This window comes from Callionymus lyra, chromosome 1 (genome assembly GCF_982586985.1).
Source record: "Callionymus lyra chromosome 1, fCalLyr1.hap1.1, whole genome shotgun sequence".
NCBI lineage: Eukaryota > Metazoa > Chordata > Actinopteri > Syngnathiformes > Callionymidae > Callionymus > Callionymus lyra.
In genome coordinates, this window is record NC_141818.1 from 25,473,017 (window position 1) to 25,617,195 (window position 144,179).

A 144,179-nucleotide genomic window follows, 5' to 3' on the forward strand; every position below is an offset into this window, starting at 1 on the left:
ATCCTAGTTCAGGAGGTTTTGGTGTCAACCATTATCACATTGTTTAATGTATACTTCAAATAATATATCAGTGTCTATGTAAAAAAAAAATTGACCAGAAATATAAGCAAACACAAATGATTCACAGACTATATCAGAAACGTCTAAAGTCTCATTAAAGTCTCTAAATAAGATTTACAAACTCCTTTGGACATTTTTAGGAGAATTTTTTATTGAACTGTTTCGCAACTTTCAAGGGTAACCGTGAAAAGGCTGCCATTCTGTTATAGGTCACATGGAGACACAACCATGCAAACACATGCTCACACCTATGGACTATTTACAGTTTAACTACACCGAATTGTGACCCTAATAATTCTGAAAATTGCAAATCAAACGCATATGAAGTCTGACTGACTGATTTGCTGAAAAATATAAAATATTTTCTTTGTAGGCTGAAAGAAATTATAGTTTACCAGATCATTTTTTTAATCTTAGGTCTGCACACATTTGAAAACTGAAGTAAAATACTATAAGGCTCTTTGTTTTGCATTGTAGCTGTTCCTTTAAGACTGAGACAGGAGAAGGGGGGGGGGAGCGAGGAGTTTTGATGATCGTGAAGAACTAATGTTGTTCTTACATCAGCAAAGTTACGTCATACAGGAACAGTTTTGGTTAAATAATTATTATTTTTTTTTTCCGTTTTTATTTCTATTTTATTTTATTGTTATTCTATTTTATTTTGTAAATAGTGTTAAATTTCTAATTTTGTAAATAATTGTATATTCTTAAGATCGTTTTTATTTTATTTTGTATTATCTCTTTTATTATTTATTTTTCCTTGCACTTTATTTTTTTTAACTGCGCTGTTGTGAAAGTGTGTTTCCCCTCTGGGGATGAATAAAGCTTTTCTATTCTATTCTATTCTAAAAGGTAAAGTGAAGAAGATGGTTGCTCGTTTTTCAAGCATTATTGGAAAAACGCTATGAATTATTTAAATAAAATTCCCCCATTTATACTTATTATTTTCAAAAAACTCAGTGAGCCGCATCAGAGGGCTGAAAGAGCTGCATGCGGCTCCGGAGCCGCGGGTTTCCGACCCCCTATCTAGCTAGAACACACACATATACCAATAACAACACTGACACCCAGTGGTAACAAAACATCAATGATTGTCACAAAGATGACTGTAAGTAAGAGAAGGTAAGGTTCTAGAGTAAGGTAAAGTTAAAATAACCATTACTTATATGAAATGGACTCAAGGACTCATTCATTCCTCGGGCTATTCAATTGTACAATTCGGTCGGTACAGTTGGGGGTCAGGAGTGGAGTAAAAGTATCATGATGTTAGTCTTTGTATCGTTTGTCTTTGTTTTTTTTCTTTGATCAATGTTATTTATCTTTAGACTTAGATTGTATCATCTTGTTCTTTCCCTTTATTTCTCTTTGTTGTTGTTCTTATTTTATTTTGATTTATTCTTATGAAAAATTGCTGATCAATAAAGTTCTACCTACTTTCTTACTTACTTATAAACCCATTTCCTTTGTTTGTCTTAAAAGATGAGAATGAAATACAAAGTAACAATATTTGGAAGGCGTTTGAAGTGCGAGAGATCTTAGTTTGCTAAGAGTGTTTTTGACAACGATGGAGAGCATTTCCAGATGTGTCCTGCATATTCTTTGGCTTTTCCTAACAGAGTCATCAAGACGGTTAACCAAATCAATTTTAGTTATAAATAGGCAAGGAAAGCTCATTATATGAAAAAAAGCAGATATAATAAGGGAATATAAATATGGTGGTTTACAAGATAGAAAATGGTTGTTTAAAATATTTTATATTCCCAAAGACATTGTATGCTCATTAAGAGCCACACATTTTTCAATATCCTATCATGCCAAAAGCAAAAGCTATTTTAAATTGTTTAATGGTTCACATCCTTCCTCAAAGTGTTGGTATTGTTACAAATCAGTGTGTGTTTTGAGGTGATGGTTGAAAGTACAATTAATTTGTTTTTTTCATTGCAATTTCTCTGTTCACTGTTATGACTGGCTACACACAAGTGTAAGACTGGAAGATGGACAGATATAGCAAACAGACCAATCACTTACTTACTATCATCTATAATACATTCAGCATTTACTTGCAGTTTTCATGTCCTCTATGTTGTCAAAGACAAACATGAAATAATTCCTGACCTCAAAGTTGCTATCATCACTGTTGTCCCTCAAGTGATAATTCAACCATTTTCTACAAATTTTCTACCCTACTAAGGGTTGGGATTCTTTTCAGAATATTTTTTCTTTATATAACTATGAGCAAAAATGTATATCCATTTTACTGGAGCGACTGGAGGAATTGTCGTCGTCTACAACTTCGTCCAAAAAGACACTTAAAGACAACCTAATACATCCATGGTGCTCGTCTGTAATATCAATCTTGTATTTAAGCCTCGAGATGAGGAATTATTTAGAAAAATTTGATTCAAATTTGTTTGTAGCAGAGGTGATCAGTCTCTCAGCTGCTGCCTGAAGTCTTTCCTCATTCAAACACATATATTGTTTTGTCTCACCTTTGACTCATTATGAGTGACTTTTTGTAATATGTTTTGAGTAATTTTGTCAAATATCTTTTAAATTATTTAATTATGTAAGTAAGTAATTTATATCTGTATAGCGCTTTCCAGACCAGGGTCACAAAGCGCTTAAACAATCAAAACAATACTCCATAAAATATATGCTAAAAGGTCAAGAGAACACTGAGACAAACACAGGAGTCTCAGAAAAACAAGGGAAAGCCTGGACGAATAAAAATGTCTTAAGCTGTTTCTTGAAGGAGTCAGTAGACTCCATCAAGAGCAGAGAGAGAGGAAGATGGTTCCAAAGCTTTAATTTAATTGTTTTGTCGCACTATTGACTCACCATAAGTAACTATTTCAAATAGATATATTTAGAATTGAATATAATCATTTGTCCAAAGATCTTGGATGCAATTGAAGTAAAGGGGGAAAAAGTTTCATATTATGTCATAAAATATTGAAAATACATACTTCTGTTTTGTGGTTTTATAGATGTTAATTTCGCTTCCTTTGTTGTTCGTCACGTGTTTACTGCATAACAGCAGGTATATGTTTCAAATCATTGGTGGCGATTGCTTTGACGCCAAAAGAATTTCAAACCGCTTTCAATGTGTTTTGTCCTTATGACGGATCCATAGTGACATCATCAAGTCATCGACGCCCCCGCGCAAGCGCAGCCTGGATACTGTACCCGGAAATTTACGTCATCGAGTTGCAACCAGAATGGCGGAATCGATTGAAGAAATGGACGTCTTGGTCCAGAGAGTTGTTAAAGACATCATCAACGCCTTAAAGAAGAATCCCAATATGTAAGTGAGCCTTTTCATTTAAACATACATTGGCAACTGGCCCGAAAGAACATTATGCATTTACTAAATGTTATTAAAATCACTTAAAGATAAAGTTAAACAAATAAGTAGTCACGTCTGCGCACACATCCCACCATACCATCCTCATGCAGCTTACATTATATGAGATACTTAAGGTTTTTTAGCAGAGTGGTCCATTTCTTTATATTATTGATACTGTGTTGCTGGCTATATTTGTTTCAGAACTCCAATATTGCTCCGTTGGAAGTATTTTACAGATGAAGCTACAATTTATATTAAACAAATATGTGAGGTTCCAAAGAAAATACAAATCATAATGTTTTCTACCGAGTTCTCTGTGTTGAAGTAAAATTTAATATTTAACATATTAAACATATTTTCAGGTTTTTAAGGGTTAGTAATTACTCAACATTCATCCGCTTTAATTAGTATTTCCAAACGCTCCGACTGGCAGGTTTTATCATAAGGACGAGGTATGAAAAGGCTTATGAGAAGTACGTAAGTCTTCTCTCATCCTGATGTTTCAGTCTCTATCAGTAAGTAAGTCCATACGGTTTTCGAATGGCCAATGATGGCAAAGCTCTGGTATTTTTGCTGAATTGGATCTGCCCTGGACTAGATCAAGCACAGTGTTTAAATCGCCAACTATAATCAAATCAGAGCAGGGCAAATCATTAAAATTTGAGTCCTTGTTTGGCCCATATACACTTACTATGGTCATATTTAGTTTATTCTCTAGGTAAATATTAATGTAATTATATATGACTCTTTGAATAAAACTATTAACTGACAAATACTACCAGAAAAAGTGTACATTTGGTTGATGTTTATATAACATGCACATTTTGGGAGAAACGGCAACAAATATTTAAGAATATTCTTGGTCAAACAGGGAAGTTGAATTTATCGATAAATACTTTGTGAGAAATAATTAAGCCCTCTTTATTAATAGTTGATCCACAAGTAAGATATCATTTTTAAACCAATGTTGCTTGAAGATTAGGGACCATGAGAAGAAAGCCTGATGATGAAAAGTAAAGTAGACAATTTCATAGTGATTATATCAATATTATAATTGCAAAGATAAAGAAGTTGTGTTTACAAGACTGTCAATAAAAGTTTTTTGATTCTGATAAAGAGGAATAAGTTCATATTTATTGATTTCTTTAAATATTTTATTTGTGTTGTCACAATACACAAATGTTAATATTAAAGATAATGCCAGTAAATTTTTTCAAAACTTTGATACTTTTCGAAACCATGGTTGGAAAAAAGAAGCATTTACTTTAAAGTTACCTACTTTATTAAATGAAGTAAACCATCAGTTAATTACATCTACATTCAAAGAGTGATGATGGTAACATGCTTTACAAATGAATACAAAAATAAACAAAACCGACTATCAGACATTCAAACATTGTTGAGCAGCCCTTAGTATAATAACCAAAATAGTTTATCTTATAAAAGTGTAAATGTCATTAAAACCCTTTTCAAACTTTTCCGATGAGCATCCTTAAAGTATAAAAATAACTCATATTTTCATATTTTCTTCTCATCAGTGTCATCCAACTGATACTGTAAAGTAAAAATAAAGTTTTATTTTAAATAATGAGTTCAGATAGCATTTCATAACGTTACATAATATAACTGGATCGTCACATTGCCTTAACGTAATGTAGAGTATTGGAAACGGACGTCTGTCTGTAGTGAGAGTTGCTGTAAGTGTCTCTCTCGCTCAAATAATATATATGTTAATTAAAATATTTTATAGCGTTTGTAACTGAAATTCACTCATCTTGGACTTTTTAAACCAATCAGGATGTTCTTCAAGTGTTGTGGGATGTTCGACATGTAACCTTCTTTAGTTTCCTTTCGACAAAAGTTTGCACAGTATTTATTTATGAGGTGGCATTTCTTCCCTCGAAATAGCAGAAGTCTACGGATTCCCAGAGGCTGTAAAAAAATAAATAAATTTGTGACCCAGAAATAATTCATGAATTTGAATTAGGGCTGAACGATATTTTTATATCTCGATATTTGTACCAGATATCTTGATTATAATATGATATGACTTCAGGGAAAACTTTATTACTATAAAGTATAAAATATAAAAATATTTTTCAGGGCTTTTTTTATAATAGAATGTAGAAAAATGTATTTATATATATTAAATATAAATATGTAATATTTATTATAACTCACTTTCAGTAATAAACATTATCATAAACTCTCAAATAAATAAATAACGCGTAGCTTTAGTCAATCTTTCATTCTTAATCGCTTTATCACTTACTATAGTGTATCCCAGTATCATAGGGCGAGAGGCAGGGCACACCCTGGACAGGATGCCAGTCTGTCGCAGGGCACACAAAGACAGACAACCTGTCTATACCTATGGATAATTTCCCAAAGTTCTCAATCAACCTCTGTATGTTTTTGGACTGTGGGAGGAAACTAGAGTGCCCGTAGTAAACCCACGCAACACAGAGAGAACATACAAACTCCACACAGAGGGGTCACAACCTTTGCGCTGAGGTGACCGCACTAACCACTGCGCCACTGTGCGCCCCTGGCTTTAGTCAGTATATATATATATTACACTAAAAATAATTGGAAATTAAAAAACAGTGAAACATTTTACAGTCTTCAAAAGTTTGACACCTGTGTCTTTGCAAACAAAGACACAGGTGTCTTTGGCATACAAATCTTTCAAAAAGACAATAAAGTTCTACCTAACCTAAAATCATTTTTATTCTGTAAAACAACACTTTTTAATTGACGTGTTCTTCAGATCTTGGGGATTTTTCACAACTTTAAATGTTGCCCAAGGTACTGACAATTCTTTCTGAGAAAGCTTTTGTGAATGTGTTCACTTGTAGCATCTCTTTATCAATGTCATACGAGAGCGTCTGTCATATCTTTGTTTCTGGTGGTCGTCAACTCCAATAACGAAGCTGAATGCATCAGCAATTAAACTTATTTTAAAATTCACCTGGGATGACTGAGAACTTAGATTAGGTAGAACTTTATTGATCCCTCAGGAGGTCTCCATTGTGGAAATTGTTTAACTTGTGTCCTCTCCTCATATTAAAAACTCTGCTGCGTTGATTCTCCGCTTTTATTTCGCAACAGCTAGCTCTGAGTAAGTCAAGTTCTTTTATTGTCAAATATGCATGTATTGAGATATACAGCATAAATGAAATTGTGTTCCTCTCTGACCCACGATGCAAGACATTAAAGTCATTATACACTTGAAACCTCTTTGTTTCTGAAATGTATCTCCATATTATGGAAGAGGACTTCTCTTTAGCGCTAAATCAGTGGAAGACTGTCTGCCCCCGGGGGTGTTTGCCATTTGCTTGCTTTAGCTTTAAATTAAATTTTGTAAAGTGAAAAAGTGTTGAACTTTGCAACTGCTTTAATTCACATGCTGGATGACCGTGGATATTGAGCGATATAGTTATAGTATAGTTTGCGATATTAATACCTTGAATTGGAATATCTAGATGGAGATATGATAACAATACATCATTCGGGCATAATTGCAATTTACCCCTTAACCCCCAGATAGCTCAGCTGCTAGAGCATGCGGCCCCGGACCAAAAACCCTGGATAAGCTACCGATTGTTTTTTAATTCTCTATGTTTAGGTATTATTTATATAATCACATTGTTGACACTAGATGGTTTATTCAAAGATTCTACTACCTTTTATTTAGTAGGATTTATTAGAATAGAGGAGAGATATTACATTATATTTAGTTTAAATTTGAATAATTATACCGAATTATCACAGACCATTACATCAGGAGACGTGAAGGAGGCCATAGGAAGGCAACAACCCGGCAGCTGGACTGCTAACTCTGCCTTTGTGCAAGAAAAACCAGAGGAGCACTGCCACAGCCCTGGAAAATGACCTACAGTAGGCCAAGGGTCATATCATAATGTAAGTTTCCCCAAGACTCTTTACATTTTAAGCAAAACTATATTGGAGGAATGAAAAACAGATCCCAGCGAATCAACAATGAGTGAATCGCAACATAAAAATGAAAAGCAAAACTAGCCTTGATGTTTACAGCCTCCTGCTGCAACCGGCTGGGAGGGTGGGTGGATGGGGATTAGACAGACGGATGTAGAAAGACTGAGGGAGGATACAGTGAGAGAAGAAGAGAGTATAGAGTAGGACAGCAGGGTCCAGAGAGGTTCATGGAGAGAAATCTGTTGATCCGTTGACATTGTTGTGGAGGAGATCCTGGGTCCTGCAGCATCTCCGGGATGGAGGTGGAGCTCTGAGAGAGATGGCAGTGGAGCTCTGAGAGAGATGGAGAAGAAAAGTGAGGGTTTAAACTGCACAGGTGGTAAATATAATGCTGGAAAGAAGGATACAGAGAGAGAGCTTGCTGTCTAAAACTCCTCCTCCAATAATCTAAACCTATAGAAGCATAAAAAAAATGGCTGGGCTAAAAGTATTGTGGGTGTCTGCCCTCGGGACTGAGTCCATAACAGACGGGCTTGAAAACCGAAGTCCCTGGCTCCATATCTACAATTAATAGATCATATAAGATCTGAGTTCAAGGATAAACATATCCTAGCAGACTGATTTGTTTGGATTAGATCTGTGATGCATGCTAAACCATGTAACGCTTTATTAAAAAAAACTTAAGCCTGAATCAAATTAAGCACATCTGGTACACCCTGTTTCCATCCACCATACCAAGTTGCGACAAAGACTGTTGGTGCATCCCCCACCGCATCAGGAGCATGCCCAGGAGTTGTTGGGATGTCATAAAGGCAAGTGGAGGCCACACGCACTCCTTTCATTTTGACTTGTCTTAAAGAAGTTGCATCAAAGTCAGATCACCCTGTAGTGTTTTTTTACACGAATCTTGACCTTAGGTTAATAAATTTGATATTCATTGAGGTTTTTTTTTTTATTAGCTGTACATGTATAATGCCTCAACATTGAACAAAAAGAAAGAAGTGAAGGGAGCACAAGTCTAGTCTAGTCGAGTGTAAGGCTAGATCAGATGACTGATTTAAGCTGGAGCGTGACCATGAATAGCTCTGAAAGTAAGTACCAGAATTTTAAAATGTATCCTGAAAGAATCTGGCAGCGAGTGAAGAGTTTTAAGGATCAAGGAAATGTGAGTTCTTCTACTAGAGCGAGTCAGAATTCTCGTTTTGTATGAACTGCAGGCGAGACAGCTCCTTCTTGTTAAGACATGAAAATAAACTGTTATAGTCTGAGAGAAGACACAAACGCATGGATTACAAGCTCCAGATTGTTTTTTGACATCTTTTTTTTTTAAGTTTCTGATTTAACAGGTGCCACTTGATCCAGTATTTGAACACATTGATTAGTAAAACAGTGAATCAAATTGTCCATGTCATTGAAGAAAATGGGTTCAAACATAGCAGAAAAACTCTCTGCTGTATCGGATGGGATAACACGCCTCTGAGACCTAACTTTCTAGGGTTTAGGTTCAGGGATGAAGTCCAGGTTGAACAAAACGAGAAATATCACTCAGATGGACATCATGTACAGATACATTAGTAATCTCTAAGCCAAGAGTAAAGTTTTTGGTGTGTGGGTTAGGGCATTTTCCTGACTTTCTGGGACTGTGTCTGTCTTACGTGTCTTGCTCATTTAAGAATACATTTTAACTGTGTATTGTTTGTGATTGTTAAAGCGCTTTGAAACCCTGGTCTAGAAAGGCGCTCTAGAAAAAACATTACTTACTCTGAAGTGTAAGCATTTCAGGTAACTACCTCTTAAAGGTCATCAAAGGAATGCCAAGAGTGGGGATTGCAGTATCCAGTATTGTTCATCCTTCTCCTTCAGGGCAGCACAAAAAGTCATAATATTTACATTTTTAATTTAATATTTGTATTACAAAAATAAATAAAAATAATAATTTATATATTATATGTATCTTGTAGTTTATTTATGAAATTACAATTTAATTGATGTACTTGCTTGATGCGATTTTTGTTTTCTTAGTCTTGTTACATATGTTTTTATGTTTTGTAAAATTCAATTCAATTCAATTCAATTTTATTTAAAGTGTCTTATCATAACAAAGTTATCTCAGGACACTATACAGTTGAAATAAGACTACAATTGATTAAGGAAAAATAGATCCCAGCAATTCAACAAAGAGCAAGAAACAAAACACTGTACAGTGAGCTGTACAGTGAGCTATGGCGAGGAAAAACTTCCTTTTAGAAGGCAGAAACCTCGAGCGGAACCAGACTCATTGTTGACGGCCTGCCGCTTTGACCGGCTGGGAGGAAGGATGGGGGGGTAGACAGATGGATAAGGAGAGGAGTGAGGGAGGATATAGTGAGCGAAAAGAGGAGAGTGTAGGAGAGTCCATGGAGGTGCTGGAGAGAACTCGGGATCTGATGACGTGGTGAAGATCCTGGATCAGCAGCAGCTCTGGAGGTGGATCCCTGGGGCTCCGGGAGAGAAATAAAAAGGTGTGGGTTTGGGACAAATGTATACAATACACAGGTATACAGACTCCAGTGACGGGTGAAGATATATAGAGGGGGGGGGGGGGGGGTTGAAATGTTAGAGTGTGGTTTTGTGTGTGTGTGTGTGGTTTTGTGTGTGTGTGTGTGTGTGGTTGTGTGTATGAAGAGAGTGCAAGTAGAGACCCAGGGGCACCACACCACCAGCCAGGCCAGAGGGCACATACCTAGCACAGCAGGACCCAGACACGGGGGCCCAAGCCGCGGCAGGAACCCGCGGGAGACCAGGACCCGGCAGGCGAGATAACCACCAGAGCCAAGCCCGACCCCAAACACCAGCGAGAAAGCGGACCACCACCGGGGGGGCCCCGGCAGCGCGAGAGGGGACGCACAGGCGGGGACGACCGAGGAAGCAAAGAGGGGGACGCACCAGGCGCAGGCACGGAGGGGCCAAGGGCCCGCCCTCCAAGGGACAGCCAGAAAAACCAGTCGGGATAGAGCTCCGGGGCCAGGCCGGGCCACGGAAGACCCCCAGACCGTCAGGCCGCCACCAAGTCCATAGCAGGGGACCGCGAGAAGACAAGCCAAGGAGATAGGGATCCACCACAGCAGCGGCAGCGGAGCCCCCCCCAATACCCTGCGAACACGGCCAGTAGCCGGGTCGAGCGCCACCGCATGAGCCCAGGGGAACAATGGCCAGGCACCGGCTCAGGTCCTCCGGTGAGAGTCCCCCGGGTCACAGGGGGGCCACGGTTGTGCGGGCAGGGCGGGGGTAATGGGGCTGCAGCCGTCCGGGAACGGCCCCCAATCTTCAAACTGTAGACCGTCCCCGGCAGCCACAGCCCACCTCCCCCATGTCATGAGGGAAGTTGGGGGGCCAGCAGTATTTCATGGGCAGTCAACGGTCTCTAAGGTGCAAAGGCCCTGCCCATCACACGTACTGACCCCCAGCCCCCGCCCCCACCCACCATGCAGCACCCAGGGGGACAGCATCACTTGCATGGGCGGTACATGGCCTCTACGGTAACATGGGTCCGCCCAATGCCTCCGCCGTCCCCCTAACATGTCCCCGCCCAGTGTGGCCCCCCCCACCCGGGAAGCCCCCGAAAGACCGACCAACCCGGCCACGCACCCCCAGGACCAAGGGCGACAGACTCCCCGACCACAGCACATGCCACACAGGGCAAGTAGAGGACCACAGCCACCGCTGCAGCAGACACCCACCCCAAGACAGGCCCCCACAGCCCCCCACCACAGACCAGGTGAAGCCATCGGGGCCAGATGGCCATCCAGAACACCCGGCCAGCCCCAGCCCCACCCCTAACGGTTCACCCGCCAACCCCGTCAGCCGGACCAGCAACCCCCCGGCCCCAGCACCGCCCCCAACGCAACCCCCCGTCCACCGCCCCAACCACCCCCGCCAGCACCAACCCCCACACACCACCAAAGACCCCCCGGAAGCGGGCCACCCCCATGCCGGCACACGGGGCCATCGCGGCACCAGCGGTCACCACCACCAGGCCCAAGGCCCCACAGGTCCCACCCGCCGGGCCCCTCACACCCGAATCGGCCAAGCCAGAACGGCCCCGGCGAGAAAAGAAGGATATACAGAGCTCGGTGTCTAAAACTCCTCCAGCATTCTCAGCCTATAGCAGCTAAGATAAACAGTTTTGTTAGTTATAACAGCTAAAGATAAACAGTTAAGTTAGTTATAGGCTTTATCGAAAAGTAAGGTTTTAAGATTGTTTTTAAACATAGAGAGGGTGTCTGCCCTCCGGACTGAAGCCGGTACTTTGTTCCACAGCAGAGGGGCTTGAAAACTGAAGGCCCTGGCTCCGAATCTACATTTAGAGATTTGTGGTATAACTAATAGATCAGAGTTTAAGGATCATAAGGTCCTTGAGGGTTGGTAAGTTTGGATTAAATCTTTAATGTATGTTGGTGCTAGACCATGTAAGGCTTTATAGGTTAGGAGAAGGATTTTAAATTGTATTCTAAATTCTACAGGAAGCCAATGTAGGGAAGACAGTACAGGGGAAATGTGTTCGCGCCTCTTAGTCTTAGTCAGGACACGAGCTGCAGAGTTCTGAATGAGCTGAAGAGTTCTGAGAGATTTTTTAGAACATCCTGAGAGAAGAGAGTTACAATAGTCCAGCCTGGAGGTTACAAAAGCATGGATGAGCTTCTCAGCAGCATCTAAAGGAAGGAAGTGCCTGATTTTTGAAATGTTACGAAGGTGGAAGTAAGCAGTCCGTGAGATTTGTTTTATGTGTGAGTTAAATGATAAGTCCTCGTCAAAGCATACACCCAGATTCTTTACAGTGGTGCTAGTAGCAGGAGCAAGTCCATTTTGTAAAGCTAGATCAATAGTTAATGATTGTCTGAGATGTTGCGGACCAACTAGTAAAACCTCAGTCTTTTCCGAGTTCAGTAGGAGGAAGTTTTTGGTCATCCATGACTTGATATCTGTAATACAGGACTGTAGTTGTGTTAGCTGATTTCTTTCATCTGGCTTCATGGACAAGTAAAGTTGGGTGTCATCAGCATAACAGTGAACGTTTATAGAGTGTCTTCTAATCAAGTCCCCTAGTGGGAGCATATAGATTGTGAATAGTATTGGACCAAGAACAGAACCTTGTGGGACACCATAGCTGACCTTAGTGTGTGTCGATGAGAGGTGGTTGACATGTACATAGTGCGTTCTATCCGACAGGTAAGATTTAAACCAGTTAAGAGCAGTTCCACGAATGCCTATATGGTTTTCTAGCCTCTGTAGAAGGATTTGGTGGTCGACAGTGTCAAATGCAGCACTGAGATCTAGAAGAACAAGAACTGAAACATGGCCCTGATCAAAGGCCATCAGTAGGTCGTTACTTACTTTTACCAGGGCGGTCTCTGTGCTGTGGTGTTCCCTAAAACCAGACTGAAACACCTCAAATTGATCATTGTCCTGGAGATAATCACAGAGCTGACTTGTTACCACTTTCTCCAGAAGTTTTGAAATGAAGACTAGATTAGAGATAGGCCTATAGTTAGTGAGGACCTCTGGATCGAGAGTGGGTTTTTTAAGCAGAGGTTTAATTACTGCAACTTTAAAAATCTGAGGCACATAGCCTGATGTTATTGACAAGTTAATAATGTCAAGTATGAAAGTGCTATGTAAGGGGAACAGTTCTTTAAGTAGCCATGTGGGAATAGGATCGAGAAGACATGTTGTGGACTTTGAGGAGGAAACAACCTGGGACAGCTGTCGAGGACTCACTGGTAGAAAGGAGTCAAAATACGTATCAGTCATAGTGTCTGTGTCCGGTGAGGCTGCACTGGTTGTATTAGAAGAATCTAGGAGGTCTTGAATCTTTCCTCTGATAGTTACAATTTTTTCATTAAAAAAGTTCATGAAGTCACTGCTACTAAGATGAGAGGGGATGGACTGCTCAATGGACTGATGGCTCCGTGTCAGCCTGGCTACACTGAATAAGAACTTGGGGTTATTCTTATTTGCTTCTATAAGTGATGAGTAATAGCTGGCTCTGGCTTTCCGAAGAGATGCCTTGTATATTTTTAACTTATCCTGCCAGTCCTGGTAGAATTCATTATGTTTTGATGAACGCCATTTCTTCTCTAGTCGTCTAGAATCCTGTTTTAATTTACGTGTTTCCTGAGTATACCAGGGAGCAGGACTACTTCTGTTAACAGTCTTTTGAGTTAGTGGTGCGATTAAGTCAAGCGTATTGTGCAACGAGTCTGTAAAACTGCCCACAAAGTTATCAATGTCTGGGTGACTATGGGTAGAGTTTCTTGACACACTGAGGCTAGGCATTTTACTGAGTACAGAGGGAATTATTTCCATAAACTTAAACATCTTTTGAGAGTGCTCCTGCTCTGTAGACTTGGCTCATTTAAAATGAAGTCAAAGGTTATTAATTGATGGTCAGAAAGAACTGAATTCTGAGGAGAGACAATAACATTTTTAATTTCAAGTCCGTATGCTAGGCCAAGATCTAATGTGTGCTTAAAACAGTGAGTCGGTTCATGTACATACTGAGAGAAACCAAATGACTCCAGGATAGAGTTAAACCTGTTAGCTAAGCTATCATGGACCATATCAACATGGATGTTAAAGTCACCAACAATAATCACTTTATCTGATTTAAGCACCAGGCTGGTCAAGAACTCAGGGAACTCGGACAAGAATTCAGAATAAGGTCCAGGGGGACGATAGACTCCAACAAAGAGAAGTGACTGACCTGATCTCAAAGTTGTATTAGATACGCTAAGTATAATACTTTCAAAAGAGTTGAAATCACATTGTGGTCTAGTAAAGGTTGACAGACATGAGTTGATGATGGCTGCGATTCCACCTCCTCGACCAGAGCGTCGAGGGGCGTTAAAGTTAGTGTGGCTGGGTGGTGTTGATTCATTTAAAGATACATAATCATCTATAGACAGCCAAGTTTCGGTTAAGAATAATAAGTCAATAAAAATGTCTGTATTATCAGAAATGCCACGTTGGGAACAGTATTCTAAACTTGCTCAATCCTGTAAATTAGTATATTTTAAATTATTGTTATTTTTGTTGTCTCATTCAGTGATGAAATTGGGGTAATTCCTTGCCCAGAGGCCCGTTACAACCGCAGCCCAATAATGTTGGTTGAGAACAAACTGGGTGTTGAAAGCTGGTGTGTTAAGTTTTTGCTCCCTATTGTCCACAACAAGTTGCTGCTCTATCGTCAGAGGAAACACTGGATGGACAGAGAAGGTAATTATTATAATTTTTTAAAATGTTTATTTTTGCAACAAAGGCCATCAAAAGCATTATAAATGACTTTGTTTCCCTCAGCCTTGGTGGACATCACCTGCACCGCATTGATGCTCAACCCTGACTTGACCACAGCTTGGAATGTCCGGTACAAGAAAATATAATCCACTACCAATTGATATGTTTCTTGTTGATATTGTAAACGTTTATAAGAACAATATCGTAAAATAAAAAGACTCCTCATTAATATTTAGTATTTTTAGAAAAAGTTAACAAAGAAAGTTATGGCAAGGCATTCGAGTCCTGAATCCATCATATACCTACACAATTGCAGTTTTAATCCTAACCCTAACCCCACATTTTAGAACATAAAATCATAGAGATTATGGTGTGCTGTGCCACATTTTGACTCTTTTTCTGAGGGAAATGATCACTATTAAGGCTAGGAACAATTGCAGGTACCCCGAGTGAAGAGTGACACATTGATGACTGTTGCCAAACCTTCTATTTAGATAGTAAGAATATTACAAGGAAGGAACTCTGCTGAAATTGTTGTATTACTAAATGAAAATTTAAGATTGAATATTAGTCATATGGCTTGTTCCTCCCACCTAACTGTTTATACCACAAAAATTCCACAAGTTTTGTTGAATTGAATTACTAAAGTTGAGATCAAGTAAGTTTGTGGGTAACTTTAAAATGGTATTCAATGTTTTATTTGATGATCATCACCAAGCATTGTCCAATCATAACTGTTAAATCTTGTGTTGATCCTTTAGAAAGGAGCTACTGCAGTGTGGAGCAATAAATCCAGAGAAGGACCTTTACCTCGGCAAGTTGGCCCTGACCAAATTTCCTAAAAGCCCAGAGACATGGATACACAGGTGAAGCTGCACGTTTTTGGTGGAGGTTGCATTTCAACTTGTATCAACTTTGAAAGTCTATGTGCTCTAATGCAGACGCTGGGTGCTGCAACAACTCTTGAGGCGGAGTTCAGCGGTGGATCACAGGAAGCAGAATCGTGCTGAAGCTCAGTCTGTTAATGCAGACAATGCTTTGCCTCTTAGTGAGCATATGATGAGGACATTACATCAGGAGATGAAGATCTGCTGCGATGCAGCATGTCGCTATCCCAGCAACTACAATGCTTGGTCTCACCGTATATGGGTTCTCCAGCACATGGCGAAGGGCAATGTAAAGGTAGGATGAAAAAGTGATATTTACATGTATGGAAAACCTTTAAATTTAAATAGTAGATAGGAGTCTATATCTGTAGTATTTGGGAAAATATAGTTCTTGGATCATTTGAAACTACAGCTGGGTATCACTAGGTCCCTTGTAATACAATAATGTTACGATATCAGAAATTTCATCCACAATAAGGGCTTCGATTAATAAAAAACTTTGTTAACCCTTCAACCTTCAAAAAAATGAACAAGGCCTGTTTAACAACATACTAAAAAAATATATTATTTGAGGAACATGGTGCAAAGTCAAGCTCTATAAGGGAACCCAGGAAGCCAGAACAAAACAAAATGAACACTTTTGTAGAATAAAGAGGACCCTTTATTAAATAAATGTGTTAAAATTAAATCAAAGCATTTATTATAAATATATATATATATATATATATATTTTAACTTTGGTTATTAATATATAAAAATAATTACGGGAGGGAATTGACAACTCGGTTCTAAATATTCTACAGGTCAACAAAACCCCTTATTTTTAACTACTTGAAGGACTGTCCACAAAATAAATTCGACCACTTTTTCAGTAATCTTTTATTCTTTCATATGGTCAGAGGTTTATCTTATCTCTCCATAATATTCTTCTTTAGATGCTTAATTAAAATTAGAGGTGTTAGATCTTGTGGTATAACTTCCCCCCCAAAAAACATCTGCACACATCCATACTTTTCTGTTGCAGAAGCTGCTTGACAGGGTGTGGGTGTGACGTCAGCAGATATTTTAAAACAATACCCTATACAACTTTTAGAGGCTAGATAGATACATATATAGATAGATATTCGGGAAATTGTTTTTCCAGCACACAGCAACATAGACGATAGATTTATAAATCAATAACAAGGTGCAATAAAAAGTGCAAGATGACTCAATCTAAATCTAAAGATTAAGAACATAGATCAAGGAAAAACACAAAGATTAACATGGAATATCATCTTTTCGTTCCAGTCCTGCCCCAAATATGTAGATCAGTATCTGGTAAGAACGTTTCTGTCTTCGCCTCATCAGCTATTGTTCTTTTTTGGACTTTTCCTAAAGGAAATCCAAACCCTGTTTTGTTTTTGGCTGGTGAAGAAGTTGCAGGGCTTGAGGTTCCCAAAGCACTAAGTCGTTGGTACTCTAAGCTGCAAGGTAGTGTTGTTGTGGCTCCTGATGTGCTTAATGCTTCCCTGGGCTGAATGATGTCCTAGAGCAGCAGTGGTCCTCAATCGAAGGTCCGGAGAGCAATATCAGTCTGTAAGTGATTTGTTATAAATCTGCACGGAAAGTAAAAAAAAGTTATAGTATAGAGTATAATTTCTTTTCTGTTGATTATTACTGTCTGAAGAGCGCCTTCTACAGGTCTTCAATAACGGCTAGGTCAACTCCTGTCTGTACCAGAACTAACATTTAGAGGTCTCTCACGCACGTAGGGAGAGAGTGAGAGAGAGACGGACACGCACACATACAGTGGGGAGAAGTATTTGATACACTGCTGATGTGTGGTAAGTTTTCCCACTTACCAAGCATGTAGAGGTCTTTAAGTTGTATCAAAGGTACTCTTCAACTGTGAGGCACAGAATCTTAAACAAAAATGACGAAATCACACTGCATGTGTTTAAATAATTAAACAAACAGAACTCAATATTTGGTACAAAACCTTTGTTTGCAATTACAGAGACATTTTCTGTAGTTCTTCACCAGGTTTGCGCACACTGCAGCAGGAATTTTGGCCCACTCCTCCATACAGACCTTCTCCAGAGCGTTCAGGTTTCGAGGGCTATCGCTGGGCAACACAGGCTTTCAGCTCTCTCCAAAAATGTTCAGTTGGATTCAGGTCTGGAGACTGGCTAGGCCACTCCGGGACCTTGAGATGCTTCCTACGGAGTCAGTTCTTAGTTGCCCTGGCTGTGTGTTTCTGGTCGTTGTCATGTTAGAAGACCCAGCCACGACCCATCTTCAACGCTCTTACTGAGGGAAGGAGATTGTTGGCCAAGATCTTATGATACATGGCCCCATCCATCCTCCCCTCAATAGGGTGCAGTCGTCCTGTCCTCTTTGCAGAGAAGCATCCCCAAAGAACGATGTTTCCACCTCCTTGAGAAGGGGGACTTTGCGTGCACTGCAGGATTTTAATCCACGACGGATTGTGTTACTGATGGTTTTCTTTGAGACTGCTGGGCTCATCCCTCACTGTCCTCATGATAATTAATGCCCCACGAGGAGAGATCTTGTATGGCGCTCCAGACCGAGGGAGATTGACCGTCGTCTTGATCATCTTCCATTTTCTGACAACTGCACCAACAGTTGTTGCCTTCTCACCAAGCTAAATTGCCTATTGTCCTGAAGCCCATCCTAGCCATGTGCAGGTCTACAATTGTATCCCTGATGTCCTTGCACAGCTCTCTGGTCTTGGCCAGTGAAGAGATTAGAGAACCTACATCCGCGTGCGCGCGCACTCCACAGTTCGTTACCTTATACAATCACAATTTGCACTTTTCTTTACTCTGCACTGAAGTTTGTGTAATTTTTATTGACTTATAAATATAAATGTTTACACCACACTTTTCAAAGCATTTGCAGTGAATATATTATGTCTGTTTACAAGTTACTAAATAAATGGCAATCCTAATATTTAGGAAAGTAATCACAATTAGATTATTTTCAATAATTGTTCAGCCCTAATTATTTTATTACCGTTAATCTGATTTTGTCTGCAAAGTGTATAGTTTGTGTTTCTGTTCCGTTTTATTTGACATGAGAAAATTACAATTACAATTTATATTGTAGAAGTGTCTCCCTGTATACAAATTAGACAGCGTAGCACCTTAAAGGGCAACTAATGTGAAAATACAACTTTCCCGGTTATTCACATGTTTCAAATCTTGAAACATGTCCTCTCCAAGATGCAGTAGGTCCCTCATCATGATGACGCTCCGTTTTAAAGTTATTACTTTATAAGGTTCTTCCCATTTTGCTCCTCCAGCAGCAGCACATAACGCCCTGATTTTTATTTTAATTCCCTTGGAGGTGGAGACTTCCGAGATTGATGAGACTGCATGACAACACTTAATGTTTGGCCAATCACAGCAGAGTGGGCGTGGTTATGGTACACACAATTGAAGCTTGAGATAAACCAAGCGTTTTCAGCGGGCGGAACTTCAGTATATGTATATTTTTTGATGCAAGTAATAATTATTTCTAAAGCGCCTTTATAGACCAGGATAACAAAGCACTTTAACAATCAAAAACAATACACAGTTAAACCATACACTTTAAAAGGCCAAGACGCATAAGGCAAATGCAGGAGTAAATATCTTGAATAAAGGAAAGTGTTCAGGTCCAATATCTGTATTTCTTATTTCTGTAAGTATGTCCAGTGATTTAGGTCACCTTGTATCTTCTGAAGTAATGGAGAGAAATTCAGGGAAAACAGCTCTGATGGATTAAGAGAGATGTTAATTCCTAAATATTTAATGTTGCCTACTGTTAGACGGTGTGGAGAGACTACTCTTGACACACATTTTTTAAATTCCAGAGGGCAAATTTGTTGTTTTTGACAAGTTAACAGAGTAACCAGAGATACTACAAAATGTTTGGATGATGACACTCTTGAAGAGATGACTCTGGCTTCCTAAGGAGGATTTGCGTATCATTTGCATAAATTATTATTTTGGGTTTTTCTAGTTTGTGTTGGGATACCATTAATTGTGCTACTTTCCCTGATTGATGCTGCAAGTGGTTCAATGAAAAGAGCAAAGAGGGATGGGGACAGTGGACGCCCCTGTCTGGTTCTGTGGGGGCTTTGTGTTCCGGTGACCTTACCCCTCAGTCTCGTACGTGGTGGTGGAAAATGAAGGACAGACGCATGGATTAATTTAAGAGAAGATGCTCATTTAGTGAAATATGCAAAAGTCAGAGACAAACTTATAGGCTTATTAGATTTTAATAAGCAGAGAGATCTATCGCAGACATTTTCAAATGCCAGTACGCAAAGATCTCACAAAATGGTGGAATTTTATGGTATGAATATTCAGGTTAACGTCTCTTGGATTGGTCAGTAACTTAACATTTGACTTCTAAGATGGCCGCCGTACGTGGGTTGCTGTCTTCTAGAGAGAATCTGTTCCCAGGGACTTGCTTGATCTTTGAAGTATGTACTGTTTTGAGTATTGTTTTGATTGTTAAAGCGCTTTGTGACCCTGGTCTCGAAAAGCGCTATATAAATATATATTACTTACTTACTTACTTACTTACTTATGTCTTTCAGTGTGAGTTCTTACAAAGGTTCCCACAGACTTTTCTCGGAATCTGGGATTGTTTAATCTTTCTCAGTGTGTGAAAGGCTTTATCTGACATGGGCCTGTGAACCTGAGTTGGTTGCAGTGAATGGATTTCAATCCAAGGCAATGATTATTTAATGTGAATTAAATATGAAAGATTATCAGTTAATCAAGGGATTATTTGAAACATGTTAAATCTAGATGATTGATTACAGTAAAGTTGTCATATCCTAACATTCCCCCTGATTGCATCATAAAGTAATGATACAATAAAACAGTGTCAAGTCTGATTACAAAATAATAACCGCGAATCTGATCACAAGCTTAACATGCTAAACTATCATCCATATAGTGCCACACAAAGATTACCTTGGGGAGAAAGCAACAGAGCAAACACAGATTTATTTATTGAATACAGTTATACATTGTGAGCATTTCTCTTAAATAAAAAAAATAAGAAAATCCCCAAAAAATTAATTATTACAAATTATGCATTAAAACTGAAGTAACTGAATGCCAAATAATCAAAACAAACATGTTTGTACTAACTAATTAAAATCTAATAAGCCTATATAGAAGTAAAGATTCTGTTAAAATATATATTGATGTAGAGCCAGTATCCACTTCTTTGAAAAACCTCTTTAGCGAGGTAAAAAGGAAGGAGCAGCACCGTTTTCGGAGACCATGGACACCCACTCTTCATGTGAGGTGTTGTTGACGTACTCCCCCCGTCAACAGTGCATCATTGAGCTTGTCCTGCAACAAAGGAAAGAGATGAACAGCATCGCATTCTGTGGATAAAACAGAAGCGATACATCTTTAAATCATACTTTATATCCATAATTTACTCATACTTCTTCATGTAGACAAAATTAACCCCTTCCTATTTACTACCTAAGTCAGAGAGATAGTCAAACACAATCTAACCTTATTGTCGAGCAGTTTTCTACACCAACAATTTTAACTTATTGAATGAAATCTGGACAGAGGCCCTTCAGCAGTGTTGTTCAGTAGAACTGTGCAACAAGAATCACCAAACATGTAACAAACTTACTATCCAGCTAAGTCCTCGCCCTGGGGTACAAATCAAACAACAACAAAAATTCTTGACAAACTTTATATTCCAATATATCTTCAAATCATTTAATTAATCAACCCTTGTTGAACCATTATTATTCCTCTTAGATTTGGTTTGAAAGTCTATTGTTGAAGTAAATAGTCACTTTTTTCGTTTCGATATAATCTATGTGCTATTAGGGAAGTTGGATTTATCTCAAATCACGATTTCTTGTGTTTAATAATTTACACATTTTAACTTTTTCACCATGTACGCTCGAGCACGCGCACACACACACACACACACATTTTTTATCTTATTCAATTTTAAATTTAACACGTGTTTGTTTGTTGCTGAGCTCAGTGTGTTGTTTGTTTCAACAGAAGATTGTGTGTGTTAAAATGTGTTTTATGCATGTAATAGTTAATTTGATCAGGTGTCAGTCAGACCTCTTTATTTAGCTACCCACAACAGAAATACAGTATCTATTAATATTAAATGTACGTAAGCGAATTGTTTCGGAACTCGAATGTTTGTATTGCATTGTACAGTTGTATGTTATTATTAGTAAAACAACTTCAGCAGCTTCGTCACATGTAGCGCGGAAGCTCCCGGTGGTCTCAAAGTCACGTGTGTCGTCAGACCATGAGATGAACGAACGGAAAGTGATTATTTTGACGAAGATCGTCTTTTTGTCAATATTAATGTTTGATGTGGTAAAAAGTATCATGTAAACGTTCTGTTGACGTTTCTTTAACCCATAAAAAATATTTTAAAGAGACGTTCGCATATGCCGGGTGTGACGTCATCACGTAGGAAGTGGGGGGGACAGATTTTACAGGGGGGGCAAATTTGTACCTACAGCGGTGCTCGAGACGCCGTCCTAGCCGATGCTAATGTTAGCCAGGATACTTGCGGTGGACGATCCAAAACAGGAGGAGAGATGGCAATCCACTTGTGGGCCATATGTGGATGACAGGAGACATCCAAGAGCCGTCTTTTGCTTCGGCCGCCCCCAGACAGAGCTGTTCTTAGTAAAAAACTCCCCGCCCTGCAAAACGGCCCACAACGGTTGAGGCTGTCCGCTACGAGACACGGTGGAGCTATCCCGTCTTCAAGTGGAGTGAACAGTCGCTGTCTATCACGTAATAATTAATACAATGATCATTACACAATTGTTTGTGAAAGTTTACTTTGTCTAAAAAAAAAAAAAGCTAATACATATTAGGATTATTATTTTTTTGGGAGTCTAGTATGATTAAATAACAGATCTAACAATCTGCTAAACCCCCAAATATTTTATAAAGGCGTATTAGATAAATATGTAGGTTTAACATTGGCCACACACACAGTATAAGAACACATTGTAATACAACACTTTTCACCAAAAATATACTTGTATACAAGTCAAATTATGTCTTTCATTAGTGGGCGAACTGATTAATCAAGCCATCTGGTAAAAAATTTCAGGAAACGAGAAATGATCAACTGCTATGTAAACATGTAACCTACTTCTTTATAAAGTTAAATATTTCAATGAGTTGTTTATTTTAGATAAAAGTATGTACTGTATTGTGTGGTGTATAAAAATCTGGACACAAAGTTTAACTTCTACTTTCCACCATATGTTAATTTAAAGGTAAACCTCCATAACAGACAGATATTACTATTTAGTGCCAATACTAAAAAGTTTTTCGTTTTAACCTTGAAAACCTGAGATCATTTAACTAGTGACTAATACTATACATCTAAGGTCCCATGATCAGGAAGTTCCACAATTGTCATATTTGATGATTACCTAACTTTAATATATCCTGCTGCTATTGCTGCATATTGGATGCAAGAGCGACTTTCTGTCAGATTGTAAGCACACACATATTGTACATACAGTATATGGACCTTTCCTGACCGGTTATAGCGAGCATTGCCTAATCAAAATTTTGCTGGAGGAAGTTTTCCTTGCCAAAGTTACGATATAGTTACAATTTCAATTGCGAAAGTTAATTTCATAACAGACTTTCAAACCGCTCAATAAAATTTGCTTAGAATTGGCATGTAGACGTCTGACCTCTGAGGTTTTAGGTAGAATGCAACTCAGTTTCAACCAATTTCGATGACATTTGATCTATACAGTTCACCTCTTTCCATGCCTCTATTTAAATACGTCAATAATATTTAAATGAAACCGATCCTGAGAATCTCCTCTGAGTGTTCATGAAAAACAAATGTAGACATGAATTTAAACTAGATAGTAAGTAAGTAAGTAATATTTATTTATATAGCGCTTTTCCAGACCAGGGTCACAAAGCGCTTTAACAATCAAAACAATACTTAAAAAAGTATATACTTTAAAGATCAAGATAATACTGAGAACAACACAGGAGTTCCAGAAAATCAAGGAAAAGCCTGCACAAATAGAAACGTCTTAAGATGTTTCTTAAAGGAGTCAGTAGACTCCATCAAGCGTAACAGTTTGTTTTCATGTCTTAACAAGAAGGATCTGTCTCGCCTGCAGTTGATTCAGAACTCTGCAGCGAGAATTCTAACCCGCTCAAGTAGAAGAACTCACATTTCACCGATCCTTAAAACTCTTCACTGGCTTCCAGTTTCTTTCAGGATCAACTTTAAAATTCTGGTTCTTACTTTCAGAGCTATTCATGGTCACGCTCCTCCTTACATCACTGATCTGATCCAGCTCGTGCTCTGAGGTCTGTGGATCAGAATCGACTTATGGTTCCACGCACACGGCTCAGGACCAGAGGATAGAAATCTTTTCAGGCTGTTGCTCCTAAGCTTTGGAACAATCTTCCTCTCTCTTTGCGCTTGATGGAGTCTACTGACTCCTTTAAGAAACGCATGGATTACAAGCTCCAGATCATGTTCCGACAACATTTTCCTAAGATATAAAGATGAACTCTTTATATCAGTTCATTTTAAACATTACTGACATGGATCACACACTGTTGTAAATTAGTTCAGATGAGCTGCAGTGAAAAAGTGTATAGTTTTCATACAGTGTTATTATCATTAATACTTTAACAGAGGTGATTAGGGGCTTGTTTAGAAAATCTTAAGATAAAGTTCAAGAGGTATGAAACTGTAATCGCGATCGGTCGGTCGAGCCCAATAGTGGCCAATACTTTCTTTTTTATTATTTTTTACAGTACTCTGTGAACACCTGCATTGATAAACAAATGTTGTTGACTATGAAATGACATGGTTCATATTAGATTTGATCTTCATCAAAAACTGGGTTGGATTAAAGCGTGAATCATTTGTATTATTATTTGGATTTAAGTACATTTAACACTAATTTGAAGTCTGCATCAGTTTCGTGAACAAAACACTGGATTTTTATTGTGGTGGCATTACAGAATATAAAAATTAAATAGAGATAAATAAATTAGAATTTGTAAGTAGAATTTCAATACAAAGTGCAGCCTGGGGTTACATATGGACATTTGACTGTATTTATGCAGACCTAATTAGGTCAGTGTATAACATGGAAAATTGTTCGACAACTACAATTTTTATTGTAAACAGTCAAATTACGTAGCCCCTCAGACATTTTAATTGTCCACCCCTGGTTATAACAATGACTTATTGTCATGAACAATATTGGTAGAAAATGAAAAATATTTGTATTTAAAACAGTGTCCAGCTTAACTATTCCTGAAACTTGTAAGTGTTTTTCTGAAAGGCAAGTTAGTTAGTTGTGTAACTATAAATCAAATATCATAGCAACTGAGCGACAAGATGGCTAATTTCGCTATGCTGCATTTATCATTGCTCTTAATTAATGACATGCTTGCATACTAGGGGTTTCATAATTGTTTGGAAAAATCAATAATCCTTGACTCTGTTCTTCCTTCCCCCGCTTTCATTTCTAAACAATGCTCCGCCCTCAGATAGGATGGCCCGTGCTTAGAGCCATCATTGCCATAAAGTATCCCTGTTTGCAATTTACTGTAGATAACAAGGCAAATGAAAATGTTGGATCATTAATACTAATTGTGTCTAGTAATGTGTCATGTTCTGTGCTTTCAGGTGTTCCTAAATGAACTTTCCTCCACTCGTCTGTGGGTCTCCATGCACGTGTCTGATCACAGTGGCTTTCACTACCGTCAGTACCTGCTCCAAGAATTGATCTCAGATCTGTCCATGCCTGTAGCCTCCAACAGCAGTGCTGCCCAGCATCAAAACCCCAGCTGGCCTCATGATGAGTTGCTAGATCCTGAGGCAGCAAGCGGGGAGGATTGGCAGGATGGACTTGGACATGTGCTGTGGCTCTTTCACCAGGAGATGGCACTTTGCTCTAACCTGATCCAATCGTATCCTGGACATGAGTCTCTATGGAGTCACAGGTTAGTGCCTCAGACAAGTTACTCAAGGCTGTCTGTAGACAAGAATTTGTTAACCAAGGATATATTTCTAATATTGCCGGAGTACCTGACTTTAGGATTGCAGAATTTACAGACAGCATTGAATTATTGTTCAAGTATATTGGCAGTGAAGAGATAATAATAAAGTCTACTGCAGGGAGGTCCCCATCAACATTGTTCACTCTAACACTGTTGTTAGAGTGAACAAGATTTTGTCTCCAGAAAATCCAATAATATTCAGTGGGCTTAAAAACCTTGGCTAGCCAGCTGCTTCTTTTCTGGCCCGGTGCTACTTCAGTGTAAAGTGTAAACACTTAACACAAGCACACTTGACAGGCAGCAGGCAAAACGTTATGTTTACCCGTTTTTTAGTGGGTCTTTGCCAGCTCAGCTCGAGTACATGCTTTGAGAAGAGAAAACAAATGTGTTATGTTTGTTACGAGCGGCAAAAAAAATATTCTGTCTGTTACATATCCACCTTTTAAAATCCAAACCACATTAAAGTCAGCAGCCATTAACCTTTTGTGATATTTTGCAGATCTAAAAAGAAAACTTCTTGTAGGATTTCCCATTTTATTCGTATTGATTCAAATGAAAAACATGTGAAATGCTCATTTAGCATTTTAAACCACACATTAATTTAAATATCGAAATGGGGAACTAATTATACTTAATTTATTGATTATGTACAATTTAATGGCCTATTGTCAAGTTAACTTAACTTTAGTGTTATTGACATTATGGTGGCCCATTATTGTTTTGTTTTTTTGTTTTTTTTACTGTGATTTTGTTTGTTTACTCCTTAGCATTCTTTAGTGAGATAAAGTCCTTCTGACCACCTCTGTCCTTCTGAAGCTCTCTCGGGCGTTGTTAAAAGCAGCTTAAGCCCAGGCAACTCTGGCCTTCTCATTAGAAAGTTGTGTTTTCAGTTATTTAATGTCTTTAATAGTGCTTAAATTATCACCAAGTAAAAAGTTCAGTCTGGAAGATTTGTTCTTCAGTAATACCATTACTTCTAGCCTCAAAGTGTGAGTGTCAAGTGCTTGCATACCTGCCGGGGATTAGTTAGCTCCCCTGGTTAACTGGACTTACTTAAGGTTGAGGTCTCTGACTGCACCCCGGGCCTTATTTGTTGGGATGCTTGTCCGAAATCTAGCAGCTCACTTATATCCAAAATGACTTTGTACTCATAAAACTATTTCCGTCAAAAGTTTCTGAAGATTCAATGCATAACGACTATCAGTGGGCGCTTTTGTGTCTCATGTCCTACTCTATAGGTTGCTCATTACCACCCACTGTCGAATTAAAGGATTTTAAGGGTTCCTTATATTTTGAAGAAAAAAAAATTCAATTGTAAATGGAAACATAACACAAATAGTCACCCCAAAAGCTATATCTAATTGCAATAGGACAATTTGCTGCATGTTTTTTGTTGAACTTTAGAAAGAGATCATATTTGAACCGTCTTCAGGATGATAGTTTGTGTGTTGACGAGAACAAAATTTCTATGTAATGGGTGTCCACTGGTATCATATTTCTTGATACCTCAGCCTCACCTAACTCTGTACAATGACATATTAATTGTGCTTTCAGGCGGCATGTGTTCTTCCTGTGGCACCAGTTGGGGAAGGAGAAGCAGGATAACAGCACTAATGGCTCAAATGACTGCCCCATTAGTAAGGACACCGAGAATGGCTCCAACACCAAAACGGTACTAGATGAAATGACTCCAGCTAACCCACATGATAGCAAGCGTCAAAAGAGGGGGATCCTGCTTAATGAGCCCCTCTCCAAATCCTTTGAGAAGCACTTTGTTAGCCAAACTTTGGACAGTTGTCGTAACATGGAGCAGAGACGATTTGCCCTGGCATATAACAAGTGGTTAGATACAATCATTGGTGAGGAACCTTGAGGATGACAGAAGACCTGAAAATCACTTCCATGTCTGAACCCTATAAGCAGATGTGTAATAAGACTTGTCAAACTGCACTGCCTTGCATACATGATGAACTAAGAACTTGTGGTTTTATTGAGAAACCATGAACCTATGTATGTCCAGTCAGAATTTTCTCAGATCTGTTGATGTTTTCTAGCAATGTTTGCTGAAAGCCAGCCATCGTGATTGGTATGTTTTCAATGTCTACATCTTCTTTGCTAATTGTATTGAAATTGATTTCTTATTTAATTTGATCTTTTTTGTTATTTTTAATAATAATCTTATTTTTTTAATGTTTAGGACAATTTGCAATCATGATTTATTCCCTACTTCATTTGTTGTTGGTTCCTTTTTAGTACTTAGTTGAGGCACCTTTTCCAGCAATTACAGCCTTAAGCATTTTTGGGAATGATGCCCCAAGCTTAAAAGGAATTATCTGTGAAGTTCCGAGACAGGATTGTGTCGGGGGGAACAGAGCTGGAAAAGGTACACCCCTCCAAACAGCCACAGGTGGAGAAGGGCCTTGGTCAGGAAGGTTACCAAGAACCCAAGGAGCACTCCGACCAAGCTCCAGCATCATTGTGAGGAACTGGGAGAAGCATGCAGAATGACAACCATCTCTGCAGCACTCTACAAATCTGATGAGTCACAGGTGTCACATCTGGAGGCTACCAGGGACCACTCATCACCATCCCTGCTGAAGCTGTTTCCCCCACTACCTGACCACAGATATTATGGAAGAAGAAGGCAGGTTCTGAAAATATAATGAAAAGGTTTTTTTTTTTTCAATCAATGATGTGATACATGTATTAAAATGACTTCCATTTATCATTTAAAGTGATTATCAAAGTTAAACCAAACAACTTTAGTTTTTTTCAAGTATGCATAACACTCAACATGGGCTAAGCTACAAAAATAAAGCATTGCTTTATGAAGCTTCATCAGCCCATCACTGGGTAGGTTTCATTCTGAAAATAAAACCTGTTTGAAAAACAGTGTTAATAAAAATATACATGCAAAAAATCTCAAATCTTCTGCTAGCTATTAGCAATGGCTCACTGTACAAGCAAAAATAATTATTCTAGAATGACAATGCGATTGCTCTTCTATAAAAATGTGAAAACATGTCATAAGCACTTTCAATATTCTGTATTACATAATAGTTGAGGAACATGTAGCAAAAAAATGCAGAGGTGCCAACTAAGCTTCATTTTTGCAGAAATGTACAATTATGTAGAACTTTAATTCCTTTAAAGATAAGAGTCTATTCAGCAAACCTCCAAGCGAACAAAACAATAATTATGAATATAGTACTTATTAACACAAGTGTAAGCAGCATATTAGCCAGGTATACATTATTACAAGATCACCTTGCTCAGCTGAATATATACATTCTCCTTTTAACAACACAAACTATTATAATCATTTATATGATTCATGAGAAAGTTATTACATTATTAATGGTAAATTTGATTAGCCTACTCAAGGGTTTCTATATAGAAAACTTGTATTTCTTATAGATATATAAATAAATTGTATCCATCTATGAAATTCACAACATTTTTTACGATGGTATAACATGTCATGTTTTATAGTTAGTGTATGTACTTGACTTAACTAATGTGAAAGACTAATGTTTTTTTCGTTGAGGTAAAAAAAACCATTTTATTATGTTAATTTGAAAATTTAACCATTTTATTTCACGTTTTGAATGAGTTCAAGACGTTGGGGGAGTTAATTTGAAATAAATGTTAAATGGATGATGTTATGTTGTGGCTGGTGTTATCTTTATTGGTGTGAGGTCCAGGGGACGTTACCATAAATGCGAGTGATGGTGTAGATCAGGGGTCGGGAACCTTTTTGACTCAGAGAGCCATGAAAGCAAAATATTTGGAAATTTATTTCAGTGAGAGCCATATAAATAATATTCAGATGTAAGAATCTGTGCTTGACACGAATTCAAGCCCTTTTCCTTTGTTCATCAAAATCAACAAAGAATTCAGACGGGTTCATCCCTTTCCATGCCTCCATTTCAATATGTCCATCATATTTAAATGAAGCACAAGACTAAAATTTCTCCATTTCTGTGATCATGAAAAAACAAAAACAAATGAAAACATGAATTCAAACTAACAGTTTATATTTGTTAATTTTAAACATGTCTGATATGAATCACACAAGTGGATTAATTAAATTTCAGATGAAGTTTAACGAGAATAAAACTGTTAGATAAATAAATAAATCAGTAACTTCACATCATCATCGCTTTGTCTGATCGTCTCTGACGTCATTAGAATGTGTGGCTCACCTGCACCTGTTTAACGTGTTTGTGTTTCTGCTTATTCTTATTACATTCGTGAGATAAAGGTAATTTACAAATAGTCATCATGTGATGATGTATTAATGCAAGTGTGTTTTAAGGACGCGATCACAAAAGGAAAACCAGCATTTGTTGCGCTTTCATTGAAACCTGCAGCTTAACTTTGATGGACCTGACGTCATGTTTCTGTGACTCTCGTAGAGAAGAACCTGAAGCGATCAAACGCGCATTATTTTGTTCGATATATTATTTAAAAATAACAAGCTTATAATTCTATATCGTTTTTCTGAATTGCGTAAAATGACTCTTTTTATTCTCGATTCATATGATCTTTTCCGTGCGTTCAGTGGAAGAGGCGGGAGCTCTGATTGGCTGCTGTGCATGTCAATCAAATTTTCAACCAATCGGCACAATAACCATTTGATTAATATGCACAGCAGCCAATCAGAGCTCTCTTTACTATTTTCTTATATCATATTTTATTAAATCACGCGATCTACTCGCAACAGCTTCGATCGCGATCGACGTATTGTCCACCCCTGAAACAAGTGATAATATTTTATGTTTTATCTGAAAAGCCGAAATCTGCGAGCCAGATGCAATCATCAAAAGAGCCACACCTGGCTCGCGAGCCATAGGTTCCCGACCCCTGGTGTAGATTGTAGAATGTAGGGCGGGAGTGAGGGGTACTCGTATCCACACAAACTAAAAAGATGGAGGATGGGGCGTGGAGTTGCTGTCTGTAGCGACGTCTCCGTGGATTTTGGTAAGTTCCAGCTGCAGACATGATCATATTACACGTGAGACTCTCGCAGCAGCCGGTGATGGTGAAGCAAAGTAAGCCCGGTATCTCGGTTCTTGCGCAGATGCTGCGTTACTGCGTTCCCTGTTAAAAAGGAAAAACTAGCGGAACCGAAGAGGCAATGAGCTCCGATGGAGGTGCGAAGACATGCCACTGGAGGTTGTGTTTTTTCTGCAGTCTGACTGCTTGTATGGGTTACCAGGTCGCGGAGGTTTCGGGTGCAGCAGAAACCAGCGATCTACAGTCTAGTCCCAGAAATTGATGCCAATATTAGTCTGGGGCCTTGTTGACATAGATGCTGCTGGTTGCTGCGTTAATGCTGCATCATCCTTCGTCCGCAGTAAACCTCACGATTTAAGTAAAGTTGAATATTGACAGGGTTTAACTTTGCGCGTTAATACATATATACGAACAATTCAAAATAATGTGTATTCTTCTAATCATTGTTACACTACCTATGGACTACATACTCAGTTTGTAAAAAAAAAATGTGTCTATTGCAATTGTGCAGCAGTACCAGTGTAAAGAGCCTCTGCAGCCGGAGCATTAAAAACGAGACCTCTAGAAATTACTTTTAATGACAAAAATGTAATACTGTAAAATATTGACTAATTCCAATAAGACGAATATGTTTCCAACGTATATCTCTCACTTATTAAGAATCTTCTTATGATGTTACTTCACTAGTTAGTCTTTAACAACAACTTAAATACAACTATAATGGGCACCTAATGTATGTCAATTGTAAAGGACCTACGTATTATGTTAATACACTCAATAGTTTTAGGAATTTCTCTGTACAAAAAATTATCTTACTTTAAAAATAACCTTTACTTACTTAATTTAACATATTTTAAAGTACTATTTAATGAAAATTTCATAAATATTTCTCAGTAATTCCTTAAATCACAACTCTGAAGATGTACAGATTGATGCCACCTAAAAACGATGTTACTCCACGTGTGCCTTTTTAAAATTGCCATTTGAAATACTTTAAATTAAAAATGTATGCAATATTTCATAAACATTTTTGAAACAACTCCCAAATTTGAATGACCTCCACACTACATTACATTAGACAGACTTAAAATAAAAATATGATGGAGGAAAATTCAAAAAAGTAACCAGTGTATTTACATCATAGAGGTTTTTTTTTTAGATGACATACGTTTGGTGACCATCAGAGATGTAGTTAAGGAGTTATTCAAAAATGTTTATTAAATATAGCTTAACAATATGAGTGAAAATATTTAAAATATAAACTTGGAAAAAAGTGTACTAACATGGTGGGGAAAATGAGTACAGTACATTATATGGATGTCCTTTATAAGTTAAATACAATTGGTGCCCATAGGAGTTTTTATTATGGAGTTATTAAAACACACTTAAAGAACTATTACATTAAAATATTAATTAAAATATTCAAAGAGAAAGAACCAACGCGTCTAGTAACATGATATGGAGGTCCTTTACAAGTGTCACAATCGGGGTGCACATCAAAGCTGTAGTTACACAATAATTCATAACAATAATTCAATTCAATGCACTGATAATATTTGGAGATTTTCTGATGTCTTGATGTAGAATTTTTTTTCGTTTTCTTTTCCTTCAATGTGCCAACATGTGTATCATTGGCCGATTTATATTTAGCTGTTAAATTGTATTCTTCCACAAAAAAGAAGTTTTGTTATTGATTTAGAACAGTGGTTCTTAACCTGGGTTCGATCGAACCCTAAGGGTGAGTCGGTCTCAGGGGTTCGGCAGAGCCTCCGCCGCGGAGGTTCGGACACAACCGAATTATCGTGTAAATTTGTGATGACAGACCCCGCTTGGCCATCACTGGCTACAGACGATCATGATACACTGTTTGGCAAATCAGTGCTGGGGGAATTTAGTGCGACTGTCGTGGTAGTACATCGTGTTATTCCTTCGTTAATATTTTAATCCATACTAACTATGTCGGTATATTTATGACTAAATAGGTACAACATGGAATCACATGTAACACGGAACGTGATGGTAGTGAGCGTCCTATCTGCATGATTTTCAAAGCCAAGTTGAGCAACTCTAGTCTCGCACCGGCAAAAGTAAAGGAACACTTCTTGAAGCTGCATGGAGACGGGGAATACAAGAAATACTATTTTATTTTTCATTAAAGAGGGGTTCGGTGAATTCGCATATGAAATTGATGGGGTTCGGTACCTCCAACAAGGTTAAGAACCACTGATTTAGAATGAGTGATTACTTGTTTTACTTAAAAAAAATTATTCATCCTGTGATAAATTGATGTTCATATGTTTTGCCATGGTAACGAAAGTGACGTCCGAATTTCACACAGAATGAACACGAGTCATGATACATAAGTGAGGCTATGTGAGCGCTTCAATAATAAACATAAGTTACTGTAACTATAACGCTAAGGGGTTATGGCAAAAGGTAAACAAATACGGGACAATGACGTTTCTCAGAGGCTCCAGTTTCAGGCAGACCTACCTCTGGGTAAAGCTATCGGAGTGGTTTGTCAGAGTGAGCAGATTAAAAAGTGAGAGTGCTGGCAGATGATCTGATTTGTCAGTAAATGCAGTTCAACATGGAGGAGAAGATAGTCTAATAAGCATCAGTTGAGAAAGAAATGTGAAAATAATGACCGAAGTATGTGCTCAAGGTGCAATAGAACACACAGAAAGGATGTGAAAAGAAATGTTAAAAAGATATAGGAGGAGATGTATACAAATTGGAACATTGTGAGAAGAACAATGATTGGTCAGCATGACTCATTGATACAAAATAATTTGTCCAACCAATTGCCAGTCTGGTAGAGCTAAAAAAAACTATACACTTGGTAAAATAGAGGGGAAAACATTAATAAAAATACTCACATTTCAATAAAGATGTTATTTTGAAATAGATTTATAAGAAAACTAACTATATAGTAACTAAAATGTGAAGGACAATATTTCCCATTCACATTAATCAAAAACAGCACAATCCTGGGGTCACAGTCCTCTCTAGATTGCACTCTGCAACATAAATATACATATATATGGATAAGAGAAAAAAAAAAACTTTACAGAATTACCATTATACAATACAGTTACAATATACGTGATGATAGGAAATACAAGTTAAAACGCCCCGAAGCCCTGGTTAAATAGAATAGGGTAATATTTGAATTGCTAGTTCAGAAGTAAATATTATTATAAATGTCATATATTAGCAATACCTCACTCATCAGCCGTACCATAACATCAATGTTGCTTTGATTTGGATCCTCTCTGTTCACATCTGCATCATCTCCAATCTAGATGAAAGATTAGTATAGTAAATTATGTTAGTTAACAATACAGCAACAGCATCAACAGTGAATATTTTATTGAAACTGTTTCCTATCAATAAAGTATGTACATGAGAGGATTTCAAGGTTATTAAGTAGGACTGAACGATTATTGAAAATAATGTAATTTCGATTATTTTTTTTGGTCTTTTTTATGCATTTTTTCTCTAATGCAATAAATAATTCACTTTACAGTAAAATATATTTATTTTTGATTGTTAAGATGAATGTTATTAAGCCAGTTTTAAGATAAAGGCAAATTGCATACATTAAAAATCAAGGGAGAAGGTTCATTTAGTTGAGATTCTTAGTTACTTTAATTACAGTTGTAAACAAAAATAATATATACACTGCAAATACTTTTAAAAATCCAGCAAAAATGTGCTAAAGATGTGATGTAATCATTTATATATATAATAAATTACACAAACTTCAGTGCATAGTAAAGGAAAGTGCACACTGGTCACTCAGCCTTTTCTTACTGCTCATTTTTGCACAGTGTGCACACACAAAAACAGGGCAACAGCTCTCGTCTTTATTCATACTTATGAACCGACATCAGGATGTAAATGTGTTGAAAACACTCAAGTCTAGGAGACAACACAAGGGGTACCACAAACACATATTTGGGTGCTTTTTGGTCACCTTCACACTGAGATAAGACAAGGGTCAAAATATAAAGAAGCTGCTGTGGTGTGTTGGGGTGGGAAGGTGTCCAAGTGGAGTGTCAACAGGTTGGACAGATTGATCAGAAAGGCTGGCTCTGTGGTTGGCATGAAGCTGGACTCACTGGTGACAGTTGCAGAGAGGAGATCACTGAACAAACTATTGTCCATCATAGATGATGACAGTCATCCTCTCAGCACTGTCATCAGTGAGCAGAGAAGCAAAACAAATAGACTCAAGGACTCATTCATTCCTCGGGCTATTAAATTGTACAATTCTGAGTTCGGGGGCAGGAGTGGAGTAAAAGTATCATGAAGTTCTGTTCTATGTTAATCTTTGTTGTTATGTAGCTACCTTGATGAAGCATGAATCATGTGTCCCCCCCCCCCAATGCTGGTGAAACTAGTGCATTATTAGGTTGGCGCAGAGCCACATTTATATGTTTTAAGCTTTGATAAATCATGCAGCTTTTATATCAAGTTGTTCACCAGCTGTTCTGCAGAGAAGCCTTTCGGTGTGTTATGAGGACAGCAGAGGATCATAGGTTTCACTTTCACTGACAATTAAACCAGTGGACTTCAACAAATTACATTTCATTTGTTTTATTTTATTTAGTTATTCATGATTTGAATTCCACGTTTTGTACTGTGTGATGCAAGCTGTGAAGATCTGCTAAAACTGCAATTAAGGTTACAGCACTGTTGTTGCACTTTGATAATAAATATAATTCTTAATACTGATTGTGAAATAAATGTGACTAATTTAACTAACCATTTGAATATATATTTTAGTTTAATTTAACTTTAGTAGGGGGAGAAACTGAATAATACAATGGGCCTATTTATTGATATTTATCTGAATGATAACTTTTCTTTTGTTTCAGACAGCCTTCTGGTAATAATGCCAATCAAAAATATATTTTCAACAATATTGGATTAACAAAAACGTGGAACATATGGACATCCAAGAAACGGAGATAAGTGAAGAGCAGCAGGACTACAGACGGTCCTGCCACCATGGCCAACAAGAGAAGCACAAAACATGCTATGATGCTCTGACTAAAGGAGCCACTTTCGAACAACCTCAACTTGTTCATCCTATTCCCCGTCCAGCAGTTACACGTTACCGCAGACAGGGTGACAGTGAGGCCTTAAAGAGAGCCCAGCAACAGAGAAAAAGGCAGCGAAAGCAGCAGGATGCAGAGCAGGCTCAGCTTTTGGCCCAGGAGCAGGAAAAGCAACATAGGGTTACCTATGATGATGAACTGGAGAGAACTGATGCAGTGTTAGCTCGCTCAGCCAGTACTGAGAGTGGTTTTCACACCCATAGTGACTGGGTTGAAGGGGATGACAATTTCACAATGATTTCTCTGGATTCTGAAGGGCAGCTAGAGGCAGAAGATACGGCAGTGAACTATGAAGTTCAGTTGCATCCTGAGGCGGAGGGATACACAGAGCATCCTCAGTTTGAACAGCAACACCAGCAAATTCATAACTATCCACCAGACACAGTGACAGGTGAGCTAGTTTCTTATACTCAGTATTCTCAGGCCCATGAGGATGTTACAGAGATTCTATACCATGGCTACTCTAACTACATGTACACACAGCCTGTCATCTGCAGTAGCAACTTCCAGTCCAAGCCACGTTTGAACAATGTAGATATTTTTGCAGACGAAGTATATTCAGAGGCTTATGACATATATGCGTTGTCTGAGCATGTTTATGAAGAAATAAGGGCTCCAGCCACACTTTCAACTGCTGTAGAGGGGACAGAAGACAGAGAGTTGATCCCAAAAGAAAACGATTTCTGCTTGTTGCAAGGGCAAAACATAGGATCTGAAAATGAAGATTCTGTAGGCTCTCGCTTGCGCCATTATGATGAACGCTCAGATGGGGAATCAGACAGTCCAGAGAAGGAAGCTGAATTTGCCCCTTATCCTTGTACAGGCAGCTGTGCACCAGAAGTAGACATCAACGGTGTTGTGCCCAAGGTCAAATCAAGTGTGAGCACTAAGAGTTTACAGAAGGTATTTAAGGATGGCAAAACTCAACTAACAGTAGTGGAACAAAAAGGAGCTAAACCAGAGCATCCGAATAATTCAAATGCAAGCACCACAGTTGTAAGGGGAGCCAGAAAACTAATCCTGACTCCAGCAGATGATCTGGGGACATTCAGAAACACTCAGGAGAAGCGAGATGCAATTACTTTGGCCATTAAGGACATTAAAGAGGCCATAGAGGTGGTAAAGACACGTACAGTCAGGTCCCCGTACACTCCAGATGAGCCCAAAGAACCTATCTGGGTGATGAGGCAAGATCTCAGCCCTCCTGACTGTAACCTGCAACAATCACCTGGGGAGGTGAGTAACAGTCTTGTCAGTTTGAATTTGTATCACATGAAGCACAATCTTAACGTGTAATAATAATAGTTGTCCTCTGTAATCTTGTGAAAAAGCCCTACTTACAGCATGAAGCTGGTTCATAAAAAGTATGTCCAACCTGTAGATACTTTAACTTTTAAATGACAACCTATACATGTGACTTTGAAAAAAACCCAACTTGTTTTAACTTTTGAATCCAAATTCCCCATTTTAAACACCAAGTGATAAAGGGTATATTAATAATTTTCCGTGATGAACATTACCTCTGAACATTCTGATAAACACTGGACTTGTTTTTTATTTGTTCTTGATGCCGTGATTGGTGTCTAAGCCTGCATCTGCATGCACCTCATTCCATCACTGTCTTTTGGGATTGTTTCATACTGTGGTAAATGTTAGCTTGATAATGGATATTGAACCGATATTTGCTCTGGAACCAGAGTCCTGTGATCACTGCTGGTTGATCTAAGGAGAGATGTTTCAGCTATATCTGAGTCTGTTGATGTTGTGGAGGTGAAAATATGCAGGACGTGTGATATTGTTTATGTGGGATTGCGAACTGTTCAGGACGAGACTCAGACTCTAGACCTGAGGGGAGGGGGAAAAATGGAGGATCTGTCATCATTGAGAGAGAAATTGGAGAGGGTCGATTTGGTGCCAAAAAGGAGGATTTCTGTTTTATCTGAGTGTGAAGTGAACCATTAATTAATTTCGGAGCGACTTCAAGTGAGGCGGGGGAATGGGAGAGACGAGTTGGGTTTGCATGAAAGATAGATCTGGGTCGCATCCGAGAAGCAGTGGAAATTGATATTGAATTGGTGGGAGATGTGGCCAAGGGGAGGAGGTAGGTAATAAAGAGGGGCTCCCAGGACACAGCTCTGGGGCACAACTGCGGTCACTTGGGAGAGGTTGGATCTGAATGATTTAAGTTGTATGAACTGGTTGTGGTTAGTGAGGTAGAAGTGGAATCATTTGAGGGGAGTTTTGGAGACACCAAATGAGGAAAGTCTACTAAGGATGATGAGGCAAGCAATAATTATTTGTAATATATACAAGTGCCTTTCTAGACCAGGGTCAGAAAGCGCTTGAACAATCAAAATCAATACAAGTGTGTGAGATGGTGTCAAAGGCAGCGGTCAGGTCAAGGAGAATGAGGATGGAGAATGGACCAGAGTCAGCGACAGTGAGGAGGTTGTTGTTAATTTTCATTAAAGGCTGTTTCAGTGCTGTGGTGGGTGCGGAAACGGGACTGGAAGGGCTCATAGAAGTTTTGTGAAAGATGAGAGTGAGGTTGGAGGCGACAGTCTTTTCAAGTACTTTGGAGATGAAGGGCAAGTTTGAAAAGGGGCGGAGATTGTCTTAATTGTTGGGGTCTATACTAGGTTTTTTCTAGACTGTACAATGCATGGTAAAAGTTTGGACACACTCATTCAATGCATTTTTATGATTTTTTACATAGATAGTAAAAGGATTCTCCCTGAATGCATCAAAAGAATGAAAGAACACATGTATACTTAACAAAAAAGTCTGAAAATTGACTTGTATAATAGTTTCATCAAAGTACCCAGCTTTTTCTCTGGTGACTGCTATGCATACTTTTGGCATTCTTTTGATGACCTTAAAAATATATTCTCCTGAATTCATTTTTATTTTACAGGTGTGAATTTACAACGTTACTTAGTAATTAATGGGGTTTGGACCATTAGTGGTGTTGTGCAGAAATCAGGTTGATACAGCCCTATTGGACAACCTTATAATTAATTTTATGGAAAGAACCAATCAGCTAATTAAAGAGAAAAGCGTGCCCATAATTGTTTTTAATAATTCAGGATCAGTCAGTCCACTAAACTGCAAAAACTTTAAATGAGCCCAGAAGGTGTGTCCAAACTTAAAAAAAAAAAATTGTCCTTTTCTCTACATAGTAGGGCTGTCACAAGAATCGATACTTCAGTACCAATGCGGTACAAGCACACAAAAAAGAAAAATATACCAGCATGGCACCATCAGGGCCATGTGCGTGTGTACTATGAGCACTGTGATCATAGAAGATGAAACTCTGACGTCTTCAACGATGACTACTATTTTAAGTAAAAACAAGACACCTTGAAAAACCTTGCCAGTTAGTCACATTTAGAGATACTTAAGATCTGAGGATGAATGTTGAGTTGAATTATTCATCCTTAAAACCTGCAAACAGCTCTATGGAATAAACACTTCGAACCAACAAACACATGAAAGACATTTTTAAAGAGTTGCAGGTGAGTGAATATCAGTTTTTTATAACCCGTTATAACTTATTATTTGAGTGAGAGAAACACTTTATTACAGCTTCACTTACTACAGGCATCCTTTTGTAATATTTTAGATAACTTACATGTACATAACTTAATATGATATGTTTATTTAACATAACATTATGAGATTATTTCTGATGGTTGCTGAGATCATGTTATTTAAATAAACATTTTATTTTTCACTTTTTCTTTACACTAAAAGTCAGATAACAATGACCAGGAGCAAGAGAGTCTGAGACTGCAGCAAAGAGTCAAAGCAATCTTTCAAAAGCAAACAAAATATGATAACATGAGTTTATTTTAGACGTAAGGTCCTCATCGCCACTGTTTGAATGTATAATAGTTATTTTTTGAAGGTTTTTATTTTTATGATTCTTGAAGGCTGGTCAACAGTGTGTTTTGTTCATATTTTGTATCTAAATGGAAATGATGTACCATCACCCCTGTCAATTTTTTTTTTTTTTTTTATTTAATTAGGTTGTGTACTTCCAAATAAAGGCTTCTTTGTATTCATCCATGGTATCGAAAAGTATCAAAGTATCGAATAAATGCACTGGTATCTGTATCGACAACTGAAATTTTAGTATTGTGACAACTCTAGTACAAAGTATTGTTTAAATACTGTAGTGAGTAGTCCATTGGCCAACAACACTGTTTTTTTTAAACAATAGTGCGTTTGATCTTAGTTGTTGTTGCTGTATTTCATTATTAAATATTGGACCTGATAGAGCCAGAGCTGCATAGCCTACATTTTTTTGTGTATTTTACATGAGAAATCTTTGTATTATTTTGCAAAGATTTAATCTGAGGATTCAAAGATTATTATTTACATAATATTTAAAAAAAAAAATTTACACTTGATTTATATTACTCAGTGTTACAAATACTTTTGAGTGTTCTACATTATTACAGAATGTCAATGTCATTTGTCATCTTCATTATCTATAGCTTTGTAACCCATACCATTTCTTTACCATAACTCTTTATTTTATCACTCTACTTTTAATTTCAGTGTTCACATTAAATCAGATTTATCATTCCCTGATACATCCACTGATCTTTCATCCCCATCTCCCTTTTGTTACTACAACTAGAAATATATCAACAATTTATAAATGTACTAGTCGTCACACCTGCATATCATCCTTTCAAACAACATACTAATGAAGGTATCACCACAATTACTACATATAGTATAACAAAGTTGGTATTTATTCAAATAAATAATTTGATTTTTATCACCATTTTGAGAAGAAAAGGAAAATAAGAAAAGAAAAACAGTTAAACTGTAAACTTTGTTTTTCTATAACCTGAAAAATACGTAGACTGTCTGTGAAGTTGGTGAAACAAAATACTAAGGGTGACAATGTGGAACAAAGTGCAAACAAAGTGGAATTAATAGTATTGGAAGTATTAGAGAAATTAGTAATACTGGAAGTAGTCGCGGAATTAGTAGTTGTGGAAGTAGTAATTGAAGTAGAAAGTGCAATTAGTAGTTGTGGGAGTAGTAGTGAATGTAGTAATTGAAGTAGAAGTAGTGGAATTAGTAGTTGTGGGAGTAGTAGTGAATGTAGTAATTGAAGTAGAAGTAGTGGAATTAGTAGTTGTGGGAGTAGTAGTGAATGTATTAGTGGAAGTAGTAGTAGTGGAAGTAATAGTAGTGGAATTAGTAGTAGTGGAATTAGTAGTAGAAGTAGTAGGTTACAGTGGAAGGAGTTGAAAGTTGAGTTGAAGAGTTTCCCCATTGAAATGAACGGTGAAAAGGGTAGATATTGAGGAATAAAAGAAAGAATGGAAGAGATTAAAGATACATTTTCCACAGATTATACACAAACCATATCTACACAAAGAGAGAAACTAAAGTTTAATGTCACCTCTGGGTTTTGAACCCAGGACCACTAGACCATCAAGCCATGATATAAATAGACATTTTTTTCCTATAGCTTTACAGTATTCAGCAGTATTAGCAATGGTTCCTGTTTTCTTGATATTGTCTTCGAGTTCTTCATAGGTTCTAAAAACATTGTTGTCTCAGTGCATCAGTGAATCTGTGATCAATCGCAGGGTCTGGTTGAGAAGGTCAAGTGTTCATTTATCCATGATTGCTTTCACCTGATCAATCCGTGTCATCTTGGTCTTTGTTCAACAAGTAAACCTGGACGCTCTTGTTTTTATTCATCAACTGTTTACTTCTGCTCCAGGTTTCTTCTAAAAGGAACTTTTTCCTGCTCCAGCCACACTGTACTTCATCATTGATCTGTTTTTACTTTCTCCACTAGAGTCTTACTTCAACTGTAAAGTGTCTTCAGATAACTTTGTTATGATAACACACTTTAAATAAAATTATTATTATTATGAATTACTCTTAGTACTAGTACTTGTAGTACTAAGAGTAGTAGTATGAGTACCTGTAGTACTACAAGTAGTTGTACTCGTAGTACTAGAAGTACTCGTAGTACTAGTACTCATAGTAGTACTAGTATGTGTACTACTAATAGTAGTACTAGTACGTGTTGTACTCGTAGTAGTACTAGTACATGTATAAGTACTCGTAGTAGTAGTACTCATAGTAGTTCTAGTATTTGTAGTAGAACTCGTACGTGTAGTTCTACTACGAGTAAAGTAGTAGAGGAGTGAAGAAGTGAAGGAGTAGAGTATTTAATGAGTAGAGTAGTGAAGGAGTAGATTATTTAATGAGTAGAGTAGTGGAGGAGTGAAGGAGTAGACTAGAGAAGGAATAGAGGATTTAATGAGTAGAGTAGTAGAGGAGTGAAGGAGTAGAGGATTTAATGAGTAGAGTAGTGGAGGAGTGAAGGAGTAGAGGAGTGACGGAGTGGAGGATTTAATGAGTAGAGTAGTCGAGGAGTGAAGGAGTAGACTTGAGAAGGAGTAGAGGATTTAATGAGTAGTAGAGAAGTGAAGGAGTAGAGGATTTAATGAGTAGAGTAGTGGAGGAGTGAAGGAATAGAGGAGTGAAGGAGTGGAGGGTTTAATGAGTAGAGGAGTGAAGGAGTAGAGGATTTAATGAGTAGAGTAGTGGAGGAGTGAAGGAGTAGAGTGAAGGAGTGAAGGAGTAGAGGATTTAATGAGTAGAGGATTTAATGAGTAGTGGAGGAGTGAAGGAGTGAAGGAAAGTATAATTATTAGTATAACTATAAGTATAAGTATAACTATAAGTATATGTTTAACTATAATTATAAGTATTACTATAAGTATAAGTATAACTATAAGTTTAACTATAATTATAAGTATAACTATAAATATAAGTATAAGCATAACTATTAGTATAACTACAACTCTAAGTAGAACTATAACTATAAGTATAAGTTCAACTATAATTATAACTATAAGTAAAAGTATAAGTTTAACTAGAGTAGTGGAAGAGTGGAAGAGTGAAGGAGAGAAAGAGTGAAGGAGTGGAAGAGTAAAAGAGTGGGAGAATGAACAAGTGGAAGAATGGGAGAGTGAAAGAGTGGGAGAGTGGAGGAGTGGAAGAGTCAAAAAGTGGAGGAGTATTAGTACAAGAGAAGTATAAGTAAAACTATGAGTATAAATATAATTATTAGTATAAATATAATTATAAGTATAACAATAAGTATAAGGCAGTAGTAGTGGAATTAGTAGTGGAAAGTAGTGACAGATGGAAGTGGAAGGAGTTGAAACCATTGAAACCAACCAAGAGTTTCCCCATTGAAATGAATGGGGAAAAAAAGGGTAGAAAAAGAGGAATAAAAGAAAGAGGGGCATTCACACAATAAAATGTTTTAATAACAATTACAATAAGAAAGTCAAATAAAAAATGCTTAGAGTCTTATTAGAACAACACAAATTATGTAAACAATCCAATAAACTAGTGTGAATTTGATTCACAAAAAAAAAAATAGGCGCATGCATAGATGGACCTTAGAGCACATACGTCTGGGTCACTGTTGATGATCACAAATTTGATGATTTGATGATAAATGATTTTATACAAAATGTTAATACAAGAAACACTCGATAATCCCATTGGATTTGACAGACACTGCGTCATGCAGGATTTATTGAATAATGATGAGTTTCTGTTGTGATCTCAAACTTGGATCATCATTTGATCTGTGACGACGATCAACACGATATAAAGGTTAGATAGTAAAGCATTTTAACGGTGTTATGACTAAACTAAACTTGTTAAATGTATTTTTGTGTCATCATTTATTGTCCTGAGGTTTGTGAAATTAAAATTAAGTGGAGCTGACGTCACACATGGAACTGCGCTGTCAGCCTTTATTCAACCAGTATTAAACACAAACTCGCCATTTGTTGTATTGAGGAAGATTCCAATGATGAAGTCAACATTACCACTAATAAGAATGTTTGTCATTGTTGACTTTCGCACAGTCGACTAAAGGTTTTGCTCGTCCCTACATAAGAGCAAAGTTAACTGCTTTGTTTTGTTTTGTCTTTATTGGCTTTTACATCATGGCCAAAGGACTACAGATGAAAACCAGCCTTTTGGCTAATTCTGCCTTTCTAATCATGAAATTGCAATGTCCCCTTTTAAATAAACTAATAATTTAAATGAGTTAATAATTATTGTTTATCCTGTCTGTTAGTATTTTTCGTCATGATGCTTCTCTAGATGCCTAATAAAGAGAATGGTGTTAAATCTTGTGAAGCGAGGCTCTGTTGTTTGCAGCAGCTGCTTCACCAGCACTGGTGCGTGATGTCAGTGCAAATAGTTATTCAACTTCTTGGATCATATGCATGGATCGCAGCTATTTCACCAACGTTTTTTTTTTTTTAATCCTGCAAAATTGCAGGTTGATTATTTTTTCTCCTGCAATCTTGAAAATTGATCTGCAAATTGCAGACTGCAGACGGGTATTTTGAACACTGCTACTGGTAGTACTCCATTACCCTGCCAAGAACATGCGATAACATCACTGTGGCAAGAATAATAATGTGAGCGGAGTGAATTTTACCGTTTTCCACCAAGCCTTTAAGGTTGAGTCTTAAAACAATTATTTTTTTGATAGTCTGTGCGACAATGAGCTTGTTCGATTCAATTGTTTGTGTTTTCCAAGTGTTAAACCATAAGTAATCTTAAGACACTTTACAGTTTAAGTATGAATATATTAGTAATAATAAAAACAGATCCCAGTGAATAAACAATAAGTGAATCTACATGTGATAGTGGCAAGGAAAAACGTGTCATGAGGAGTCGTACTTCAGATCATTTGGCCCCTGGGTCAGATATTTTAGCAGGTAGGATATGTGTTTAAATTTGGATTTTTTTAATAGAGTTAGTCACATTCTTCGTAGTTTATTCTTACAGTAGAATTGATTTAATGAGGAGTTCAGAAATTTTAACCAAGAACAATTGGGACTGATTGTAATCATTGTGAATTGATTTTTGGCAGAATTTAAATTTTTCACTGGTGCTTTTATGTCTGTAAGTGATGACTGTATTTTTTTCCCAGTGATTAAGATCACACTGTATCTTCTATGGTAGTGTAGTTGTTTTATATTCCTTATAAAAAGGTTTATTTTCAGAATGTCTAAATTCTGGTAGATTTAACTTTAAAATTGCCTCTAGGTAAGATTTACCTGAAGACAAGGGACACCACCCTTGTTTTATAGTGCAAGGGAAACTATTAAATGTACGTGGATAATAATTAATTAATTGGCCTAATTAATTAACAATGAAACATTCGTTTTAATCAATCTCATTTAACTGAAGTTTACCATTTTTGTCGTGATTATTTGTTCTTTACTGAGTAAGAGGCTCTTAAATTGACCGTTAATTACACCAAAAAAGAGACGCGAACGACGACGTGACGTTTTATAAATTTATTTAAAAAGTAATGAATAATGAATGACAAAAATTAGTATTTTATGGTAAGTTTCGGAACCGAGAATAAAAACGGAAAAGGGAAAATAATCGTGTACACAATCTTACTGGACTACCCTCATATTAAACAACCCAGACACAAATCAATTTGTTCAAGATGAAGTGATCTTACATTGACCGTTGATGTTGAATGGCAGTTTAGGCAGCAGCTGGAGACCAGATGAAGGTGGCAAGCGAGTGGATGCCAATGGAGTTGGAGGTGAGGATGGGGTGAAGGAGATGACGATGAGGATGACGATGACACTGTCACGGGTGGAACACGGCAGGAGACCCAGATGCGGAAGTGAACAATAATCCTCGGAGGAATAGTTCAAACACAAAGTCTTTTAATAATCCACACGGTCGGAACGGACCGGAACAAAAACAGAACAGGCGCTCGGGACGGAGGCAGGACGCGGCAGGAGATCGGGGTCTCAAAACAGCAACTAAAAAACAAAGGGGAAAAAGACTCACGTGAGTAACAGAAATCGCTGACAACGTCAGGGGTCTTCGCAAGACAGTTCAATAACAAGCGAGCGCGGAGCGAGATCTAAGATGCCAACCTGGTCAAGAAACTGAATACTCTGGCGAGTTCTTCCGGTTAGAGATGCTCCTTATCTGTGGGAAGAACCCGCCATTCAATCATCCCCAGCCGCGCACCTGCCAGTGTCTGTCAAGACAAAACAGAGGAACACGTACCAAAAACGGAAACACAACTTCAAAATAAAACCGGAAAGAACATAAACATGACAGTACCCCCCCCTCTAGGTAGCGCCTCCAGGCGTTCTACCCGGTCTTTCCGGGTGCTCCCGGTAAAAGTCTCGGAGGAGGGAGAGGTCCAGGATGAGTGAGCGGGAAATCCAGGAGCGCTCCTCTGGACCGTAGCCCTCCCAGTCCACTAGGTACTGGAAGCCCCGACCTCTGCGGCGAACCTCCAGGATCTTGTGGACTCTGTACGCGGGGTGATCGTCAATGATGAGAGGAGGAGGTGGAGGCTCGGCTGGCGCACTGAGAGGACTGGTGGTGACAGGCTTCAGGAGAGAGACGTGGAAGGTGGGGTGGACCTTGAGCGACGGAGGGAGCTTGAGGCGCATGGCCGTGGGATTTATGATCCTCTCGATCTCGAACGGCCTCACGAACCTGGGAGCCAGCTTGCGTGATTCCACAGGAAGGGGGAGGTCCCGGGTGGATAACCAGACCTTCTGGCCAGGTGAGTACCTCGGCGCTGGCACACGGTGCTTGTCAGCGAGACACCGATTCCTTGTGGCGGTGCGGGACAAGGCCGCCCTGGTCTGGTGCCAGACAGACCGACAACGTCGTAGGTGGGCCCGAACTGAGGGAACCGCTGCCTCCCTCTCCTGAGAGGGGAAGAGAGGTGGTTGATACCCGTAAGCTGCCATGAAAGGTGACCTCCCAGTGGCAGATGAAGTTAGGGAGTTGTGAGAATACTCCACCCAGGGGATGTGCTGACACCAGGAGGCAGGGTGACGAGCCGACACGCAGCGTAGAGCTGATTCCAGGTCCTGGTTGGCCCGTTCCGTCTGTCTGTTGCTCTGCCGATGGTGGCCCGACGAAAGGCTAGCCTTAGCCCCCAGGGATTTGCAGAAGGCTCTCCACACTTGCGAGGAGAACTGGGGTCCACGATCCGAGACGATGTCCACCGGGATGCCATGGAGTCTAAAAACGTGTAGGACCAGCAGGTCCGCTGTCTCCAAGGCGGACGGTAACTTGATCAGGGGAATAAAGTGAACCATCTTGGAGAAGCGGTCCACTACCGTAAGGATCACAGTCCTACCCATGGATGGAGGAAGACCGGTGACGAAGTCCACTGAGATGTGCGACCAGGGGCGACTCGGCACAGGTAAGGGTTGAAGGAGTCCAGCGGGGGGGCGACGAGAGGACTTTCCGCGAGCACACGTGGCACATGCAGCCACAAACTCCTTGACGTCGCATGCCATCTACGGCCACCAGAGTCTCTGTCTCTGTCTGAGAAACGCCCACTGAAGCACCTGGGCACGAGCTGGCTGCGGAACAAAGAGTTTATCAGGCGGTCCAGAGCTAGGTCCTGGGTCACTCTCCTGAGCCTCCTGAACTACCCTCTCTATATCCCAGCTGGCCGCCCTAATGAAGCACCGCTTCGGGAGGATGGTCTCATCCGCCAGACCCTCCTGGGAAGGAGCAAATTGTCGGGATAAGGCATCACGCTTGACGTTCTTACCTCCCGGGCGGTAAGTCAGGGAAAAGTCGAAATCGGCCCAGAAACGGGGCCCAACGGGCCTGGCGGGAGTTCAGGCACCTGGCCTCCTGTACGTAGAGCAAGTTCCTATGATCCGTTAAAACCAGAAAGGGTACCTCTGAGCCCTCCAGCCAATGCCTCCACTCCTGAAGTGCCGCCACCACCGCCAGGAGTTCCCGGTTGCCAATGTCATAGTTCTGCTCCGCTGGGGACAGCTTCCGGGAATAAAAGGCACAGGGATGCACCTTGTTGTCCTTGGCGCACCTCTGAGACAGCACTGCCCCTATGCCAGTGTCCGTAGCATCCACCTCCATGATGAACTGACAGACTGGGTCAGGGTGTCGTAGGATAGGCGCGGAGGAGAACAGCGAGCGCAGCCGGTTGAAGGAGTCCTCCGCCTTGGAGGACCAGGTGAAAGCACTCTTAGTGGAGGTAAGCTGGGTTAGTGGAGCGGCAACCTGGCTATAACCCCGGATGAACCTACGATAAAAGTTGGCGAAACCCAAGAACCGTTGCAATTGCTTGCGGCTAACAGGCACCGGCCATTGGGACACTGCCTCCACCTTCATGGGATCTGCCCGCAGCTGACCCTGCCCTAGAATAAAACCCAAAAAACTCACGGTGGGAACTCCGAACTCACACTTCTCTGCCTTGACAAACAGTCTGTTCCCTAATAGCCGTTGGAGAACGCGGCGGACATGGCTGAAGTGTTCATCAGGAGAACTGGAAAAGATCAAGATGTCCTCAAGATAAACATACACAAAATCATTCAAAAAGTCCCCTAAGACCTCATTAATAAGTCTCTGGAAAACCGCTGGCGCATTGGTCAGGCCAAACGGCATGACCAGATACTCGAAGTGTCCTTGGGGGGTCTTAAAAGCCGTCTTCCACTCATCGCCCTCTCTAACACGAACCAAGTGATACACACTTCTAAGGTCCAGTTTAGTGAAGATCATGGCCTTGTTCAGAGGATCAAAGGACGGGTCTATGAGTGGGAGGGGATAACGATTCTTGACGGTTATGCTGTTTAACCCCCGGTAGTCTATACAGGGTCTCAGGGACTTGTCCTTCTTACTAATAAAAAGGAACCCTGCACCAAGAGGCGAAGAAGAGGGGCGAATTAAACCGGTGGTCAGTGACTCCCCGATATAAGTGTCGAGGGCCTGACGCTCCGGACGAGAAACCTTGTACAGTCGACTACAGGGAAGTGGAGAACCAGGAAGTAGGTCGATGGCGCAGTCATAGGGACGGTGCGGTGGTAGGGATAGCGCCCTCTCTTTGCTAAAAACCTCACCCAAACTGTGATACTCCGGAGGAACGGAGGAAAGATCAGGAGGGGGAGAAATGGGAAGTGGAGGACGAGAGGTAGTGGGTGCAGACCGGAGACACTGTGAATGACAATGAGGGCTCCAACCAAGTACCATGGAGTTCACCCAATCCAAGTGAGGATTATGGATACGAAGCCAGGGGAGACCGAGAACTATAGGAGAAGAGGGAGATGAAATGAGAAGAAAACAAATTACCTCAGAGTGGTTACCCGAAATAGTGAGGGAAAGGGGAGTGGTCTGGTGAGTCACGTCGAGGAGCAGTCGGCCATCTATGCCGCAGACCGGGCGGGGAACGTCCAGTCTAACCAGGGGAATGTTAAGGGAAAGGGCGAAGTCTCGGTCAATGAAGTTGTCGTCAGCGCCAGAGTCGATCAGAACAGCTTCAGCAGTCGAAGTCATGTCAACAGTCAATAGTCCAGGTAGAATGATCCGGTGAGTGGGGTCATGAGAAGAGCGGGTGTGTCCCACCCGAGCACTAACCTTAGGGCGACTAGGGCAGACACGTAGTAGGTGACCAGGCTCTCCACAGTACAAGCACAGTCCCCTCGTGAGCCTGTGGGAGCGCTGTTCGGGAGACAAACGTGTACGACCCAGCTGCATCGGCTCGTCGGGTGGCGGCGTCGGAGTCGCAGGAGTCAACTGAGGAGCTGGTCGGTCAAAGATGGAAAGAGAAGGAGAGAAAACGTCCTTGCCACGTTCCCTGCGGCGTTCCCTCAACCTATTATCGATGATGGCTAGGCTGATAAGAGCCTCTAACCCCTCTGATTCATCCCGTGTGGCGAGTTGATCCCTGACGGAGCTACTTAACCCCTGGGTAAACGCGGTTATAAGTGCGGGCTCATTCCAACCACTCTCGGCGGCTAATATACGGAAATCTACAGAGTAATGCCCCACAGACTCTTCTCCCTGTCTTAACCTAAGTAACTTGCGAGAGGACACAGCGGGAGAGCGATGTGGCAGGTCGAAAACCCGGCGCATCTCGTCAGTAAAACCGTCATAATTCGCTAGAGCCGGAGAGTTAGACTCCCACAGAGAAGTAGCCCAGTCCGCTGCTCTACCCCGGAGGAGATTTATCAGATACGCGATCTGGGCGCGACCCGTGGAAAACGAGGAGGGCTGCTGGCTAAACACTAACTGGATCTGGAGTAAAAAACGTGCACAACCACCCACTTCTCCACTATAATGTTCCGGCGTGGGTATCGTGGGTTCGCGTAGAGCCGGCAGTCTTTCAGGTTGAGCAGGAGCGGAGACAGTCTGTGCGCGCACAGAGGCTGCGGCGGCTGCAACAGGTGGACCCGTGTCACTTCCTCGAGAGAGCAAAGTCTGGTTCCTTGAGAACCGAGGGCTCGGCGGAGCTCCTTTACTTCCGCTGCATCCATCTGGTGGCCAGAGTATTCTGTCACGGGTGGAACACGGCAGGAGACCCAGATGCGGAAGTGAACAATAATCCTCGGAGGAATAGTTCAAACACAAAGTCTTTTAATAATCCACACGGTCGGAACGGACCGGAACAAAAACAGAACAGGCGCTCGGGACGGAGGCAGGATGCGGCAGGAGATCGGGGTCTCAAAACAGCAACTAAAAAACAAAGGGGAAAAAGACTCACGTGAGTAACAGAAATCGCTGACAACGTCAGGGGTCTTCGCAAGACAGTTCAATAACAAGCGAGCGCGGAGCGAGATCTAAGATGCCAACCTGGTCAAGAAACTGAATACTCTGATGAGTTCTTCCGGTTAGAGATGCTCCTTATCTGTGGGAAGAACCCGCCATTCAATCATCCCCAGCCGCGCACCTGCCAGCGTCTGTCAAGACAAAACAGAGGAACACGTACCAAAAACGGAAACACAACTTCAAAATAAAACCGGAAAGAACATAAACATGACAGACACAGTCAGGAACTTTGAGGGGATCAAAGTTCTTTCGATGAGGGGGCCAAGCGATCCACCGAACGTTTAGATGAATCACAGTGTCGGCTTCCTGGTTGTAGACAGCACTGAATGCCTGGAATGTTCACTTTGCTGAGGGAAAGTCTTTTAGGTCAGGAACAATTGCTTCTTACCGGGAGGTAAAGATGATTCACGGGTTGCTTGCTTCTTGATGGAGATCCGCAGTCGGGGAGACGTGCTGCGAATATTGGAACAATCGGACCGGTCTGGTCAAGATTGAAAAAGACTCACGAAAACTTTGCGGAGTCTGGAAGGATGCTGGAAGCGGGTCCTTCAGCGCGGTCCTCAGTTTGGGCTTGCAGGAGCTGAAGTCAGGAGGCCGGAGTTTTGTCTTGAAGGCAAAGTTGGTGATGACCCAGTTTATCACGTAGGAGGTGATAAACTCTGATGTTAAGAGGCACGCTCCGTTTTTGCGGAACAACACGATTTTCTCTAAGTTGAACACAGTTCTTATGCTAAAACTCAGCGATCGTAAAAAGGGGCAAACCCTTATGATTGGTTGACATCCCCCCTCCTCACCTTCCCAGTTGTCTTTTCTTCTCGTCACAAAAGAAAAAATAATTGTAAATTAAAAATGCTTTAAATCGATTTGTACTTTCTAGATTCTATTCCCACGGAGTGCGGACATTAAAATAACACCAAACATGACAAATTTAGTATAAGGATTAGCAAAATGAAGGTTTTGATAATGATTAATTCTATTCATATATTTCATATGTGATTTCTTTCTTAATTTTGATAATTTAAAACTGGATGGTGTTGAAGGCGCTGGAGAAGTCCAAAAATGTAATTCTCACAGCACCGTTGCCTCTGTCCAGGTGAGAGAAAGATCGGTGTAGCAGGAAGATGAGAGCATCTGCATTCAGATTTGTGAGTGGGATGGGGTGATCAAACCTGTTAAAGAACTGGTTTAACTGGTTTTCCCTTCCCACACGGCTCTCCATGGGGGGTTTTCTCTTGGAGCTGCAGCCAGTGATCTTTCTTCATGCCTTCCCACACCTCCCTCATGTTGTTTTCCTGCATCTTTTGTTCAATCTTCCTCCTGTACTGCTCCTTCGCCTCTCTGAGCTGGACTCTGAGTTCCTTCTGTATCCGCTTGAGCTCCTGGGTGTCGCCATCCTTGAAGGCCCTCTTTTTCTGGTTCAGAAGACCCTTGATGTTGCTTGTAATCCAGGGCTTGTTGTTAGCAAAGCAGCGTACAGTTCTTACTGGAACAACAACGTCAATACAGAAGTTGATATACTCAGTTGTGCAGTCAACCACCGCCTCAATGTTCTCATTGTGTGATACATGCAAAGCATCCCAGTCTGTGGTCTCAAAGTAGTCCTGTAGGGCCAGTTCAGCCTCAGGAGACCACTTCCTGAATGAGTGTGTGACTGTAGGCAGCCTCCTCATATAGTGGATATAGTGAGGTTTTAACAGGACCAGATTGTGATCAGCTTTTCCCAGTACATGTATGCATCCTTCACGTTTGCTTACATCAGATCTAAAGTCCTATTCCCCCTGGTGTTACAGTCCACGTACTGGTGGAAAGCAGTCAGTGTTTTGTCCAGAGTAACATGATTAAAGTCCCCAGAGATTAACACAAGAGCCTCTGGATGCTGTGTTTGTAGTTTAGCCACAGCGCTGTGGATGACGTCACACATAGCCTCCGTGTCAGCCCGTGGAGGGATGTAAACAATGACAACAATGGCGTGGCTGAACTTTTTGGGCAGGTAATATGGTCTTAAACTTACTGCCAGGAGTTCAACGTCCCTGCAGGAGGTGGAGATTTTAATCTTCACATGTCCAGAATTGCACCATTGTTTGTTTAAATACAGCGTGAGTCTGCCTCCTTTGCGCTTTCCACAGGCTCTTGTGTCCCTGTCCGTTGCATTATAATTTAAAAATCTATTCAGTGTTTTAGCGAACTAGCTCTCGTGTTAACGCACCACAGAAAGTTACATTACACGCAATGAAACATTATTTCTGAGTCGACTTAAAGCAATAATTATATCTTACCTCAATAGACGAGTGACGCCCACCTTGTTCCGTCAAGTTACTGCACAAGCTCGAGCAACAAAAACGCTTTTTCTGGGACGAGTAACAACAAGTGACTTCAACATCCGGAGATTTGGAGGAAGTTACGTGTGCGGCACTTTGAAAACTTTTTAGCTGACACTGAAACTACAAAACTTAACTCAGTCTTTAAACAAGCACAAATCTACAATTGTATTCCATGGCGTTTTTAAACAAATAAGCACAATATCTCATTTTATTCCTGTGGTGTGACAGGTTTTTATTCTGTGCACGATCAGATTCTATGTCTGAGCTGTGTAAAAAATTAAGGTCAAATACAGATTAAATGCGCATTTTTTAAGTTAAATAAACAATGAACATTTATAAGGAAATTGATCATTACTTTGTCAATTTGTGTTTTTCTAAATTCCAGTTTATTAGCGTGTGTGACGTCATCTCTGCAGGATCGCGATTACTGTTGACAAACGTCACGTAGATCGCTCATAATCGCCATTAAATAAAAAGAAAACATGTGTCCATAAACGCAATCTCAATGTAAGGGTCTATTTTTATACAAAAGCTCACCGGATTATAAAGAGGATCAAGCGAAATAGCACATCCAGTGGAGTCAGATCCCAGATAACGGGCGGACATTTGACGTTAGCAGGCGCTTTATGTTCCTCCTGGGGCTCATGGCAGCAGCTCACAAAACCAGGCCTACCAGGCAGTGGGTGGAACTGCTCCTGTCAACCTCAACCTTTGCTAGACCCTATCTCCTCAACGTGGCGAAAGGATCAGCAGCTTATACTGTTTTTGAGCGATTACATCCCCCTGAGGCCCGCGGCACCAGTGGATTTGGATCCTGGGCCAGCAGGACCCTAGTGATGCTGCTGTCAGGAGCGGCGTCTAGCTGGGGGTACGTTGATCCCGTCGGGCTTCGCCTTTGGTTTAAACCTATAGCGAAGCGGTTAGAGGGTGGGGCACCAAATGATGTAGAACCCCTGAGTTATCATCATAATCTCAGTTTCTACGAATTGGTGCGAAGCCCTCTAACTTCGTCGCCCAGCAGCCGCCTTTCTCGCTGAGTTTTCAGTTGGAGGAAGTGCGGCAGGTATTGAACTCGGAACCCAGCTGGGTGCCATTAAGCTTTCTCAGAGGAAGGGCCTCAAGGATAAACCAATAGCAAATCGGTCAGAGAGCTTCACACCAATTCGTAGAACCTGAGATTATAACGATAACTCAGGGGTTTTAAAAGGTCAGATGAGGACCAAACAACTATCTTTTGCAAATGCTGTTTCACGGTGGCAACACTATCAATTTGCTTCACCACCTTAGCCAGAAACTCAAGCTCAGATCAATCTGCAAGTAGGAGACATCCATTTAAGCTTTAAACAAGTGGTGAGTCGAGATAATGAACGCAATCACATTCCACCTGGTCAAGGATATGGTTCCTGTAAATACCGCAGATGATAATGACGGCTAACTGCACTGATTAGGCAAACTATATTCAATTAAAAATATATATATTGACTGCAACCATTATTATTCACATCTTTAACTTAATTACTGCCACCCTTTTCGAAACCATACTTTGAAAGGGTCATGCTTTTACCTGTGTCTGGTCAAAAAACATGATGCAGTCATTATGACGGTAAAATGGGCTATTTAAAGCCAATTAATTGAAGTTATTATTTTCTTAATGGAAGAAATTAAATGAGCAAGAAAAGCATCATTAAAAATACTGTCAAATACCGTGAAACCTATATGATTAAAAAAAAAAAGTGATATGAAAATGTTGTCATTCGAACACATTGCTACTGTAACTAGTGTGCCATGGCACAGTGGTTGAAAAACACTGCTGTAGGGGAGGTCTGAGGGTTTAGAGAAGGAAAACGATCCGCTATTTCCTTTTTGTTTATTTCCGCACTTCAGTGCCGACATGATAGAAGAAAATTATCACTTTGTTTCGCAGGACATGCATCGGTTTCCCGCGAACTGAGCGACATCAGAGAGGAGCTGTGGCTCGTCAAGATATCACCAAATAAATAATAAATCCCACCCCCTTGTACACACACACATAACAAATTATAAATGACCTCAAGCTAACAACTTAGCTCGTTAGCATACGGCGAAGACGGACAGGTTTTCATTTGTTTGGATCAGCGATCTTAAAAAACGTTGAATACAACTGAGACGAGATGAAAATAACTTGTTGCTTTAGCAAAGGTGGTTGAAAAGATGAGTGACTTGATCCCTCGTGTTTAAGTAGCTCTGATAAGTTAGTCTTACTTCTGAGTATATACTGAGCAAGTAAGGCAGCGCGGCAGCAAGACGCGTTGCACAGTTGACTGACAGACAGACACGTAAAAGACAACAAGACATAAAATAACAAATTGACACCTTTACAGAAAGTGACACTGATTGGTCGAATTGTGGATTTAAGAAATGAAAAATTATAATTTATCGCACATGTTTTCGATATGCATATCTCACGTGCCAATATCTCAATATCGATAATTTTTTTAGATATATCGTGCAGCCCTACTCTGAACCCTTAGTCAAAATGAGGTTGAGTAGAAAATTAATTAAATTTATATTTTTGGTGAACTAAACTTTAAATTGAAGGGTTCTAAAACTTAGACTGACCTGGATTTCACAATCATGCTGTGGCAGTTATGGTAGTTGGTCTTCAACCTCTCCTGCTTCAATTCAAAACTTGAGTTAGGGTTAGCTCAACACACTTTAAAGTTCAAATAATACTATATAAGAGGAAATAAAAACAGGTCCTGGCAAATCAACAGGGTAAGGGAGATCCTGCATCCAGTTGCATGCCCACTGATGTGATGCAAGTTTTGCATTCTCTCTGTATTCGTTATTTATTTTGTATTTACAGAAGACATGCTACAACCATTGTCTAAAGCAGAAAGAGCAAGGTAGAAAATATATTAAAACAAATGAAAATGAAATTGATGGGAGAAAAATTGGCTTCATGTTAACACTGAAAATACAAACTATAATACGCTTTCAATAGTATATAGTTTATACACAAATGTGTTTAATATGTAGAATTTGGTCATACATGTAAAAATATCATTCATATATATATATATCAGTTAATTCAACTTACTATCAAAGTATATTTTTTCTAACGTTGTCTTGGTATGGAATGAACAAATATAGTTTTTTTTGGTACATGCTGGCAGGTTCCAGTCTTCTGTGACTGCACCAAAATATGTTCTGGTTATTGAAAATTAGTGATCAGTTAATTAATCTTCATGGTACAGTTTCCTTTTTTTAAGCTAAGTAGTTGGCATTTTTCACTTTCTATTAAAAAATGATGTAAGGTGTCTTCTGGGGCATGGGCTTGCCCAGATATTCTGCCCTCCTGATGCCTGCCCCTCTTCTTCGCTTCTGCGATCTTCTTGCGCTGCTGGGGGCCGCCTCGGTTTCGCCTGCTTTTTCGGTTGGTGTCACAGTCGGAGCTGGTAGTTTATCGGCCCGCTGGGTCCGGCCCTCTGACTTGGTTAGGGGTGGCATAGCTTCTCAGTCGCCCACACACACACACACCACTCATGCATAGTCCGTTTTTCCTTGCCACAGTGGACTTATCGCAAGCTCTTGGAAGGGGACTAGAGCTGTATTGTTAGTCTAGACTCTAGAGCAAGCTAAACTAAAAAGGTAAATAAGCCTCAAATCCTCATAATAAAACTCCCGAAACATTTAAAAGATTACTCACTTACACCATCCAAATGTAGGCTATGCAGCTCTCGTTCGAAAAGATGTAAAACAACAACAACTAAGCTTAAACACTGTCTTCTGTATTTTTGTCACTGGTGAAGACATGTTAATAAAGTGCAAATAAAAATATAACAACATAAAAAATTATGTAATGTTTCAATACAATAGCTGTTTATAGTGATAGATAAAGAGCAGAGTACAATTATTTATTTTAAAAAAATAATAGTGCCTCATCAGTCCATAACTATTGCTAATGTGATATACATACCATTAAGCGCATACATTACACATTTTCGGGTTACCCATAAATATTCATACAAACTTACACGTAGCTGAATAATTGATAAAGTGCAGCGGGGGAGGGAGACAGGTAAAGGGCATGGAAAGGTCAATAATTTAGGAAGGATCAGATGACTGATGAACATCTGTTTTGAAAAAACATGCTTAAATCAGATAACTAACTGAATAATAACAGAAACTAAATATTTATGAATGAAATTAATAACATTAAATATTTGCTATAAACATATTAGTATAGTTAAATGCAGTTTTAACAAGAAAAGCCTTTTGGTTAAGCAGAAGACTGTAACTGCTTGTCTGTTTAAACATATTGTGACCTCAGCCATAACTGGAAAAACCATCAACAACCCTTACCCTCAGTTATAGAATGGATCAAGTAGAGAATCTTGAGGCAAAACAAGCTCCTTCTTTTTTTTACTCTCTCATACTCTTACTCGATTTAACAACCCCATTGTCACTGGACCGCCATTGGTTTTGGCGCACCACTACGTACGGACCGTGAGGCCGCAGCCACCGGCAAAACTCGAGGTTAGGGGTGTTTGTTTGTACGTTAACGAACATTGGTGCAAACACGTCTTAGTGAGGGAGAGATTATGCACGAAGGATGTTCAACTGCTCTCTGTGTAACTGCGACCCCCATACTTACTTTGGGAATTCCCACAAATATTCATAACTGTTGTTTACATACACCCGAAAGCTTGTGAGAGCTTGGCATCGAATCTGATACTTCAAACTGTGAAAAAACTCCAATCATTGTCCCCTGACACTCCCAATTTAATTATGGGCGACTTTAATCACTGCCTGCTGAACAAAACTATAAGGAACTTTTACAAATATGTCATCTGTCCTACCAGACAAGGGAAAACATTAGACCAATGCTATGGTCAATAAGCTTGGGACAGTATCAGAACTATGACAGGGCTAAATGACAAAGCTAAGACAAAAGTGAGGCTTGAGGGCTTCACCTCAGATATGGCGCTGGCAGAGGCACTCAACAATTTTTACAGCAGATTTGTTTTGCATGGCTTCAGTAATGAAACGGCGGTTTTAAAAAGAAGTCTGTTAAGTCTCTGCGACTCTACACATTCACTGTCCTTCCCAGGAGGTGATTAAAATCTTTAAGCGCTATAAACTGAAGACTACACTGTGCTAACCAATTAGGTCCAGTTTTTCACTGCATTTTTAACCAGTCACTCAGTCAACATAGAGTCCTGACCTTGTGGAAACAATCCACTATCATTCTGCTTGCCAAAAACAACCACCCAAAAGTTTAAAATGACTTCAGGCCAGTTGCACTCACAAGCTTTTGAAAGACTGTTAAAGAAGGACATACTGGAAAAAACTGAGCATCTTCTGGACCCTATACAATTTGCTTATCGCAGCCATACTTGATTCATCAGCACCTCGAGGGAAACAAGAACCATTTTTGGACTTTTCTTCTGGATTCAACACCATCCAACCATATCTGCTGGTGAAAAAGCTCAGAGAACATTTTAACCTGGACTGTAACACCCCGAGGTAGATGTTGGATTTCCTCACTGACAGGTCACAGAGAGTACAAGTCAACAAGCACCTATCCACACCGCCAAGGACTTCCACCGGATCCCCGCAAATTTGACAACCGTCACGTTGTTAAATTAGCATACACGGTTTTGGTGAGCTTGCTGAGTGGTACAGAAACATCCCATGGTCCTGTTCTAAATTATAATTTTTTTTAAATGGGTGAAGTCAGGCTTTTTTAGAAATCAATGTCTCCTAAACCAAGGACATGTGTATTGATTTAAGACGCCACCCTCCCACACCTGCAAACACCACACGGTTCAGCAGTTGAAATTGTAGACTCCTACAAATACCTTGGCACAATAGTTGACAACAAACTGATTTACTCACAAAACACTGATAAAGAAATGCCAGCAGCGACTGTTTTGCCTGAAGAAGCTTGCAGAATTCAAGGTTGACCGTTCTTTTATGTGTATGTTTTACAAATCCTTAATCGAGTCTGTTTTAATTATTATTATTATCAAGAGCAATTAAAGGTTCCCAAAAGCAAACACTCACTGATCTTTACAACACCCAGGTAATAAGGAAAGCAAAAATCATCGAGTCGGATAGTACTCACCTGCTTCACATAAAAAACCCTCCAGTTCCCGCCTTAGACTACCAACAGCCAAAACAAACCGCTTTAAACACTCATTCATCCCCTCTTCCATCTCGCTACTTAACTCCACATAGTAAAAAACAAAAGTGAATTTAACTTTTTAACTTACTTGAGAATTTAGAATTCATGATAAAGAAGGCTGCTGGAAAAACTATAGAGCATTGCACGTGCATTGTGTCCTAACAGCAACATAGGCAAGGAAAACACCTAAAGCATTCTTTAAATGATCAAGAAAAGTCCAGAATGGTTGCAGGTTTACCAGTCCAACCAACTAGGGGGCTCATGTACAAAGAAGAATCACCCAAATGAACATGGAATTCATTGCAGACATGTTGATACCTTTCTACGCCTCTATTTAAATATCTTTAAATTAATAAGAACCAGTAATTCTCTTCTCGGTGATCAGAAAAGCAAACTAAATGAAAACATGGATTGGAACTGGATTAACAGTTTATATTTGTTATGTCTGAAATGAATCACACATTGTTGTAAATTCTTCTATATTTGATATATTATTGTACCCCTGCACTTTTGCAATATTAGGACCAATCTGCCCTTCTTACAGTAATTTTTTATTTTATTATTATTATTATTTTTTTATTTTTTTTATTTATTTATTTGTTTATTTTCTTGTTTATTGTTTATGAAAAATTGCTGGCTATTGGTAAAAAACAATTTCCCAAAGGAGACCTCCTGAGGGATCAATAAAGTTTTACCTTACCTTACCTTTAATCTTAATATACCTGATTGGTTAAACTGTGTACTCGTAATTGGTTGAAACTAAATGGTGCAACCACTCCAACCTTTTCTTGATGGAATTAATGGCCCCTGACCTACATGGTCGAAAGTAACCTAACTGATTTGGAAGTGTAAGCCTAACCCTCATACAGGGCAACTCTTCAAGGAAAGGAAACAATCATAAGAAAAGCACCCTGAAGTTTAGAGTCTGCTTGTTGTAAAATAATTTGGACAGGTGCACAAATTTAGATCTGACCAGTTATTATCAGTCTTTCAGTTCTTTATACTGCTGCATTCATCGAAGACTTCCAGCTTTTTAATTTTAGAATTACATCCAGTGAGGCTTATATACCTGTGCTACATGTTTATGCAACCTCAATTATCGTAAAAGCATAACGGATTGTATAAAGGTTTGAAATGTACAACATTTTAATCTAGTGCTGGGTGAAAAAAATTTAAGACAAAGGAAACTAAATGAGTGAAAGAGGTTATATTTTCATTCACTTAAGGGATTCATACTATTGTCTTGAACCAAAAACTGCTTTTATAGGAAATCATTAGTTAATTTCATTTGACAATAAGCTGTAAATAGTAAAGATTTATATTTGTACTTGACCAAACAACATTTTTACTTGCTCATTAGCAAAAACAATATCTTAATGAAATCAAATGCTAACCAAATATAAAGGTCTTTTTCAAATAAAGTCCATATGTATAAAAGTAAACACATACATTTGCAAAGTGCAATTTGACAGTAGGATCTAAACTTATGTGACAGCACCAAATTATAGTCTCGGTGTTGATAATGTGATCGTACATTGTATTACTTGCATACATTGCACATTTTCATATGTGTACCCATACATTTGTGATCCAGAACACAGAACTGAATACTTAAAACAGTGCAGTGTGGAGGGAGACAGGTAAAGGGCATGGAAAGCTCAATAATTTAGTGAGTATCAGATGACTGATGAATGTCTCTGTTTTTCCATCCATTCTGTCAAAACAAAAACATTATCTTTTCTTGCCAAATAACCTCTTATAAAATATTGTGAACTGAATTAAATTGAATATTTTACTACAAGGATATTCATATATTAATATAATTTGAAACGGTTTAAAGTCGAGAAGACATTAAAGGAACCTGAAACCAGGGTGTCACCTGATAAGCAAAAGTCTGTCTACTGTTGCTGCTTGCGCGTCTAAACACATTGACCCTGCAGTCGTAGCAAGGAAAAGCATCAACATTTTTATCCCTCAGTCATGGAAAACTATTGGATGTATCAAGTAGAGAAGCAACAAGCTAAACAGCAGCAGGAGCCAGAGGAGGAAGAGGTTTGAGTCTTCATTTTCTTGTGACTCATTGATACTTCATAATTCTGTCGAAAATAGAATGTTGTGTTTTGATGGATTTATCAGAAATTATTAATCCACAAGCTAAAAAATGTATGCTAACCTTAATCAAATATATATTAAATATATTTTAAATATTTTCACAACACACTCAAAACCACAATATGCACATTTTTATTTAATTTTCCCTTAATAACTGAATCATTTATAGTGCCATTATCATGATGTGAAGTTGATTGCAAAACAATAGGCTTTTTGATATAGGGTGGAGCAACAACAATTAAAAAACACCATGCCATGCAGTCTAATTTGTCTGGTTGGATTTTCTGATTGACACTTCTTCATCCACACAATACTTTTTTTCTGTTAAAACATATTCTAAGGAAAGCAGTTATGCTACCCTCAAGAAGCTCAAAAAACATGGCAATATTACCTGCGCAATCTAATACAAACTAAGTCGTGGCCTGTGTTCGTTGCTGTTCCTCTGCATATCGCCAATTTGAACAAAAATATGGATTTGTGATAATAATTGTTGCTGCTGATTGCTTAATAAAGCGCGAGAAAAATCAACCTATTCATTTTCTCGACTCACCATTGCTACTTTTTATGATAAATTAGATGTTTTATTGTTTGAACCAATATCCGGATTTTAGATTTTAGACATTTTTTGTTTTTACGCTGTAGCTTTTTAAACTGCTTAGAAGGGCAGAACAAATTCCATGTCTTATTATTATTATTAGTAGTAGAAGTAGTGGTGATAAGGTAAGGTAATACTTTATTGATTAAAAAATAAATCAACATAAAATAAAAACAAGAATATAAAGAGAAAGAACAAGATGACACATTCTAATTCTAAAGACAAAGAACAGTGATCAAAGAAAACACAACAAAGACAAAGGATACAAAGACTAACATAGAACAGAACATCCAGATACTTTCACTCCACTCCTGCCCCCGAACTCAGAATTGTACAATCTAATAGCCCGAGGAATGAATGAGTCCTTGAGTCTATTTGTTTTGCACCTGGGAAGGAGCATTCGTGCACTCATTCTGCTTCTCTGCTCACTGATGGACAGTAGTTTGTTCAATGATCTCCTCTCAGCAACTGTCACCAGTGAGTCCAGATCCATGATGTTGTTGTTGTTGTCCATTATGTACATGCTCCGCCCTCTAATGGGCTTTGCTATTGTTTTCTCCCATTATGCATTCGACTCATCACCTGCATGAATTTAATCTACTCTACGCCAAAATGGGGGAAAGGGTCCGCCCTCTTGATTAGGCCCTCTTCTCCCACCGTTTGTCTCCCTTTTTTACTTAGTCACCTCGAATCTATAATTCAACGATTCCCCTGATGGCCTGAGAGCCGACTCGACCAGGGGCATAGCGTCTTCAGCCTTTGATCGGCTGCTTGAACGTGAGCTCTTGCAATAATTGCCAAAAACAGGCGTTTTAACGTCTACTTGTCCGAATATTATGCTCATATCGCTAAAGATATGTCTCAAGCATCACGGATCTAGGATCGCGATGCTCTTTTCAACTTCAGAGAGTAGATGGAAGACTTCACTCATGACAGTTACCAACGTCCCGTTGGTGTGTTTCCTCCATCGCTTCTCATCGACTCGGACTCTGTGGAATATCGTTTGATCTCTCGGGTACCGGGCGATTTCCGTAGGTCTGGATTACAGGTCAGGATGAGACGCGCAGTCGCGATCACTCGGAAGAACTCTGACGTCATCCGACATCATCGATGTTTGATCGACGTTCCTCTCACTGAAGAGTGTAATGACACGTCAGCGCTGCCTTTAATTTTGAGCAACATGTTTCTGAACCTACTCATCAAAAAGGCCACATTTTAGACTTAGTTTTTAATCTTGGCCTGGACATTTCAAATGTATCTGTACATGATGTCCATCTGAGTGATCATTCTCTTGTCTTATTTAACCTGGACTTCATCCCTGAACCTAAGCCTTTGAATCGGCCTCAGACCACGAGTCAACCACTCTACCATCGGAGCTATGACGCCACCATCATCAGAAAACTGGTAGCAGCAAATAAGAAAAACCCCAAAGTGTTGTTTTACACGGTTAATTCTCTTGTGTCTCCTGCTCCTCAAATCATGCCTGTCTTCTGTGAAGCTGACAGCAATGCATTGTTGAGTTTTTTCATTGACAAAATTAAATTGATCAAAGAGAAAATCTCTCCCCCTTTGTTTGGAACCCCTACTGTCTCTGAGCCCTTCTATCTTGGTCTTCCTTCACTGCTGTATCTTTTGGTGATATTTCGGCACTAGTGAACAAGATGAAACCCTCCTTTTGCTCAGATGACGTCCTTCCTTGTAGGCTTTTTATCAAAGTATTTGATGTAATTGGTCCCTGGGTTACCAATATGGTGAACCTCTCCCTTTTCACAGGGGTTTTTCCCAATGCATTTAAACATGCAATTGTGGAGCCTGTGCTCAAAATCCAGGATTAGACCCAACTGACCTCAGTAATTTCAGACCTATTTCTAAGCTCCCTTTCTGTGTCTGAGCAGCTGTCTTTGTTCCTGGATAAGAGCGACATCCATGAGAAGTTTCAGTCTGGCTTCCTTAAACATCACTCTACGGAGACAGCTTTATTGAAAGTGTCCAGTGACATCATGATATCGGCTGACTCGGTTAAATTCACTGTTCTGGTTTTCTTTGATCTGTCCTCAGCCTTTGACACAGTTGATCACCAGATCCTGCTGAGAAGACTGGGGAATGAAGTGGGACTGTCTGGGTCTGAGTAAGAATGGTTCTCATCATACCTTTCTGGGCGCAGTTTTAGTGTATCTGCCAATCAAATGTGGTCTGAATCGGCAGATCTGTTGTGTGGATCCCTCAAGATTATATTCTGGGTCCTTTATTGTTTTTGCTGTACTTGATTCTCCTCGGTAAAATCATTCAGAGATTTCCTGATGTTTCTTATCACATTTTTGCAGATGAGATCCAGCTCAACTGCTCTTTTGATCCAACTGAGCCCCAGAGGCTGAACAGCTTAGTCAATTGTTTGCTAGAAATCAAACAATGGCTGAGTGAAAACACTTTGCAGCTAAATGTGGACAAAACTGAAACTCTGGTGATTGCTTCTGATGATAAGATTCCAGGGTTGAGTCAGTACTTGGGTAACTTAAGTCAGTATGTCAAACTTAGCCTGAGAAACCTGGGTGTTGTATTTGATAAAGACATGCCTCTTGTTCAACACTGCAGAAAACTGACCAGAAACATGCGTTTGTGTCTTCTCGCCTGTCTTAACAAGAAGGAGCTGTCTCGCCTGCAGTTGATTCAGAACCCTGCAGCGAGAATTCTGACCTGCTCAAGTAGAAGAACTCACATTTCTCCAATCCTTAAAACTCTACACTGGCTTCCAGTTTCTTTCAGGATCAACTTTAAAATTCTGGTTCTTACTTTCAGAGCTATTCAAAGTCAGGCTCCTCCTTACATCACTGATCTGATCCAGCCTTACACCCCAGCTCGGGCTCTGAGATCAAAATCTACTGATGGTTCCACTCACAAGGTTCAGGACCAGAGGAGAGAAATCCTTCCAGGCTGTTGCTCCTAAGCTTCGGAACGATCTTCCTCTCTCTTTTTGCTTGATGGAGTCTACTGACTCCTTTAAGAAACATCTTAAGACGTTTTTATTTGTTCAGGCTTTTCCTTGATTTTCTGGAACTCCTGTTGTGTTATCAGTTTTATCTTGCCCTTTAAAGTATATACTTTATTGAATATTTTATTGATTGTTTAAGCGCTTTGTGACCCTGGTCTGGAAAAGCGCTATACAAATACAAATTACTTACTTACTTACTTTATTCAGAGGAGTGATGGCTGAAGGTATCTGTCAAGCTGCATCACAGTCGTGTACAGATACATATGCGGTTTTATTTACGTGACATGACTGCTCGTTCTCTGTCTCACACATTGTTGGAGACAAAACTGGCAGAACCTTATCCTCAACAGGGTGAGGTTAGGTGGGATGGTTTTTGTTTCTTGGGAACAGATTTAAGATCTCTGTCCCAGTTAGGATTGAAATTTTCCCTAAGGCCTTTGCCAATAGCAAAGTCCGTCAAAGGGTGGAGCATGTACGTGATATAAATATTAACTAACTTAAATATATAAATACTTAATTATATAATATAACTCCAGTTCTATTATTACATGCGAAGCCCAAACTAACTGTGTGCTCAGCTGGGTCATATCTCTATCATTGAGTTTCCGTAGATTACATTTATTTAATAATGTCATCTGTAGCCAAATACCCATTCTGGTACTATTAGTGCGAGCAGGACTGGTGATCTAAAAGCCAGTCTTTGACAGCCCGTGAGAAGGGATGAAAATATGCTTTGTTCCTTAGATTGTCTGGGAGCCCGTTCCATTCTTTGATACCTTTGTATGAAACGGCTGATTGAGAGAATACAGTTTCTTTTGGGAGCATTGCAGTCTCCCCTGGACACTTGTTGTGGTTGTTGTTGTTGTTGTTTTTACACATTTGTGGCTATTTTTGACAACATTTTTGGCCTATTCTATGTTTTTATTGTTAAATATGCAGCTTTTATGAAAATTAATTACTATAGAAACTAAGTTTTCCTTAGTAAATATATGTTCTAGTGTATATTTTTTTTGGTTCCTGTTGGATGAATAGTGAAATAAGATGCCTTTTACTTCTTACAATTGTAAATTTGACTCCAGAGAAGTCAATGCCTCACCAGCCAGGGACCTCATCGCACATCCTTGATTCAAATAAATGTAGAGAAGAGAGATACAGTATAATAGTTAAAATGTTCAATTTAGGTTAGCTGGCTATATATGAGAAATATACCCTTACATTTCTAAAGTCATTTTTCATCAGTTAATTTATGTAAGTCATTTTATGAAATTAAAATCACAAAGCACTTGATTGAGAGAAATTGTCTTTTGGAAAGAATAACTCAAAACTTTACTCCCCCTGCAGGCATTGAGCCAAAGCTCTTCAACTCCAGCAGGAGCTGAATCATCAATCAGTCACTTGTTGCTGGGAGACAACTTAGAGCCAACTCTCTCCAGTAAAGAGGTGAAATTTGTAGTTCTTCTGTTGTTGTTTTCGGTTTGTGTTTCCCTCCACCAAATCCTGTTTTTGGTCAACAGCCGAGAAAAAGCCTTGCATCCTTCCCTACCTATGTGGAAGGTGAGTTTGTCGCCCTTGCTAATCATCTTTTTTGATTATTAACATTTATAACTGCCTGTACTTTTCCACTTGATCCTGAAGTCCCTGGCCCATGTGATCCAGAAGACTTGATTGATGGGATCATCTTCGCAGCCAACTACCTCGGTTCCACTCAACTGCTGTCTGACAAGACGCCATCCAAAAATGTTCGGATGATGCAGGCTCAGGAAGCTGTAAGTCGTATAAAGGTAACCACTATTCACTGTAATCACATTCATTTTTAATTCATTAATTAACATTTGAATTTTGAGTCAACTATTACTTTAAATGTTTTTGTCATTCATTATTCATATCATATATAACTTTATATCTGTAATACAGTATTGTAGTTTGTCCCTTTCTGAAAACCAACCCTTAAAGAGTAACTAGGTAGGTAGGTAGGACTTTATAAATTGTTTTTTTTTTCCAAATTATCCACAGCAAATACAGTAATTTTTCATTAAAAAAATAATCACAATAAATTAAGAACAAGAAAAAAGAGAAATGCAACTAATGTGTTGAATTGAGTGTCTGTTGGACCTGTGTTGTACTCATCAGTATTTGTCTGTTTAACCACACCGACTGTTGTGACTAGTCAAGCATCGAGGTCTGTCAACGGGCGGCATCAAATCCCGAAATCCTCAACTCAAAGGGACTTGTTGTATAAACCAGGCATGTGTGATTGCAGTTGGCTGGAAGAGGAGCGAATCCCCTTATAATGTAATTTGGGCTTGGTCCTCCTAACCGGTTGCTCACTATTCCCGAGATTTCAGATTGGGAAGTGGTTTGTGAAGTTATACATTTAAAACAGAGCATCATCATGATGATCTCTCTTTGGGGGTCAAAACAATAAGATGGGGCAGCTGTAGGGGGATTAAGGGAGACATCCCTGTTACTGCTTTGCCACGAGTGTTCCCAGGTTAAGTAAAAAATGTATAATTAAAAAATATTTATGTATAATTAAAAAATATTTATGTGAAACCAAAAACAGAAAATTATGTAACTAAAGCTTTAAATCGAAATAAGCAATTTGATTGGATTTATGGTTATAACTGTGTGCTTACCTCAATAAATAAAAGGTATTGCAATTGCATTTAAATTTATTGTAAAGCTAGGGTGTTTTTTTATACTTGGCAAATATGCCTGAAGCGCCTCCTACAGTGCCTTTGGTCAGCTGCAGGGTCATCAGCCAAGGACAACCGCTCATTGGAGTTTGGCCGTCTTTAACCTGGAAACACTGGTGGCAAAGCAGTAACAGGGATGTCTCCCTGAACCCCCCTACAGCTGCCCCATGTTATTGTTTTGACCCCCATTTTGGTAATTCGCAGGGAAACCATAGCTGTTTGTTGATGACGACCTTGATACCGCAGTTTCTTGCCAGAGAAAGGACACATCTGGGGCTGCACCTTAGAGGAAGCTGTTGGGCTCCCTTATCTGCTATGCTCTAGAACTTTGGCCAACTTTGAATTAATAAATAAATTAATAATAATTAATCAAAGAAGAAATCTTACAAAATAGAAACTATTTATTTGGCACTGACATTTATCATGATGTGTTATACTGTATAGTGTCATGATTAACAGAATTGTATCTATCTTCTCACTTTGAATCTGAAAGGTTATATATAAATTTATATTATTAATATTACCTTAGCAATGCAGAAAAAACTGCCCTGCTGAAAAAAATATACCAATAATTTCTCTGTAGGCCAACGTAAGAAAATATTACTATACAAGTAAAAAATATTTTCTTTTGAGCTGAGTCTGCCCACAACTACTACAATTATTCTACAAAAGGAAGATGTGATTTTCCTAACTGGGAGATTAAAGTCTCCTTTTGAGACCCTTTGAACAGGCACAGTACATATATATATATATATATATATATATATATATATATATATATAGTTGTATATTTATTGCTTGAACAATACATTATTCCTGCAAAGTTTATATTTCATCTGGTGTTGTGTGAAACTTTTTATTTATTTTCTGGTATTTTGCATACTGTATATTATTCTTATTGATGTTAACTGCTTGTGTCTGCAGATGGCCCAGAAATTGGAACAGAACATAAAGAAGGTGATTTCTATTTATTATTTTTTTCATATTTGTTTACTATTAATTTCACACTTAAACCTACATTAAGTTTTTTTTTAGCATGGCAGTTTACTTATCTTTGAGGGGTTAATAATGTTGGAACTATACAACAATATTTTGTATAACTTATCCAATATCAGCCACAAAGAAGGTAGGTACGGAGCCCCAGACATGACATGGTAAAACTTTTTTTTCTTCCTGGCCACGAGATGATTTAGATCTTTTCATTCATGATTAACAGTTTACCCGGTAAATAAATAAACCTTCCAAAATAGTGTAACCACCATTGTTTTTCTTTTTGTCTTGAAATTAGTTTTATTCTAACATTATTGACACCAGTTTATTCTAAAGGAATGTACTACCTTGGTATTATACGATGTATTAGACTTTAAGAGAGATATTACATTTTATTTTGTTAAAGAAATCATAAACTTTATACAGAACTAGTTAAGACCATAATGTTGTTGACGAGTGGTCATTTTTTTCTGATTATTTTGTTGTGAAATGCTTTAGACAAGTGCAACTTTATTCTCCATGATGCATGGTTAAGTGTCCTATTAGCAATTCAGAATACACATTTAACTGAGTTAGCACATGAAAAAGACCAGAATTAGGGTTAGCATGCGCATGTGATACATTTCCTGTACAGCTGGGTAAACAAACCATTGCACCTTCACTAGAAACCATTACCAGAGTCTTCCCTATTAAAATTAAAATTTGCTTTTGTATAAACATTCTGATCTTTAGAAAAAATACAATATAATAGCTCTCTTCTAGTCTATCGAAACACAGAAATATTATGATAGTACATTCTTCAGAATAAACCTTCTGGTGTCAATTATATGACAACATATGTCAAAACTAAAAGTAAGCCTACGACTTCCTTTTTGCCAAGGTTTAGTTATTCCCCAAAACAATGTCTGTTTTTTTGGCTATTTCCCAAATATATAAATCGATACATCACAATCATGTAAAAATCACAATAACTAGCCAGGTCTCGTACCTGGCTAGTTATTGTATAGCAGGAACTGCATGTTGTTGCCATGAGCTGAGCTATACTAGCTGATCATGTGCATGGGGTAAACTTCCATTGATGAATTAAAAGATTTAAATTATCTTGGGTGTCCAACTTTGGCAATTAAAAAAAAATAATAATAATGCTGTGTTTTAAAGTTATTACTTCATAAAGTCCTTCCCCGCGTGAATTCTTACAGAAGTAGAGGTTGAGCCCATTATGTCGTAATAATAGGCTTCGCTTGCAGCAGAAAGAATGCCCTGCTTCTTTCTGTAGACACAAGTCCTCAATGCTTTACCAAACAAAGCACAGTGGGCGTGGTTATGGTAAACATGAGAAAAACCAAGCGTTGTCAGTAGGCGGGGCTTAAGCACATTTTCTTACACAAATATCTTTATCTAAGGAAAGTTTTATGAAAACAGACACATACTGATAGGTACAATAAAGGTCCAAGACCAATTCAAGACATTTAGATCAACATAAATGTTAAAAAAAATACTACGTTCAGAACTCAAAAACAGAACTGTCCAATAAGTTAGTCACATATTTTCTCTCATATTCTTGCACCCTAACATCTCTCTTTCTCTCCATCTAGCTGAGCTGTTCTTCAGCTGTTTTTTTTGTTTGTGGTATCAGAACAATTTGTAACAAAACTATCTGGTGGATGGATGCAGTGTTCTATGGAGTTTTGAAGGTTCCCCCCGTTCTCTGAGCCCGCCACATATATTTCTAATATTTTGATCTTTTAGAAAAGAGGAGAGATGTTAACATGACCAAGCAAAACATTTAGTTGCCAGAACACCTTCGAGTATGGCTTCACTGATGTGAAAGCTGAACTGCATGTTTACATGCTCTCCTCCACCAGAACTCCATACAGGAGAGCTACAACGGAGTGGGTTTCAAAAGCCCAGTAGAGATTCCTAACCAACCACTGCATAAGCCATGGAAACGGCTGATCTAACCTAAAAATAAAAGGCTAGGGCAAGGGTTAATGAGTGAGAACTTGGGACCAGAGGATAGCAAAAACTAGCTTAAGGTAGTTCTGGAGCACCACGCGTCACAGGAGGTTGAATCCTGAGAGCCTCCGCAGAAGCAGCTCATCAGAGGATGGCTCCTAGCAGAAACCCTAAGCCTGTATGGAGGGCTACAATGGTTGCAGCAAGACCCTGAGTGTGGACACTGCCTGGCCCTTGTCCAGCAGAGACTGAAGAAAATGATAGCGTGACAGGAAACTGGTTGCTCCAGTAAGGCAAACATTTTTGAGTTAAAGAGCCCTAGAACTCTGGATGATGTTCAGCAGTGATGGCGAGATGAAGCTTCATGAACCACTGAAGCCTTCCCGTTGAGTTGTTCATCCTTGGCGCATGGCTTTGTGTGGCTTCATCTACTCTATCACGCTATCAGGTGGACAATAAGTTTAAAGCTCTGACATCATTTTGCTTGAATGATTCAGAATCAGAAACATTTTTTGCCATATTCTGATTTGTTAGATCAGAAGTGAGATATTCCATTGTATTTTGTTAAACATCTGAATAACTATACGTATCAAATACATACATTAATTTGTAATATACACAACTTGAGTTGATCAAGTGTTTTTTTTTTAATTCAATTAAATTGTAGAAATTTGAAGGGAGTAACTTTTTCAGAATATCTCAAATCTTAATTATATAAGAATATAAATACTGTCTAAACAAAAAAACAAGTTAGCCTATTCTTCAATGTTTAGTTCAACCTCAAAATAATGTATTTTACCAAAATGTATAAATAGCTGCATCACAATAACATGTGAAAAACAATCACTTAAAAATAGTATGTAGCAACATAAATGGGGATCAATCTCGTGTACTTTGTTCGAGAGCCATGAAGTCTTGCCACAAGCCATACTGGCTGATGGAAGATATAGAGTTAACAACAAAAAATAAATGTCAGGATCTAAATCATCGCATGACCAGGAATCAGTTTTATTTTTTACCATGTCATATCTGGGGCTCAGTAGAGATCAGCTCAAAATGCTGCCTCAAAGAAAAAATAGCCTCTTTCTTGCAGGCTCCATGGCTATATTGTCAGTTGCTGAGAAATCTAGCAAAAATAATCGGTCAAATCTAATAGATGTGAGTGGATTTGAGTTTTGTGTCACATTATGCAGGAAGCCCTGAGCACAGCTCGAACCAGTCACATGGTATGCCGGTTCTCGAGGCCTCGAACGTCACCACGTCACCAACACACGCATCGATACATGAAAATTGTCTTGGATTACTTGCTACACGCTTCAAAGCCTCAACACTATTGGACACACCACTAGTGTTCAGCATGACTGGGTTAAGCATACATCACTTCAACCTGTCCCTAAGAGTAGCCAAACTGTAATCGGCCGATCCAGGACTGAAGTGGCGATAAGAACTGTCTCTGCTTAAGCACGGAGCCCCTAGGGACAGAAGAATGTGCCACGGGTCTGTTATCTCCACCAGCTCTGTGAACCAGAGGGCATCTGACATTCTGAAGCAACTAGCAGCACCCTTAACATCAGGAGGCTCAACCTCTGAATGAGGGGAAGAAGCAGGGGCAGCGATGGGAAGAACACTGAAAATTCTCTTTTCTGATGGACATGTCTGTGTCAATGAGTAAACTCGTCAAATGTGCAAATAACCCAGTCATCCGAGTGTTCCTCTGGGCAGCCTGTCGGCTCTGACATTTCAGGGTTCCTCTCAACAACAGGAGATGAGCATTCAGCCAGAGCCAGTTCTTCTGGGCTAACCTGAACGCAGGATGATCTCGCACACCGTGATGAATCACACACGCAACAGTGTTGGAGCTGTCTTACCAGAGTAAGACGTTGAACTTTCACAGCTCAGGGGAAAAGAGCAGGACTTTGCCACAGCCAGCATCTCAGGTTGTAGTCACTGTTGCTGGCCTAACCACACATTCTCTCCCAACATATAAGGAATGGGCTCTGTGTTAAACTGAGATGTACACAGATGTGTCTAACTTCAGCTGAGAGCTATAGAAGGAGAATTTATGAAACTCCGATAAAAGCAGAGATCAGCTGTTACTTCTCATAATAGGTCTAGGATTAGCCAACTGTTCCAGAAGGTGAATTTTCAACAATGTGATGGAAGAAAAGCTCTGCTGATTCTTCTCCTAACAGGTCTATGTTCAACTGAGAGCTCCCTGTGATGCCTTCTCATGCACAGTAGACCAAATGTAGTACAATATGGGCTGATGACATAGACCAAAGGGGGTGCGATCAGGGCTTGAAGTGACTTAATGGAGGTGATCACATGCTGACACACACCCTCAATAAATGGACTGCTCATATGAACAAGTGTGGTTTTTGTTTTGTTGTTTTTTGGTCCAAGAATCAAAGAGCTTAGTGCTGCCTCGCGAAATAAGAAGTATCTTATAGACTTACTGCATCTTAGAGAGGAAGACATCTACATTTGAAATATATAGTATATAGTAAGTCAGGAAATGTGTTGCCTTCAGGAGCAGAGACAAGGAGGCCATGAAGGCTGCACAGCAGGAGGTAAAACTCTGTGTGAGGGAAGCTAAGGACACCTACAGGAGGAAGGTGGAAGAAAAGCTGAGGGAGAACAACATGAGGGACGTCTGGGAAGGTGTGAGGACCATCACTGGTGTTAACACAAAGACCAAAGCCACAGGGGGGACTACTGAGAGGGCTATTGAACTAAACACCTTCTTCAACCGCTTTGACCAGCCCCTGCCCCCCACGCCCTCATCCCCACGGCAGCCACATCTCCTTCTTCCCTCAACACACCTAATCACCTCACCTCGTCTCCCCTATTCCCAAACAATCCCCGCCTCACCTCACCACAGACCAGGTCAGAGGACAGCTGAGGAAAATCCGACCCAGGAAAACAGCAGGCCCAGACAAGGTGTGTCCAAGGGTACTGAACACATGTGCTACTGAACTAGGTGAACCAATCCAACGTGTCTTCAACCTTAGCCTGAAGCTAAGGAGAGTGCCCACCATTTGGAAGACATCATGCATCGTCCCAGTTCCGAAAAAGAACCGGCCCAACGAACTAAATGATTTCCGACCAGTGGCACTCACTTCACATCTGATGAAGACTATGGAGCGGCTTTTTCACAAACTCCTCAGACCCCAGGTACAACATGCCCAGGACAACCTTCAGTTTGCCTACCAGCCAGGTGTTAGTGTGGAGGATGCCATCCTCTACATGTTACACCGAGCCCACTCCCACCTGGACAATGGAAGCGGCACAGTGAGGATTCTTTTCCTGGACTTCTCTAGTGCCTTCAATACCATCCGGCCAACCTTACTACGGGATACACTGGGCGGGATGGGAGTGGACCCCTTTCTGGTAGACTGGATCTCTGACTACCTCACTGGCAGGCCCCAGTACGTCAGGCTAAAGAACACCACGTCTGACACGGTGGTCAGCAGCATGGGAGCCCCCCAAGGCACAGTGTTGGCTCCTGTTCTCTTTACCCTGTACACCTCAGACTTCTGCTACAACTTGGAGCTATGCTACATACAGAAGTATGCAGATGACACAGCCATCCTTGGGTGCATCAGGGATGACAGAGAGGAGGAGTATAGGAGACTGGTGGATGACTTCGCTGCATGGAGCCACACAAACGACCTACAGCTTAACACCTCAAAGACAAAGGAGCTGGTCATTGACTTTAGGAGGTCCAGACCAAGGTCGCGACCAGTTGTCTTAGCCGGAGCTGAGGTGGAGGCAGTGGAGTCCTACAAGTACCTTGGCCTGTGGTTGGACAATAAATTGGACTGGACAACACACACCAACCACCAGTACAAAAAGACCCAGAGCAGGATGTATTTCCTAAGGAGACTGCGGTCCTTCAACATCTGCAGCAAACTACTGCGCATGTTTTATCAATCTGTAGTCTCCAGCATCCTCTTTTACACCGTGGTATGCTGGGGGGAGGGGCAGCATATCCAAGAGGGACTCATCCAGACTGGACAAACTCATCAGGCGGGCAGGCTCTGTGGTCGGCAATAAACTGGACTCTCTGGTGTCGGTGGCAGAGAAGAGGACACTGGACAAACTGATCATGGATGCCACCCTCTGCACACTGTCATCACCAACCAGAGGAGCCGGTTCACTCAGAGACTGCTGCTCCCCAAGTGTAGGACCAATAGACTGAGAAACTCCTTTGTCTTTCACGCCATCAGGCTGTACAACTCCTCACTTGGGGGGGAGGAGGTTGCTTGGGGCTGGAGTCAGAGGGGAAGGAGTCTGACACTTCCACCTCTACAGTGGATTAACAACACTTTGACACCCTTTCATTTGCAATAACGTAAAGTCACTTTGTTTAGTTTATTTTATTTTATTTATTTTTTTATTTGTTTATACTGTCGTTATATTCAGTTACTGTTGTTGTTATTTAATGCTATCGTCCTCTTCTGTGTGCTGTTTTGGTATTTCTCTATTCCTTCTGTGCTACTGGAAAACAGAAATTTCCCTGAGTGTCATCTCAAAGGGATCAATAAAGTGCAGTCTAAGTCTAAGTCTAAATCCATGAGCTTCTGGTAAGTTTTGGGTTCATTGTGGGTTCCCCTTTTTGTGTGCATTGTAATTATATTGAAATAGGAAAATCTATTTTAAATAATTTAAAACATCTTAAAGCAATGATGAGACCAGAGATTCTGTATGTTTTAGAGACAGTGGCATTGAGTAAAAGGCAGATAGCAGAGCTGGAGGTAGCAGAGATGAAGATGTTGAGGTTCTCTTTGGGAGTGACAAAGATAGATATGATCAGGAATGAGTCAGAGGAACAGCACATGTTTTGGAGATAAGGTCAGAGAGGCCAGAATGAGATATGGTTTTGCCATGTACAGAGGAGGGACAGTAAGTATATATATATATATATATATTTTTTTTTTTTTTTTTTTTTGCACCAAAACAGAGCTGTTTTTTTTAATGTTACTTTGGCTTATTTCAAAGTCAATGAAGGTTAAATTAAATATTGAATTGTATAAACTTGTGTTTTAAGTTCCCAGAGAGTGAGGCACAGCCCATGACAGAAGTGGACCTTTTCATCTCCACCCAGAGAATCAAAGTGCTCAATGCTGACTCACAGGTGCTTGACCTGCACTGTTTCTTATGCTCTATATTTTACTGACAGATCTCATAATCAACAGACCTTCTATTATCATCCTTCAGTATGCATCATACCCCCATTCTTTTTTTTTTTCAGGGAACAATGATGGACCATCCTCTGCGGACCATCTCCTACATTGCAGATATTGGCAATATTGTAGTGCTGATGGCTCGACGTAGGATGCAACAGTCTGATTCTCAAGAGGACTTGGAGGCATCTGAGCCTGGACAGGATAGCAAGAATCAATACAAAATGATATGTCATGTATTTGAGTCTGAGGATGTAAGTATCATATAGCAAAGGTATCACTGTTTCCTTAACATGAATCTGTAAACAGTTTACTTGATAAAACTGCTTTGGTAATCGTTTGGAGGAAAGTTTTTTATACTGCTCCATTCTAGTAAGGAGAAACTTTTTCAGGACTTCAAAGGACCAGAATTCTAAATATTATTATCACGATGCAGAACGGAGAAACCCAGGCGCAGAGGACATTTGCATAGACTTGGTTTTATTCCGTAGGGAAGGCAAAGGCGTAGTCAAACAGTCCAGTTAATCGGCAACAAAAGGCAATAGCAAGGTTAAGGCAAACTCAGCGTCAAGAGGGCAGAAACAGGTTGAATAAACATCAGGAAAGAGTCTTGGTTGGGACAAAGGTAAGAGACAGGGTAGGAATACTTAGCGGCAGGATACAGGAACTAGAAAATGGTGACGACAAGACAAGGAAGGGACAGAGAGTGGAGGCTTAAGAAGACAGGGGAGCAATCAGCAGCAGCTGGGGGCGGGACTACCGAGACACGTCTGGGAACAATTACTACTCAGACAGGGGGGAAGTAAGACTAGCACAGACACAGAAGGGAGCGGATTTCACAATAAAACCGGAAACACAAGGAGGAACATGTAGACTCATGACAATGATATTATTAGAAACATGAAATACATGCAATCCATTATTATTATTATTAATATTATTATTATTATTAGACATCTAAAATGTAAATTAAATTATGGTGCACATCTATTAAAGTGATAGTTCAACCACATTTCAAATTTCCCTCATGCTTTACTCAACCTCAAGTTAGATAAGGGTTGAGATTATTTTTACAGTAATCCATTCCTTTTGGAGTCATAAGCAAAAATGTAAATCCATTTCAACTGCAAGGACTAGCTCTAAAAATTGCAGTCCAAAAACACACACTTAAAAACACTTGCTTTATTTACCTGGATACTTTCTGTCTGTCATTCTTTAACCGTTGTGCTGTATCTGGTTCAAGTTCACCTGGTGGCCCAAAAACAAATGTGTTTGAGGCCCAGAGAAAACATAAGGGTTCTCACACAAAAACAGACTTCTCGCAAACTTATTTTTATTAAGAGTGAGCAATAAGCATAATCATTATAAAAACAATGTTTTAATGGACTTTTTTTTTAATCCATTGACTTCTAGGCCCAGCTCATAGCACAGTCCATTGGTCAGGCCTTCAGTGTTGCCTACCAGGAGTTTCTCCGGGCCAATGACATCAACCCAGAGGACCTCAGTCAAAAAGAGTACAGTGACCTTTTGAACACTCAGGACATGTACAATGATGACCTAATCCACTTCTCAAAGTCTGAGAATTGTAAAGATGTAAGCACATTGTATTTATTTGTATTCCTTATGATTAATGTGTAGTGTTCAATACTTGTAAATTGACCTCTTATTGGTGTAGGAGCCATCATCAAGGTTGTCAATTGTTGAGCAATTTACAGCAGTTAAGAGGAATCCGCTCTTTCTTGAATCATTGGAATTGGTTAGAAGTCCTCTAATATGTACACAAGTATATATATATATATATATATATATATAAAATATATTATAATTGTACATTGTGACATAAATTGAATACATGTTTATTTGTGTGTTTCAGAAAGATAATAACACATTGCAGCACACTTGTTGTAAATATAATACTATGCAGCTACACTAACTTAAAATCCCATAAACTCAGATAATTTTTGAAAAGTATGTGTGCGCTCACACTGTGCAATGGGGAAACAACTCTGAGAGCTAAGACCTGTAAAGTTGAAATATTCATATAATATATGAAATCCAGAAGTGAGATACCATGTGCCTTTGAAACCTCCTTAATATGCATTCTATTTATTTATTGATGACATAAAATAACAGAGGATATCTGGTATATACTTAATCTTTATTTTTATTTTCAGGAGCAGGAGACTAACTCATTTGAGGAAGATGATGATGATTAAATGATATTATTTGCAAATTGACTACTTGGTTAATTGACACGAAAGTAAAGATGTCTCCTTATGCATTCTGTGATTTGGGTTCCGGTTCAACAGGTGATGGTGGAGAAAGCAAAGAGTGAGATTTTTGGAGTGGTCGTCGTGGAAAGTGGTTGGGGCTCCATCTTACCAACTGTCATCATTGCTAACATGATGCATGCAGGACCTGCAGAAAGGTCAGGGAGACTAAACATTGGTGATCAGATCATGTCAATCAATGGGACCAGTCTTGTGGGTTTACCCCTTTCGACCTGCCAGAGCATCATCAAGGTTTGTTGAGTATCATTATCAATCAAAAGGGAAGCGGGGTTTGGCTCTCTCATATACCACAATGTATTGTCCCATATAGATTACACTTTCACTAAATGTCAGGGGCTGACATTTAGGGGGCTGACATTTAGCAATATTGTTTTAAGAAGCTAGTCTTTTGGGTAATCTAATGCCTCTATTACAAACTCATAAAAAAGAGGGATCCAAACCAATTGCACACTTAAAAAAACATTCTTCGTAAAAATGAATATAAACACCATTTCAATATAAAATATGAAAATTAGGTTTTAAGTGTATTTAACTCTTCAAGGCCCTGAATGTGTGACACAGATCTGCAGCATTGTATTGTGGCAGTGCCTCTGGATTGGCAGACTGGGATGGTACACTTTTTTAAGGATGGTGGTTGGAGGCAACATGCAGGGTTCCTAGAAAAGAGGGTTCTGGATCAGGTGCCTCTAGATAGGCAGGCTATGTCTATCACCTAGCCTGGAAACGCCTAGAGCGTTTCCTCCTCCGTTTGTCATCGACACAGCCTTTTCAGAATATCTTCTTATCTGTCGAATACCGGGTGAGTTCCACAAGAAATAGAGAAGAGGTTCTCATTTTGTTGTTCCAAGTCAAGAGAAGACACGCTGCAGCTCGCCTGGACTCTGACGTCATCAGGCATGCTCAATGTCTGCGCTACATTCCTCCGTGATGTGTGTGACAGCGCGTCAACGGAGGTCCTAGAGCGTACACAGTGCAGCTTTGCTCCGTTGTCACAGCCTCAGTGACGTCATCAGCGTTGCATGTCAGCCAATTGAATGCTCGCTAGATTGCAAATAAAACCTTTTCTCTAAATGATCTCTTAACAAGAGAAAGGTTGGACGTCCTTCAAAGACATGGCAGGGAGAGGAAGAGTTAGTTCATCTTAATGAAGCAACTCTCCTGCTGGCTGCTCTGTTAAAGGGAAGCCCCGTCCCTGTCGTTTCATGCAAAGTGATTCAGACACAGGAATTCACTTCTTTTGAGTCCCGGATCATTTTGGTTGGTTCTACAAGACCTTTCTATTGTGTTTCAGTCTACCTTCCGCCAGGTCCTGCGCAGGATTCTTGAAGGACTTTAGTGACATTTTATCTTCCATTATTCAAATGGAATCTGTTCTTATTCTTGGAGATTTTAATCTTCATGTTGATGACATCACATCTTGCTCGGCTAAAGAAACTTTTCTTTAACTGAAGCCTTTAATTTTGAGCAACATGTCTCTGAACTGTCTTTAGACTTAGTTTTTACTCTTGGCCTTGCCATTTCTAATGTGTCTGTACATCTTTCCATCTGTCTCTTGTTTTGTTTAACCTGGACTTCATTCCTGAGGATAAGCCCTTGAAGGTTAGGTTTTAGAGGCATGTTATCTCAGCCGATACAGCAGGCAGTTTTTCTTCTATGTTTGACCCTCCTTTCTTAAGTGATTGCCTTAATGTGGACAATTTGATTCATTGTTTCGCTAATCTTTGTGTTACTGGATCAGATGGCACCTGTTAAATCGAACTTGACAATTCAGAAAAAACAGTGCCAGTTGTTAGATTAAAATTATTATACACTATACGTATACGCCATACTTAAATTAATGCTAAAAGATAATCAAAATATAAAGAATAAGTTACTCGCTTGATCTAAGAGCGCAAACGTTTGACTACATGTTCACAATCAACATTCCACTGATTCACACTGGTTCGAGACAAGCTTGGATCAGAATTAGAGATACAACACCGGTAATTTGAAACATCTGTCTATCTGAAAATCACACCTTAAATTGTAGATCAAAGAACGAAGCAAGACACACCAGGGGGGCTAAAAGACGGAAGAGAGATAACCCCACCCGAGAACATTTGAATGATTAGATTACAAGAAAACAAATTAGGATGTCTCTAAATGGGGGATTGGTGGCACAGGCAACTTGAAAGAACCATTAGGCCGGAAAGAGACGACCTCCCAAAAGGGAAATTTGCCTTAAATATAGCGACGTTTCTACAGCTCGGGACTTTTCTCCTGTGGCTATTGACCTGTACAGTCGCCGGGACAAAGTGTGTCCGGTCGCGATCGTAAAGCTTGTATTTTGTTTAACTTAAAGTGGCGAATAAACGACCCGTTACACACTCTGGATTGTTCATCTTTCTCTACGAAGCGAAGTATAAGACCCGGGGCAGAAGTGACGTTGTGTTGGAGCCGTGTTTTGATCGTTTTACCTTTGACAATTGAAGATATATTGAGTCTGAAGAGACTTTGTCGAAAGACTCAGCATCTCTGGAAGTCCACTGAACTTGAGGTCCACAGACTCACCTCAGGGATCTGATGTCCTCATTCAATGAGATGATGGAAACTGGCAGATCTGATTACATTTGAAAATTGGTGACAGTAAATAAGAAAAACCCCAAAGTGTTGTTTGACACGATCAATTATCTCGTGTGTCCTGCTGCTCCAATCTCCCCTCTCTTCTGTGAAGCTGACAGCAATGCATTGTTGAGATTTTCACAAACTTAATTAAATTGATAAAAAAGAAAATCCCTCCCCTTTTGTGTGGAACCCCTGCTGTCACTGAGCCTGTCCCCACCGTATGGGCCTTATTTAAGACTGTAACTCTGGCTGATATTTCGGTACTGGTGTGCAAGATGAAACCTTCCTCTTACTCGTTTGACGTCCTCCCGTATAGGCTCCTTAACAAAGTTTTTAAATAAATTCGCCCATGGGTTACCAAAATGGTAAACTTCTCCCTTCCCTCAGGGGTTCTTCCTAATGCATTTAAGCATGCCATTGTGGAGCATTTACTCAAAAAGCCAGACTTAGACCCAACTGACCTCAGTAATTTCAGGCCTAATTCTAAGCTTCCATTCTTATCCAAGATCTTGGAGAAGGTGGTGTCTGAGCAGTTATCCTTGTTCCTGGATCATAGCGACATCCATGAGAAGTTTCAATCTGGCTTCCGCAAACATCACTCTACGGAGAAAGCCTTACTGAAAGTCTCCAGGATGTTGGCTGATTCAGGTAAATACACTGTTCTGGTTCGCTTGGATTTGTCGTCAGCCTTTGAAACAAATTGATCACCAGATCCTGCTGAGAAGACTAAGGCATGAAGTAGGACTGTCTGGGTCTGTGGATCTGTTGTGTTAAGTCCCTCAATGTTTTGTTTTGGGTACTTAATCATTTTTGCTTTACTTGATTCCCCTGGGTAAGATCATTCAGAGATTTCCTGATGTTTCTTACTATATTTTTCCTGATGACATCCAGCTCTACTGCTCACTTGATCCAACTCACTAATTCATTAATCTTGTATCATTTCATTAAATAATTGTTCACAATTGTACGTCAACCAAATATGTATGTAAACTGATGTCAAAAGACAACTTGATATTGAAATACATAAAGACATGTTTAACATATCTTTACGTCATACAAGAAATACAAAGCTTTGTGTACTGATTGTGCTGTAATAAGTAAAGCTTCTCTTTCAGGGTTTGAAGAATCAGTCATGGATCAAACTCAACATTGTTCAATGTCCTCCAGTGACCACAGTCCTCATCCGACGTCCAGACCTGCGTTACCAGCTGGGATTTAGTGTCCAGAATGGCATTGTAAGTAAAAAACACTAACAACCACGGGACAGCAACAAAAAAATGAATATGTTTATTCTGAATAATATTACACTCTGTCCTGCCTATTTAAGAAGAGGACAAAGAGTTTCATTAAAAAACAAAGTTGGGAGTGCTAGTTACGAGTGTTTATTGATTTGACCCCGAATTACGGTGGATACATAGTCGTTACGTCTCTGTCAACGGAGCCAATCATTTTTTATTTAAATCAATGAGTGTGTTCCCCCGGCTTTTAGTGCCCCAAAGTACGTTATAACAGCTCCCTCACTCCATCACTCTCAGAAGCCTTGCGTATAGGTTCTATTCTTAATGGATGAGAGACCAGCAATGAAGGTTATAAAATAGGAAAAAGAACCAATTTTATTTTAACAATAATTGAGTGTAACGTTTAAGAACAATAACCCTCCTTCTTTTGTAAATCCACCTAAAATCATTGATAAACTTTAAAGTCAGACAACCAATGCATTGTATAAAATGATCTACATAGCTGTATTAAATAAACAAGAATCAAAAAGGACTTCCGGTTAGGCGAGGATGTAAGTGCTGGTGGATCCAGCAGCCCTCTTTTAAAAAATCCTTTATATTTTGTCTTTCTTTAAACTTTGGAAAAATGATAAGATGTTGAAATCATCTGAATCAAAGAAAACTGATATGGAATTTAGCAACAACCTGTGGAAGCACATGTGCAGTTGGCATTGCTAGCCTCCTGCTTGAGCACACAGCCACAGGGCCCTGGACCTTGAGTGCCACAACATCAAACTTGTCGGACTTCTTGAATCGGTTGAGGGGCAACAGTCAACTGAAATTCTCGAACTAGATCACGCCCACTGACTGCCTGGACTTAAACCACAAGGCGGAGGGAAACCGAGGATCATAATCATGCGACTCCATCGATCCCAGTGTGACTCTAAACTACCGTGGGACATCTATATAGATCAACGAGGACCACCTGCCAGAGATCGAGGAACAGTGGAGAAAGTACAAGGATGCAATGGCTATGTTGTTCACTCTAGGACTTCGACCAACTTTTGCTTAACATCCCAGCTATTTTTCACACTGAATGGAGGTTGGAAGCGTCTCTTTTCGCCTGAGGAAGCAATGATGTTCGCTGCGGGCTACCAGAGGAGACCAGCTGCTAACTGACTTGGCTAAACATGAGAATCACAACAACAGTAACACTGTGTTTATATGTTCTGTTCACTGTTAGACAATGGTTGAATACAAATCACGACAGATTGACAATCTTATTATGTGTTAATATTAAATCACGTAATTCAATAGGGTTTACAACGTATGGATGTTTGAATGTTAAATGATTAAAGTGCCTGTTTTTAATTTTTTTTTTTATAAATATGTCCATTTACATATATTATTATAACATTTCATATACTTTTTTTTTTACCTATTATATTTAAGTACAACAGTAGGAGATGCATATATTGTAATTTCATGAAGTGTGAATGGATGGATGGATGGATGGATGATAGATAAATCGATAAATGGATGGATAAACTTCATTACATTATTATCTATTAATCCCTCTGTAGATCTCCTTTGGGAAATTGGGTTTCCAGTACACAGCAGACGATAGATTCATAAAAACAAGAACAAAGTTCAATAAAAGAAACAAAGTGCAAGGGATGACAACAATTTGAATATAAAGAACATAGATCAAAAGAAATAAACTCAAGGATACAAAGATTAACATAGGATAGAATACATCATCCTTTCACTCCGCTCCTGCCCCCAAACTCAGAATTATACAGTCTCATAGCATGAGGAATGAATGAGTCCCTAAGTCTATTAGTGTTGCATCTGGGTAGTAGCGTTCATCATCCATGATGGACAGTAGTTTGTCCAGAGATCTCCTCTCTGCCACCAGTGTCACTGGTGAGTCCAGCTTCTTGCCAACCACAGAGCCAGGCCTCCTGATCAATCTGTCCAACCTGTTGACACTCCTCTTGGATACATTCCGACCCAAACACACCACAGCATAAAACAAGTCACTGGCCACCACAGAATGATGGAATGTGCTGAGGAGTTTCCTGCAGATGTTTAATGATAGGAGCCTCCTCAGAAAGTAAAGACTGCTCTGAACATTCTTATGCAAATGGTCTGTTTTTCTGAATCACTATAGTTTACTGTCCAGCCACACACTGAGGTACTTATAGTTGACAACTATCTCCACATCATCATTATACTTCTGCTCGGAGTTGTTGCAGAAGTCTGAAGTGTAGATGGTGAAGAGGAGAGGGGCCTGAGGTGCTCCTGTATTTCAGACCACAGTATCAGACGTTATGTCTTTTAGCCTGACGTACTGTGGTCGATCAGTGAGGTAGTCCAAGATCGAGGAGACCTGGCCAGAGTCCACTTGCATCTTTGTCAGTTCCTCCCACAGCAGAGTGGGCTGGATGGTGTTAAAGGCACTTGAAAAATCCAGGAACAGGATCCTCACTGAGCCACTTCTTTTATCTAGGTGGGAGAAGGTCCGATGCAGGAGAGCATTTGTAACGCCATCTCTCATCTCTGCCGCACTGTTGTTAGCAAGCTAACCTGCACGGTACCACAGCGTGTATGGGTAGGGCACATACACAAGCACTATCAATGCTATAATTGGCTGTGTAGCGTAAGTAAACCGTATCGTATCATTGGCTGGACACCTGTAACTCACTGAGGTTTTGCTGCAGAGATGTTCTTGTGCACTAAGTGTGTTTGAGCGGTGCGCGATTGGGAAGGCGAGCAGCTTAGAGAGAACATTGCCTGAGACATTTGAGGACCAGCCGCTCCAGTGTCTTCAACAGCTGTGAAGTCAGTGCCACCGGCCTGTAATCATTCAGCTCCCTTGGCCGGATCTTTTTCAGGACAGGAACGATTCAGAAAGCCTCTTTCCGGCTTTACATCCACGATAGCGGCGCAGAAGTTCCCTCGAGATATTATGAAGATCTCCAGTCTGTTCTATTGACTTCAGTGACAGCAGATCCTCCCTTGTGTATAGAAGATGATTCTCTCCATGCTTAAAAGTATCAGTTGAATAAATTATTATTTAAAACCTGAAAGTAATAAATCACTGCTGTGAAGCTAGTAGAGAGGCTGTCGATCTCTTACAGCGCCTTTGATACAAAATAAAAGATGAAAAATGTTATGAAATGAAGTGATGATTACTGTGTTGATATCATGGCATAGAAGATATTGAATAACCAGGGAAGCAAATGACTTTAAGCTCTAATAAGTGTCAATGTTGGTAAAGTTTTACAACTCAATGTTAAGCTAAATTATTTACCTAAGATCAATATTAAAAACCCCCAACAGATCAATCTCTGGAAAAGTGACAATGTCACAATTCCTTACGCCGTCAAAAGAAAAGAGGATTGTGTGATGGCGATAAGCATGATGAAGGGACCGAGTTGGCGAATGGACCTTTGTCCAAAGTCTTTGATGCATGGATCTCCTCTGGAAGAGCAGTTGGGTTGCATAGTGAAGCCAGATAGGTTCATACTTGCTTTGCTATGTTGGATGGATATTTGCTACGGTTGGATGCTGAGGAATGAAAAAATCATTGGCTAAAGATTGGGTTTTGTTGCCGCCTTAATTCTCTCTCCTCCTTTCAAACTTCTTTTATTTGACATTATTAAAAGATCTGAGGTTCACACATAATGGTAAATTATAAAAACTTTCCTAACTCTTAATTATGGATCAGAGTGATATCAAACATGACAAGTTTTGAAAACACTGGACTAAAATGGAGGTTTAAACAGTATATTCACTCCACACTTTTTTATTTGGTTATTCGATTTAAGATGAATTTCCTCTTTGGCTAAGCAGTACCTGAAAATATTTCATTGAACACAAAATATGCATTTTAAACCTTAATTCCATGTTGGGTTTCAGGCCACATGTTACGGTGTTGATGGCACTTTTAACTTTATGTCGGAGGTTCTGCATTCCTGAGTTGTAACACAGTCCATAAAATGAGGAGATTTGTGTTTCAGTAGGAAAAATTAAACATAATGGACTTGCCTACAAAGCTTTGGGGGGCAGTTCTCTATTTGGCTGGAGAAGGTTTTGGTGACATGGTGAGATGGCAAGGGTAATCAGTCATTACATATAGTCTTCCACTATTTTTCATTGTTTTTGTAATTATCCTAATTTGTTAGTTGTAAGTATACATTTTATTCGGCTAGAAATCATGGTTTTTCATGTATAGATTTTATATTCACATTATTGGGATCTTTTTCCAAGATTCAAGATGGAAAGATTAAACCATTTGCTCTTATTTGCTTAAAGTATCTTTTCAGCCCGTTTTACCCACTGGTTTTTCTCAGGGAGCCTCACGATTGCAATTTAATGTTATGCTTCTTAAAAATCCAGACTTTTGTCAAGTGAAAGAATAAATTAAAAAAGTTCATTCATTTAAATTAGATGATCCAGGAATGTTGTGGAATTCTTTTAAGGTATGCATTAGAATGGGTTGAATTTCTAATGGAAAAGTTCAAAGAACATGATTTTTTAATGGATAAAGACCTGAGCAGATTTTAGCCTAAAAAATATGGACAAATATTGCACATAATCTTAGCCTCCCAGATGATATAATCAAATCATTATATTCAAACATACAGAACATAAATCTGCAACTTGCATTTATTAATATTTTTTTGTTGACGTTTTCCTTCAACACAACAACGGGAGGCGTGAGATCCTGTGGATTCAAATATTATCTTGCAATGCAGTTTCGACTTCAAATCATTCTGCTCTACATAAATGAAACACACTTTTTTTTTTTCATTGTGGCCTTTAATGTCATAAATAAAATAAATAATTCTAGCAATCATTCTAACGTTGTTTATAAATGTCACAGCAACAACAGGAAGCCTGACTTTACTAATTAGTACAGATCTAGCTCCATGCTATATATTATTTATTTTTTAAATGATAATCAAAATAAAATAAATTTATTTAAAAATAAAATCTTCTCTGGTGGTCACAGAAAGAAGACAACTGTGATCTATAAATCCCACCACATGGATGTTTTTTTGTTTTTTTTCATGCAACGAAGTAGTTGCAAGACATGACAGAACTAACAACTGAAATATGACCTATTAGTTTTAATCAAGGCTTTATGATGTTTTAACTGGTATTCTTGGCTTGTATTTTTACCTCATTACTCATGACTGTTTTCTTTATTGTAACTTTAGGATTTTTTTTGTCTCTCACCCATATTTCTGTATACTGTATAATAGTTCCAGAATAGGACTATGTAACCCCAAAGACTTTGTAAGACCAATCAAAGACCAAAAAAGGCAAATACAGAAAAAGATCATAATACGAATAATAATACATCATACTACACATTTTTTGTTTTCAAATTTCTGTTATCTGGTTTCTTTTGCCGTTTATAACACCCAGGTTTAGTTGCCTTCTTAAAAACGAACAATGCATATCTCAAACACATTTGTTTAAGAATACAATTCTGTCTTTTCAATTAAGGTACAGGAAACGTGAAAGCCGTTTTGATATTTGCGCATGGAGTTGGCTGGTTTGTTCAAGTTCAAGTTCTTTTTTATTTTCAAATATTCATGTATTAAGACATACAGCATAAATGAAAATGTGGTCCTCTCTGACCCACGATGCAAAACATGAATACTAATAATAATAAAAACAGATATTAAACACTTAAAAAGATTAAAGACTTAAACAGACATTAATAAATCACCAACAACATGAAATAAATAATCAACTAAAGAACAGAATATAAACAAAAAAACAAAGGACAAAGTTAATGCACGGATAAAAAGTTAAAGCAGAGGTGAAATTGATGGTAGGACAGGGAGGGAGTTGAGTCACCACAGCCTGGTGGAAAAAGCTGTCCTTTAACCTGCTGGTTCTGGCCTGAAGACTGCGCAGTCTCCTCCCTGAGGGCAGCAGGCTGAAGAGGCTGTGGGACGGGTGAGTGGGGTCACCAGCAATCCTGATGGCCTTGCTGGTGATGCGGGTGTTGTAGATGTCCAGGAACGGGGGTAGAGAGATACCAATAAGCCTCTCAGCTGCTCTCACGATGCGCTGCAGCTTCTTATGGCAGGAAACTGTGGAGGCGCTGTTCCACACAGTTATGCAGCTTGACTTGTTGCTCTCGATGGTGCCTCTGTAGAAGGTGAGCATCATGGGTGGAGGGGTTCTCGCACTCCTCAGTCTGCGGAGGAAGTACACGCGCTGGTGGGTTTTTTTGGCCAATGATGCTGTATTGTGGCTCCAGGACCGATCTTCAGAGATGTGCACACCCAGGACCTTGTGCTGCTCACCCTTTCCACTGCAGCTCCGTCAATGGTTAGTGGTAGACGCTGGGTGTGCACACTCCTGAAGTCCACAATGACCTCATTAGTCTTCTCCACGTTCAAGTGAAGATTATTGTCTTTGCACCATGTGGTCAGCTTGTTGACCTCACTGCTGTAGATCATCTCATCGCTGTTGTTGATGAGATCCACCACAGTTTGGTGATGCGGGGCAGTCATGGGTCAGCAGAGTGAAGAGGAGGGGCTCAGCACACATCCTTGTGTCCAGTGTGATGGTGCTGAAGTTGTAACTGCCGACCCTCACCGTCTGTGGTCTCACCGTCAGGAAGCCCAACAGCGAGTAACACAGGGAGGTGTTGAGTCCCAACTGGTCCAGTTTGAGGACCGATATGCAAACTGGAAGGGGTCCAGGGCAGGAGGGAGCTCAGTCTTGATGTGCAGCAGGACTAGCCGCTCGAAGCACTTCATGAGGATGGGAGTGAGTGTGATCGGGTGGTAGTTGTCGTAGCTGGAGGGGGACGACTTCTTCGGTACCGTGATGATGGTGGTGGCTTTGAGGCCAGTGGGGACAACAGCTTGTCTCAGTGAGGAGTTGAAGATATCAGTGATCTGTGAGCTCCTCGGCACAGTCTCTCAGGACACGACCAGGAATGTTATCATAGTAACTCTAAATACAGTTAAATTCATGTTTTTATCTTGTTTTTTTCTGATGGGGCCTAGAATGGACGTGGAAATGTAGGTTAACTGCCCTTAATTACACATTGATTGGGATTTACAGAAGAAAATGTGATCGAGATTTATACAACTGAATATGTTTGAGCGACACTATTACTAAATTGCCTTAAACCAGTTATCCAATATCTTTCTTCATTACAATTTTTGAAATAACAGAACCCTATGCGCGAACAGTATATGAACTTGAATCAAGTAGGGGGGTGGTGGAAAGTGCTATACTGACTGTGTTGCACATGTTTTTTAAAAGGGAAACCAATGTGTTGATTTAAGTGTCTCTTAAATAGATCTTGGATCTTTGTTTTACTCATCAGTATGTTTCTGTTTGTACAAAACTCTCTTTTAATTAAATAGTTGCATTAGAAAACGCATGTAAGCGTAAATTATTTTTCTTCTAAACTTTCTTCGAGATTACATCAAAATCAAAAGAGTCATGGGGAGGAGAAAAAAGTTCAAAATTTTAATTAAGTAACTGATTAGATGATACAAAGTTCAAGAACATATCTGGGTCGGTCCTTTGTGAAATGACAGACAGGCAAAGTCACGGTTCTTATAGTTCTCTCTACCACAAAGGTATGATGTCAGAACCGTTGCCTAAGTCCGACATACCCGTAACATGAGATGTGTACTCATACTATTAAGTTGCATTGACGCAACTACATATTCATACTCGTAATCCAGAAGGTACACTTGTAGTCGCAAAGAAAATAAAAAAAAACGTTGACTATATTTTCTAAGTATACGAGTACAAGTTACTAAACACGTCCTCTTGAATCTGAAGGTGTGAGCCACAGATTTTTTTTTGCACCTCAATCACTGCTAAGGTGGGTTCATATATTCTTTTTAGAATCTTTTTTTTTTTTTTTTTTTAGAATCCCTTATTAGTCCCGCGAGGGGAAATTCAACCATTCACACATACTGATGGGAGTAGGCTGCACACTTGCGCCAAGTTCACCATCAGGAGCAATCAGGGTGAAGTGTCTTGCTCAGGGATACAACGACACAAGCTTGTCCGGAGCTGGGATTGAACCTGCAACCTTTTGGGCTGCAGGCAACCACTCTACCATCTGAGCTATGTCGCCCCTGTGTCGTCCACACGTAGCATGAGATCTGTACCCGTACAGATATGCATACACGTAACTACATATTTGTACCCATAAAACAAGGCACACATGTGTAATTGAAAACTTGTAGTCGTAAAATACTTGGCCTGCCGGTAATACAGTTGGTCTGGTCTGGGTGGATGACCTCCTCCAGGACCTCTCTCAGTCTGATGGCTTAAGCTTTGGAGAGGATCTTATAGGCCATGCAGAGGAGAGTGACTGGACGCCAGTTCTTTACCTCCTGGAGGTTTCCTTTCTTTGGCAGGAGGGTAATGACAGCCCTCATGCAGGACAAAGGAAGCGTGCTGGACTCCAGGCTCTCATTTAAAACGTCTGTGACTTCAGGAAAAACAATGTCCCAGAAAGCTTTGTAAGTCTAAACGCTGAGGCCGTCTATGCCTAGTGTTTTTCCAGCAGACATTGCTGATAAAGTGAATAAAGAAAAATGAACATATAATAATTAAAATAAAAAATGAAAAATAATAATAAAAAAACAACAACAAAAAAACATAAATGCTAAATTAAAATAAAAAAGACAACAATAAGAACAAAACATTTAAAAAACATTACCCACCCTTTCTTCTCAGGCCAACAGTCCTTACACTACTGCAATGCAGTCATCACATCATTGAAGCTATACAGACCGCTATACTTACAAAAGTAAAAAATAGATGGTATGGAGATCATGAGGTATTTAGAGAGATTTTAAAGAATGAAATAAAAGGTCCCCCAGACATTTTTAAATTTTGTTGAGAACACTGACTCAGTGACTTCCATATTCAGACATGACATTACATCATAAAGTTTAAAAAACACTCCTTAAATCTTGATAAATACGGCAGTCTGGCTTTAGACATGTGGACTCTATGCACGACCATGAACTGTAAGAGGTAGTGACGAGCACGAAAGGATGTCCTATTCACTAGCATCAAAATGTTTTCCCATTTGTCGTCATAGATAATGAGAGGTTCAAATCCTGTTCCCAGGCCTGTTTAATTTTTCAAGTGGAGCCCGTCTCATGGCTAACAGTTCGTTATACATTAGTGATGTAAGATGTTTCGTTGACAGTTGTAGGTCCAAGATTTCGTCCATCAAATTCAGTTCAGGTTTATGGGTGAAGTTATGAATTGCAGAAAGTATAAAGTGTCTAATATGCATGTATCTAAAGAGGTGTGACTTGGGAAGGCTATACTTCTTAGAGAGTTGTTCAAAACTGCTGAAAATGTTGTCAATGAAAAGATTTTTGAACTTATGTAGTCCCTTTTCCACGCCATTCTTAAAAAGCATCATCAAAGACAAAGGGTTGAAAGTTATGGTTATTTACGATTGTCCAAGATAAGGAAACATTCTGTAATCCAAACCATTTCCTGAATTGATGTTTGGAGGGGAGTGGAAGAAATGTGAAAAATATTTGATAAAAACGTAAATTAGCAGCCCAACAGTAGAACCGGAAATTAGGTAATCGCATGTACCCATTGTTTTTAGATTTATGAAGGTACTTTGCCTATTCTTGGTGGTTTACCCTTCCATATGTATGATGAAATAGCAGAATCTAACATGTCAAAAAAATGCTTTGGTATAAATACTGGTAAGGCTTGAAAAAGATAGAGGAATTTAGGAACACTATTCATTTTTATTGAGTTTATTCGGTCGATCAGGGAAATAGATAAGGAGCACCAGTGTGTGAATTGTTGTTTTACATGATTTAATAGTTTTAGTATGTTTTGTTCAAAAAGATACTTGTGTTTCCATGTAACTTTAATGCCAAGATATTTTAATTGATTATTAACTATTTTGAAAGCGAAATGCATGTGACAGTTTTCTATCCGTTATTTGGGAGTAATTCACTTTTGTGCAAGTTAAGTTTGTAACCTGAAAATTTGCCAAACTGAGTCAGTAGTGATAACATAGAGGGTATGGAAGAGTTCGGGTCTGATATGTAAACCAAAAGGTCATCTTCGTAAAGGCAAACCTTGTGCTCGGTACCATTCGGCCATATAACTGTGATACTCTTGCAGCTACGCAATGCTATTGCTAGTGGTTCTATTGCCAAATCAAATAGTAAAGGGCTTAAAGGGCAGCTTTCGTTTAAGATTGTGTCATGAACCGATCAGGGCAGGAGACCCAGATGCGGAAGTGTCAATAATCCACGGAGGGATAGCTCAGAATAAAAGTCCTTTAATGATCCAAACGGTCCGTAGTGGGAACGGACCGGAACAAAAAACAAAACAGGCGCTCGGGACGGAGGCAGGGCACGGCTGGAGATCGGGGTCTCATACAGCAACTAAAACAAAAAGACAAAAAGACTCACATGAGTAGAATAAAGCGCTGACAACGTCAGGGGTTTCCATAGTCCATAGGATTAACAAAGTTCAGACTTCAGAAAACGAGGAGCGAGATCAGAGATGCCAACCTGGTCTGGAAACTGAATACTCTGGCGAGTTCTTCCGGGTAGGGATGCTCCTTATCAATAGGAAGAACCCGCCACTCAATCATCACCAGCCGTGCACCTGCCAGCGTCTGTCAAAAGAAAACATACAGGACACAAACAAACGGAAACACACTTTCAAAAAAAAGCAGGAAGGACATAAACATGACAGATTGAAGGGTTTAGATCACAGTGTATTTCTAAAAATTGAGACTGTGGGACTTTTATAAAGTAATTTTATCCATGATATAATAATTGGACCAAACCCAAACTTATCCAAAATTGTAAATAAATAATTTCATTCCACACGGTCGAACGCCTATTCTGCATCAAGGGAGAGAATGCATTTAGATTCTGCGGCAGGGGGAGAGTAAATTATATTGAATAGCTTGCACATGTTGAAATAAGCGTGTGCGCTTTTAATAAACCCAGTTTGATCTTCAGCAATGATAGTGGGGGAGATGTTTTCTAATCTTTGTGCCGAATATTTTGCGTGAATTTTCGCATCAACATTTAATAAAGGGAGATTGGTCTGAGCACTGGATCTTTGTCTTTTTTCAGGATAAGACTGTGTCATGGTGCGGAAGGAAACCCAGGAGCAGAAAGTGTCTGTTCGTCAAACTTGACAATTTTATTAGGAGCAGGCAGAGGGATCGTCACAGGTAGTCCAAGAAAATACAGCAAACAGGTACGATATCCGAAAAACAGGTCAAGGGCACAGTCAGGTAGAAAAACGAGAAAACGTACCAGGGTCAAAACCGGAAATGCTAACAATCTCGAAAACAGGAGTATATCACCTGAAACAAAAACTAGACAAACACGGGACAGCAAGTGTGACGAACTGACAAAGACTGAGGGAGAGTGAGCAGAATTAGAAAGCTGCAACCACTGGCACCTGCAGAACGGGAGAACACAAGACAGGAGGACACAATAACAATCAGCAGGGGGAGGGACCGGAAAGGAAACCCCTGAGTTATCTTCATAGTCTCAGGTTCTAAAAATTGGTGCAAAGCCCTCTAACAGCTTCGCTATTGGTTTATCCTCGAGGCCCCGCCTCGTCTCTGTGAAAGCTTAAGGAGAAATGCGCGAGCGCGCGTGAGAAAACCTCAAATGCGTCTTGCATGTACCCTCTTCCCCCCGGAAGTCTCCCCAGCTTCATCGGAGCTGACGAAACAGGATATGTGGAGGGATGTGCTGGAGAATTTACCCAGAGCTGATGTGAGAATAGAACAGATCGCTTGGAACGTGAGCTTGTCGACTGTACCGCACAGGACTGCCATGTTGTTTGTTTTTCTTAAACAACATGGCATTAACCTGTCTTGATCATAATCATGATCTCTGAGGTGGCGTGGATCGACAAGCCTTGAACGCTTCCCGTCACTGTCAAAAGCCGTGGGAAGCGCTCGGCAGGCCACATAATCAGTCATCGTGTGATTTGGGCCTAGGCAAACAAAGTAGACATGTGTGTCTCCCCTCTTCAGGGAGGCTTAGCACTTCATTCACACACATTTGTTCACTTCAATATTCATTCGCCATCATTACATTCCACTGCCAGGAGCTTTCTGCTGAGTTGTAAAGGAGGAAGTGGACTGCACCCAGCTGTGTGGCGAGTTCATTAAGCTTTCTCAGAGACGAGGCGGGGCCTCGAGGATAAAGCAATAGCGTAGCGGTTAGAGGTCGGAGCACCAATATGATCCAGAACTCACAGACACAGAAGGGAGCAGGTTTCAAAATAAAAACAGGAAACGCCAAGAAAGACACATGAGACATCATAGACTGATGTATGCCTCATAATAAGAGGCTGTTGCTTTATTGTCCTTAAAAGAGTCAGATAGTACCAAACTTAGCTGTGGTGTAAGAAATGATGATAATGTTTTATAGAATTCTACAGGGAATCCATCTGGTCCTGGAGTTTTTCTGGTTTGTAAAAATGGATGGCTACTTTCCTTTTCCGTAATTGGTTTCTCTAATATGGTTTGTCTTCACGTGATATGGTTGGGATTTTGATATTGCTAAGGAAATCATTCATTGAGATATTCACTTGGATATTCAGATGTGTATAACTGAGCATTGCATTTTCTGAACTCCTCATTGATATCAGTTGGGTTTGAGGTGGCATCTGCCAGAATTAATTTTGATGATATGTTGCCTCGCACTAAACCCTATATAAAAAATACAGCTGCCTCTTGACTTGATGGGTTGAGAGCAGGTCATAGTTTGTTGGTATTCCACACTTTTATTATATAGTTCAGGAGCAACATCTTAGAAAACATCTTTCTTTCAGTCTGAAAACATCAGTTTTTCACATCAGCCGAGAAAGAGATTATTTGCCCTCTCAGATATGCTTTCAGGGTGTCCCAAATTATTAAGCTTGACGTTCCAGACGAATAATTATCGTCAAAGAATAGTTTTATGTGTTCCTCAAAAAAACGTTACGTAACGTCATAAGAAAGTAAAGTGGAGTTCAACCTCCAGTTATTCCTTATGTGAGGGAAACTTGTTTGTTTACTAGGAGTTAGTATTCATCAGAATAGTGTACATACTAACTAGTACGCAAATTCTAAACAGAAAGTATGTCTCAAATCAAACACTGCCGCTACGCACTAACCTGAAATGACATGACAGCTTCTTCTTCTACTACTATTTAACAATGGTTGCAACAAGCTGTTGGAATGCTATCGCCGACACCTGCTGGCAGCACGTTTTGCAAGTTTGGAAGAAGAAATACCGCACCGGAGACTTGTCATCCTCCTACTGTTGGCTGAAAATACACCTGTAAGTATATGCATTTATATGCATATATATATATATATATATGACGTATCTCCGTTTACAACGTCACTAAGATGGAGCCGTTTAGGGTAAAAAGTGTGCATCAAACCATACTCAGTTTTGTGGGCGTTTTAGTACGCCAATTAGTGTGCACTCAATTTTGCATTCTAAGAATTGAGACGCACTTCCGCACTAACAATACTGACTTTGAGTACGCAGGTATGCGATTTTACACAGAGCAATGGTTAAGTCATGCAAAATACAACAGGTGCGTGGTCCGATATTACGATGGTCTCATATTCACATGAAACAGCGAAGTGGGTCATTGTGTTGTCCACCAGGAAATAATCCATTCTGGAATAGGTGTGATGGCCATGTGAGGACATCCTTTTACCAGGATGCAAAAAGCACCACATTTCTACATTACCACATTTGGATAGAAAATATTTAGATTAAGCAGACCTTCTCATACACTCTGGATAATATTAATGAATATTTGCTACGATCCGGCAGAGAGGAAAACAGATTGTTGAAGAAGGCTGCATCGTCTGTGTTAGGGGTTTATATGCTTGAAAACATAACATTGCTGTTGAACAATTTACCTGTGACTATAACATAACAACCGTTTCTGTCTGCTATTGTATTTTGATGTTTAAATGAGATATTCTGATGAGAATAGAAACACTCGGGCCTTTCCCTGGAAAGTAGAATGGAAGTGCTTCCCCCTCCATTCGGACATCAGACTAAGCAAATTATCACAGTCCTTAATGTGTGTCTCTTGCAGGAAGACTACTGGCCTTTTTATTTGTTTAATATATGAAAATACCTTTCCTTCTTTTAACAGGATGGTTTATCCCATTAACATTCCAGCTCAACATGCGTATTATACATGTTCCATCACTGAAAGTGTAGGTTATAAAGTAGCAATGTTAAACAAGCTCCAGATATAAATGTAAAAGTATGATTTCAGGATAACAGTTGAAAACAAAAAGCAACAATGATACTCTTGACAAGTTCCCACCCCCAGAAGACAGCTGCTAATACCCCCAGCAGCAAGCTCTTCACCAAACCTTCCTCTACTTCAAGTTCTTTGTCCTCTGCTCCATTTCTTATTCTTTTTTTTTAAATATGCACTTCTTCTTTTTTCAATAGCATATATTGTGAGAACACAACAAGTAACAGTTAACTAAGGTGTGACAACCTTATTGATACCATCAATATCTACTCACAGAGTGATGTTGAGTGGCTAAATCGCTATCATTACACAGTCTCAGCAGTGCCCCTATCCGCGTTTATTGCATGGCTGGAATACTGTCCACATAATATTTTGCTTATTCCACCGACTTGAACCGCTTCTTCTCCCCTCCAGGCAGTGTGATGGAGAGTTAAGCCGGGAACCTCAGTGACGGTCTGAGGTCCACGTTGTAAAGTTTGAACATTACTTCCTTGTACTCCGCTCGCAGACTCAGTACCTCCTGAGTGTAGTCCTCCACCACTCGAATTTGCTTTCCGCTGTATTCCAACTTCCCCCTCCGGCGGGCCTTGCAGATCAGAAGGTCTTTTACCTGGTACTGGTGAAGGCAGATAATGACTTGACGAGGCTTCTGTGTGGCAGTTGAGTTCGCCGTTGATACACGGTGGGTGGGTGGGTGTCTATCTCCGGGGGTGAAGGTAACACGTCTGACCTTGCACAAAAATTATTAGAAGAACTCTGTGGGACATCTCCCCTCGGTGGTCCCAGCAAGGCCCAGGATTTGAATGATTTGGCTTCTGCCAAGACCCTCCAGATCGACAACTTTGGCGGTTTGCTTAGAGTTAGCTTCACAAAGGCTGCAGCAGTTCAGCGTTCTCCAGTTCAGCAACCCGCTGGCTAACATTCTTCGTTGCAAGCTCAACGTGGTCCTCCACTGTAGTTTGGATTTGGTCCATCTTTGATTCCACCGATTTTAAAGATACTCGGCCACTAGCGCATCCCAGTGTTTATCCAGCAAAGCGGACATGGCGTCCATCACCAAGTCTTCTTTTTTCGTTGATTTGCTGCTCTTTGATGTCTTTTTCTTAAAAATACGATACTGCAATTGTTTTTTATCGGTTTTCGAGGTTTTCGTTATGTTCAAAGGTGTGTAGAAGTACGAAAGTATTATTAAAGTTACAGAGCGATACTTCTTGTTGTTACTCCATGTGGCGCCAAACAGGAAGTTCACTAAATTGGTATTTAAAACAATAAAAGCTTCCAAGCCGTGCCAACATTACCTTGCGTTCAGTCAGATGGAACCATATGTATTGTCTGCAGCCAGCATGCATCCTCCTCCATACGTAGTGACCAGCTGTTTCAAAGCCTGTTGGGAAGCTGGATGAGGCTCTGTATGGTTCCTGTCTAAAACATTAAGAGTACAGTTCAAATCCCCAGTTTTGACCCCCCAGTCAAAGAAAAAAACTCTCTTTCTTAAATCATGGGCCCCGTTTCTATGTGAACTCCACATTAAAACCCTCCATTTTAAAAAGTAAGGAATTTAAAACGGTGCTAAAAAAAACAATAATTGAGTAAAAAGCCAGAGATTTTTATCAATTTGCATTTCAACTTTTTGTTTCAGTTTCTTCTGCAATCCTGTAAATTTCTGGGTCTGTGAATTATGCTTTGTTTTTATAACCAATGTGTGCTCTGGCTGATGAATAAAAAAGTTTTGTATCTGAAAAATGATCTTATTTTCTTCTCTGCTTCACAATTCTGCACTTCTTTGCACTGGTTTCTTGTTTATTTTAACTATTCATCTATCTGATCGTTTACTTATGTTTGCCTTCGCTGCAATGTTTGTTTTTGTCCCTCTTTTTAATTTCATGACTCTCACAGTCTCCTGCTCCATCTCCTCTTCACTCTCAGCTGTCTATGCCTTTGCTGCTTCACTTTCTAATTCAGTCTTTCAATTGGTACTCTTTTGTTCATCTCACTCACTTCCCTGTCTTACCTTGCTTGTCTCACTCACCTGCCTCTGTCTCACTCACCTTCCTCTGTCTCACTCACATGTCTCTCACCTGTCTCAATTACCAGCCTGTCGTCCCCTTCTCCTGTCTCACTCGCCTGTCTCTCAACCACTTCTTCTTTCTCACCTGGATGCCTCTCACCTGCTTGTTTAACTGTTCTGCTCTCATCTATCTAACCTTCTTCTGCTTCATTGTTCTGTGCCTCACCTGTCTCCCTCTCCTCATTCATCGCGCTGCTGACGTCACCCCTCTCTACTGTCAGCGACTTGGCCTCGGCCCCAGCCCGCTCAGCCCAACTCTTCCTCGAGCACTGTCCTTCATAATCGGGTGGGGCCAAGTCAGGACAGCATGGACACGTTTCGACCAGGTGACCCTCCTGACCACAGCTAAAGCACCTCATTGTTGAAGACGAGGCGAACAACAGGTAGTCAAAGTTGTCTGCTTTGACAATGAACCTGATGCTCAGATCCTTGTCTTTCTAATTGAGGATCATGAAAATCGACTGTGCGACAAGACATGTTTCAAAAGCGAGACTTACATCCAGACGCAATCTTTTTTACGGGGGAAACTACCTTGCCGTGTCTGGAAAGCTTTCTGACTAGAAACTGGTAGGTGATAAAGGGAGGGACGTTCGACAGCAGGATCCGTGTCGCAGGCTGCACCACCAGTAGAACCTGCTCCAGGACCCCGACTCCACCAGCCAACTTGCTAGATCCAGTCTGAACAAAAACAACACCACAGCACCGTTCATCCGAGCTGCCGACCTGATGTTGCCGTGGCCTACATTCTCCCACATTGCCAGTGTTACCACTGCTAACCTAGAGCCAGCGGCCACGTTGACGCCATACTTCCTGGTTACTTAGGCCGCTCTTAACTCCTCCCACACACAAGCAGTTATTCAGTTATTATTCTCATGCTTTTATTTTCTATTCCACAGATATGCAGCCTTATGCGTGGTGGCATTGCTGAAAGGGGAGGAATCAGGGTGGGTCATCGCATTATTGAGATCAACAGTCAGAGTGTAGTCGCCACTCCACATGAGAAAATTGTCCATATCCTGTCGAATGCTGTGGGAGAGGTAATAATAATCACCAAAGAAATGTTTTTAAACCTTCTGTAACATTTGCAGATAAACAAACAATGTCGAGCCTAATTAGAAAACATAATCTCTGCCATGAGTAAATCTATTTAAATTCACAAATTTATTGACACAAATGACCCTCTCAGCTGCTCTCACGATAGATTAGCCTCATCTTCTCTCAATTGAAGCTAGACCTGTTATAAAAAGTAGCAATAGGGTGCTTTTCCTTCATCACGGTGTTCAAGTTCTTTTGCTGGATACGTCAGCTGAAGCCAGACGTGTTAAAAGAAGTAGCTACATAGTACTATTCCTTCATCAGCGTTGCAAATTCTCCTTCGGGAGCTTTCAGCTGAAGCTAAGCCTGTTTTGAGAAGAATCACAGAATGTTTTCTCCCCTTCACAGGTTTGTAATTTCTATTCCTGGACCTTCCAGCAGTAGCTAGGTCTGTTGTTGAGAACATTTATGGGTTGTTTCTTTTATCACGTTGTTGCAGGAATTTGCCAGTTCATCTGACAGTCTGCACCTTGTGGTACACAGAGGTGGTCATAGACACATGCCGACAAAGTCCAAAATCTTAGTCCAGTCGACAGGAACTGCAGAGGAGCAGCTCAGTACGTCTAGGTTTTTAGCACATGGGTTGATGAGCATGAACATGCTGTAACAGATCTGTTCGTCAGCGGACATATTTTCATGTGTTTTGGTTCCTCCTCCTTTTTTCACCCACCACCTCACCCAGATGCGAGCTCTGCTCCTCTCTGCCATTTGTGCCCGGTGAGGGCCCTTCTGCCTATGATTGGCAAGTGAAGGGGTTGAGACGCACAGACAGACTTTTTGTTTGCTATGGCAGCAATATACAGGTCTACCCAACACTTCTCTTTTTGGGGCAGTGCAGCCATTTGTCTGGCTTACTCGGCGGTCAGTTGCGACCCTTAGACGGGCCTCAAAGCCCACTCCACCTGGGGGTTGGTCGCCTCAGTGGCCCTTCAGAATGGAATTTCGGTGGAAGAAATCTGTGCCGCCGCATCTTCCTCCTCCACCTCTACTATTGTTAGGGCCTATCTCATTCACACAACAACAAGTTCCTTGCCTCATGTCACACTAAGTATGGGAGCCACGGCCCCTTCCCCCTCAGTCTTAAACTTCACAACTGAGAATTTATTGATTTGGAAGCTGAGCTCTTAAACTAACACTATTTCTGTCTACTATTTTACGCCTTCGGCTTCCATTTATTCCTGATATTTCACACAGGCTAATTGCGAACTCTCATGCTCATATATATATTTTTAAACAACAATATCTTATATTCTTATTTGTTTTTGGGTGGTGAAAGGAAACTGCACAGAGAAAGGATGAAGTCTTCCTTTTTATTGTAAAGTCGTAATCCTACTGCTAAAAGTGACAATGATGAGGAAGTTTACAATGTCTTACATTTTTGAATGGCATGTAAACGTAATCTTTTTATTAAATATTGGCTGGTCACTCTTGTAACCTCTTAAACTTTTCTTCTTCAGATCCGCATGAAGACGATGCCTGCAGCCATGTATCGTTTACTGACTGCCCAAGAGCAGCCTGTTTACATTTGAGAAGCTCTACTCCTTTTTCTATACTTTGTTACACTGGTTATGACACTGTTGTAGCAGGAGCAATTGATCTTTACTAATTATATACATGTATTTATTTCTTCCATGTATTTCAACAAGGGCAGGTGACAGGACAATACATTTCTAAAATGTACACTTCACAAATAAGACTGTAATGATTTGGACACTGCTTTAAACGCTGAGCCCTTACACTAACACTATTTCTGTCATTATGCTATTTTACGCCTTTGCCTTCCATTTATTTCTGATATTTCACACAGGCTAATTGAACCCTTATGCTCTGATATATATTTTTACTCTATCAGCTGGGTTACAAGAATTAAACCTGTGTCTTCAAGTTAGACTCTCTTTATAGATAGTTATTCTAAACCAAGCTCAACAAAGCACATATATTTCAGATCAATTATTATTATAATTATTAGATTTCATAGTGTTTATAGCGATGGACAATGGCATCACCTGAAAATATAAACTGCAGCACCCATTCGCGGCTCATTAGCCTATCATAACCATTTGATAAAATTATATTTGCTGGTTGCCAGCATCCCAATTATTTATAACCCCAAATGTTGTTTCTATCGGTAAAGAAAAAGGTAGATGTGTGTACTGGAGGTAAGTCAATGAGACAGTGGGGGTTCCTGGTAAGTTTTTACATTAGTTTTTTTTTTAAATTTATTTTGTTCTTACCACCATTTGATTGAGAATAAAGAATATATTTGACCTGGAATTTCAGGGTAAAGGTCCAGGTATGCTAATAGTGGGCTGATGAATAAATAACCCTACTGTACTCTTCATCAGGGTCTGCTCTATGATCAGCTGTTTTGTTTGAACCTGACATGATTTTTAGACTAAGGGTGCCACCTAATATGCTTCATGAAGCTTTATCAGCCCATTATCTAGCAACCACAAGCACTACATAGAATAAATTTGAAATATACAGTATATATGCTCCTCAAATCGTGTGTACACATTGTTGTTTGTCCATTTGTTAAATATAAAATGTAGACCTAGATAATGTGTGTAGATTCTAACACTACCGAATCCACCATTAAGAAGACATTTTTAAATCCCCACAATGTGCGTATGTGTAGCTGTCATTTTATATGTTTATTCCAAAAGTATTTACACCAACAAATTGAGCTTTGTTTTAACACATTTCCCTTGTCAATCTAGTCCTCACAGTTGCTCATAGTCTCAGTTTTGTTTCTGCTGCAAAATGTTTATTATGACACAAATCATTCAATGTTTTACTCAAGCTTAATCCATGCTTTTAGCGTGTGTACACTTCACTCTATTCTGAGTGTACACAAAATTGTAATACACATATAAATTACATATATTTAGAGAATATTTAAAAAAATGTGTATAGAATAAATAACTATATCCATCTTTATTCAGTAACATTATGGCTGCTGTGTGTGTTAAAATGTTCCAGGATTAATGCTATGTAAAGCGTGGACATATCGAATGCATAACAAAATATTCAGTGTATGATTGTCAACCACTTGAACACCATGAACTTAAAGCCAACATGCTTCGTTCAGAAGTGTTTGTAAGTGCTCTCCTTTTGAATGTAGCTTTCTGAGAAAAGGTAAATTATGCCTGTGTGCAAAATCAGTGTTAATTTGTTTGCTAGCTTTTTCTGTCCAGGATTCCTGTACCGGGCCAGATCGTTTGTTAAAGTACGCACAACAATAAATGAAAAGCAGTTTGTTATGTGACTTTCTGCACCATGTTTCACATTCCCTTGTAGTTGTTGATTTAGGCATACACACATTTGTGGTAATATAGGCATGTTCAATGTGCGGCCCATGGCCCCTTAGCAGCCTTTGATTAGATCTTATCTTGCCAATGGTTTCCATTGTTGACGTTTTTTTTCAACCACATTATATTAAAATATTTACTTTTGAACTAGATGTTTTTTTATATCTATGTCTGTTGTAATAAAATGTTTAGTATCTTGAAGTAAGTACCTCCCGAGGGATCAATAAAGTTCTACCTAACCTAACCTAACCTAATTAATGAAGCGCCTTTCATAGACCAGGGTCACAAGGCGCTTTAGCAACAAAACTAGTACAAAAAGGACACAGTTAAAATATATATACACATTTAGAAACCTTAAAAGGCCAATACAACATAATGACAAACACAGGATCCCCCAAGATAATAAAAAAATAAACCTGCACAAATAAATAGGTCTTAAGATGCTTCTTGAAGGAGTCATCAGACCCAATCAAATGAAGAGTGAGTCTGCGAGGAACCATCAGCAGAGTCTGGAGCAGGCGCGCGGGCAGTAGGGCGGGCAGGCAGGCAGGCAGGCAGGCAGACAGAGTTACAGATAAATAATTAAATAAAACGGAGAGAGAAGGTAAGGCGAGTATGTGAGTCTGAGTGTGTATGTGTGTATGTGTGTATGTGTGTGTGTGCGTGCGTGCGTGCATGCGTGTGTATGTGCCGGATGTACACATCTGCAGTAGGGGCAAGAGGGACCCAGTGATACAGAGAAGCCACGCCACCTCAAACCAAGCCAAAGGGCCAAGGCCTAGCACGACAGAATTCCTGTCTTGGGGTGAGTGTCACTCAGGTCCCTGGGAGGTCACGGTCTTGTGAGCAGAGAAACCATAAGTCTAGTCTTAGGTAAGCAGGGGGTGGGGGTGAAGGCCACCCAGGCCAGAGGGACATCCACAACAACTAGCCATAAGTTTTTGCTCATAGAGAGGTCTTCATCCCATTTTAAGGTTGATATGCACATAGAGGTGTCTGCCTGTTTCAGCACGGAATATATTTTGGATATTATTTTCTTTGTACTGGGGATGTTTAGTACTTTATTTACTGTAATGGAATCTTCTGACGATATATATTTTTTCGAAATAAATTGGTAAAATTGTATAATGCAATTGCATGTATTATAAAAAAAAAGTGTGAATTTGTCATATTAAGTTAATCTACAAGTTCAGAGAACTTAATGAGCAAGTTTACTTGTACAATATGGTGCAGGTGTGTTACGCCCTTTTCCTTCAAACTGCTAAAGTTACTTTTTTTTTGGTTGATGGTGAAACAGCCTGGTCCTGTGGTCCAGCTTGTGGCGGGACAGGGGACCTGGAAACAATATATTTAAAAAAAAACAATAACAAAATAAATTAAAAAACAAAACAATAATAATACAAAAGTAGAAGGAAAACAAAAGGGCAATACAAGAAATCAAACCACACCCACCCACACCCTCCCCATATCCTGGCATTCATAATGTCATCAATACAAAGTAACCTCTAGACAATTTAGAAAAATTAGTAATACTCCTAACCAGTCTCAGTCAGGCAAAGCTTGCAAAGCTTTAAAATATGACAGAAATGGTTCCCAAGTAACTGCGAATTTCTGTGTTCAGCCTCTCATTTTATATTTAATCCTTTCAAGTTTGAGAAAAGATACCATGTCTCTCAGCCACATTGAAGTTGTTTGTGGTTTTGGAGATTTCCAAAGCAACAGCAATCGTCATCGAGCAATCAAAGAAGTGAATTTCACAACCGTTTTCATGTCTTCTGACGGGGTTCCAAAAACTGCTATATATGGGCATGGATGAATTGTAATTCCCAAAACAATAGATTTACAGTTAAAGTTGCCAGACCAGAATGTGTATAATCTTGAACAAAGAAAGAACATATGCCCCAAATGACAATTGGATTTCAAACACCTGTCACATTTATCAGCTTTATTTATGGGGTAACACACACTCTTTTGAATATTAACTTTATATCCTGAGAAAGAACCAAAGTTGTTTAAATTAGACAAAATATCAGGAATACTTGTGAGAGGAACTGTTATGTATAGCAATAAGTCGTCTGCAAACAGAGACAAGTACCGTCCCGCACCACTCCTTTAAGGAAGGATGATGTTCTTAGTAAAATAGACAACGGCGTGATGGCCAAATCAAAAAGAGATGGAGAAAGTGGGCAGCCCTGCCTTGTTCAAGGTGAAAATATTCAGAATTTATGCCATTTGTTTGTACACTTGTGTGAGTCGATGAGTATAACAATTTCACCCAATTAATAAGTTTTTCTCCAAAACTAAATTTCTTTAAAACGGCAAACAAATAGCTCCATTCAACTCTATTAAAGGCCTTTTCGGCATCAATTGATACCACAACTTCTGGTGCTTCTGTATTTTTTCTAAAATAGATGATGTTAAGGAGAGCTCGCACATTAAAAAATAGTGGCCTTCCTTTAATGAAACCATTTTGTTCCCCTGAAATAATGGTTGGCAGTACCCGTTCTAATCTGAGAGCGATGCATTTGGCAAGGTTTTTAACATCTACATTCAACAAAGAGAGTGGCCTACATGAAGTACACAGTGTCGGGTCTTTACCATCCTTAAGAAGTAGAGCTGTAGTTGCAGTGTGGTTGGTAATGAGCCTCCTTCCAGAGATTCATGACACATTGATAAGAGTAATGGTGCCAATTTATCCATAAATTTCTTATAAAACTCAGTAGAAATACCATATGGACCTGGTGCTTGATTCGACTGCATTGCTTTTATGGCATTTTTAACTTCCTCCAATGATAGTGGGGACTCCAATTCTTTAGCATGAATAATGGCAATTTTTGGGATGTCATTTAAAAAATGTTGCATTTCAGTTTTATAATTTGGTGCATCTGATTTATATAATTTAGTAAAAAATAATTTAAATGTTTCATTAATTTTTTCAGGGTCTGATTGCAAATTGTTTATATCATCCCTAATTTGTGGGATAAGACGAGAGCTGGACTTTCACTTTAATTGATGAGCCAATAGTTGACTTGCTTTCTCCCATGTTCATAATATGTGGCTTGAGATTTTAATAAGAGCTGTTCAGCATCTCTATATGATAAAAGGTCAACTACAGATTGGAGATCTAGCCGTCTTTCAAATAAACTAGGGTTTGAAGCATATTCCTGGTCACAGAGACCAATTTCAGACATTAGATTGAGAATTTTTTTGTTTAAACTTTTTTGAGTGAACGAGGTGTACGAGATGATTTGACCTCTAAGGAAAGCCTTCATTGATTCCAATAATTAAGAAGATGTTGTATCATTTCTATTAAATAATAAGAATTCGGCAACCGATTTTAAAACTATCACAAAATATTTCATCTGCCAGCAATAATTAATTAAATTTCAAAATAGCACGAGTATCTTTGAATTTAGTAAATTGTATATGCATAACAACAGGTGCATGATCTGATATAAGAATGCTTGAATAGTCCAAAAGGTAACATAGAGATCCAGACTATGATCTATGAAAAAAAATTCAATCCTGGAGCATGACTGATGAACAGGGGAATAAAAATATAACTTTTTGGAATGGTGATTACGAGTCCTCCAGGGATCCACCATGCCAATTTAGGTCACCCCCAAAGATAAGCAGGTGTGTATTCAAAAATGGTATATTACTAAGCAAGGTGTTGGAAAATGAAGGATTATAAAAATTGGGTGCTTAAAAATTAACCAAAATAACTTTCTTTTGCATCAGAACACCAGCAACCTAACAACATATAGTTATAGACTTTTGTAGATAAATTGTACAAAGCAAACTTTAAAAATGACTTAATTAGTAGAAGTAGTAGAAACATTACTACTCATTACTACTAATGTAGCTTGTAAACCCAAATAACAACAAAAAATTTAACTTTTTAAACCACCAACTTGAAATTGAATATTATAAACATCAAGATACAGAACTTAATATAGTTCAATTTGAATTGTGAACAATTATTGTGCAAACTAGAGTAAAAGGTAAACTAAATAAGATAAACTCAAACATTCAATTCAAATTTACTCTAATTAAAAATATTTTAAACACAGTGAATTGTGTTATAGCAGCTCTGTGTTATTGTTTTACCACTGCATTTTAAAAAAAAAAAAAAAGGTTTTACCGTGATTTGAGCTTTTTGACATATTCCATGGCATTCTCTGGTGAGACAAACTCCTTCTGGGCACCTGAAGATGTCAGATATTTATTTTCTCTGTGATACCATAAGCTCCAGCTTCAGTGCATCAGCATCGACAGATAGCATGGCTGCCGGGGAGGGGTTAGATGGCCGGATTAGAATCGACTCACTCGAGGACAAGGTGTCAGGCTGCCCTTCTGGCCTTACTTGGGATCCCACCTGTCGCACTTTGCTGCTTCGCTTGGACATTATGACAGCTCACTTGGATGCAAAATTACTTCGCTTGCCTTCAGACATCAAATTTCGTCGAAAAAATGTAAAAAAAAGACTCGATGAATAACAATTTTGTGGCATTTTAAACAGTTTAGCCTTTTTTTCCCTCTCCCACCCAGTCTCCCTCCTGCTGCGGGGATGGAGAACCAGGGGCACAAAACAACTGAGAAAATAAATAATACAATAAAAGGATATTCAATGTATGTAAACCTGAGGGAAAAAAAAGGAACAGGGGAGTGGGGTGATGTTGTCCAGCATCTGGACGGGTGAGAGGCCAGGAGGGGGGCTAAAATATTGAGAACATCCCAGTGAACAAGAACACTGCAGCGCAGGAACTTGTCAATTAAAACAACATCTCCTCTCTAGCCCATGTTTACAATACAAATACTTGCTAAAAAGACACAAAAGGAGAGGGAAAAACTTTACCAAAATGCATTTGTTTGTCCTCAAATAATTACAAATAAAATAGTTTTCAAAAAAGAGATCGTCTGACCATTATTTCAACAGTATTCAGTACCATAGAGAGCGCTTGGCGTGGATGGTGTAAATGGAACCATCATGTGGACAAATTATATAACTGAATGTAAAATTTGATTTTACACATATCTGTTCGTTTTAAATGATTAGAAACTTGCATCTCCCCCGTGTCACTCGGAAAAATTAAATAAGTAAAAAAAATAAAATAAAATAAGATTTAAAAACATGTTTGATTTTGAAGGATAAAATGACACCGGGAAAATACAAAAGAACTTGAAAAAAATAAAAATAAAAACATAAATATTAAATATATGAAATAAAGGTTTTGAAATGTTAAATATGTGCTGGAGATTCCTCAGCAGGTGGCGGGGTTGAGGGGCTCCATTTGTGGATAAGAAATTTGGTGTAAAAAGAACCAGGGTGGGTTGTAGGTTCCCCATCAGGTGGCGGGCTTGAGGGGCTCCATTTGTGGGTAAAACTCATAAAAGAGAAAAAAGAGTGACCGACGAATTGCGGGTAAGAAAATGAGAAAGTGGGTTAAAATAGAACCAGGCTGGGCGGGAGGTTCCCCCACCAGGTGGTGGGCTTGAGGGGCTTGATTTGTGGGTACGAAAATGAGGAAATCTGTTTAAATAGAACCAGGCTGGGCAGGAGGTTCCCCCACCAGGTGGCAGGCTTAAGGGGCTTGCATTGTGGGTAAGAAAATGAGGAAAAATGGTTGAAATAGAACCAGGCTGGGCAGCATGTTCCCCCACCAAGTGGCGAGCTTGAGGGTCTTCAATTATGGGTAGGAAAATGAGGAAAAACAGTTAAAATAGAACCAGGCTGGGCGACATGGTCCCCCACCAGGTGGCAGGCTTAAGGGGCTTGCATTGTGGGTAAGAAAATGAGGAAAAATGGTTGAAATAGAACCAGGCTGGGCAGCATGTTCCCCCACCAAGTGGCGAGCTTGAGGGTCTTCAATTATGGGTAGGAAAATGAGGAAAAACAGTTAAAATAGAACCAGGCTGGGCGACATGGTCCTCCACCAAGTAGCGGGCTAGAGCCCGATGTATTTTGATCACTGTTACACTAGCTATGTACTACACCCTCATTTTTGAAGAAAACAGGTGTTGATCGCACGTAAACAGCAAAAATAACGTGAAATAGCCTCTCCAGTGATCCTGGGATTGGCCCCTGCATTATAGTGCTCATGCAGGCGTCTACAAATTACTTACACTGACAAAATTGTAGTGTTGAAAAATCTTGTCTGATTTTAACCAGCAGACTTTCTTTCAAACATATTTTTTCCACAAATGACTAACCTTCATATATTTTCACTCCAATCGTTATTTTATTTTAATTGTTTTACATTTTAGTTTATTGTTTTAGTTATTTGTTATTTAGTTATTAAATGCACTATTTATTACCCATTTTTTTTATTACAACTTTTATGGGCAGCACATGTTGTCACAATCAGCCATATCATGTTACTTTACTATTTAGTTCTTTTTACTTTCTTCTAAATTCTTTCATATCTATATTTACAAGGAATCTTTCATAAAAACGTTGTAATATGAACGTATTGAAAGCGCTGATGGTCACCAAATCCATGTCACTTATGCAGTACTTCCATATCAAGTTACTACACCCATTAGTTTTTTTAATTTCTTCTTGAAATTTTCAAAATCACCTTTTCTGTGCAATATTTCACATACATGTTGTAATAGCTTTGTAATTACAATTGTGATGGTCACCAAATTCACGTCACTTATATAGTACCTTCATGTCAAGTTACTACACTCATTAGTTTTTTTCTTAAAATTTTCAAAAGCACTATTTTCATGCAATATTTCACATACATTTTGTAATAGCTTTGTAATTACAATTGTGATGGTCACCAAATTCATGTCACTTATGAAGTACCTTCATATCAAGTTACTACACCCATTAGTTTTTTTTAATTTCTTCTTGAAATTTTCAAATCACTTTTTTCGTGCAATATTTCACATACATTTTGTAATAGCTTTGTAATTACAATTGTGATGGTCACCAAATTCATGTCACTTATGAAGTACCTTCATATAAAGTTACTACACCCATTAGTTTTTTTTAATTTCTTCTTGAAATTTTCAAATCACTTTTTTTGTGCAATATTTCACATACATTTTGTAATAGCTTTGTAATTACAATTGTGATGGTCACCAAATTCATGTCACTTATGTAGTACCTTCATATCAAGTTACTACACCCATTAGTTTTTTTAATTTCTTCTTGAAATTTTCAAAATCACCTTTTCTGTGCAATATTTCACATACATTTTGTAATAGCTTTGTAATTACAATTGTGATGGTCACCGGATTCACGTCACTTATATAGTACCTTCATATCAAGTTACTACACTCATTAGTTTTTTTTTGTTTTTTTCTTAAAATTTTCAAAAGCACTATTTTCATGCAATATTTCACATACATTTTGAATAGCTTTGTAATTACAATTGTGATGGTCACCAAATTCATGTCACTAATGAAGTACCTTCATATCAAGTTACTACACCCATTAGTTTTTTTTAATTTCTTCTTGAAATTTTCAAATCACTTTTTTTGTGCAATATTTCACATACATTTTGTAATAGCTTTGTAATTACAATTGTGATGGTCACCAAATTCATGTCACTTACTGTATGTAGTACCTTCATATCAAGTTACTACACCCATTAGTTTTTTTAATTTCTTCTTGAAATTTTCAAAATCACTTTTTTTGTGCAATATTTCACATACATTTTGTAATAGCTTTGTAATTACAATTGTGATGGTCACCAAATTCATGTCACTTATGAAGTACCTTCATATCAAGTTACTAAACCCATTAGTTTTTTTTAATTTCTTCTTGAAATTTTCAAAATCACTTTTTTTGTGCAATATTTCACATACATTTTGTAATAGCTTTGTAATTACAGTTGTGATGGTCACCAAATTCATGTCACTTATGAAGTACCTTCATGTCAAGTTACTACACTCATTGTTTTTTTTTATTTCTTCTTGAAATTTTAAATATGACCATTTATGTGCAATATTTTACATACATTTTGTAATAGCTTTGTAATTACAACTATGATGGTCACCAAATTTATGTCACTTATAAAACAATTAAAACTAGTCCGTTTCTGTCGTCCAACACGACGTCACGTCCGGGTCTTAATACTTTGCTTTATGGAGAGAAAAGGTCAAAATGTAGAGTGTACGGGTCGTTTATTCGCCGCTTCAAGTCAAACAAAGATACAACTTTACGATCGAAATAGCTCCGGCAAAGACGGGCCCGGGTTATGGGGCTTCTTTGTATTTAAGGGAAAGTTTCCTGTCCAGGGGGTCGTCTCTTCCGGGGCAGTGGTTCTTTCATGTTAGTTCCTGTCTCGGGTCACCTGGAGAGCAACCTCCCTGCCTCCCCTCCGTGTGGGCAAGTTCCTTCCAGCCCCACTTTCTTGGGTGTGTTCCGTTTTGCCCTTTTGTTTCACGCCCACAGGTGTGAACTGAGCAGACAGACAGATGCTTCATTAAGTCACTGATTAATCTCTACTCTGTTCAATTCAATTCAATTCAATTTTATTGAGTGTCTTATTATAACAAAGTTATCTCAAGACACTATACAGTTGAAATAAGACTACAGTTGATTAAGGAAAAAAAGATCCCAGCAATTCAACAAAGAGCAAGAAACAAAACACTGTACAGTGAGCTGTACAGTGAGCAATGGCGAGGAAAAACTTCCTTTTAGAAGGCAGAAACCTCGAGCGGAACCCGACTCATTGTTGACGGCCTGCCGCTTTGACCGGCTGGGAGGAAGGATGGGGGGGTAGACAGATGGATAAGGAGAGGAGTGAGGGAGGATATAGTGAGAGAAAAGAGGAGAGTGTAGGAGGGTCCATGGGGGTGCTGGAGAGAACTCGGGATCTGATGACGTGGTGAAGATCCTGGATCAGCAGCAGCTCTGGAGGTGGATCCCTGGATCAGCAACAGCTCTGGAGGTGGATCCCTGGATCAGCAGCAGCTCTGGAGGTGGATCCCTGGGGCTCCGGCACATACCTAGCACAGCAGATCCAGACACAGGGGCCCAAGCCGTGGCAGGAACCCGCGGGAGACCAGGACCCGGCAGGCGAGATAACCACCAGAGCCGACCCCAAACACCAGCGAGAAGACGGACCACCACCGGGGGCGCGAGAGGGCAGGCACAGGCGAGGACGACCGAGGAAGCAGAGAGGGGGAGGCACCAGGCGCAGGCACTGGGGCAGAGGGGCAGCCAGAAGAACCAGTCAGGGGATAGGGCCCCGGGGCCAGGCCGGGCGACGGAGGACCCCCAGACCGTCAGGCTGCCACCAAGTCCATAGCAGGGGACCGAGTCAAGGAGATAGGGATCTACCATGCAGCACCCAGGGGGACAGCAGCACTTGCATGGGCGGTACATGGTCACTACGGTAACATGGGTCCGCCCAATGCCTCCGCCGTCCCCCCAATGTGGCCCCGCCCAGTGTGGCCCCCCCCACCCGGGAAGCCCCCGAAAGACCGACCAGCCCGGCCACGAACCCCCAGGACCAAGGGCGACAAACTCCCCGACCACGGCACATGCCACACAGGGCGGGTAGAGGACCACAGCCACCGCTGCAGCAGACACCCACCCCAAGACAGGCCCCCCACCACAGACCAGGTGAAGCCATCGGGGCCGGAAGGTCATCCAGAACACCTGGCCAGCCCCAGCCCCACCCCTGTCGGCGGGACCAGCAACCCCCCAGCCCCAGCACCGCCCCCTTTGCTTTATGGAGAGAAAAGGTCAAAATGCAGAGTGTACGGGTCGTTTATTCGCCGCTTCAAGTCAAACAAAGATACAACTTTACGATCGAAAGGACTCGATCTTTGCCGGCAGCTCTACAGGTCAATAGCTCCGGCAAAGACGGGCCCGGGTTATGGGGCTTCTGTGTATTTAAGGGTAAGTTTCCTGTCCAGGGGGTCGTCTCCTCCGGGGCAGTGGTTCTTTCATGTTAGTTCCTGTCTCGGGTCACCTGGAGAGCAACCTCCCTGCCTCCCCTCCGTGTGGGAGTTATTTTTTTTATTTCTTCATGACATTTTCGTCGAGAGAGTGAAGAGTTGGTCCACGGCCAGGATGAACCTGCATTGTTTCACTTGGATCTGAGGTTCAACCATCGATCAGACCCTCCTTTTCCTTACCAGGAAGGCTGAAGAGTTGGCACACAACCTCTGATCCCCCTTTTTAAAAAGGGGGACCACCACCCCGGTCTGCCACTCATCAGGTACCGACCCAGACGCCCACGCAATGTTGAAGAGACGAGTCAACCAAGACAACCCTTCAACACTCAGAGCCTTCAGCATTTCTGGGCGAATCTCATCAATTCCCGCAGCTTTGCCATTGTGGAGCTTTCTGACCGTGAAATATTGCACAGAAATGGTCATATTTAAAATTTCAAGAAGAAATTAAAAAAACTAATGAGTGTAGTAACTTGACATGAAGGTACTTCATAATTGATATGAATTTGGTGACCATCAGAGTTGTAATTACAAAGCTATTAAAAAATGTATGTGAAATATTGTACAAAAAAGGTGATTTTGAAAATTTCAAGAAGAAATTTAAAAAAAACGAATGGGTGTAGTAACTTGATATGAAGGTACTACATGGGTGACATGAATTTGGTGAACATCGCAATTATAATTACAAAGCTATTAAAAAATGTATGTGAAATATTGCACAAAAATAGCGACTTTGAAAATTTTAAGATTTTTTTTTTTTATAATAATGAGTGTAGTAACTTCACATGAAGGTACTTCATAAGTGACATGGATTTGGTGACCATCAGAGTTGTAATTACAAAGCTATTGAAAAATGTATGTGAAATATTGCACAAAAAAGGTGATTTTGAAAATGTCAAGAAGAAATTAAAAAAACTAATGGGTGTAGTAACTTGACATGAAGGTATTTCATAATTGACATGAATTTGGTGACCATCGCAATTATAATTACAAAGCTATTAAAAAATGTATGAGAAATATTTCACAAAAATAGCGACTTTGAAAATTTTAAGAAAAAAAAAAAAAATAATGAGTGTAGTAACTTCACATGAAGGTACTTCATAAGTGACATGGATTTGGTGACCATCAGAGTTGTAATTACAAAGCTATTGGAAAATGTATGTGAAATATTGCACAAAAAAGGTGATTTTGAAAATTTCAAGAAGAAATTAAAAAAACTAATGGGTGTAGTAACTTGATATGAAGGTACTACACAAGTGACATGGATTTGGTGACCATCACAATTGTAATTACAAAGCTATTACAAAATATATGTGAAATATTGTGTGAAAATAGTGATTTAAAAGAATTTAGAGGAAAATTTGAAAAACTAATAAGTGTAGTAACTTGATATGAAGGTACTTTATAAGTGACATGAATTTGGTGACCATCAGAGTTGTAATTACAAAGCTATTAAAAATGTACGTGAAATATTGCACAAAAATAGCGATTTTGAAAATTTCAAGACAAGACAATATGAAGAAATATTAAGGTTCAAACGCGCTTGTAGTCAATACAGCAGGTGTCTCTGATTTGAAAAAGGTAAGATTTATAATTCAACACCTTAGCGTTCCCGAGTTATTAACGCGCAAAGATCGAATCTGCCAATATCGAGCCAACTTTACTTAAGTCCCAGGCCCCTGGTTCTCAATCCCCGCAGCAGGTGGGAGCCTGGGAGGGAGAGGGAAAAAAAGGCTAAACTGTTTAAAATGCCCCAAACTGTTCAAAATTTTTACCCAGGCCCCTGGTTCTCCATCCCCGCACCCTTAAGCACTCTTAGTAAGTAAGTATCAAGCCCATTCAGCCAGAATCATGGATAACTGGTGATCCAATTGAAACTGCGGTGCTCTGGTGATCCAATGTTAATCGCAGAGCTCTGGTGACCCAATGTTAATCGCGAAGCCCTGGTGACTCAATGTTAAACTCGGACCTCTGGTGATCCAATGTTGACCGCGGAGCCCCTCAATTACGCCGTCTGGTGGACGAACATGCCAACTGCACCAGTTCTATATTAACAGACTTTTCTCATTTTTCTACCCAAAAATCAATCCCCTTATGCCCATCTGGTGGACGAACATGCTAACTGCACCGGTTCTATATTAACAGACTTTTCTAATTTTTCTACCCACAAATCATCCCCTTATGCCCATCTGGTGGACAAACATGCCAACTGCACCGGTTCTATATTAACAAACTTGTCTCATTTTTCTACCCACAAATCATCCCCTTATGCCCATCTGGTGGACAAACATGCCAACTGCACCGGTTCTATATTAACAAACTTGTCTCATTTTTCTACCCACAAATCAATCCCCTTATGCCCATCTGGTGGACGAACATGCCAACTGCACCGGTTCTATATTAAGAGACTTTTCTAATTTTTCTAACCACATATCAATCCCCTTATGCCCATCAGGTGGACGAACATGCCAACTGCACCGGTTCTATATTAACAGACTTGTCTCATTTTTCTACCCACAAATGAATCCCCTTATGCCCATTTGGTGGACGAACATGCCAACTGCACCGGTTCTATATTAACAGACCTTTCTCATTTTTCTACCCACAAATCAATCCCCTTATGCCCATCTGGTTAACGAACCTGCCAACTGCACCGGTTCTATATTAACAGACTTTTCTCATTTTTCTACCCACAAATCAATCCCCTTATGCCCATCTGGTGGACGAACATGCCAACAGCACCGGTTCTATTTCTACACACTTTGGTGATTTTCTTACCCACAAATCATGCCCCTCAAGCCCATCTGGTGGACGAACATGCCAACTGCACCGGTTCTATTTCAACCCACAAATCATGAACCTCAAGCCCATCTGGTGGACGAACATGCCAACTGCGCCGGTTCTATTTCAACCCACACATCATGCCCCTCCAGCCCCTGTGCCGGACGAACATGCCAACTGCACCGTCGAATCGGGCCGAGGACAAGTTTGAAAAACTTCCCGGTGAGCGCATTCGTCAAACTTTCCTCTCACTATGTCTCCTCCTTCTCCCTCTCCCTCCTCTGTTCTTTCCTGCTCGGTGTGTCAGATGTTTAGTTACGCTTCGACCTCCTTTAGAGATAGGAGTAGTTGTGTGAAGTGTAGCTTGTTAGCTAGATTGGAGGTGAAGCTCGTTGAACTAGAGAGCCGGTTGTGCGCTGTCGAAGCTAAACCGCTAGCTAGCCAGTGTCAGGTAGACAGTGCACAGCCACATAGCTTAGCAGGTAGTACTCCAGCAATTCCCGAGCAGCCGGGAAACCAGGGTCGGTGGTTGACTGTTTGTGGGAGGAATAGTTCCCGGCCAAAGTCTACGGAGCACCACCAACCCCTTACCCCGTTTCGAACCGTTTCTCCACTCGACAAGTCACCGGTCGAGGAACCTGCTCTGTTCATAGGCGATTCGATACTTCGGAACGTTAAACTAGCGAAGCCAGCGACAGTCTGTTCAGTCGGTGTGTGCATACGCACAAACAATGTCGGACTCCGTAGTGTTCTCTGGACCCCTTCCCAACATGGCCAATGATGATATGTTTACTCGCTATTCATCATTTAATCGCTGGTTGTCGGAGTGGTGCCCGGCAAATGGGGTTGGCTTTGTTAACAACTGGAAAACCTTCTGGGGAAAACCTGGTCTGCTTAGGAGAGACTGCATCCATCCCACGTTGGAAGGAGCATCTCTCTTGTCTAGCAGTGTTGACACCTTACTGTAACATGACAACTCAGAGCACAGATCAGAAGGCAGTAACTGCGGTCTTCCACACTCACCTGCCTTTAACCGCATAGGGAGGGTGAATCTGCCCTGCTTAATAAAACCAAGAAAAAATGTCAGCTGTTAAAGAAAATCTAATTAAAATAAATCTAAATCAAATAAATACCTGCACTACCATTGTAGAGGACAGGAGAATTAAGTGTGGATTGTTGAATATCCGATCCCTGTCCTCAAAAGCTTCACTAATTAATGAACTTATATCAGATAAAACCATTGACTTATTCTGCTTAACCGAAACCTGGCTGTCTATAGATGATTACGTATCTTTAAATGAATCAACACCACCGAGCCACACTAACTTGAATGCCCCTCGACGCTCTGGTCGAGGAGGTGGAGTAGCAGCCATCATCAACTCATGTCTGTCAACCTTTACTAGACCACAATCTGATTTCAACTCTTTTGAAAGTATTATACTTAGCATATCTAATACAACCTTGGGATCAGGTCAGTCACTTCTCTTTGTTGGAGTCTATCGTCCCCCTGGACCTTATTCTGAATTCTTGTCTGAGTTCCCTGAGTTCCTGACCAGCCTGGCGCTTAAATCAGATAAAGTGACTATTGCTGGTGACTTTAACATCCATGTGGATATGGTCCATGATAGCATAGCTAACAGGTTTAACTCTATCCTGGAGTCATTTGGTTTCTCTCAGTATGTACATGAACCGACTCACTGTTTTAAGCACACTTTAGATCTTGTCCTAGCATACGGACTTGAAATTAAAAATGTTATTGTCTCTCCTCAGAATTCAGTTCTTTCTGACCATCAATTAATAACCTTTGATTTTATTTTAAATGACCCAAGTCTACAGAGCAGGAGCACTCTCAAAAGATGTCTGTCTGAAAGTGCCGTTACCAAGTTTATGGAAACAATTCCCTCAGTGCTCATTAAAATGCCTAGCCTCAGTGTGTCAAGAAACTCTACCCATAGTCACTCTGACATTGATAACTTTGTGGGCAGTTTTACAGACTCGTTGCATAACACACTTGACTTAATTGCACCACTAACTCAAAAGACTGTTAACAGAAGTAGTCGTGCTCCCTGGTATACTCAGGAAACACGTCAATTAAAACAGGATTCTAGACGATTCGAGAAGAAATGGCGTTCATGAAAACATTATGAATTCTACCAGGAGTGGCAGGATAAGTTAAAAATATACAAGGCATCTCTTCGGAAAGCCAGAGCCAGCTATTACTCATCACTTATAGAAGCAAATAAGAATAACCCCAAGTTATTATTCAGCACTGTTGCCAGGCTGACATGGAGCCATCAGTCCATTGAGCACTCCTCATCTCAGTAGCAGTGACTTCAGAACTTTTTTAATGAAAAAATTGTAACTATCAGAGGAAAGATTCAAGACCTGCTAGATTCTTCTAATACAACCGGTGCAGCCTCACCGGACACAGACACTATGACTGATACTGTGTCAAATACATATTTTGACTCCTTTCTACTTCATCAGATCCCGAGCAGCAACTCCATGGACTCTCCTACACTCTCCTCTTTTTTCTCACTATAATTTCCCTCACTCCTCTCCTTATCCATCTGTCTACCCCCCCATCCTTCCTCCCAGCCGGTCAAGGCGGCAGGCCGTCAACAATGAGTCAGGTTCCGCTCGAGGTTTCTGCCTTCTAAAAGGAAGTTTTCCTCGCCATAGCTCACTGTACAGCTCACTGTACAGTGTTTCGCCTCTTGCTCTTTGTTGAATTGCTGGGATCTATTTTTCCTTAATCAACTATAGTCTTATTTCAACTGTATAGTGTCTTGAGATAACTTTGTTATGATAAGACACTTTAAATAAAATTGAATTGAAAATTGAATTGAATTGACAGCTGTCCCGGGTCATTTCCTCCTCAAAGTCCACAAGATATCTTCTCGATCCTATTCCCACATGGCTACTTAAAGAACTGTTCCCCTTACTTAGCACTTTCATACTTGACATTATTAACTTGTCAATAACATCAGGCTATGTGCCTCAGACTTTTAAAGTTGCAGTAATTAAACCTCTGCTGAAAAAACCCACTCTTGATCCAGAGGTTCTCACTAAGTATAGGTCTATGTCTAATCTTGTCTTCATTTCAAAGCTTCTGGAGAAAGTGGTAACAAGTCAGCTCTGTGATTATCTCCAGGACAATGATCAATTTGAGGTGTTTCAGTCTGGTTTTAGGGAACACCACAGCACAGAGACCGCTCTGGTAAAAGTTAGTAACGACCTACTGATGGCCTCTGATCAGGGTCATGTTTCAGTTCTTGTTCTTCTAGATCTCAGTGCTGCATTTGACACTGTCGACCACCGAATCCTTCTACAGAGGCTAAAAAACCATATAGGCATACTTGGAACTGCTCTTAACTGGTTTAAATCTTACCTGTCGGATAGAACGCACTATGTACATGTCAACCACCTCTCATCGACACACACTAAGGTCAGCTTTGGTGTCAGGCCATCAACAAAGAGTCAGGTTCCGCTCGAGGTTTCTGCCTTCTAAAAGGAAGTTTTCCTTGCCATAGCTCACTGTACAGCTCACTGTACAGTGTTTCGCTTCTTGCTCTTTGTTGAATTGCTGGGATCTATTTTTCCTTAATCAACTATAGTCTTATTTCAATTCTATAGTGTCTTGAGATAACTTTGTTATGATAAGACACTTTAAATACAATTGAATTGAATTGAATTGTTCGCCCATCTCTTAGGACCGACTGACCCATGTTCAACTGCTCTTCACATGGAACCCTTCTCCACCTCGGCCTTCAAAGCTCTCGTTTGAATATTTGCTACTGCCACCAAGATCTGCACCCGCGGCGGCTCAACCCGGGCCCACGGGCTAGGCTTCAATGCCGGGTATGGGCCCAACGCTCCAGCGCCATCCATTTTCAGGGCTAGTCTATTCGGCAGGTGAGTTGTTACACACTCCTTAGCGGTTTCTGACTTCGATGGCCACCATACTACTGTCTATATCAACCAACACCTTTTCTGGGGTCTGATGAGCGTCAGCATTGGACGCCTTAACCAGGCGTTCGGTTCATCCCGCAGCGCCAGTTCTGCTTACCAAAAGTGGCCCACTGGACGGCTCGCGCTCCACGCCCGGTTCCAAGCCAGCAAGCTGGGCTTCTTACCTATTTAAAGTTTGAGAATAGGTTGAGATCGTTGAGGCATCTAGTCATTCGCTTTACCAGATAAAATTGCGAGGACTCTGAGCGCCAGCTCTCCTGAGGGAGACTTCGGAGGGAACCAGCTACTAGATGGTTTGATTAGTCTTTCGCCACTATACCCAGGTCGGATGACCAATTTGCACGTCAGGACCGCTGCGGGCCTCCACCAGAGTTTCCTCTGGCTTCGCCCTGCCCAGGCATAGTTCACCATCTTTTGGGTCCCATTGCGCGCGGTCCCACCTCCCCAACGGTGCGGGCGAGACGGGCGGGTGGTGCGCCCGGGCTCGGAAGCTTTGAGGAACCCCGCCCGGGATCCCAACTCGGCTGGTCGAGACAACCCTCTGACTCGCGCCTGCGTTAGACTCCTTGGTCCGTATTTCAAGACGGGTCGGGTGGGTGGGTGAACGTCCTCAATACCTCCCCGGGTTGGGAATGGGTAATTTGCGCACCTGCTGCCTTCCTTGGATGTGGTAGACATTTCTCAGGCGCCCTCTCCGGAATCGAACCCTGGTCACGTTGGCAAATCAGTCATCGGTGTTGGTGATCGTCCTGTCGCCTGGTGGGACAACATGCCACCCTCAGTTCTATTTTAGGTCACTTTCTTAATTTTTCTACCCACTAATCAAGCCCCCCAAGGCCGCCGCCTGGTGGGGCTAACATGCCGCCTGGACCAGTTCTATTTTTGGTCACTTTTGTGAGTTTTCTACACACAAATAGATCCCCCCAAGGCCTCCACCTGGTGGGGGAACATGCCGCCTTGTCCGGTTCTATTTTTGGTCACTTTTGTGAGATTTCTACCCACAATACAGGCCCCCATAGGCCGACGCCTGGTGGAGGGAAATGCCGCCTGGCCGGTTCTATTTGAGGTCACTTTTGTGAGTTTTCTACCCACAATACAGGCCCTCAAGGCCGCAGCCTGGTGAGGGAACATGCCGCCTGGCCCGGTTCTATTTTAGGTCACTTTTGTGAGTTTTCTACCGACAAATCAAACCCCCAAGGCCGCCTCCTGGTGGGTGAAAATGCTGCCTGGCCCGGTTCTAATTTTGGTCACTTTTGTGAGTTTTCTACCCACAATACAGGCCCCCCCAAGGCCGCCGCCTGTTTGGGGAAAATGCCGCCTCGCCCGGTTCGATTTTAGGTCACTTTTGTGAGTTTTCAACCCACAATACAGGCCCCAAAAAGGCCTTCACCTTGGTGGGGAACATACCGTCTGGCCCGGTTCTATTTTAGGTCACTTTTGTGAGTTTTCTACGCACAAATCAAGCCCCCCAAGGCGTCCACCTGGTGGGGGAACATGCCGCCTTGCCTGGTTCTATTTGAGGTCACTTTTGTGAGTTTTCTACCCACAATACAGGCCGCCCAAGGCCGCTGCCTATTGGAGGAAAATGCCGCCTCGCCCGGTTCTATTTGAGGTCACTTTTGTGAGTTTTCTACCCACATTACAGGCCCCACAAGGCCGCCGGTTGTTGGAGGAAAATGCAGCCTGGCCCGGTTCTATTATAGGTCACTTTTGTGAGTTTTCTACCCACAATACAGGCCCCATAAGGCCGCCTCCTGGTGGGGGAACATGCCGCCTGGCCCGGTTCTATTTTAGGTCACTTTTGTGAGTTTTCTACCCACAATGCAGGCCCCCCAAGGCCACCTCCTGGTGGGGGAAAATGCCGCCTCGCCTGGCCAGTTCTATTTTAGGTCACTTTTGTGAGTTTTCTACCCACAATACAGGCCCCCCAAGTCCGCCGCCTGGTGGGGGAACATACCGTCTGGCCCGGTTCTATTTTAGGTCACTTTTGTGAGTTTTCTACCCACAATGCAGGTACCCCCAAGGCCACCTTCTGGTGGGGGAAAATGCCGCCTCGCCTGGCCAGTTCTATTTTAGGTCACTTTTGTGAGTTTTCTACCCACAATACAGGCCCCCCAAGTCCGCCGCCTGGTGGGGGAACATACCGTCTGGCCCGGTTCTATTTTAGGTCACTTTTGTGAGTTTTCAACCCACAATACAGGCCCCCCAAGTCCGCCGCCTGGTGGGGGAACATACCGTCTGGCCCGGTTCTATTTTAGGTCACTTTTGTGAGTTTTCTACGCACAAATCAAGCCCCCCAAGGCGTCCACATGGTGGGGGAACATGCCGCCTTGCCCGGTTCTATTTGAGGTCACTTTTGTGAGTTTTCTACCCACAATACAGGCCCCCAAAGGCTGCCTCCTGGTGGGGGAAAATGCCGCCTGGCCCGGTTCTATTTTAGGTCACTTTCTTTATTTTTCTACCCACAATCAAGCCCCCCAAGGCCGCCGCCTAGTGGGGGAACGTGCCGCCTGGCCCGGTTCTATTTTTGGTCACTTTTGTGAGTTTTCTACCCACAATACAGGCCCCCGAAGGGTGCCGCCTGGTGGGGGAAAATGCCGCCTGGCCCAATTCTATTTTAGGTCACTTTCTTTATTTTTCTACCCACAAATCAAGCCCCCCAAGGCCGCCGCCTAGTGGGGGAACATGCCGCCTGGCCCGGTTCTATTTTTGGTCACTTTTGTGAGTTTTCTACCCACAATACAGGCCCCCCAAGGCTGCCGCCAGGTGGGGGAAAATGCCACCTTGCACGGTTCTATTTTAGGTCACTTTTGTGAGTTTTCTACCCACAATGCAGGCCCCCCAAGGCTGCCGCCTGTTGGAGGAAAATGCCGCCTGGCCCGGTTCTATTTTAGGTCACTTTTGTGAGTTTTCTACCCACAATTCAGGCCCCCCAAAGCCGCCGGTTGTTGGAGGAAAATGCCGCCTGGCCCAGTTCTATTATAGGTCACTTTTGTGAGTTTTCTACCCACAATACAGGCCCCCCAAGGCCGCCTCCTGGTGGGGGAACATGCCACCTGGCCTGGTTCTATTTAAGGTCTTGTTTGTGAGTTTTCTACCAACAATACAGGCCCCCCAAGGCCGCCGCCTGGTGGGGGAACATGCGACCTGGTCCGGTTCTATTTTAGGTCACTTTATTCGTTTATCTACCCACAAATCAAGCCCCCCAAGGCCGCCTTTTGGTGAGGGAACATGCCGCCTGGCCCGGTTCTATTTTAGGTCACTTTCTTCATTTTTCTACCCACAAATCAAGCCCCCCAAGGCCGCCCCCTGGTGGGGGAACATGCGACCTGGCCCGGTTCTATTTTAGGTCACTTTCTTCGTTTATCTACCCACAAATCAAGCCCCCCAAGGTCGCCTTTTGGTGAGGGAACATGCCGCCTGGCCCGGTTCTATTTTAGGTCACTTTTGAGAGTTTTCTACCCACAATTCAGGCCCCCCAAGGTCGCCGCCTGGTCACTTTTGTGAGTTTTCTACCCAAAATACAGGCCCTCCAAGGCGGCCGCCTGGTGAGGGAACATGCCGCCTCGCCCGGTTCTAATTAAGGTCACTTTTGTGAGTTTTCTACCCACAATACAGGCCCCCCAAAGCCGCCGCCTGTTGGGGGAACATACTGCCTGGCCCGGTTCTATTTTTGGTCACTTTTGTGAGTTTTCTACGCACAATTCAGGCCCCCCAAGGTCGCCGCCTTGTCACTTTTGTGAGTTTTCTACCCAAAATACAGGCCCTCCAAGGCGGCCGCCTGGTGGGGAACATGCCGCCTCGCCCGGTTCTAATTTAGGTCACTTTTGTGAGTTTTCTACCCACAATGCAGGCCCCCCAAGGCCTCCACCTGGTGGGGGAACATGCCGCCTCGCCCGGTTCTAATTTAGGTCACTTTTGTGAGTTTTCTACCCACAATACAGGCCCCCCAAGGCCGCTGGTTGTTGGAGGAAAATGCCGCCTGGCCCGGTTCTATTATAGGTCACTTTTGTTAGTTTTCTACCCACAATACAGGCCCCCCAAGGCCGCCTCCTGGTGGGGGAACATGCCGCCTGGCCCGGTTCTATTTAAGGTCATGTTTATGAGTTTTCTACCAACAATACAGGCCCCCCAAGGCCGCCCCCTGGTGGGGGAACATGCGGCCTGGCACGGTTCTATTTTAGGTCCCTTTCTTCATTTTTCTACACACATATCAAGCCCCCCAAGGCCGCCGCCTGGTGAGGGAACATGCAGCCTGGCCCTGTTCTATTTTAGGTCACTTTTTCCGTTTATCTACCCACAAATCAAGCCCCAAAAAGGCCTCCATCTTGGTGGGGAACATGCCGCCTGGCCCGGTTCTATTTTAGGTCCCTTTCTTCATTTTTCTACACACAAATCAAGCCCCCCAAGGCCGCCTCCTGGTGAGGGAACATGCCGCCTGGCCCGGTTCTATTTTAGGTCCCTTTTGTGAGTTTTCTACCCACAATACAGGCCCCCCAAGACCACCGCCTGGTGGAGGAAAAGGCCGCCTGGCCCGGTTCTATTTTTGGTCACTTTTGTGAGTTTTCTACCCACAATTCAGGCCCCCCAAGGTCGCCGCCTGGTCACTTTTGTGAGTTTTCTACCCAAAATACAGGCCCTCCAAGGCGGCCGCCTGGTGGGGGAACATGCCGCCTCGCCCGGTTCTAATTTAGGTCACTTTTGTGAGTTTTCTACCCACAATGCAGGCCCCCCAAGGCCTCCACCTGGTGGGGGAACATGCCGCCTGGCCTGGTTCTATTTTCGGTCACTTTTGTGAGTTTTTTACCCACAATACAGGCCCCCCAAGGCCGCCGGTTGTTGGAGGAAAATGCCGCTGGCCCGGTTCTATTATAGCTCACTTTTGTGAGTTTTCTACCCACAATACAGGCCCCCCAAAGCCGCCTCCTGGTGGGGGGAACATGAACAAAAAAAAAAAATAATAATAATAATAATGTTGGAGTTTTGAAGAGGTTAAAAAAATAAATAAATGAAAGTTGGAGTTTACAAGAGGAAAAAAAAAATTAACGTCTGAGTTTTGAGGAGGTAAAAAATAATAATAATAATAATAATAATGTTGGATTTTTGAAGAGGTAAAAAAAGAGAATCTTTTAATGTTGGAGTTTTGAAGATGAAAAAAAAGAAAAAGGAATGAAGGTTTCAGTTTTGAAGAGGTAAAATAAAATAAAAAATAACATCTGAGTTTTGAAGAGGTAAACAAATAAATAAATTAATGTTGGAGTTTTGAAAAGGAACAAACAAAAAAATGTACTTCTGAGTTTTGAAGAGGTAATACAAATAAATAATAATAATAATAATAATAATAATGTTGGAGTTTTTAAGAGGTAAAAAATAATAATCTTTTTATGTTGGAGTTTTGAAGAGGTAAAAACAAAAGAATCTTTTGTCCAACATGAGTTTTGAAGAGGAAAAACATAAAAATAATGACGTCCGAGTTTTGAAGAGGTAAAAATAATAATAATAAAAATAATGTTGGAGTTTTGAAGAGGTAAAAAAATAAATAATTAACTTCTGAGTTTTGAAGAGGTAAAAAAATAAATAATAATAATAACGTTGGAGTTTTGAAGAAGTAAATAAGAAAGTCATCTTTTAATGTTGGAGTTTTGAATAGGTAAAAAAGAAAATAATATAATGTTGGAGTTTTGAATAGTTAAAAAAAATAATACTTTAATGTTGGAGTTTTGAAGAGGTAAATAAATTAATTAATGTTGGAGTATTGAAGAGGTAAAAAAAATAAAAAAAATGTTGGAGTTTTGAAGAGGTAAAAACAAAAGAATCTTTTAATGTTGGAGTTTTGAAGAGGAAAAAAATAAAAATAATAACGTCCGAGTTTTGAAGAGGTAAAAAAGAAAAAATAATAATAATAATGTTGGAGTTTTGAAGAGGTAAAAAATAATAATCCCTTTATATTGGAGTTTTGAAGAGGTAAAACAAATGTCTGAGTTTTGAAGAGGTAAACAAATTAAATAATAATAATAATAATGTTGGAGTTTTGAAGAGGTAAAAAATAATAATCTTTTTATGTTGGAGTTTTGAAGAGGTAAAAACAAAATAATATTTTATTGTTGGAGTTTTGAAGAGGAAAAAAATAAAATAAAATAATGTCCGAGTTTTGAAGAGGTAAAAAAATAAATAATAATAATAACGTTGGAGTTTTGAAGAAGTAAATAAGAAAGACATCTTTTAATGTTGGAGTTTTGAATAGGTAAAAAAGAAAAGAATATAATGTTGGAGTTTTGAATAGTTAAAAAAAATAATACTTTAATGTTGGAGTTTTGAAGAGGTAAATAAATTAATTAATGTTGGAGTATTGAAGAGGTAAAAAAAATAAAAAAAATGTTGGAGTTTTGAAGAGGTAAAAACAAAAGAATCTTTTAATGTTGGAGTTTTGAAGAGGAAAAAAATAAAAATAATAACGTCTGAGTTTTGAAGAGGAAAAAAAAAAAAAAATAATAATAATGTTGGAGTTTTGAAGAGGTAAAAAATAATAATCCCTTTATATTGGAGTTTTGAAGAGGTAAAAAAAATGTCTGAGTTTTGAAGAGGTAAACAAATTAAATAATAATAATAATAATGTTGGAGTTTTGAAGAGGTAAAAAATAATAATCTTTTTATGTTGGAGTTTTGAAGAGGTAAAAACAAAATAATATTTTTTTGTTGGAGTTTTGAAGAGGAAAAAAATAAAATAAAATAATGTCTGAGTTTTGAAGAGGTAAAAAAATAAATAATAATAATAATGCTGGAGTTTTGAAGAAGTAAATAAGAAAGACATATTTTAATGTTGGAGTTTTGAATAGGTAAAAAAAAATAAAATAATAATTTTGGAGTTTTGAAGAGGTTAAAAAAAAAATAATAATAATGTTGGAGTTTTGAAGAGGTGAAAAAAAAGAGAAATCTTTTATGTTGGAGTTTTGAAGAGGTAAAAAAATAAATAATAATAATAATGTTGGAGTTTTGAAGAAGTAAATAAGAAAGACATCTTTTAATGTTGGAGTTTTGAATAGGTAAAAAAAAAAAGAATTTAATGTTGGAGTTTTGAATAATTAAAAAAATAATACTTTAATGTTGGAGTTTTGAAGAGGTAAATTATTTAATTAATTAATGTTGGAGTATTGAAGAGGTAAAAAAAAAAGAAAAAAATGTTGGAGTTTTGAAGAGGTGAAAACAAAATAATATTTTAATGTTGGAGTTTTGAAGAGGAAAACAATAAAAAATAATAACGTCTGAGTTTTGAAGAGGTAAAAAAATAAATAATAATAATAATGTTGGAGTTTTGAAGAGGTAAAAAATAATAATCTTTTTATATTGGAGTTTTGAACAGGTAAAAAAAATGTCTGAGTTTTGAAGAGGTAAACAAATTAAATAATAATAATAATAATGTTGGATTTTGAAGAGGTAAAAAATAATAATCATTTTATGTTGGAGTTTTGAAGAGGTAAAAAAAAATTATAATAATAATTGAATGTTGGTGTTTTGAAGAGGAAAAAATAATAATAATAATAATGTTGGAGTTTTGAAGAGGTGAAAAAAAAAAGAAATCTTTTATGTTGGAGTTTTAAAGACGTAAATAAAAAAAAATAATAAAAAAATAAAAAATAATAATATATATATATATATATATATATATATATATATATATATATATATATATATATATTAATGTTGGATTTTTGAAGATGTAAAAAAAAAAAAATAATAATAATGTTGGAGTTTTGAAGAGGTAAAAAAAAAAAAAAATTTGTTAGAGTTTTGAAGAGATAAAAAAATAAATAAAAATAATGGAGTTTTGAAGAGGTAAAAAAAAAAAAATAATAATAATGTTGGAGTTTTGAAGAGGTAAAAAATAATAATCTTTTTATATTGGAGTTTTGAAGAGGAAAAAAAAATGTCTGAGTTTTGAAGAGGTAAACAAATTAAATAAAAATAATAATAATGTTGGAGTTTTGAAGAGGTAATAAATAATAATATTTTTATGTTGGAGTTTTGAAGAGTTAACAAAAAAAATAATTATAATAATAATTGAATGTTGGAGTTTTAAAGAAGTAAATAAGAAAGACATATTTTAATGTTGGAGTTTTGAATAGGTAAAAAAAATAAATAATAATAATGTTGGAGTTTTGAAGAGGTGAAAAAAAAAAGAAATCTTTTATGTTGGAGTTTTGAAGAGGTAAAAAAAAAATTACAATAATAATGTTGGAGTTTTGAAGAGGTTAAAAAGAAAGAAGTCTTTTATTGTTGGAGTTTTGAAGAGGTAAAAAAAATAAATCTTTTAATGTTGGAGTTTTGAAGAGGTAAAAAAATTAATAAAATAAAATAAAATAAATAATTTTGGAGTTTTGAAGAGGTAAAAAAAATAAATAATAATGTTGGAGTTTTGAAGAGGTAAAAAAAAGAAGAAATATTTTATGTTGGAGTTTTGAAGAGGAAAAAAAAAATAATAATAATAATAATGTTGGAGTTTTGAAGAGGTAAAAAAATTAAATAATAATAATGTTGGAGTTTTGAAGAGGTAAAAAAATAAAATAATAATAATGTTGAAGTTTTGAAAAGGTGAAAAAAAGAAATATTTTATGTTGGAGTTTTGAAGAGGTAAAAAAATAAATAATAATAATAATGTTGGAGTTTTGAAGAAGTAAATAAGAAAGACATCTTTTAATGTTGGAGTTTTGAATAGGTAAAAAAAAAAAGAATTTAATGTTGGAGTTTTGAATAATTAAAAAAATAATACTTTAATGTTGGAGTTTTGAAGAGGTAAATTATTTAATTAATTAATGTTGGAGTATTGAAGAGGTAAAAAAAAAGAAAAAAATGTTGGAGTTTTGAAGAGGTGAAAACAAAATAATATTTTAATGTTGGAGTTTTGAAGAGGAAAACAATAAAAAATAATAACGTCTGAGTTTTGAAGAGGTAAAAAAATAAATAATAATAATAATGTTGGAGTTTTGAAGAGGTAAAAAATAATAATCTTTTTATATTGGAGTTTTGAAGAGGTAAAAAAAATGTCTGAGTTTTGAAGAGGTAAACAAATTAAATAATAATAATAATAATGTTGGATTTTGAAGAGGTAAAAAATAATAATCATTTTATGTTGGAGTTTTGAAGAGGTAAAAAAAAATTATAATAATAATTGAATGTTGGTGTTTTGAAGAGGTGAAAAAAAAAAGAAATCTTTTATGTTGGAGTTTTAAAGACGTAAATAAAAAAAATAATAAAAAAAAAATAATAATATATATATATATATATATATATATATATATTAATGTTGGATTTTTGAAGATGTAAAAAAAAAAAAAAAAAAATAATGTTGGAGTTTTGAAGAGGTAAAAAAAAAAAAAAAATAATAATGTTGGAGTTTTGAAGAGGTAAAAAATAATAATCTTTTTATATTGGAGTTTTGAAGAGGAAAAAAAAATGTCTGAGTTTTGAAGAGGTAAACAAATTAAATAAAAATAATAATAATGTTGGAGTTTTGAAGAGGTAATAAATAATAATATTTTTATGTTGGAGTTTTGAAGAGTTAACAACAAAAAATAATTATAATAATAATTGAATGTTGGAGTTTTAAAGAAGTAAATAAGAAAGACATATTTTAATGTTGGAGTTTTGAATAGGTAAAAAAAATAAATAATAATAATGTTGGAGTTTTGAAGAGGTGAAAAAAAAAAGAAATCTTTTATGTTGGAGTTTTGAAGAGGTAAAAAAAAAATAATAATAATAATGTTGGAGTTTTGAAGAGGTTAAAAAGAAAGAAGTCTTTTATTGTTGGAGTTTTGAAGAGGTAAAAAAAATAAATCTTTTAATGTTGGAGTTTTGAAGAGGTAAAAAAATAAATAAAATAAAATAAAATAAATAATTTTGGAGTTTTGAAGAGGTAAAAAAAATAAATAATAATGTTGGAGTTTTGAAGAGGTAAAAAAAGAAGAAATATTTTATGTTGGAGTTTTGAAGAGGTTAAAAAAAATAATAATAATAATAATGTTGGAGTTTTGAAGAGGTAAAAAAATTAAATAATAATAATAATAATGTTGGAGTTTTGAAGAGGTAAAAAAATAAAATAATAATAATGTTGAAGTTTTGAAAAGGTAAAAAAAAAGAAATCTTTTATGTTGGAGTTTTGAAGAGGTAAAAAAAAATAATAATAATAACAATGTTGGACTTTTGAAGAGGTAAAAAATAATAATCTTTTTATATTGTAGTTTTGAAGAGATAAAAAAAATGTCTGAGTTTTGAAGAGGTAAAAAAGAAATAAATCTATTATTGTTGTAGTTTTGAAGAGGTAAAAAAGAAGAAAAAAAAAGTTGGAGTTTTAAAGACGTAAATATATATATATATATATATATATATATATATATATATATATATATATATATATTAATGTTGGATTTTTGAAGCGGTAAAAAAAACAAAAAAATAATGTTGGAGTTTTGAAGAGGTTAAAAAAAACAAAAAAACAATTGTTGGAGTTTTGAAGAGGTAAAAAAAAATAATAATAATAATGTTGGAGTTTTAACGAGGTAAAACAGAAAGAAGTATTTTAATGTTGGAGTTTTGAAGAGGTATAAAAAAAAGAAATCTTTTAATGTTGGAGTTTTGAAGGGGTAAAAAATAAATAAATCATTTAATGTTGGAGTTTTAGAGAGGTAAAAAAGAAAGAATTCTTTAAATGTTGGAGTTTTGAAGAGGTAAAAAAAATATATATATATATTGTTGGAGTTTTGAAGAGGTAAAAAAGAAATAAATCATTTAATGTTGGAGTTTTAGAGAGGTAAAAAAGAAAGAATTCAAGCCCCAAAAAGGCCTCCATCTTGGTGGGGAACATGCCGCCTGGCCCGGTTCTATTTTAGGTCCCTTTCTTCATTTTTCTACACACAAATCAAGCCCCCCAAGGCCGCCTCCTGGTGAGGGAACATGCCGCCTGGCCCGGTTCTATTTTAGGTCCCTTTTGTGAGTTTTCTACCCACAATACAGGCCCCCCAAGACTGCCGCCTGGTGGAGGAAAAGGCCGCCTGGCCCGGTTCTATTTTAGGTCACTTTCTTAAATTTTCTACCCACAAATCAAGCCCCCCAAGGCCGCCGCCTGGTGGGGGAACATGCTGCCTGGCCCGGTTCTATTTTTGGTCACTTTTGTGAGTTTTCTACCCACAATTCAGGCCCCCCAAGGTCGCCGCCTGGTCACTTTTGTGAGTTTTCTACCCAAAATACAGGCCCTCCAAGGCGGCCGCCTGGTGGGGGAACGTGCCGCCTCGCCCGGTTCTAATTTAGGTCACTTTTGTGAGTTTTCTACCCACAATGCAGGCCCCCCAAGGCCTCCACCTGGTGGGGGAACATGCCGCCTGGCCTGGTTCTATTTTCGTTCACTTTTGTGAGTTTTTTACCCACAATACAGGCCCCCCAAGGCCGCCGGTTGTTGGGGGAAAATGCCGCTGGCCCGGTTCTATTATAGCTCACTTTTGTGAGTTTTCTACCCACAATACAGGCCCCCCAAAGCCGCCTCCTGGTGGGGGGAACATGAACAAAAAAAAAAAATAATAATAATAATAATGTTGGAGTTTTGAAGAGGTTAAAAAAATAAATAAATGAAAGTTGGAGTTTGCAAGAGGAAAAAAAAAATTAACGTCTGAGTTTTGAGGAGGTAAAAAATAATAATAATAATAATAATGTTGGATTTTTGAAGAGGTAAAAAAAGAGAATCTTTTAATGTTGGAGTTTTGAAGATGAAAAAAAAGAAAAAGGAATGAAGGTTTCAGTTTTGAAGAGGTAAAATAAAATAAAAAATAACATCTGAGTTTTGAAGAGGTAAACAAATAAATAAATTAATGTTGGAGTTTTGAAAAGGAACAAACAAAAAAATGTACTTCTGAGTTTTGAAGAGGTAATACAAATAAATAATAATAATAATAATAATAATAATGTTGGAGTTTTTAAGAGGTAAAAAATAATAATCTTTTTATGTTGGAGTTTTGAAGAGGTAAAAACAAAAGAATCTTTTGTCCAACATGAGTTTTGAAGAGGAAAAACATAAAAATAATGACGTCCGAGTTTTGAAGAGGTAAAAATAATAATAATAAAAATAATGTTGGAGTTTTGAATAGGTAAAAAAATAAATAATTAACTTCTGAGTTTTGAAGAGGTAAAAAAATAAATAATAATAATAAAGTTGGAGTTTTGAAGAAGTAAATAAGAAAGTCATCTTTTAATGTTGGAGTTTTGAATAGGTAAAAAAGAAAATAATATAATGTTGGAGTTTTGAATAGTTAAAAAAAATAATACTTTAATAAATGTAAAAAATGTAAAAAAAATGTCTGAGTTTTGAAGAGGTAAATAAATTAATTAATGTTGGAGTATTGAAGAGGTAAAAAAAATAAAAAAAATGTTGGAGTTTTGAAGAGGTAAAAACAAAAGAATCTTTTAATGTTGGAGTTTTGAAGAGGAAAAAAATAAAAATAATAACGTCCGAGTTTTGAAGAGGTAAAAAAGAAAAAATAATAATAATAATGTTGGAGTTTTGAAGAGGTAAAAAATAATAATCCCTTTATATTGGAGTTTTGAAGAGGTAAAACAAATGTCTGAGTTTTGAAGAGGTAAACAAATTAAATAATAATAATAATAATGTTGGAGTTTTGAAGAGGTAAAAAATAATAATCTTTTTATGTTGGAGTTTTGAAGAGGTAAAAACCAAATAATATTTTATTGTTGGAGTTTTGAAGAGGAAAAAAATAAAATAAAATAATGTCCGAGTTTTGAAGAGGTAAAAAAATAAATAATAATAATAACGTTGGAGTTTTGAAGAAGTAAATAAGAAAGACATCTTTTAATGTTGGAGTTTTGAATAGGTAAAAAAGAAAAGAATATAATGTTGGAGTTTTGAATAGTTAAAAAAAATAATACTTTAATGTTGGAGTTTTGAAGAGGTAAATAAATTAATTAATGTTGGAGTATTGAAGAGGTAAAAAAAATAAAAAAAATGTTGGAGTTTTGAAGAGGTAAAAACAAAAGAATCTTTTAATGTTGGAGTTTTGAAGAGGAAAAAAATAAAAATAATAACGTCCGAGTTTTGAAGAGGAAAAAAAAATAAAAAAAAATAATAATGTTGGAGTTTTGAAGAGGTAAAAAATAATAATCCCTTTGTATTGGAGTTTTGAAGAGGTAAAAAAAATGTCTGAGTTTTGAAGAGGTAAACAAATTAAATAATAATAATAATAATGTTGGAGTTTTGAAGAGGTAAAAAATAATAATCTTTTTATGTTGGAGTTTTGAAGAGGTAAAAACAAAATAATATTTTTTTGTTGGAGTTTTGAAGAGGAAAAAAATAAAATAAAATAATGTCCGAGTTTTGAAGAGGTAAAAAAATAAATAATAATAATAATGCTGGAGTTTTGAAGAAGTAAATAAGAAAGACATCTTTTAATGTTGGAGTTTTGAATAGGTAAAAAAAAATAAAATAATAATTTTGGAGTTTTGAAGAGGTTAAAAAAAAAATAATAATAATGTTGGAGTTTTGAAGAGGTGAAAAAAAAGAGAAATCTTTTATGTTGGAGTTTTGAAGAGGTAAAAAAATAAATAATAATAATAATGTTGGAGTTTTGAAGAAGTAAATAAGAAAGACATCTTTTAATGTTGGAGTTTTGAAGAGGAAAAAAATAAAAATAATAACGTCCGAGTTTTGAAGAGGTAAAAAAGAAAAAATAATAATAATAATGTTGGAGTTTTGAAGAGGTAAAAAATAATAATCCCTTTATATTGGAGTTTTGAAGAGGTAAAACAAATGTCTGAGTTTTGAAGAGGTAAACAAATTAAATAATAATAATAATAATGTTGGAGTTTTGAAGAGGTAAAAAATAATAATCTTTTTATGTTGGAGTTTTGAAGAGGTAAAAACAAAATAATATTTTATTGTTGGAGTTTTGAAGAGGAAAAAAATAAAATAAAATAATGTCCGAGTTTTGAAGAGGTAAAAAAATAAATAATAATAATAACGTTGGAGTTTTGAAGAAGTAAATAAGAAAGACATCTTTTAATGTTGGAGTTTTGAATAGGTAAAAAAGAAAAGAATATAATGTTGGAGTTTTGAATAGTTAAAAAAAATAATACTTTAATGTTGGAGTTTTGAAGAGGTAAATAAATTAATTAATGTTGGAGTATTGAAGAGGTAAAAAAAATAAAAAAAATGTTGGAGTTTTGAAGAGGTAAAAACAAAAGAATCTTTTAATGTTGGAGTTTTGAAGAGGAAAAAAATAAAAATAATAACGTCCGAGTTTTGAAGAGGTAAAAAAGAAAAAATAATAATAATAATGTTGGAGTTTTGAAGAGGTAAAAAATAATAATCTTTTTATGTTGGAGTTTTGAAGAGGTAAAAACAAAATAATATTTTATTGTTGGAGTTTTGAAGAGGAAAAAAATAAAATAAAATAATGTCCGAGTTTTGAAGAGGTAAAAAAATAAATAATAATAATAACGTTGGAGTTTTGAAGAAGTAAATAAGAAAGACATCTTTTAATGTTGGAGTTTTGAATAGGTAAAAAAGAAAAGAATATAATGTTGGAGTTTTGAATAGTTAAAAAAAATAATACTTTAATGTTGGAGTTTTGAAGAGGTAAATAAATTAATTAATGTTGGAGTATTGAAGAGGTAAAAAAAATAAAAAAAATGTTGGAGTTTTGAAGAGGTAAAAACAAAAGAATCTTTTAACGTTGGAGTTTTGAAGAGGAAAAAAATAAAAATAATAACGTCCGAGTTTTGAAGAGGAAAAAAAAAAAAATAATAATAATAATGTTGGAGTTTTGAAGAGGTAAAAAATAATAATCCCTTTATATTGGAGTTTTGAAGAGGTAAAAAAAATGTCTGAGTTTTGAAGAGGTAAACAAATTAAATAATAATAATAATAATGTTGGAGTTTTGAAGAGGTAAAAAATAATAATCTTTTTATGTTGGAGTTTTGAAGAGGTAAAAACAAAATAATATTTTTTTGTTGGAGTTTTGAAGAGGAAAAAAATAAAATAAAATAATGTCCGAGTTTTGAAGAGGTAAAAAAATAAATAATAATAATAATGCTGGAGTTTTGAAGAAGTAAATAAGAAAGACATCTTTTAATGTTGGAGTTTTGAATAGGTAAAAAAAAATAAAATAATAATTTTGGAGTTTTGAAGAGGTTAAAAAAAAAATAATAATAATGTTGGAGTTTTGAAGAGGTGAAAAAAAAGAGAAATCTTTTATGTTGGAGTTTTGAAGAGGTAAAAAAATAAATAATAATAATAATGTTGGAGTTTTGAAGAAGTAAATAAGAAAGACATCTTTTAATGTTGGAGTTTTGAATAGGTAAAAAAAAAAAGAATTTAATGTTGGAGTTTTGAATAATTAAAAAAATAATACTTTAATGTTGGAGTTTTGAAGAGGTAAATTATTTAATTAATTAATGTTGGAGTATTGAAGAGGTAAAAAAAAAAGAAAAAAATGTTGGAGTTTTGAAGAGGTGAAAACAAAATAATATTTTAATGTTGGAGTTTTGAAGAGGAAAACAATAAAAAATAATAACGTCTGAGTTTTGAAGAGGTAAAAAAATAAATAATAATAATAATGTTGGAGTTTTGAAGAGGTAAAAAATAATAATCTTTTTATATTGGAGTTTTGAAGAGGTAAAAAAAATGTCTGAGTTTTGAAGAGGTAAACAAATTAAATAATAATAATAATAATGTTGGATTTTGAAGAGGTAAAAAATAATAATCATTTTATGTTGGAGTTTTGAAGAGGTAAAAAAAAAATTATAATAATAATTGAATGTTGGTGTTTTGAAGAGGAAAAAATAATAATAATAATAATGTTGGAGTTTTGAAGAGGTGAAAAAAAAAAGAAATCTTTTATGTTGGAGTTTTAAAGACGTAAATAAAAAAAAAAAATAATAATAATAATAATAATATATATATATATATATATATATATATATATATATATATATATATATATATATATATATATATATATATATATATTAATGTTGGATTTTTGAAGATGTAAAAAAAAAATAAAAAAAATAATGTTGGAGTTTTGAAGAGGTAAAAAAAAAAAAAATTGTTAGAGTTTTGAAGAGATAAAAAAATAAATAAAAATAATGTTGGAGTTTTGAAGAGGTAAAAAAAATAAATAAATAATAATGTTGGAGTTTTGAAGAGGTAAAAAATAATAATCTTTTTGTATTGGAGTTTTGAAGAGGAAAAAAAAATGTCTGAGTTTTGAAGAGGTAAACAAATTAAATACAAATAATAATAATGTTGGAGTTTTGAAGAGGTAATAAATAATAATATTTTTATGTTGGAGTTTTGAAGAGTTAACAAAAAAAATAATTATAATAATAATTGAATGTTGGAGTTTTAAAGAAGTAAATAAGAAAGACATATTTTAATGTTGGAGTTTTGAATAGGTAAAAAAAAAAAATAATAATAATGTTGGAGTTTTGAAGAGGTGAAAAAAAAAAGAAATCTTTTATGTTGGAGTTTTGAAGAGGTAAAAAAAAAAAAATAATAATAATGTTGGAGTTTTGAAGAGGTTAAAAAGAAAGAAGTCTTTTATTGTTGAAGTTTTGAAGAGGTAAAAAAAAAAAATCTTTTAATGTTGGAGTTTTGAAGAGGTAAAAAAATAAATAAAATAAAATAAAATAAATAATTTTGGAGTTTTGAAGAGGTAAAAAAAAAAAATAATAATGTTGGAGTTTTGAAGAGGTAAAAAAAAGAAGAAATATTTTATGTTGGAGTTTTGAAGAGGTTAAAAAAAATAATAATAATAATAATGTTGGAGTTTTGAAGAGGTAAAAAAATTAAATAATAATAATAATAATGTTGGAGTTTTGAAGAGGTAAAAAAATAAAATAATAATAATGTTGAAGTTTTGAAAACGTAAAAAAAAAGAAATCTTTTATGTTGGAGTTTTGAAGAGGTAAAAAAAAATAATAATAATAACAATGTTGGACTTTTGAAGAGGTAAAAAATAATAATCTTTTTATATTGTAGTTTTGAAGAGATAAAAAAAATGTCTGAGTTTTGAAGAGGTAAAAAAGAAATAAATCTATTATTGTTGTAGTTTTGAAGAGGTAAAAAAGAAGAAAAAAAATGTTGGAGTTTTAAAGACGTAATTATATATATATAGATATATATATCTATATATATATATATAGATATATATATATATATATCTATATATATATATATATATATATATATTAATGTTGGATTTTTGAAGCGGTAAAAAAAACAAAAAAATAATGTTGGAGTTTTGAAGAGGTTAAAAAAAACAAAAAAACAATTGTTGGAGTTTTGAAGAGGTAAAAAAAAATAATAATAATAATGTTGGAGTTTTAAAGAGGTAAAACAGAAAGAAGTATTTTAATGTTGGAGTTTTGAAGAGGTATAAAAAAAAAGAAATCTTTTAATGTTGGAGTTTTGAAGGGGTAAAAAAGAAATAAATCATTTAATGTTGGAGTTTTAGAGAGGTAAAAAAGAAAATAATTCTTTAAATGTTGGAGTTTTGAAGAGGTAAAAAAAAAATATATATATATTGTTGGAGTTTTGAAGAGGTAAAAAAGAAATAAATCATTTAATGTTGGAGTTTTAGAGAGGTAAAAAAGAAAGAATTCAAGCCCCAAAAAGGCCTCCATCTTGGTGGGGAACATGCCGCCTGGCCCGGTTCTATTTTAGGTCCCTTTCTTCATTTTTCTACACACAAATCAAGCCCCCCAAGGCCGCCTCCTGGTGAGGGAACATGCCGCCTGGCCCGGTTCTATTTTATGTCCCTTTTGTGAGTTTTCTACCCACAATACAGGCCCCCCAAGACCGCCGCCTGGTGGAGGAAAAGGCCGCCTGGCCCGGTTCTATTTTAGGTCACTTTCTTAAATTTTCTACCCACAAATCAAGCCCCCCAAGGCCGCCGCCTGGTGGGGGAACATGCTGCCTGGCCCGGTTCTATTTTTGGTCACTTTTGTGAGTTTTCTACCCACAATTCAGGCCCCCCAAGGTCGCCGCCTGGTCACTTTTGTGAGTTTTCTACCCAAAATACAGGCCCTCCAAGGCGGCCGCCTGGTGGGGGAACATGCCGCCTCGCCCGGTTCTAATTTAGGTCACTTTTGTGAGTTTTCTACCCACAATGCAGGCCCCCCAAGGCCTCCACCTGGTGGGGGAACATGCCGCCTGGCCTGGTTCTATTTTCGGTCACTTTTGTGAGTTTTTTACCCACAATACAGGCCCCCCAAGGCCGCCGGTTGTTGGGGGAAAATGCCGCTGGCCCGGTTCTATTATAGCTCACTTTTGTGAGTTTTCTACCCACAATACAGGCCCCCCAAAGCCGCCTCCTGGTGGGGGGAACATGAACAAAAAATAATAATAATAATAATAATAATGTTGGAGTTTTGAAGAGGTTAAAAAAATAAATAAATTAAAGTTGGAGTTTACAAGAGGAAAAAAAAAATTAAGGTCTGAGTTTTGAGGAGGTAAAAAATAATAATAATAATAATAATGTTGGATTTTTGAAGAGGTAAAAAAAGAGAATCTTTTAATGTTGGAGTTTTGAAGATGAAAAAAAAGAAAAAGGAATGAAGGTTTCAGTTTCGAAGAGGTAAAATAAAATAAAAAATAACATCTGAGTTTTGAAGAGGTAAACAAATAAATAAATTAATGTTGGAGTTTTGAAAAGGAACAAACAAAAAAATGTACTTCTGAGTTTTGAAGAGGTAATACAAATAAATAATAATAATAATAATAATAATAATGTTGGAGTTTTTAAGAGGTAAAAAATAATAATCTTTTTATGTTGGAGTTTTGAAGAGGTAAAAACAAAAGAATCTTTTGTCCAACATGAGTTTTGAAGAGGAAAAACATAAAAATAATGACGTCCGAGTTTTGAAGAGGTAAAAATAATAATAATAAAAATAATGTTGGAGTTTTGAATAGGTAAAAAAATAAATAATTAACTTCTGAGTTTTGAAGAGGTAAAAAAATAAATAATAATAATAACGTTGGAGTTTTGAAGAAGTAAATAAGAAAGTCATCTTTTAATGTTGGAGTTTTGAAGAGGTAAATAAATTAATTAATGTTGGAGTATTGAAGAGGTAAAAAAAATAAAAAAAATGTTGGAGTTTTGAAGAGGTAAAAAATAAAAATAATAACGTCCGAGTTTTGAAGAGGAAAAAAAAAAAAAAAATAATAATAATGTTGGAGTTTTGAAGACGTAAAAAATAATAATCCCTTTATATTGGAGTTTTGAAGAGGTAAAAAAATAAAAATAATAACGTCCGAGTTTTGAAGAGGAAAAAAAAAAAAAAAATAATAATAATGTTGGAGTTTTGAAGAGGTAAAAAATAATAATCCCTTTATATTGGAGTTTTGAAGAGGTAAAAAAAATGTCTGAGTTTTGAAGAGGTAAACAAATTAAATAATAATAATAATAATGTTGGAGTTTTGAAGAGGTAAAAAATAATAATCTTTTTATGTTGGAGTTTTGAAGAGGTAAAAACAAAATAATATTTTTTTGTTGGAGTTTTGAAGAGGAAAAAAATAAAATAAAATAATGTCCGAGTTTTGAAGAGGTAAAAAAATAAATAATAATAATAATGCTGGAGTTTTGAAGAAGTAAATAAGAAAGACATCTTTTAATGTTGGAGTTTTGAATAGGTAAAAAAAAATAAAATAATAATTTTGGAGTTTTGAAGAGGTTAAAAAAAAAATAATAATAATGTTGGAGTTTTGAAGAGGTGAAAAAAAAGAGAAATCTTTTATGTTGGAGTTTTGAAGAGGTAAAAAAATAATAATAATAATAATGTTGGAGTTTTGAAGAGATAAAAAAATAAATAAAAATAATGTTGGAGTTTTGAAGAGGTAAAAAAAAAATAATAATAATAATGTTGGAGTTTTGAAGAGCTAAAAAATAATAATCTTTTTATATTGGAGTTTTGAAGAGGAAAAAAAAATGTCTGAGTTTTGAAGAGGTAAACAAATTAAATAAAAATAATAATAATGTTGGAGTTTTGAAGAGGTAATAAATAATAATATTTTTATGTTGGAGTTTTGAAGAGTTAACAAAAAAAATAATTATAATAATAATTGAATGTTGGAGTTTTAAAGAAGTAAATAAGAAAGACATATTTTAATGTTGGAGTTTTGAATAGGTAAAAAAAAAAAATAATAATAATGTTGGAGTTTTGAAGAGGTGAAAAAAAAAAGAAATCTTTTATGTTGGAGTTTTGAAGAGGTAAAAAAAAAATAATAATAATAATGTTGGAGTTTTGAAGAAGTAAATAAGAAAGACATCTTTTAATGTTGGAGTTTTGAATAGGTAAAAAAAAAAAGAATTTAATGTTGGAGTTTTGAATAATTAAAAAAATAATACTTTAATGTTGGAGTTTTGAAGAGGTAAATTATTTAATTAATTAATGTTGGAGTATTGAAGAGGTAAAAAAAAAAGAAAAAAATGTTGGAGTTTTGAAGAGGTGAAAACAAAATAATATTTTAATGTTGGAGTTTTGAAGAGGAAAACAATAAAAAATAATAACGTCTGAGTTTTGAAGAGGTAAAAAAATAAATAATAATAATAATGTTGGAGTTTTGAAGAGGTAAAAAATAATAATCTTTTCATATTGGAGTTTTGAAGAGGTAAAAAAAATGTCTGAGTTTTGAAGAGGTAAACAAATTAAATAATAATAATAATAATGTTGGATTTTGAAGAGGTAAAAAATAATAATCATTTTATGTTGGAGTTTTGAAGAGGTAAAAAAAAAATTATAATAATAATTGAATGTTGGTGTTTTGAAGAGGAAAAAATAATAATAATAATAATGTTGGAGTTTTGAAGAGGTGAAAAAAAAAAGAAATCTTTTATGTTGGAGTTTTAAAGACGTAAATAAAAAAAAATAATAAAAATAATAATAATAATATATATATATATATATATATATATATATATATATATATATATATATATATATATATATATATATTAATGTTGGATTTTTGAAGATGTAAAAAAAAAATAAAAAAAATAATGTTGGAGTTTTGAAGAGGTAAAAAAATAATAATAATAATAATAATGTTGGAGTTTTGAAGAGATAAAAAAATAAATAAAAATAATGTTGGAGTTTTGAAGAGGTAAAAAAAAATAATAATAATAATGTTGGAGTTTTGAAGAGGTAAAAAATAATAATCTTTTTATATTGGAGTTTTGAAGAGTAAAAAAAAAATGTCTGAGTTTTGAAGAGGTAAACAAATTAAATAAAAATAATAATAATAATGTTGGAGTTTTGAAGAGGTAATAAATAATAATATTTTTATGTTGGAGTTTTGAAGAGTTAACAAAAAAAATAATTATAATAATAATTGAATGTTGGAGTTTTAAAGAAGTAAATAAGAAAGACATATTTTAATGTTGGAGTTTTGAATAGGTAAAAAAAAAAATTAATAATAATGTTGGAGTTTTGAAGAGGTGAAAAAAAAAAGAAATCTTTTATGTTGGAGTTTTGAAGAGGTAAAAAAAAAATAATAATAATAATGTTGGAGTTTTGAAGAGGTTAAAAAGAAAGAAGTCTTTTATTGTTGAAGTTTTGAAGAGGTAAAAAAAATAAATCTTTTAATGTTGGAGTTTTGAAGAGGTAAAAAAATTAATAAAATAAAATAAAATAAATAATTTTGGAGTTTTGAAGAGGTAAAAAAAATAATACTTTAATGTTGGAGTTTTGAAGAGGTAAATCAATTAATTAATGTTGGAGTATTGAAGAGGAAAAAAATAAAAATAATAACGTCCGAGTTTTGAAGAGGTAAAAAAGAAAAAATAATAATAATAATGTTGGAGTTTTGAAGAGGTAAAAAATAATAATCCCTTTATATTGGAGTTTTGAAGAGGTAAAACAAATGTCTGAGTTTTGAAGAGGTAAACAAATTAAATAATAATAATAATAATGTTGGAGTTTTGAAGAGGTAAAAAATAATAATCTTTTTATGTTGGAGTTTTGAAGAGGTAAAAACAAAATAATATTTTATTGTTGGAGTTTTGAAGAGGAAAAAAATAAAATAAAATAATGTCCGAGTTTTGAAGAGGTAAAAAAATAAATAATAATAATAACGTTGGAGTTTTGAAGAAGTAAATAAGAAAGACATCTTTTAATGTTGGAGTTTTGAATAGGTAAAAAAGAAAATAATATAATGTTGGAGTTTTGAATAGTTAAAAAAAATAATACTTTAATGTTGGAGTTTTGAAGAGGTAAATAAATTAATTAATGTTGGAGTATTGAAGAGGTAAAAAAAATAAAAATAATGTTGGAGTTTTGAAGAGGTAAAAACAAAAGAATCTTTTAATGTTGGAGTTTTGAAGAGGAAAAAAAATAAAATAATAACGTCCGAGTTTTGAAGAGGAAAAAAAAAAAAATAATAATAATAATGTTGGAGTTTTGAAGAGGTAAAAAATAATAATCCCTTTATATTGGAGTTTTGAAGAGGTAAAAAAAATGTCTGAGTTTTGAAGAGGTAAACAAATTAAATAATAATAATAATAATGTTGGAGTTTTGAAGAGGTAAAAAATAATAATCTTTTTATGTTGGAGTTTTGAAGAGGTAAAAACAAAATAATATTTTTTTGTTGGAGTTTTGAAGAGGAAAAAAATAAAATAAAATAATGTCCGAGTTTTGAAGAGGTTAAAAAAATAAATAATAATAATAATGCTGGAGTTTTGAAGAAGTAAATAAGAAAGACATCTTTTAATGTTGGAGTTTTGAATAGGTAAAAAAAAATTAAATAATAATTTTGGAGTTTTGAAGAGGTTAAAAAAAAAATAATAATAATGTTGGAGTTTTGAAGAGGTGAAAAAAAAGAGAAATCTTTTATGTTGGAGTTTTGAAGAGGTAAAAAAATAAATAATAATAATAATGTTGGAGTTTTGAAGAAGTAAATAAGAAAGACATCTTTTAATGTTGGAGTTTTGAATAGGTAAAAAAAAAAAGAATTTAATGTTGGAGTTTTGAATAATTAAAAAAATAATACTTTAATGTTGGAGTTTTGAAGAGGTAAATTATTTAATTAATTAATGTTGGAGTATTGAAGAGGTAAAAAAAAAAGAAAAAAATGTTGGAGTTTTGAAGAGGTGAAAACAAAATAATATTTTAATGTTGGAGTTTTGAAGAGGAAAACAATAAAAAATAATGTCTGAGATTTGAAGAGGTAAAAAAATAAATAATAATAATAATGTTGGAGTTTTGAAGAGGTAAAAAATAATAATCTTTTTATATTGGAGTTTTGAAGAGGTAAAAAAAATGTCTGAGTTTTGAAGAGGTAAACAAATTAAATAATAATAATAATAATGTTGGATTTTGAAGAGGTAAAAAATAATAATCATTTTATGTTGGAGTTTTGAAGAGGTAAAAAAAAAATTATAATAATAATTGAATGTTGGTGTTTTGAAGAGGAAAAAATAATAATAATAATAATGTTGGAGTTTTGAAGAGGTGAAAAAAAAGAAATCTTTTATGTTGGAGTTTTAAAGACGTAAATAAAAAAAAATAATAAAAAAAATAATAATATATATATATATATATATATATATATATATTAATGTTGGATTTTTGAAGATGTAAAAAAAAAATAAAAAAAATAATGTTGGAGTTTTGAAGAGGTAAAAAAAAAAAAAAATTGTTAGAGTTTTGAAGAGATAAAAAAATAAATAAAAATAATGTTGGAGTTTTGAAGAGGTAAAAAAAAATAATAATAATAATGTTGGAGTTTTGAAGAGGTAAAAAATAATAATCTTTTTATATTGGAGTTTTGAAGAGGAAAAAAAAATGTCTGAGTTTTGAAGAGGTACACAAATTAAATAAAAATAATAATAATGTTGGAGTTTTGAAGAGGTAATAAATAATAATATTTTTATGTTGGAGTTTTGAAGAGGTGAAAAAAAAAGAAATCTTTTATGTTGGAGTTTTGAAGAGGTAAAAAAAAAATAATAATAATAATGTTGGAGTTTTGAAGAGGTTAAAAAGAAAGAAGTCTTTTATTGTTGAAGTTTTGAAGAGGTAAAAAAAAAAAATCTTTTAATGTTGGAGTTTTGAAGAGGTAAAAAAATAAATAAAATAAAATAAAATAAATAATTTTGGAGTTTTGAAGAGGTAAAAAAAATAAATAATAATGTTGGAGTTTTGAAGAGGTAAAAAAAAGAAGAAATATTTCATGTTGGAGTTTTGAAGAGGTTAAAAAAAAAAATAATAATAATAATGTTGGAGTTTTGAAGAGGTAAATATATATATATATATATATATATATATATATATATATATATATATATATATTAATGTTGGATTTTTGAAGCGGTAAAAAAGAAAGAAGTCTTTTATTGTTGAAGTTTTGAAGAGGTAAAAAAAATAAATCTTTTAATGTTGGAGTTTTGAAGAGGTAAAAAAATAAATAAAATAAAATAAAATAAATAATTTTGGAGTTTTGAAGAGGTAAAAAAAATAAATAATAATGTTGGAGTTTTGAAGAGGTTAAAAAAAAAAATAATAATAATAATGTTGGAGTTTTGAAGAGGTAAATATATATATATATATATATATATATATATATATATATATATATATATATATATATATATATATATTAATGTTGGATTTTTGAAGCGGTAAAAAAAACAAAAAAATAATGTTGGAGTTTTGAAGAGGTTAAAAAAAACAAAAAAACAATTGTTGGAGTTTTGAAGAGGTAAAAAAAAATAATAATAATGTTGGAGTTTTAAAGAGGTAAAACAGAAAGAAGTATTTTAATGTTGGAGTTTTGAAGAGGTATAAAAAAAAGAAATCTTTTAATGTTGGAGTTTTGAAGGGGTAAAAAAGAAATAAATCATTTAATGTTGGAGTTTTAGAGAGGTAAAAAAGAAAGAATTCTTTAAATGTTGGAGTTTTGAAGAGGTAAAAAAAAAATATATATATATTGTTGGAGTTTTGAAGAGGTAAAAAAGAAATAAATCATTTAATGTTGGAGTTTTAGAGAGGTAAAAAAGAAAGAATTCAAGCCCCAAAAAGGCCTCCATCTTGGTGGGGAACATGCCGCCTGGCCCGGTTCTATTTTAGGTCCCTTTCTTCATTTTTCTACACACAAATCAAGCCCCCCAAGGCCGCCTCCTGGTGAGGGAAC

The 144,179-nt window shown here is 38.1% G+C and overlaps 2 protein-coding genes and 1 pseudogene across 7 annotated transcripts; 2 read left to right on the forward strand and 1 right to left on the reverse strand.

The window, feature by feature from the left end:
* The first annotated feature begins 3,263 nt into the window (after nt 1–3,263).
* On the forward strand, nt 3,264–29,269 carry ptar1 (protein prenyltransferase alpha subunit repeat containing 1). Its single transcript, XM_087798365.1, has 7 exons — nt 3,264–3,364; nt 14,448–14,617; nt 14,699–14,765; nt 15,397–15,501; nt 15,577–15,817; nt 25,231–25,547; nt 27,159–29,269. Exons 1-7 carry the CDS (start codon nt 3,279–3,281, stop codon nt 27,475–27,477), a joined length of 1,305 nt encoding a protein of 434 aa, XP_087654491.1. The 5' UTR covers nt 3,264–3,278; the 3' UTR covers nt 27,478–29,269.
* A 1,101-nt stretch (nt 29,270–30,370) lies between these two features.
* LOC148088655 (amyloid-beta A4 precursor protein-binding family A member 1-like) lies at nt 30,371–102,259 on the forward strand. 6 transcript variants are annotated; one of them, XM_087798369.1, is made up of 13 exons: nt 30,371–30,587; nt 35,507–36,985; nt 65,935–66,033; nt 66,108–66,147; nt 66,229–66,374; nt 68,214–68,246; nt 75,286–75,372; nt 75,490–75,675; nt 76,835–77,014; nt 77,731–77,943; nt 81,432–81,551; nt 98,811–98,951; nt 100,467–102,259. In XM_087798369.1, exons 2-13 carry the CDS (start codon nt 35,579–35,581, stop codon nt 100,536–100,538), a joined length of 2,724 nt encoding a protein of 907 aa, XP_087654495.1. In that variant the 5' UTR covers nt 30,371–30,587; nt 35,507–35,578; the 3' UTR covers nt 100,539–102,259. The 6 variants fall into 6 exon arrangements, with proteins under 6 accessions (XP_087654495.1, XP_087654497.1, XP_087654496.1 ...); XM_087798371.1 differs by having other exon boundaries at nt 66,229–66,359; XM_087798370.1 differs by having other exon boundaries at nt 35,511–36,985.
* A 16,565-nt stretch (nt 102,260–118,824) lies between these two features.
* On the reverse strand, nt 118,825–119,565 carry LOC148088656 (28S ribosomal RNA; annotated as a pseudogene; the record flags this gene model as incomplete).
* Between the last annotated feature and the right edge of the window lie 24,614 nt (nt 119,566–144,179).

Coding starts and splice junctions, on each gene's coding strand:
- LOC148088655 (XM_087798369.1), top strand. CDS start 35,579: ATGGACATCCAAGAAACGGAGATAAGTGAAGAGCAGCAGGACTACAGA. Junction 68,247..75,285: donor TGGAACAGAACATAAAGAAG/GTGATTTCTATT, acceptor TTGTGTTTTAAG/TTCCCAGAGAGTGAGGCACA. Junction 77,944..81,431: donor CCTGCCAGAGCATCATCAAG/GTTTGTTGAGTA, acceptor CTTCTCTTTCAG/GGTTTGAAGAATCAGTCATG.
- ptar1 (XM_087798365.1), top strand. CDS start 3,279: ATGGCGGAATCGATTGAAGAAATGGACGTCTTGGTCCAGAGAGTTGTT. Junction 3,365..14,447: donor TTAAAGAAGAATCCCAATAT/GTAAGTGAGCCT, acceptor TGTCTCATTCAG/TGATGAAATTGGGGTAATTC. Junction 25,548..27,158: donor GAGTCTCTATGGAGTCACAG/GTTAGTGCCTCA, acceptor TTGTGCTTTCAG/GCGGCATGTGTTCTTCCTGT.